We start from the raw sequence: 144,179 nt of genomic DNA, 5'->3' as shown, positions 1-144,179 counted from the left end.
TTCTTATGGATGAGAAGTGGATGATTTTTCACAATTTCTCTGAAACACTAGCATTTCAGAGAAAATCATGCATAAAAAGAAGCTTCCTGGACCTGCCTGTCTGACTGGTGTCTGTGCGGCTTGTACCAAGTGGCTTCTCCCCGCCTGCTCCCCTTGAGTGACAGATCTCTCCTCCCTATACATGCACACAGGGAGAGACCTGTCACTCCAGGGCAGCGGGCGGAGAGAAGCCCCCGGGGACCCGCCTGTATGACCAGTCTCTTGGGTGTCTCGGTCCCCGGTGGTTTTTACAGTATGTCTTTCTCTGAAAAGCTGCAGTGTGTCAGAGTCAAGCACACCTGGGTGAGATACTACAGCCAGTGCCTGATGCATGGTGACCGTGGATCAGGCAGCATGTATCAGCTGTCAAATTAATTTTAATGAATGTAAGATTTCTGCTGTATCCCATTCTGAGGCATACATGTCTAAATCCCTTCCCTTAACCCCTTAGTGACCACCTATACATCTTTTTACTGACCTGAGATATAAGAGCATCCACTGACAGGTGAAAATGCAGCAGATGTAAGCTGTACACTACAGCCGACACCCAGCTGCATCAGACACAATTGGTGTTGCCAACAGGAGTGGTCGTTGAACCCATTAGATGCTGCTGTCGATGGTGACAAAGGCATCTAGATGGTTAACTGAGCTTAGGGGCTCCCACTTTAACCCCATCAACACCCTGAGATCTGGATTGTGTGGTCCTGATGTTTGTCATGGCCGTCCATGGCCCAGTATCGGCCTTGATCTGCCGGCTATAGTGGCCTGTTTTAAATGTTAGAAACATTTTATTGGTAAAATATAATATTTTTTATTCCTGTCATTGCACTTTGCGCTACTCCAGAAAAGCACCTGAAGGGTTAATAAATTGCCTGACAGCAGCGTTGAATATGCGGAGGGGCGCTGTTTTTACAGTAACACAATTGGGGGTTTTCAAATATATATAGGTCCCCAAAGTCACTTCAAAACTGAATAGGTCTATAAAAAAATAATTTTTTTAAATTTCCTTGAAAAAAGAAAAAATTGCTGCCACATTTTTAAACTTTCCAACATCCTAGCAAAATGAATGGACATGTGACAAATGGTGCTGATGTAATGCAGACATAAGGTAAATCTTATTTAGTAACTATTTTGATGAAGACCATAAACAGTCAAAGTTGTAAAATTGCTAAATTTTTGTAAAATGTCTGATATTTTTATAAATATATGCAAAACATATCGACCTAAATTTACCACTAACATGAAGTACAAAATCACTGGAATATGTTGAAACATTACAAAATTATTGCCACTTAAAGTGACAAATCAGATTTGAAAAATGTGGTTTGGGCACTAAGGGGTTAAAAGGGTTGTCCATTTTTTGTTTTAAAAATGCATGTATTTAAAGGGAATTTGTCAGTGGCTTTTTGCTATGTAATCTGAAGACCGCATGCTGTGGGGGTTAAAAGACAGATTTCCTCTCTTATCATGCTTTGAGGTTTTGTCTGCTTGCAATGTTTGTTTTAGCACCAGGAGCTTATCAGGCTGTGTGCCCACTATGCGTTTTTCAAGCGTTTTTGCAGCGGAATTTCCGCAGCGAAAATGCTTGGTAATACGTGTCCCATGGTCCCCAATGATAATCCGCATGTGCTGGGCTGTGCTCATTGCGGAAAAATACGCAGTATGTCCATTAATTTTGCGGACACGCAGCCTAATTGCCGCCATTGACTTGCATTGAACCGCATAATATCCGTATGAACACATTTGCACACACGGATATTATGCGATTCTCTGTGCGGATGGTACCGGGGTTTGGAAAAGAGGAGACTCTCATCCAGACCCGGGTACCATAGAACCTGTAAAAAAAGAATTTAAAATAAAAAATAAAGATTATACTTACCTTCTGATGGCCCGCGGTCTCCTCCGCTTTGCATCTGGTCTGTTGTATGGGTCGCGGTGGTGTGACGACCTGCCATGACGTCATTTAGTCATGTGACAGGTCACGCGACCGCTGACGTCCTTTCACACCACCACGACCCATACAACAGACCAGACGGAGCGGAGAAAATACCGGGGGCCATCGGCAGGTAAGTATAATCTTTATTTTTTATTTTTTACCATTTTTATTCTTTTTTCTCTTTCCCCATGACGGTACCACGGAGAGAGGGGATCCGCCCTTCAAGGACAGGAAACCTACAGATAAAAAGGGCGGCACCTCTCTCCCGCATCAGTTGGTTTCCTGTCCTTGACAGGGACCTACGGATGAAAGTTCCTGTGAAAGGAATGAAGAAAGAAGAAAACGAGACTTACCAGGCCCGGCCAGACCGGTTCAGGCAGCGGGGGTTCCCTGCCTCGGCTGGTGCGGTGTCCTGCAGCGCCATTGCTGGGGTCAGCGGGCCTCTAGGGTAGCAGGGAGACGCGGCACAGCAAGAGGATCGCTGCGGTCTCCAGTGGCGTCGAGGCCCAGGTGGTGAGTATGGCGGGGCTTCCGGGGCTCGGGTTAGTGAGTAGGCCTGAAGCCCCGGGGCCCGGGTCGGAGGCTTGCCTGGATCCCAGGGACCAGGGACCAGTCCTTCACTCACAGGTAGCAAACCTGCACCTGACAGCTTGGAGTTTGAGAGGGCGCTCTTGAGGGATAGAGGGTTCTCCTCTAATTTAATCTCCACCTTACTGCAGAGTAGAAAACCTGTAACTACCAAACTCTACGGTAAAACCTGGAGAAGATTTCTTTCTTTCACGGGGTCGGAAGTAGTGGGGGAGGCCCCCATTTCTGCTATCTTGGAGTTTCTTCAAAGAGGGCTGGAGCAGGGGTTGGCCACAAGCACTCTGAAGGTTCAGGTGGCGGCGCTAGGGGCTCTTTATAACTGTGACCTGGCGGGGGATAGATGGGTCTCCAGGTTCATCAGGGCATCCCATAGGTCCAGGCCCATCCCCTCCCGGAATGCTCCTCCTTGGGACTTAAATCTCGTGCTTTCGGCTCTAACCAGGTGTCCCTTTGAACCTCTAGCGGACGCATCTCTTAAAATCCTGTCCCTTAAGACGTCCCTTCTAGTAGCTCTCACATCGGCACGTCTGATTAGTGATATACAAGCCTTATCAGCAGGGCCCCCCTTCACGCAAATCCTAGAAGATAGGGTGACACTTAGGACTGACCCAGCGTACCTTCCTAAGGTGGGTTCCCTCTTCCACAGGTTGCAAGAGATCACCCTCCCTTCCTTTTGTTCAGACCCAAAAAACAAGGGGGAAGAGGTCCTTCACACCTTAGACTTCAGGAGGTGCATTATACAATACTTAGAGGCCACACGAGAGTGTAGAAAGGATAGGTCTCTCTTTGTGTGCTTCCAGGGATCTCGGAAGGGACAGAAGGTTTCCAAGAGCACCCTGGCAAGGTGGATAAGGGACGCCATCTCCCTGGCTTACTCCTCAAGCGGGGAAACCGCGCCTGCGGGCCTAAAGGCTCACTCAACTAGGGCAGTGGCAGCCTCCTGGGCGGAGAAGGCTGGGGCTTCTATCGAACAGATATGTAGAGCGGTGACCTGGTCTTCTCCTTCCACATTCTTTAAACACTACCGGCTAGATCTAACCTCGTCTTCAGACCTTACCTTTGGCAGAAGGGTTCTGGAAGCGGTGGTCCCTCCCTAATCTTCACTTCTCTGCAATCTCTCCGTGGTGCCGTCATGGGGAAAGAGAAAGACGTAGTTACTTACCGGTAACGGGATTTCTCGGAACCCATGTGGGTGGGATTAGCTTTCTCAGCTCTGCTGCATTGCTAAATCTAAAGTCTCTGATTGTGTCAGAATGGCTGCACCCAGTAATCGAAGTGATACATGGTTGGATTCAGCTTCTCTTTGCCTACATCAGGCTGCTATCAGATGTAGCAAAAGCCTGCTGACAGATTTCCTTCAAGTCTAAGAATCGTTTTCTGTAGTGGGGTTCATTAAAATTTATTTATTTTACTTATTTATATAGCGCCATTAATTCCACAGCGCTTTACAGACATCATCACTGTCCCCAATGGGGCTCACAATCTAGATTCCCTATCAGTATGTCTTTAGAGTGTGGGATGAAACCGATGAAAACATGGGGAGAACATACAAACGCCTTACAGATGTTGTCCATGGTAAAATTTGAACCCAGGACCCCAGCGCTGCAAGGCTGCAGTGCTAACCACTGAGCCACCATGCTGCCTGAAATGTTACATTGTTTTGCTTTTACAAGCTTTTTGTGTTCCTGCATATTCAGCTTTGTTGTTGTCAGTAGCCATAGCTGAGAGAAGCTCCGAAAAAGACAAAGTAAAGTGTTACAAACACTCCCCCAGCTCATGAAAATGGGCTGACTGTCAGATCCTCCTGTAACTCATTCTGCAGCCGGCAATACAGTGCAACAGGTTGTTAAAGGCAAACCGTGCAACAGTTTAATGAAACCCAATTGCAAAAATGACTTTTAGCCCCTATGACATGCATGGAATTAAGAATAAAAAACACGGTTCCCAAAGGTGGACAACCCTTTTTAACGTATTTTTCACATGAACTAGCTCTAAAAGAAGACTTCCAACCATGTGTTTGGTAAAGCAGTATCGGTTTCTCTGAGAAAAATCTTTGATTAGCAGTGAAGTAAAATAGAAAATATGACCATAGTGAGTTGCTAAAAAGCAGAAGTCATTTTTTTCTACTTCCTTCCTTACTGTGACTAGCCTCGAGCCTCTAATGATTGCAGCTTCAGTATGAGGTGTCATGTCTGTGCGATTTAATAGCACCCACCTTCTGTATATGTGGGGTCGGATCTAGCCGCAGGATGCCGTGGAGTAAATTCATTGAAGTGCCACAAATTAGGATAAGATATGTAGGATCGTGGCATGGCGAGGTAAGGTCGGGCTGCCCTACTTTTCACTAGTTCTGCCTGTCTGAGAATTGTGCGCCAAGACTGGTTATTTTATGTAAAATATACAGATATACGATGTGAATACATTGGATAGTATTTCTTACAATTAGATTAGATTTCTGTGTTTTTCTTCCCTTGTAACATACTTCCTTGGATGCCACTTGTGCAATCTGTTGCAGCACTTTAATACAGAATCACACATTGCGCTATAGATATAGAAAAAATGTGACTTTTTTGGCTTGTTTTTTAACTTTTGTGCTGTCCTGCTGGTTCACTATCAGTCAGCTTTTTTTCTTGCTGTTTTCCCAGGAAAAGGAAAAAACAAAAGACAAAGAAAAGGAGCCAAGTGATAAAGGCAAAGAGAAGCACAAAAGCAATGGACACATATTTGTCACTGCAGCCATGATGGATACCCTAACATGCAAAAGCTGCGACAAGCCTTTCACCAAAAAACCTGGCTACGTGTGTCAAGGTAAGCAGCAAGTTGTTTGTTCCGCCTGCATTTGTCTTAGTGCTTGTTTTTAAGGAAATGGTTTCTCAACACATTTGGTATTTCCCTTTTAATGTTCGTTTTGGACAGCACACGCCAGGAGAGTATGTCTTTTAAATAGTGGATTGGCCATTATGTTTGTGTTATAGGAATGCAGCTGCACATCTAATAATCATGTGTGGGGGGGGGGAACTAGAATACAGCCTTTAGAGTGAGGCAGCAGGGGCACATTTCTAATATACATTCAGCCTCATTTATCAAAAGTGTCGAAACTCGCCTCATTGCCTATAATAGCCAATCACAGTGCAGCTTTTCTAACTTAGTCCTACTGACACGTCCGTGTTTCCAGTACGGATGGTATTCTTTCTTTTTTTTTTACGGATACCACACGTACCCATTATAACCTATTTTTCTATGCACATGTGCGTTTTTTCCCGGCAGCACAGATGACAAGGGCCAATACAAGTCTGAGTCCGTGAAAAACACAGACCGCTCACGCATCTATGTGCTGTACGTGTTTAACATTGCAAAGTATAGGAGAAGCTTTGCAATGTAATTCTTTTTTTCAGCCATACTGGAAAAACACTAATGCATCAGTACGAGTTTTTCCAATACGTGTTTAAACACCAACGTGAGAAGGAGACTTCAGTGCGTCCTGCTGCAGCCGATCACTGACCTTAGCGTCTATGCACAAGGCACAAGCTGTTGAGCTGTGTGATCGGTTGCAGTTGTGATGTGAGTTGTAGCCATGTTGTCACTGCTGTAACCAGGACAAAAGACTGGAGGCGGCTGTAGAGAGCTGATGCTGGGGGTGCCGAAAACTTCATTTGTATCTTTTTTTTTTTTTCTTCCTTTTTGTTTTTTTTTTTAACCAGAGGAAGCTTATACAGGCGAAACAAAGCCGCCTCATACATTGCCAAGTGGCAGCTGCCAAGTACTGGACTTGATCTCCAATTCAAATGAATTACTGCATTGCTTCCTGAAGTGATGGGAGATGAAACCCAATACTCTGCAGGGGGTGCTAAGCAAAGTACGGGGCTGCTCTATTCCACCTCGTACATTGCTTATATCCTTCTGTTACCAGAGTGGATTTCTACTGATCTGTTGGGGTGATTAGACCCACCGATGCCATATTGATGACCTGTCTTACAGGTTGGTGATCCATTGTAAAGTCCCAGGCAACTCCTTTAATTTATGAGAAATTCCTTTAAGGGGTACATTCACTTGGCCATGTTTTCTGTGGCAGATTTTGTGGTGGATCTGAAAAACAAATCTGTGTCACATGAGGATTTTCTGTAGATTTAATTTGATGCATTGGGTTAGATCTGCAGCATAAACGGATGTGCTGTGGGTGTAGAAGGCTCACCGTGAGTTAATTTCCGCTGCTGATTTTGATCCTGCAGCATTTGGATAAGATTTCATAAACTAATTTTGCTTCTACTGTAATACTGTGGATTGTCCAGGCACAAAACCAGATAGAAAATCCGCAGCGTATTTGCCACACGTCCACTTCCTCCAAAGCGGAGTTCTGCTAGAACAGCACGGGGAACAAAGCAACATTTTCTGTTTTGACTTTGAAAAATTAAGTCTATGTTAACATGTGGCATTTTTGCAGCTCTTTTTCTTTTTTTTTTTTTTTTTTTTCTTTTTTTTTGTGGATTATGTGTGATTTGTCCACATTACAGGTTTAATACAGTTAGTTTTATTCACCAAAAATACAGCAAAACCTGTTTTGTTGCATTTTTTGCAATATTTTTGAAAATTTTCAGTGCTCTTTATGGGTGAAAAACGCTAAAAGAAGTGACATGCTGCAGATTTCAAAAACGCTGCAGTCTTCAAATTCAGTCAGGAAAAAAAAATCTGCATGAGATTTCTGAAATCCCATAGCTTTAGCTGTTACTGTAAAACTCAACTTCTTTTCTGCAGAAAAACATCACGTGTGAACATAGCCCAAGTCATTTGTGGTTCAATTCCTTGTCTTTTCCAAGATCTCTGGTAGCTGTCAGTATATAAATACTCTTGCCTCGGTCTGACCTAGCTTTCAGTCTTTCGGTAATCCTTTTAGCAAAGTGCACATTTCTACAATGTATGAGCTTGGAGTCAGAGCATTGGTCAGACTTGCGGTTGTTCATAGGTGTGTGCTGCATATATAAACACACATACGGCACTGGGGGTATATATATGTATTTCTGGAGATTTCTTCATTGTGTTCATCAGTGATTCATAGTCTCTGATCTTTAGATACAGTCTGTACAAATACACACACGGTGTTAGACAGGTTTGGTTACCATTATGCAACATTGATACATTCTGGATACAGCGTCTCGTGCTTATTCTATTGTTGTGATCTAATTTTAAATTGCATTACCAGGCTAATAACCCCTTAATGCTATTTGAGGTACAGTACCAGTCAAAAGTATGGACGCACCTCACCTGTTCATGCAATGGTTTTCCTTGTTCTGCACATTGTGCATTCAGACTGGAGACCGCAAAGCCACAAAGAAATACACATATGGTAACCTCAATTAATGAAACATTTGTGAACCAAACCAGAATATGTTCTTAAATTCCTCATTCCTTTTACTCTGACACCTTAACACAGCCTTGGCATTCTCCTCGTAAAAGGGTTTGACGAGAAAGAAAGTAAATTTTTTCACAGCAGGATGTGAAACCCATTTATTTTTGTGATTTTTGCCAAGTTTAAACCATAATGTCTTGGTGTCCTCCCCTGAGCATGGATGTTAGTATTAACACAATTCACTAATTAAACTGTACTAACGTAACAAAGCCTGACCATGTCAATGCCTATTAAGGTTTGAAAGTAAAGAGTGTCCTACTGACTCACTGCCCTACCAAGGTGTGAAAGTAATGAGTGTCCTATCAACTCACTGCCCTACCAAGGTGTGAAAGTAATGAGTGTCCTACTGACTCACTGCCCTACCAAGGTGTGAAAGTAATGGGTGTCCTACCAACTCACTGCCCTACCAAGGTGTGAAAGTAATGGGTGTCCTACCAACTCACTGCCCTACCAAGGTGTGAAAGTAATGAGTGTCCTATCAACTCACTGCCCTACCAAGGTGTGAAAGTAATGAGTGTCCTACTGACTCACTGCCCTACCAAGGTGTGAAAGTAATGGGTGTCCTACCAACTCACTGCCCTACCAAGGTGTGAAAGTAATGAGTGTCCTACTGACTCACTGCCCTACCAAGGTGTGAAAGTAATGGGTGTCCTACCAACTCACTGCCCTACCAAGGTGTGAAAGTAATGGGTGTCCTACCAACTCACTGCCCTACCAAGGTGTGAAAGTAATGAGTGTCCTATCAACTCACTGCCCTACCAAGGTGTGAAAGTAATGAGTGTCCTACTGACTCACTGCCCTACCAAGGTGTGAAAGTAATGGGTGTCCTACCAACTCACTGCCCTACCAAGGTGTGAAAGTAATGAGTGTCCTACCAACTCACTGCCCTACCAAGATGTGAAAGTAATGAGTGTCCTACCAACTCACTGCCCTACCAAGGTGTGAAAGTAATGAGTGTCCTACCAACTCACTGCCCTACCAAGGTGTGAAAGTAAACAATGCCTGATTAACTAAATGCAGTGACAAGGTGTTGGGTAAACCATGCCTGACCAATTCAACTCTCCCACTACTGTTTTTACATTTGCAATTGTGTATTTTTTCATGACCTCATATGAACTTTCTTGTTCGGAATCGTCAGGGTTTTTTTTTTACCTGAAAAAAAATGTTTTTCCACTAAATTATTTGATCACATTGCCTTTTTTTCCAAAAATGTTGGGGAACCTTTTGTTTCACAGACAGTACTTTCTATGTAATTGAAAGTGTATAGAGAAATATACATGGGTGTGTAGTCTGGAGGCAGATGCTGATTGCCCCATATATGGGGAAATAATACTTCCCGACTCCACATACGCCAATCAGACTATTTCCCTGGATCAGCGCCCCATCACAAAATCTAATACCCATGACCTCTAAAATTATATTTTTCAAGAAGTCATCCAGCCTCTCCTTGAACTTTTTTAGTGAATTGTCCATTCCAATATGTTGTGACAGAGAGTTCCATCGTCTCACTGCTCTTACAGTAAAGAACCTGCCTCTGTGATGATTAAGCCTTCTCTCCTCTAGACATAGAGGACGCCATCTTGTCGTCATTGCAGATCTAGATGTAAAAAGATCATTAGAAAGATCTCTACTGTTGCTTTCAGGGCTGTGGTGTCAGTAAGCCAAACCTCCGACTCCTCAATTTCCATGACACCAACTCCATGACACAGACTCCCTCATATATGGCTCATGTTTAAGTGATAAATTTACTGCAGCACAGATTAATCTCAGCTAAAAGTCTAGACCCTTAGATCAGGAATAGGACAGACATTTATAGGACATTTCATAACTTTCCCAAATTCTTAGGAAAAAATATTTCCCACAAACTCCATTGAACTACTGTACCCAATCTATTATATATTTTAGGAGTCGGAGTTGGTCCATTTTAAACCGACTCCGACTCCACAGCCCTGGTTTGTGTGGCTAAGGCTATGTTCACACACATTGTGTTTTTTTTTCTGCTGCAAGCTTTTCTCTGGCAGGAAAACAGCTGTGTAAAAAAACGCAGGTTTTGTTGCGTTTTTTGTTGCGTTTTTGCTGCGTTTTTTGACCAATCATTACTTCCTGTGGGTGAGAAAACGCTGCAAAAACGCAGGTGCGTTTTCTGCTGCAGAAACGCTGAAAGAAGTGACATGCTCTATTTTCCAAATATGCAAGCAAGGCAGAAAATACACAGCAAACAAAAAGCAACATGTGTGAACAGAGAATTCTGGTTTCTCATACACTTTGCTGGTACTGCAAGACACAGCTGAAAATACGCAGCAAAACACAACGTGTGTGAACATAGCCTAAAGAAGTGGGAGCGCAGCAGCCCACTAGCGGCCGCTCATTGGCTAGAGGACTTACTTGGTGTAACCATGCCGTTCGAACACCGGCAGACCCAGCGCTGACATCGCTGAAATGGCATCCGTGCTGGGGCTATTTTTTTGTTTTACATGTGGAACTACTTCATTCACAAAAGGGTTGTCCAGGGAGTGAATACAACCCTTTAAAAGTGTTCTCTGATTTGGACAATCTCTCCATATTAGTCCCTTGCCAATAAGCTGATCACGAAGTTTTCTCTTCTTGGGTTCCTGTCTGATCACATGTGATTTGTGGCAAAAACTAGCAGTAGGTGTCTATATTTCTCATCATAAGCAATGTTGGTGGTAGTAAAGGGATGTTCTCATGTTTAAACGTTATGCCCAATCCATGAGAGGTTCAATTATTATTCAAGGTTGTCAATTATTAGGTTGTGTTCTGCTGTTTCCATACAATACATGTTTTATCACCAGGAGATTATCACTACCTGGACTACAGCAGCATGTGAGCCCTTGTCCAGCTCCGCCCCCTCCTCTGGTAAGCATTTAGCAATAGACAATATACATACAGAGACTGCTATTAGCGGGGGCAGCTTTCTGAGCTCTGCTGCATCTAAAAAGTCTAATTGTATAACGACTGCTGCACTCAGTAAACTAAGTGATACATCACTGGAATCAGGGTCTCTTATCCTACATCATGCTGCTCTCTGATGCAGTAGCAAAAACCTGGTGACAAATTATTTTTCATAAGATTGGAATTGTCCTGAATGTTAGGCTATAGAAACGTCTGTATCAGTCTGTCAGGCATGTTGCCTGAGTTTGTATCGGTGTACGCAGGCGAGTATATATGGGGCTTCCGCATTGGCCGTCATCAGTGAGGGGGGTAGGAGGTAGCAGCGATCTCTCCGGACGGGGTCCGCACCACATATCCTGTTGGTCATGTTAGACTCTTTCTTTGGAAACTGTTTACATATCACACATTAGATCTTCGTGGTGAAATTGATGTTCTGTTTCCGGCTCTGATATTGAGTAGGTGGCTTTGTTCATGACAAATCCCTCTCTTTTGGCAAGTGGAAATCCCTGTGTTTCATTCTGTGGAAGCGTGTACATTCCACTGTGTGTGTACGTATGAAGTGTGCGCTCCTCCTCCTGTGACTGCTCTGGGAAGAATGTGAGTATGGACACACAGACGCTGCCGATCACAGAGCGCCAGTCACAGGTGCTGAGACCCTGCAGACGATGCGGCTGGATCGCCTCTATGGGGAGAGTAAGTGCCCAGATCTTCCACTCGCTGCACGTGAAAGGCTGCTGGAGTTACTTACACTGGACTGGCTAGATCGCAGGATTTCCCATGTAGTAGGGCTGTTTTACTTCTGGAGAAATTGCTGGTAACAAACTTCCTGGTGCTTCTTATGTCTTATTTACTGATGTAGCCGGGTTGTCATTTGCAATAACGCATCTTGATATCATCAAGTTATCTGTGGTTCTCCTTAAGACTGTATGTGAACAGTCATGACAAGTTCAGCTCTGCTACATCGCTACAGGCTGCCGTGTTTGTGAGAGGAAGGTGGATTACTCTGTAACGACGTGACGCTTTAGGTATTTTTCTGAACTTGTATTTCACAAGGCTCCGCCAGAATGAGCAGGGCTCTCGAGAACTAATGACTCCTCAGTGGGGTAGAGCGCCGGCCGTCTTCTGTCCTGCGTCTCTGGGTATGTCGTCTGTCTGGATTTGTGTAGTCTATGGATTGTAGACAGTCCGGACTGTGTGCAAGTTATAGGGACTGGTTACCTGCTCGGACTACTGTTACTGTACATTGGGCACTAGTGATTTTCATTTTTATCAGATGCAAATGACATTTTATTGGGATTGCCTTTCCACTATATAGATCCGTTTCAGCTACACTCTGATTCAGAGGCATTGTGGAAAAGAAAAAAAAGAGCAGTATATGTTTCTATAATGGACTTTAAAGGGGTTTTCCCCAAATCATCATGTGGCCTCTGTTTTCTGTACATACAGAATTAATCCAGTATGCCAACACAACCTACTTTGAAATCTGCACTGATTTCCAACTATCACTATCCTAATAATGACCCCTCTCCTCCCCAGGAGCCATCATTCAGTAGTTCTAATGCTGTCAGTCCACCATGCTCAAATGAATCGAATGACCCTGCCTAATAAAACATCTGACGGCCAGGTTGTAGATGTACTCAGCTATGCTATGCCAAAGATCCCACCTACAATTTGTAGGGAATGACTGCTAATTCATGAAAAACAGATGCACCTATGACCCTGTCTAATAAAACACAGACACTCCCACGGCATCCTTATTGCCCTAACAGCCATGTTGTAGCACAGGTCAGCTGTTCTATGCCCAGTTCCGCTATACATGTAGAGAAGAGCATGACCATGCTCTGAAGATCCCTATGAGCCACCAATGAAATGTTGAGTTTGTAAATAGTAGTTAAGAAATTTTGTCCAGGACTTAGTTTTTATGCACATAGTAAAAAAAATCTGTTGCACCCAGAGTCGGCTCAGAGCGATCCCTGACCACTCCTGCCAGTGATTCAGCTGCTCCACATCAACAGAGCAGCTCTTCGTCTTCTGCCGTGACTACCGACGTCATGCTGATTGACAGCCAGCTTCCCGCAGCTAAGCAGCGGGGAGCCGGCTGTCAATCAGCATGACATCGGCAGTCATGCCCGGTCAACAGAGCAGAGCAAAAGAGCAGCGTTGCTCTGTCAACGTAACGTCAGCTCAAGCCGCTGAATCACCAGCAGGAGCAGTCTGTGACGTTCTGAGCTGGCAAAGATTGGCGACTGGCACAACAGGCAGGAAGTTGGCAACTACCTGTCTGTCTGTTCTTAGGCACATTGGAAAAAAAAGTCCTCGATAATCCCTTTAATATTGGCCAAATAGTGGGTCACAGTCACTACATTCAAAACTATTAATGGTCGCTTCATTCTTATAAATAAAATTGTCATTGTTGAGCTCGATCTATATCTGTCAGGAAGTACACAGGAGAGCGGAGGGAGGGACATGCAGCACTAAGGAAAAGCAGGGTGCTGCTGGGAAATGTAGTTTTAGCAGATAAGAATAGGACCGTTCATTCAGCCCTGTGAAGCTGGAAGTGCTGAGGGGCACAAGGAGATAAAAAATGTTGTTGGGCTTGTACTGTATATTAACAATAGTCATGCAGATACTGTGATTTGTAAAAAAAAAAAAATACTGCCATTGTAGGAATAACCCTGAAAGGGAAACTGTCACTCGATTTATGCTGCCCAAACCATGAGAAGCATGAATCAGAGCCTGGCTGCCCAATTGATAGCCATGCATGTTTTGTTTCAAAGAAAACCTAGTTTGAAGAGTCGGCTGGGGACCATGGAGAGAGTCATGACTAGTCCAGCACGACCCCCTAGCTGGCTTTTTCCTGCCCCTCTTCAGGTGATTGGCAGCTCTCTCCCATGTGTCTATATAGGAAGAGACTTGTCAATAGACTTGAATGGGGCGATGAGATGCTGTCTAGGACGTCAGCAGGCTAGTCACGTGTCTCCCTGTTGGTCTAGGCCGGTTTCTCAAACTGTTCAGAAAGAACATACGTGGCTGTGGTGGTGCTGCCAGGACCTGGTTCACGCTGTTGTGGCTTTAGCTGCGTGAATCGAGTGACAGGTGCTCTTTGAAGGAGATAACCCCATTAGTTGAACACATATGCCACAGTATGCATATAATGGCCTGTGCCGAAGCATACATCTGATAGATGTTTGCCATGATAAAATCATACAGCGGCTCATTTCATCCATTTGATCTTTTTCTGAAGACGAATATCACATATAACATACAAAAGAAACCTTTAGTGTTTTATTGTATATACGGCATATACGCTGACCTTGGTGTTCTGGCGGAGTGTGCACAGCGCCTTTAGCTGCAGCTTGGTATCTGTGAGCTATTGCTCATGGGCAGTGGGTGCTGTATTCCTCTTGTGTGATGTGTATGTTGCACTGTATGCATTATTGCACATTGTATTGTAATCCAGTTTGTGTTACTCTCTGTAGGCTGTGACTGTCTATTTTGTGTATAGTTATACTATGTGACTTCTATGCACTGCTCTCGTTAAATCAGAACTGTTCTTTTAAATTCTTTTCATTTCAAATCTAGATTTATTAACATGGTGCCGAGCATTTCCAGGGTTCATACGTTGTGTCCTAAGAGAGAGAAAACACTGATTATATGAGATACTCATTATATGGGATAGGCTATTTATCTGTATCACAGTGTAAAAATGTTTATTTTTAGTGGGGGGGGGATTCATAGCATGGAATAATGTTGAAATATTCTGTACAGATCTAGCACAGTGGTTGTGACATTTGTTATGATTAGGCCTAGTTCACATAGCGTTTTTATCCTGTGCTCACACTAGGCGTTTTTTTCAGCATTTTTTTTTCTGCAGCAAAACCTGATCTCTTGGCAGGAAACAAGCTGCGCCAAAACCTCATTTTTTGGTGTGATTTTTGGTGCGTTTTTCAGGATCCCAAAGCTCAGCTCAGCTTTGCTTCCACCACAGAATCATGAACACTGCACCAATGCAAGACATATGTGAAACCATATTAACCACAATTACAAATGTAACAGTGGGGGGAAGGTTAATTGTTCAGGAATAGCTGGCAGTGCATTGAGTTTGTAGAACACTATGTATCTTCACACTATGGTCTACCATTGAGTTGCTCAGAGAATGTTCAATTTCAAACCTCTGTGGGCCACAGGTATTGTTTATTTTCCCACCTAGATGAGCCAATGTTTAAACTGTACACATAACTAATTTAATTAAACTGTCCTAATCCAAAATTACCATCTCAGGTGACCAAGACAAGATGGTAAAATCACAAAAATAAATGAGTTTCACATACTGTTGTACTTTTTTCACTAAAAACGCAGCAAAACCTGATACCTATGTTCACACTAGGCGTTTTTTTACGCTTTTTCACCACCCAATACTTTTAATGGGTGAAAACTGCAAAAAAACGCTGAAAGAAGTGACCTGCTCTATTGTGAAAAAAGCCATGCAAAGCGCAAAATACGGATGACACAAAAACCAATATGTATGCATGAGATTTCTGAAATCTCATAAACTATGCTGGTACTGTAACGCAGCTGAAAATTTGCATAAAAAAGCACTTAGTGTGAACATAGCCTTAGTCTACATCTCCTGATGCGGGTGCTGAAATGAAGCCCCCATCAGATACAATGGTAATTTTCATTATTCTATTTCACAATGTGTGATATTTAGGAAAGGTAAGTTAGTTAACCCCTTTCTAGCCTTTGCCATATTAGTACGGCACAGGCTAGCACCCCCGGTTCAGCGCGCGATCCGGCGCTGAGCCCGCACTGAACCGGGCACATGTCAGCTGATAAATACAGCTGACATGTGCCCGCAACAGCCGCGGGTGGAATCGCGATCCACCCGCTGCTGTTAACTAGTTAAATGCCACTGTCAATATCTGACAGCGGTATTCAAATCGCGCTTCCGGAAGCGCGTCGTTAGCCCCGCCCATCGGTGACCTCGTCACGTGATCGCGGGTCACCGATGGGTTGGCATGACAACCCAGTGTCTGCAGCAGACTACTGTGGTTGTCATGTCCTGATTGCTATGAGCGCCGCCCAGTGGTCAGTGGCAGGTCAGTTTAAGCATTCAGTGAACGTGGTAAAGAAGAAAAACAAAAAAAACACTGTGGAATTGCATTTTTTTTTGCAATTTTACCGCACTTGGAATTTTTTAACCGTTTTCCAGGCTCTGGGAACAAGGAGAGCAAAAAATGAAACTTCAAAAACGGAAAATCCCAAGGTTGTTAAAGGGTTAATAGTGCTCGTTATGCATTTAGGTAGATTGTAACCATGGACGTGTACTGCAGCACATGACGAGAACAAAGTGTTAAACAAATAAAGATTTTTCTTCCACTACAACAAGCGGAGTTCTTAAAGAGGATCTTTCTCTTGCCATACAGATGTAATTTGTCCTTTGTTCATGCACCTCTCCGTTCCTGAGATATGGTCACCTCCTTCCTGTATGTAAATCTAGTCTTGTTAGCCAATTGCTCCTCAAGAAGATTTCCCTAGAGAAGGAATGACAGCCTTCCTCATTTGGCTAAAATACTATTGACATGCAGGGAAGAGGTGATCATATCTCAAGAATGGAGAGGCTCTAAAACAGACACCATTACCGGACTCAGAACAGTGGCATTTATACCATGAAAAAAGATTACACATTTATGGAAAGTGGCAGCTTCTCTTTAGAAACTTTATCACATAGATACATATAGTATATTAGAAAATTGCACCATTTTTTGGAATTATTTTAATAGCCTACAGACTTTTTATTACAGGACATGTTGTTTCTTAGTAATATCTGCCATCATGTTGACTGTTCTTAGCTCTTCCTTATTGTTGTACATATAAATTTCTCTCTTACGTAGGAAATCTGTCTAACAGGGCATTTTATTGTCAGGAATGTAACTCTTGGTCACGGCACTTGTGTAATTCTCTAGGTAACCTGAGTTGATTTTGACTTTTATTGCTATTGCATGTAGTTTAGGCTTAGTTCTCAGGGTGACGCTCCACTGTCCGTACATTTCATCTACTTGTTTTCTTTGTTATGTCTGTTTTGTAGCCAAGGTCACTTTAGGTGAGTTAATTGGTATAAAATACACATTTACTATATACCTAAAATATACAGTGAATATACACAACCCTATTAAAATTTCAGGTATATGTCATGTAAAGAAATCATACCGAGAAGAATAATTTCAGAACTTTTTCCACCTTTTAATGTCACCCATAATCTGTACAAATCCTTTGAGAAACAATCTGAGATCATTTTGAGGAGGAAAATAAAAATAACAAAACTAAAATAATGTGGTTGTGTGAACACCCTCTTATAATTGGGGATGTGATTGTGTTCTGAATTAGCCAATCACATTTATACTCATGATAATTAGAAGTCAGTACACAGCTGCCATCATTTACAGTAATTCCAATTAACTCCATATAAAGTGTAGCTGTTCTAGTTGGTAGTTTCTGACATTTTGTTAGTTGCACTTTACAGTAAAAGCCATGGTCCACAAACCGCTTACAGCACAACAAAGAGATCTCGTCGTTGAAAGTTATCAGTCAGAAGAAGGGTACATAAAAAATTCCAAGGCATTAGATACACCAAGGAACGCTGTGAAGATAGTAATGAAGAAGTGGCTCAAATTTGGCATCACAGTGACATTATAAAGAACTGGACAACCCTCAAAAATTGCTCAAAAGACAGCAAGAAAATTGATCTGGGAGGGTGCCAAGAAGCCTGCAGCAACAATAAAGGAGCTGCAGAAATTTCTGGCAAGTACTAGTTGTGTACTGCATGTGACAACAATCTCCCATATTCTTCATATGTCTGGCCTGTGGGATTGGTTGGCAAGACGGAAGCCTTTTCTTACAAAGAAAAAACATCCAAGCCTGTCTGTTTTGCTAAAGGCTACATCAAGTCTGCCAAAATCATGTGGGAAAATGTATTAGGCTGTGTACCCACGATGCGTTTTTTAAGCGCTTCCGCAGCGGAGAAACGCTGCAGAAACGCTTAAAAAACGCATGGTAGAAGGCCTGCCATGTTTCCCAATGATGATCCGCATGTGCTGTGCACATGCTGCGGAAATTTCCACTGTGGGTTATCATTGCGGAAAAAAACGCAGCACTACCAATTATTTTGCGGAAGCGCTGCGTTTTCTCAACCATTGACTTGCATTGGAGCACATGGATTACGCATCACTGCATCTATACATGCGGAATCCATGCATTTCAATGTGCGGATGGTACCCGGGTCTGGAGGACAGGAGACTCTCCTCCGGACCCGGGTACCATAGAACCTGTAAAAAAAAGAATAAAATAAAAAATAAATATTTTTTATTTACCTTCTGATGGCCCCCGGTCTCCTTGTCTTCCCTTGCCGGCAGATCGCGGTGGACTGAAGGACCTGCGCTGACGTCATAGTCATGTGATGGCAGGTCCTTCAGTGTAGTGTACCGCGAGCTGCCGGCAAGCCAGGACGGAGCGAAGCAAGACTTCGGGGGCCATCAGAAGGTAAGGATAGATTTATTTTTTTATTTTTTACCATACTTTAAGGTCACACTATATAAATCTATGCCGTTTGCATGGATTTATATAGTTGTGACCAAGTTGACAAGCACTTTCCAAGTGATGCTAAAATCGCTTGGAAAGCGCTTGTTAACCCGCATGCTGAAATTTATTTGAAGAACGCTTCACATCCGCATGTCCCTGGCAGGAAAAAACACATGTACAATCCACATGTACAATCCGCATGCGTTTTTTCTGCTAGGGAGATGCAGAAACGCTCAGGAAAAAATCCTGAGCATTTCTGCATCGTGGGCACATAGCCTTACTGTCTGATGAAACCAAAGTTCAACTTTTCAGTCATTATTCCAAAAGGTATGTTTGGCACAAAGCCAAGACTGCGCATCACCAAAAGAACACAATACTTACGTTGAAGCATGGTGGAGGCAGCATTATGCTTTTTCCAGCCAAAAAGATTTCAGTTTGTTATTCAATTGATTTGTACAGATTATGGGTGATATCAACAGTGGAAAAAGTTCTGAAATTATTCTACTTGGTAGGATTTTTTTACATGATAAAAACCTGTCACTTTAACAGAGGTTTGTAGTCTTTATATCCAGTGTACGAGCATACAAAAATGTGTATAGATATATAATACCTATGCACTTTTTTGTATAATAATATATATCTACATACAGTTAGGTCCAGAAATATTTGGACAGTGACCAAATATCTGTGATTTGGACTCTGCATGCCACTATTTTAGTGACGAGCTAAGTTCTGCTCATGCACTGCCTCCGGGCCATTTTCCTGAAGCCCACCACCGGGAGATCAATGTGTGCAACGGGGACTCCACTCCTGCCTTACACCGCTAATATTTTCCTGAAGCCCACCGCCGAGAGATCAATGGCTCCCTGCCTCGCACCTCCGGGACACCCCTCCTCCCAGTCCTGAGCACTCAGCATCGCCCCACTCCTGCTGTCGCCGGCTTCCTGCAATGGTGACCCTGTTCCTGCCTCTTCCTCACTAAGCTAAATTCGGACTATAATACGGACCCCTATTTTCACATTAAAAATCATTTTTTTCCTATTTTTCTCTAAAACTGACGTGCGTCCCATGGTCCAGTGCATCTTGTAGTCCGAAAAATACAGTTCTTCCTGGAGAGTGTTATTCACTTGAGTGGATGTTGTGAAGGGGTTATTTCTTCACCATAGAAAGGATTCTGCGATCATCCACCACTGTTGTCTTCTGTGGATGTCCAGGCCTTTTTGACTTCCCAAGTTCACCAGTGCATCGTTTTTTTGGGTTTTTTTTTTTTTTTGCAGAATGTGCCTACTGTGAATAAATGTTCATCTTTAGTTTTGTCCAGAAATACATACTGAACGATTTCCATTACTTAATGATCTATTTAGATAATATTACAGGATGCGGGATCCCTGGAGCTCAGTGAATATAAAAAAAAAAACCTACCGTTTGTTTTAATAGCGATTTCCTACCCGTTCCTATCTTACATGAGACATGCTTTACACAAACATTTCCTTCCTGCATCATTGCTTTATATTATTAGCGTAAGTTTCCACTTTGTTCTAGAAGTTGTCAATTTACCTTTATTGTTGTAATGGAGGCTAATAACATCCTAAAATTTGATTGTTTAAATGAGGACACATGTTTACCCCTGCAGGCTATACATGTTTATTGGCCATTTGCACAAAAGAAAAAAATCTGACTTATCAGTATATAAAGTGCAGAATCCTAATATTGCTTATTCCCATCATTAAATATAGTATTTCATCCTTCCGCTCTGCTAGATTTTTTAAACTTAACATGGACAAAACAGAATTCGTCATCTTTCCCCTATCTCACTCAACCCCCCCCCCCCCCCAACAGACCTATCCATGAAAGTAAATAGCTGCTCACTCTCAGTCCCGCAATCTCGCTGCCTTGGATGACCCTGGACTCGCTCTCCTTCAAATATCCAAGCAGTTTCCTCTTCCTGCCGATTCCAGCTCAAAAATATTTCCCGAATCCGTACGTTCCTTACTCAAGAATCTGCAAAATCACTAGTGTATGCCCTCATCATCTCCCACCTCGACTACTGCAGTCCCCTGCTCTGTGGCCTCCCTTCTAACACTCTTGCACCCCTCCAATCTATCCTAAATTCTGCTGCCCGACTAATTCACCAGTCCCCCCTCTATTCCCCGGTGTCTCCCCTTTGTCAATCCCTTCACTGGCTCCCCATTACCCAGAGACTCCAGTTCAAAACCCTAACCTTGACATACAAAGCCATCCACCACCTGTCTCCTCCATATATCTGTGACCTAGTCTCTCGATACATACCTGCACGCAACCTCCGATCCTCACAAGATCTCCTTCTCTACTCCCCTTTTATCTCCTCTTCCCATAATTAGATACAAGATTTCTCCCATGCATCCCCCCTACTCTGGAACTCTCTACCCCAACATATCAGTCTCTCGCCTACTGTGGAAACCTTCAAAAGGAACCTGAAGATCCACCTCTTCCAATAAGCCTACAACCTGCATCGCTCCACCATACCGCTGCACGACCAGCTCTGCCCTCACCTACTGTCTCCTCACCCATCCCTCGTAGACTGTGACCCCTCACGGGCAGGGTCCTCCCTCCTCCTGTACCAGTCAGCGACTTCTATTGTCTAAGATTATTGTACTTGTTTTTATTATGTATACCCCCTTTGACATGTAAAGAGCCATGGAATAAATGGCACTATAATAATAACTAATAATATATCACCGAGATCTGACCGAGGGATATGACTCCTATCCATGTAGAGAACAAAAGTGAAAAGATCCTTTTGTCTTATCCTCCTGCCTTGCCCACTCCAAGTCGCTTACAGGGAATGTGATGGTCTCCGTTTCCTATACAAATTTTGCCTACTGCTATTACTGCCGGCCCTCTTATACATGTGAAAGCTCAGTTCAGCGGAGCATGCATATGATTTTTCAAGAGGGGAGGAAACCAATGCTAGACACCTCAGACTATATCGGAGGAGAGTTGTGAAGTCACCATACATATGAGAAAAGCAGTTGCTCTTAAATGTCCAGCTTTGGCCATCATTGCTCTGCGGTGTATGGACTCCTTTACTATTGGAAGTAGTTTATGCATGAGCTGTGAAGCCGTGATGGTTACATTATCATTCGATTTTTTTTTTCTCCTCTTTGTAGGTTGATTGCAGACTCTTATATTGCCTCTTTTCTATTTTCAGAATGTGGCTTGACTGTGCATAGAGGCTGCAGAGATATTGTGGATTCCTGTGCAAAGATCAAGGTAGGTTTTATGGTCTGTGGACAGTTCCTTTATTATCTCTGATCTGCTAGAATATAGAATAAATGACTAGGCCTGAATGAGCATAATCTGATACCAAGACCCAGATCAGACTGTTACTACCTGAATGATGGTGTCAAGGCCGTGATCAGATTGTTACCACCTGAATGATGGTGCCAAGACCCAGATCAGACTGTTACTACCTGAATGATGGTGTCAAGACTTGGATCAGACTGTTACTACCTGAATAATGGTGTCAAGTATGGGTGCAGTATCCAGAAATAGCACCACTTGTGTCCATGGACTGTCTCTGGTATTACTGCTGAGAAACAAAACCCAAAATGTCATTGAGAGCAGGAAAGGAAACCTATATCACAAAAAAAAGCTTCCAGAAGTGAATTATCAAGGCAGAACCGAGATATAAATGACATTTGGCGAACGGGTCTAAAGGTTTGATATTGGTCATGCTTTAAAGTTGGAGGTAACACTTTACAAAGACCATATTATATATTGTACATGGCATCTCCACTGCATAATGAGAACAAGAACATATCCATTGTCTTCATAGCCACATATTAGTCCATCCTATTAATTAAACCGAAGGGTTTGACTTCTCCTGTGAACCGGGCAGAGGATTTATATGGCTGTAATAGCAATATTAGTAACAGAAAATGTCTTTCCTTACAGGAAGAAAAGGTTTTACAATCACAGGGTGCAGCCACTCAGACCGTAGTCATGAGAAATAAAGGTGAGCAGTGTCTAAACATATAAATGTTGTTATAACTTATAAAGGACGTGATTAATTTTTGTTCATTCGTCTACTTATATATTTTTTTTACTCAGGTGCTTTGAAATTCTGTGTCATGTGCTTAATATAAGCAAAGTGTAGTGGAAAATTAGTGTTTTGATTGCTTACAATTGTAAAAAAAAAGTTTTATTTACTGAAAAATTGTGCCCTTCTTGTCTGCAGATTGTGTCTGGCATTGCTGATCAGTACCATTCAGGTAAAGGAAACTGAGCTGCCATACTAGACACAGCCCATAGACAAGAGTAGTGGCCCATATTTAGTAAGAAGTTTACATCAGTTTTCGGTGTTACTTGAGCTGTAAAAAGCTGGAAAAGTGGAAATAGATGAAATGGAACCTGACAGTGATACGTATTGCCTGATCCACGGGCGGCATGTATCAGACACTGGCTGTATGATCTCAGCTGGGTATGTTTAAAACAAAGCGAGGTTTCAGAGAAAGCCATACTTTAAAACCCGCTGGAGGCTAAGCCGCACAGGATACTAGTCGGACAGGCGGGTCACTGGCAGCTTCTCCCCGCCCACTGCCAGTGACTGACAGGTCTCTCCCTGTGTGTTAGTATTGGGAGAGACCTGACAATCTAGGGCAATGGGAGGGGAGCAGCTGCTGAGGACCCGCCAGTCCGATGAGTCTCCCGTGCGGCTCGATCCCCAGCAGCTTTTATAGTATGGCTATCTCTGAAACTCCACAGTATTTTAGAGATAAACATATATGGCAGAAATCATACAGTCAGTGTCTGATACATGCTGTCCATGGATCATACAGCATGTATCAGCAGTCAGATTCCCTTGAAGGGGTTGTCTGAGCACAATCTATTGATCCGTTCATAGGATAGGTCATCAGTATCAGATCCGAGGGGGGCTGACAACTGATACCCCCAACAATCAGCTGTTATTTGCTGCAGCAACATCCAGATGCAAAGCTTTTCTCCATTTACTGTGTAGCGGCCGCTGCAAACACTGGAGCCCGGACAACACATTTAATTTGGACGGCGCGTGGGGCAACAGCTTTATTAAGCAGAATGCTTGAAAATAGTGCAATTTTTGGCATAAATCCACTTCTTTTAGGATGTGAAGATGTAATTTTCTGACTTTAGGGCAGTTTATAAATGCTCCAAATTGGTGTGGCCTTTTATTGGCTTAAATGACCCTAATTTGCCCGAATATATTTTTAACTTTCTAATTTCAGACAAGTTCTTTAAACGTAAATGTTACTAAATACACTGGCTCGTATAAGATTGTTTGCTCTTTTGTCCCTTTATATTAATGTTGACAACTATTGCATTATGGGGAAAAACACATACGATGTATAGAGTGATGCCTGCCTTGAAAATCTTTTTACTCGTATTTTGAACAGCTAAGACCAGCTTAAATTTACTTAATGTCGGTTTTAAGAAAAGTTGCAAATATGTCGTGCATTCACTGCACCTTTAAAATTTGTGCAATTTATTCCAAAAACCTAAGTGACCTGATTAATAAATTTGAGTATAATAAACATATTAATATGTTTTAGGCACCCTACCAAAGGAGCGGCCTCGCTCAGCAATTGTGGCAGTAGATGAAAAGTCCTTGATGACGCTTGGCTTCAATGCCAGAAGACCGCAGACAACGTTATCTATATCCAAGAGTATCTCTACACAAAATATTTCAGGGTATGCAGTTTTTATTTGTCTGCTTAAATCCAATTCAAGGAATAATAAAAAAAAATAATTATTGGAAGTTTTTCTTTTATCATTAAGAGTAAATGCTTCAAAACATTATTTCACAACTGACTAAAGAACATTTCGTTATATACAAGAATCCATGAATGAAAACTCAAGCAGTATGTGGCCACTTCATGTGCAATGACAGCTTACACCAAGTCTTTGTAATCCTCCTTTTGCAGGCTGGGACGTGATGACAATCTTCTGGGCAGCTTGAGAACTTTGTCGCAGTCGACTGACTCTTTGCACAAAGCCTGTAAGGTTAATGAATCTACGGAGTCTCTGAGCGATGAAGGTAAGAGACTTGTATTGTAAATTAACACTATAATCTTGTCTTAAATTTTAGGTAAATATTTCTTTATTTTCTAGTATATTACAAGCATATGATTATAGGGTTGCAAATTGTAAACCTGAAGTTTTTTCTTTCATTTTACCCTCCCGCTGTACATTTAAAGGGGTTTTTCCCAAAATAACAATATGGTTTTATAACACACATTCATTTATGCCAATATAATTAATATTTTTAAATGCAGCATATTTTTTTGCACATATCAGCCCATACAGCATGCCCCTCCAGGCTCTTTTTACCCTCCAAATGCCATTGTATCTGTCTTGCTGTAGTTCCACTGCTCCTGGTCCATTATTATACACAGTGCAAACTCTCTCAACTGGCTTACTGCCAGCATAGTTCTGCTCTACCGTCACATGTGCCACATTATGCACTATTCTTCTGTGCACAATATGGTCTTGTACAGCAGTCCGACCGCCTGATTTTATCTTCTGCCATTTACATTAGTATAGCTGCTTATGTATTTTTTACATAACTGCTCTGTTTGCTGTACTTCTCCACAATAGAGTTTGTAATAACTAGGGTCAGACGAGCTGATCTGTGTTTGATGCCTTTAGCAGACAGCTCAGTGATGTAAAACTGCAAATACCACTTGATTGATGTAGAGAATTATCTTCTGCTATATGCATCAATAGATTGCCATTTGCATTTTCACATTTCTGAGCTGTCTGTTGAAGACAGCAAACACAGCTCATCTCTGTTGAGCCCTGGTTATTACAAGTTCCTTTGTGGAGGACTGCAGTACAATTGAGCTCCGCTCAAAACCGGCAAGCAGAGCAGTGATGTCAATAAGTACACAGGCAGCAGATAAACATAGATTGTGGCAGAAAAAATCGGGATGGCAGAGTTGTGTACAGGAGCTTAGAGTGCATAGAAGAATAGAGTGAATTCTACACTTAGATTAGATTCCTGATATCTGTGGTGGTGCAGCGGAGTCATCATCTCAGAGAGGTGAGGCTAGTCATAGTACACGTGAGAGAGAGGGATGGTTCTGCAACACTAATTAGAAGCTGGGTACTGCCGGGAAATATAGTTTTCCAGTGTAAGAATTGTGCCTCCCATTCAGCTATGTGACGCTAGATGCACAAAGGGGGCGATAAAGATGAAGAAAATCGCAAAGGTATAAGAAACGTTACATTGGTTCAGTCTGTATGATAACAATAAGTATAACCCTTTAAGTAGATGGACAGCTTCTTCTTTTTCCTTCTGCTATTGTGAATAATTTCTTTTGGACTTATAACTATAACTTTGGATAATACTTTTGCTCCTAGGCACTGATCTGTACGAGGGGCAGCTCCTAGGAGAGTTTGAGATAGATTCAAGACAACTGGAGAAAGCCTCTTGGAGTGAAGCAGTGGACGGCGTGTTTCTTGTGCAACAAATGAAAGAAGTTGTTAAACGTCAGGATGTTATTTATGGTGAGGAGTAATAAATTGTGTTCATGTGCAGTGCACAGTTACTACATACGTGCTAGATAATCATGTACTTCCTTGTGGAACACACAGCCTCTTTTGATCTTATTGCACATTGACAAATGAGCAAATATAAAAACTACAAAACTGCACGTGTGACTACGGCCTCAGGCGTACCTTGTGTTACTTCAGCAGGGTTATTGAAATTCTATGAAAAAAAAAACTTAACAACTTAATGGAGATCATTATTTTTGGTTATATCTATGGAACTAGGACAGACCTCTGAAAGGGGGGATTCCAGCAAATGCTTTAAAGGGGTTTTCCCAGAACAGGAAAAGAAAATATAGAATTATAATGAACTCCTAAATACCTTTAATTAGAAAATCACATTTGATTTGTCTAGGGAGGTTATTACTATATTAAAACACACAATCTTGTTACACTGACAAAAACATGTTTTAGAATGGTTAAAGGACAGTTCTCTGTGAGCATCTGCAGTAAAAGCTGCACTCCTGTGACCTAGAGATCACTTATTCCATGTACTGTCAAGATATCTCTGTCACAGCAGCTGCTCAACAGTCAGAAAATGTCGATAGCATTGTGAGCAGCCTTTTCTTACCTCATCACTCCTGGTATCTCCAGTATTAGATCAGGCAGACAAGGTGAACAGCAGTGTGAGCAGCCTCTTCTTACCTCAGTGTCCCTGTTTTTTTTCAGTTTTAGATCAGATAGACATAGTGGACAGCAGTATGAGTGGCCGCTTCTTATCTCAGCACCCATAGTATTTCCAGTATTAGATCAGACAGGCAAAGATGGACAACAGTGTGAGCAGCCTCTTCTTACCCCAGCATTCCTGGTATTTCCTGTACGAGATCAGATAGACAAAAGTGGACAGCAGTGTGTGCAGTCTCGTCTTACCCCAGCACCCCTGAAATCTCCAGTATTAGATCAGACAGACAGGGTGGACAGCAGAGTGAGCTGCCTCTTTTTACTCCATCATCCTGGTATCTTCAGTATGAGATCAGATACAGTGTGGACAGCAGTGTGAGCAGCCTTTTCTTACCCCAGCATCCCTGGTATCTCCATTATTAGATCAGACAGACAGTGTGGACAGCAATGTGAGCAGCATCCACCGACCTCAGCACCCCTGGTATTTTCAGTATTCGATCAGATCAGATAGGGTGGACAGCAGTGTGCGCAGCCTCTTACCTTCACATCCCTGCTATTGCCAGTCCTGGATTTGAATGACCATTGGGAGCACCTCGTCCTACAAATGAAGGGAAGGGCACATGCTCACTGGCTCCTGTACCAACGTTCTACTACAGGTTTTTGTCAGTGTAATAAGATGGTGACCATTTTAATCTTTTTATCATGTTTTGCCAATTAAAGGTATCTGGAATTTATGATTACATTCTTTTTCTCTTTGTTATATTATATATTACCTTAGTATCTTGGTATTATTCTTACAATGTTCTCTACATTTGAATTTTTGTAAGTAGAAATTTTTATAGGCGGTAGTGATATTTTTGTCATTGTAGCAGTCATGTAATGTCTTGAGTGACAATTTTTAATGGAGACAATACTCCAATTGTTACATACAATATTGTCTATGTTAGCAGCACTATGTCAATCACTTGTAAGCAGAATGGATGTAAGCTCTCCTTGCTACAAGGCCCTCAAGATCGTTTTTTATTTGCTAAAAATTTTCTTTTGAATTCCGGTCTCTTCAATGGCTTGTCTCTTCATATCATGTTGTTCCCTGCGTGTGTAAGTGGTGTGAATGAGAGAACTTCCTTACATGTCAGTCATAGTCTGATCTTTATTCACAGAGCTAATGCAGACTGAAATGCACCATTTCCTCAGACTGAAGATCATGAGTGACATCTACTGTCAGGGAATGTTGTCTGAGCTACAGTATGAGCAGCAAGTCATAGAGAAGATCTTTCCATGCATGGACGATCTGCTGAATATCCATTCTCAGTTCTTCCAGCGAATGCTGGATAGGAAAAGGGAATCGTTGGTTGCGAAAAGTGAGAAGAATTATGTCATCAGGAGGATTGGAGATATTTGCACGCACCAGGTAACGTGTCCGTGTTGTACTTTGTGCATGTTAAGGCCCCATTGACTCCTAACCGTTTGGAAGCTTGTTATATTCTTAGGTACGTGTGCTGTATTCCCTTGGGGATGCAATGAACACAGTGCTTTTATAATGTGTTGTGTAGCCTTGTGTGTTTGTTTGTTTTTTTGTTATAACCAGTAATAATAGATCTGCAATGACTAATGTAAAAGTTTTAATACTGGGGGGAGAATTCGGGGTGACTCGTAGCCAGTGGTTCTCCCTATGAATATGAACCCAAGCTTTACATCTTCCAGAACCAGGGACTGGTTATAGCAGTGTTCTGTAATGGATGTAATGCTTAATTGTCCTATAAAATATCGGCACTTAATATGTGGTACCCCACTTATCAGTACCTATCACTTTGGAACCTTGGATGTCCCCCAGCCAAGGTTTTCCAAATCATGCCATTGCCTTTAAATATGTATAAATCAGCTCTTAATATTCACCTTATACTCGTTATGTATTGGAATTTACTATTCTTTGTATACAGTCGTGGCCAAAAGTTTTGAGACTGACACCTATTTTGTGTTTTCACAAACTTCAGTGTTTTTAGATCTTTTAGTCTGATGTTTCTTTGGTCACTGAAATACAATTAGAAGCATTTCATCAGTTTTTAAACATTTGACATCAAGTTTATGCCGCTACTCAATATTTACAGCGTTGATCCTTATGTATCAAGACTTATGTAACCTTTTAGTTTGGGTGGGGGGAATAATCCTTTAACTTCAAAAGCAGAGCCTAGACTGGGTCTGTACTGGTCCGCAGCCTCTGAGTATAATCCAGATTGTTCTCATTCAATCACAGTAGACAAATATTTTGAAAATGGTGAGAAATTGAAGCTTTAAAGTTTACTAAATAGTTTTCGTACTCTCAATTTATATATGCAAATCATTTCCCAGATGAGCATTGCACAGCCTAGAAGCCTCCTCACGCTGGCATGCCAGGCCTGGCATGTCACTCTCCACAAGGAGAAATGTTACCCCTTAGACTACATTTATACAGTAATTTAGCTTTATTTAATAGTGGAAGAACTAACATTTTTTTAATTTTCATCGTCCTTTTTATATTTTCTGATGTGTCTTTTCAGTTTTCCGGAGAAAATGGAGAGCGCATGATTAAAACTTACGGTAAATTCTGTGGCCACCACAAGGAAGCATTGGACTACTTTAAGGATCTACTGTCTAAAGACAAAAGGTTTCAGGCTTTTGTAAAGGTATAGAAAAGATCTTCAGTTTTAACAGTTTAAAGGGAACCAATCCCCTTAAAATAAATCACTGATTTACCTACAGATATGGTGCTAAATTGCATGTAAATGGGAATTAAATCATGTTAGACAATGTAACTGCAAGAGCTGCCACAGGGAGAAAGCTAAGTTATGTTCTCCCTGCAGCCACTAGCTTCCAGTCTACGGGGCGGTGGAGGGGACTGTAACGGATACCGCTCATACAGTGAGCACACTTTAATCTCTTCCGCCTGCACCCTAAGTGACAGCATGCTCAGCAGTGTATGTCTGCAGAGCGGATTGTCACTAAAGGTTCAGGGGGAGAGGTTACATCACACACACACTCTATATTTTGCGGTGACCGTAACAGCTCCCTGGAGACTGGAGGTGAGCGGCTGCAGGGAGAAAATAACTTAATTTTCTCCCTGTAGTTGCACTTTCAGTATACCAGCCTAATGTGATTGAAACGCTATTTACCTGCAGATCACCACTATCGCTATGAGTAAATAGTTTTTGGAGGTGAGAGGCTCCCTTTACCATGCAGCTTGTGTTACCTAACATTCATGGGTCACTCTTCATGTTTGTGTCTGTTTCAGAAAAAAAGTAGCAGCCCCCTAGTAAGGCGAATGGGGATTCCAGAATGCCTGTTATTGGTTACCCAGAGGATTACCAAGTATCCAATTATTTTGGAGAGAATACTTCATTATACAGATGGTAAGTTCTTCATGCAGACATTTAATTGGCCTATATAATAATCATTAGATTCTAGCACTACATGACCATTTCACTGAGGAGTTCTGTTTTTGGGGCTCAGAAATGTGTTACATTGGTAATTGTTAGCCTTAATACGGTTGTCCCCTTTCGGTTAATCTTCGTCCCCGGGCCCTGTTTGGTATAAAAAGAAACCACGCTGCACTCGCTGTCTTCAGGTTCCTCAGCGAGTCTCCGCTGCTTCCGTGTTCTGGCATTGGCTGCGGCACTGACGCCATGTTAGCAGCGCTGCAGTCAGTCAGTGAGCTCAGGGGCTCAGGGCGGGAAATTCCGCTTATACTGGCAAAGCTGCAGAGCTTAATGAGTGCCGCAGCCAATGCCAGACACCGGGAGCAGCGGTAAAGTCGTGCCGGTGGACTCGGGAATTGTAAAAAAAACATTTTTTTACTCCAAGTAGCACCGGGAATGAAGATTAACTGAAAGAGGACAACCCCATGTAATCCATCACTCACTACTAACAGCATTTCCCAGACTTTTATTTGTCACTGCTAGATGGTACATTCTCCAGACTTTAGCCTGTTACTTTTGCTGTTGTTTTTTTGCATATTGATTATTTGCACTAATATATAGGGGCTGCTTATGGGCTGAGCGGGTGATATGCATTTACTATAATAGAGCTGTAGAAACCTACATTAGCTTGTGCCCATATGGTTACAATCTAAGTGGGAGATTACAAAAATAATGTTAGAGGCAAATTTTATTGATTGGACCCAACTAATACTTTGTAACTATAGAAAACCAGTCCTCCCAGATATTATTTTGGTTCTGATAATTTACGCTTAAAAAGAAAATAAAAATAAAGCCCTTCTAGTTTTGAACTATAAGAAATAGTATGTATATCAGAAGAATAAACAATTACTAGTACGTTCGTAGTAACTATAAGAAATTTAGAACGTCACTAGATTATCACGACCCCTAACTGATGAAGGTAATATGCATCCTATGTTTGACAAAAGCTTAAAAGGGGTTTCCATTTAAAATTAGTAAAATCCCTACCATCTTGCTTGTGTTAAAAATAATTAAGTTATCAATGTCATCGCTGCTCCTGATCTTCATAGATAGGCTGCATCGGTGACGTCCCAACTACAGGGCACAAGACTGCTGCAGCCAATCATTTTATGTTAACTTAATGAATTTGATTAATGAACTCAGTGGATTGTCATTTTAGAATTTATTCTACTATTGGCGTAGAATGCTAAAACAGAACAGATGAAGTATTCATCATTTTACCGAATCCCACCTCTCTTGTCTAATTTCCAAGTCCCCACTGGTTTCTGCATGTTGACATTAAGCAGTGATGTTTCAACACCGACATGTGACCACTGCTGCCAATCATTGACTGCGGTGGTGACATAAGTGGTGTCTGCAGCAGTAGCTGATAACATCATGACTGGAGGCCAGGATGCATAGACCAGTGGTGAAAACTGGAAGCAAGCTTATTTGAGTAGCGGAGAAATCACTAATAGTATTATTCATTTTATAGCATTGTAAGTTTTTAGTAAGCTATTCAAAGGGCCCAGACAACCCCTCAAAGTTTTTTTTTTTCTGCCTTTGATATTTTAGAAAATGAGGTGGAACATCAGTCTGTCACCTGCGGCCTGAGCTTGGTAAAGGAAGTTCTAAATGAAGTGAATAATAAAGTAAAAAATTATGAGATGAAGAAGCGGCTCCATGAGATCTATAGTAAGACAGACAGCAAGTCTATACAGCGGATGAAGAGCGGACAGATGTTTGCCAAGGAGGATCTTAAGAGAAGGAAGTTTGTTCGTGATGGTCCTGTATTCCTTAGATCCAACCAAACCAGTAGATCGAAAGGTAAAATATTTTGCAATGAATTGAGTAAAGTATCTGTTAGACTGATATGTAATGATACATTGGTATTATCTGTACAAATAGTTACAGGATTAGCAAGTCAATTCTCCTTATAATTCTCAGACTACTGAAATGTTAGAATCCCCTTGTGGTGCCTTGGAGGACTGTCCAGTTCAGAGGCCCAGCTTTTATATACAGTGACATCTGTACAATTAAGTTGTGTGTTAGTCATTCTCGCCCACGAGCTGTGTCCTGCCAAGAACAACCAGTTCTCCCAGTCTCCACCCTGCTGGAGGAGCATTATGTTTTCCCTGTTCCTTCAACACCAACTTTACAAGGCTTGGTAACCTGGTTTTCTTGGCTATGAATTGTCTCCATCAGCGTAGACAGGGAGGGAGAAAAAACTCATAATTTCAGGCTATTTTTACTGTCCATGAACCATATTGCCTGAGAACAATCATCCTTTCCAGTTAAATCACCAGTTGTAAGACATTATACATCACTGGTCTCCTTGCTGCTGCAAATTGGAACATTTATCTAATTCTGAATGTGTTGGGAAGAGAAATAAGCCAAGTTTGACTATAAAACAGTAGAGCTATTCATGGCTCCATCCACAAGGTTAGGCAAAGAGATGATTGCAGGACTGGCAATGCTGCAGGGCAGGAAGGTTACAGTGGGAGTGTATTACTGTACAGTAAACTTTCTCTTTTGTGCCATGTTTCACAGAGGCTCTAGCTGTTCTGCTGTCTGATGTCTTAGTCTTCCTCCAAGAAAAGGACCAGAAATATGTCTTTGCATCACTGGTGAGGATCATTCACAACAATAAATATTTGGTCTGTACTGTGTGTGTGTATATATATATATATATATATATATATATATATATATATATATATATATATATATATATAGTACAGACCAAAAGTTTGGACACACCTTCTCATTTAAAGATTTTTCTGTATTTTCTTGACTATGAAAATTGTTCATTCACACTGAAGGCATCAAAACTATGAATTAACACATGTGGAATTATATACTTAACAAAAAAGTGTGAAACAACTGAAAATATGTCTTATATTCTAGGTTCTTCAAAGTAGCCACCTTTTGCTTTGATGACTGCTTTGCACACTCTTGGCATTCTCTTGATGAGCTTCAAGAGGTAGTCACCGGAAATGGTCTTCCAACAATCTTGAAGGAGTTCCCAGAGATGCTTAGCACTTGTTGGCCCTTTTGCCTTCACTCTGCGGTCCAGCTCACCCCAAACCATCTCGATTGGGTTCAGGTCTGGTGACTGTGGAGGCCAGGTCATCTGGCGTAGCACTCCATCACTCTCGTTCTTGGTCAAATAGCCCTTACACAGCCTGGAGGTGTGTTTGGGGTCATTGTCCTGTTGAAAAATAAATGATGGTCCAACTAAACGCAAACCAGATGGAATAGCATGCCGCTGCAAGATGCTGTGGTAGCCATGCTGGTTCAGTATGCCTTCTATTTTGAATAAATCCCCAACAGTGTCACCAGCAAAGCACCCCCACACCATCACACCTCCTCCTCCATGCTTCACGGTGGGAACCAGGCATGTAGAGTCCATCCGTTCACCTTTTCTGCGTCGCACAAAGACACGGTGGTTGGAACCAAAGATCTCAAATTTGGACTCCTCAGACTAAAGCACAGATTTCCACTGGTCTAATGTTCATTCCTTGTGTTCTTTAGCCCAAACAAGTCTCTTCTGCTTGTTGCCTGTCCTTAGCGGTGGTTTCCTAGCAGCTATTTTACCATGAAGGCCTGCTGCACAAAGTCTCCTCTTACCAGTTGTTGAAGACATGTGTCTGCTGCTAGAACTCTGTGTGGCATTAACCTGGTCTCTAATCTGAGCTGCTGTTAACCTGCGATTTCTGAGGCTGGTGACTCAGATAAACTTATCCTCAGAAGCAGAGGTGACTCTTGGTCTTCCTTTCCTGGGGCAGTCCTCATGTGAGCCAGTTTCTTTGTAGCGCTTGATGGTTTTTGCAACTGCACTTGGGGACACTTTCAAAGTTTTCCCAATTTTTCGGACTGACTGACCTTCATTTCTTAAAGTAATGATGGCCACTCGTTTTTCTTTACTTAGCTGCTTTTTTCTTGCCATAATACAAATTCTAACAGTTTATTCAGTAGGACTATCAGCTGTGTATCCACGTGACTTCTGCACAACACAACTGATGGTCCCAACCCCATTTATAAGGCAAGAAATCCCACTTATTAAACCTGACAGGGCACACCTGTGAGGTGAAGACCATTTCCGGTGACTACCTCTTGAAGCTCATCAAGAGAATGCCAAGAGTGTGCAAAGCAGTCATCAAAGCAAAAGGTGGCTACTCTGAAGAACCTAGAATATAAGACATATTTTCAGTTGTTTCACACTTTTTTGTTAAGTATATAATTCCACATGTGTTAATTCATAGTTTTGATGCCTTCAGTGTGAATGTACAATTTTCATAGTCATGAAAATACAGAAAAATCTTTAAATGACGTGTCCAAACTTTTGGTCTGTACTGTATATAATATTTATTTAGTGGCAGAATGATACAGATTCGTCCTCATGCTTGATAATTCTAGGGTTATTCACATCTTCATAAATGAGTATTTTCAGATAGTGTTTACTAAAATCTCCAGCCGTTCTTATGCTATTAACTCTTTTGTACATGTCGACACCTTGGAGACCGTCCACTGCTGCTAGAAAGGAGGACATTTGCAGTGCTTAGAAGTTCTATTCTTTTAAGCTTGTAAGCACTATTTTGAAGCTGGCCTGGATCCCTTGGGTGCGTTGTTACCTCCTAATTCTGGCCAGCGTCACTGCAGTGCTTACAAGCTAGACAGCAGGGGTGGTCGGTCTCCTAGGCAATGAGCTTTAAAAGTGTTAGTGTCTCAAGAACAGCTATACATTTTAATAAGCAATGAATTGCAAAAGTTGCACTCTCTGACAATATCCACCTATGAAGATGGGAATAACACATTAAGTATGCTCAGAGTTTGGCCCAGATTTCTTAATTATTTTACACTTGGTTTGATAGACATTGCACAGATTAAAATGTTGCATCTAAACTTGCACAACACTTCGCATCGTTCTTACTGCAAAAAATAAGATGCAAGAAAAACAGTCAAACTGTAAACCAACATGTACACAAAGGTTGTAAAGATGCTGATAATTGCACATGGCAGCCATATTAGAACATTCAAGCATTAGACATGCACCTAGTCAGAAATGTGGGTTGTTTTTATCTCAACCACTATCTGCAATTCCATATTGGCCTTCAGGCCGCTTTTTAGGCCCGTGTTTGTCAAGTCTCCCAACTCCTCTTTTTATAGATAATCATAATGGAGCACAATGATGATTGATTTTTTTTCTTTTTTTGTATATCTTAAGGAGCAAAAATCAACAGTGATTTCTTTGAAGAATCTCATTGTGCGGGAGGTGGCACATGATGAGAAGGGACTGTTTCTGATCAGCACGGTAGGAAAAGACCCTGAATTAGTAGAAGTACTTGCGAGTACAAAAGAAGAGCGAAATAGCTGGATTGAAACCATCAAGCAAACAATGCAGACCATGTAGGTTGCTAAATGTTACCTCTGTAGCGAGCCCCACTCTGTGCATTAGCAGTCACTCACTGTCATGATTTTTACTCATAGGGAAAAAGATGAGGATGAAGGTGTTCAGAGTGAATCTGAGGAAGAAAAAAGAAATTGGGATGCTAAAGCCAAAGAATTAAAAGGTAATTTTCTGCATCATATTGTAGTATTTTCTTCTGCCCACAGGAAACGTTACACTACTTTATATAACTTTCTCAGACCACAGAACCAATATGGTCTCTGTTGCTTACTCGGCCTACACTCTTCTTTTTTGGTCACTCCCGAAGGCTATGTGCATTGGACATCTTTTTCAGGTGGAATCCGTCTGAAAAAGAGCCTTAAAAAATGAACGTAATGCACAGTAATGTAAAAACAACGTTGCTGTGCACAGGTTCTTATTCATGTCACTTCTTGTAACCGCATCAGGGGTCAGAAACTGTGAAGCGGTTAAAATAAGTAACATGTTCGTTCTTCAGGCAGCTTCATGGCGAAGCCACCTGCTCTTTATACCTAGTATACAACAAAGACCGGCAGCATTTTCCTGAAGCGTTTGTCTTGGAAAGTTCCACCAGTGTCCTAAAGACGCCATGTGCACACAGCCTCAGGGTAAGGCCCACGGAGTGCTATTTCCCTGCAAAATCACTTGTCTGTAAATGATCTCCTAATTTTCTGGGTGAAATAGATGGTACCATGCAAAATCAAGTAATTGCTTAATAATGGCAACAAACTGGCCGCTGTGTCTGGCCTTACTCTTGTATCGAACCTTCAGTACAGATGCTCAACCAGTGCTGTAGCCAAACTGCTCCTTGTTATGGTCCACAGATGGGGGGAGGTGATGGATGTCCACCTTTTTAATTCCTATTCAGTGCTCTTGGGTACACATGCTGCTAGAAGTGAGATGCTATAAGCAGATCAGTTGATGCAAAAGCAGGTACACCATATCTGAAGAGTCTCCTGCAAAGTCACTTTGAGGCCTGAAACGGAGGATGCATGCGTCATCAGCAATACTGCCCGGTCTACCCCCACATTTAACCTTCCAGTGGAGGGATGCATGCCTCATCAGCAATACTGCCCGGTCTACCGCCACATTTAACCTTCCAGTGGAGGGATGCATGCCTCATCAGCAATACTGCCCAGTCTACCGCCACATTTAACCTTCCGGTGGGGGGGATGCATGCCTCATCAGCAATACTACCCGGTCTACCCCCACATTTAAACTTCCGGTGGGGGGATGCATGCCTCATCAGCAATACTGCCCGGTCTACCCCCACATTTAAACTTCCGGTGGGGGGATGCATGCCTCATCAGCAATACTGCCCGGTCTACCTCCACATTTAACCTTCTGGTAGGGGGGGGGATGCATGCCTCATCAGCAATACTGCCCAGTCTACCGGCACATTTAACCTGGTGGGGGGGATGCATGCCTCATCATCAATGCTGCCCAGTCTACCGCCACATTTAACCTTCTGGTGGGGGGGATGCATGCCTCATCATCAATACTGCCCAATCTAACGCCACATTTAACCTTCCAGTGGGGGACATACCTGGGAGCACCTGTGGAGCTGGTGCACACATGGCAGAGTGCTGATCTTTAGATATTTCCTGTTTCACTAGCTGCTTCTGTTTGGTTATTTAAGAGTATTTTGGTACGTACAGCAAATAATTTCCATTTTCCGGGGAAGGGGAAATTGTAATTTTCCTGGACAAGTTGTTCCACCCATGTCCAGCAGAGGTCAGCAGTACGTGCATAAATAATGGCTGAATGTACGGGACCCGTCACTGCAAGTTGTGCGAAGCCAGAAGTAGAGATTTGACTTTTCTTTTTCCTCCAATAACAGAACAACTTCAGCAAAAGGACGATCAGATTATTGGTCTACTTGAAGAAAAAGAGAAGATATTTCAAACTTTGGTGGATTGCAGTAGCCATGAAAAGAATTTCTGTGTGTCGGGAAGAATTCTTTTCCGCGCTAATACAGAGGAGGCTCCACGAGGAGAGACTTTAATAAAAAGTGCAATAAAAGAGGGTATGGGTTTATATTTTAATATTTTCATATCAGTTAGAAAAAACTAAATTGCACATTAATTATACAGTAGAAGCATTTATTATCTGTACACAGGTATGGTGTATAACAGTTGGGCTATTTTTACATGCTTGCAGTTCATTATCTTACTTATATTAGAAGTGTCCCACAACCGTGAGCTCTGCATTGGGGTTAGGCAGCGGGGGCCACAGATGTTAGAAGGGGGTGCCTTTTCCTTGCAGAGTCTTGTAGTGATGCCATAATTTTGGCAAGAGAGGGGAGAAAATAAGGATAGATATTGTTCAAACTAAAAAAGAAAACTACTATGGACAACAATTCACATTTATTACTGTTTTTTTTTTTTTACCTACAGTTGAAACGCTTCAAGTGCTGTTAAACCAGAATCTGTGGAGCAGCATCGTGCAGCAGCAGGCTCCCAGCCCCGCAGACCTGGAGGCCGGGGTGGGCTGCGTCTCTCTACCTCGAAGAGCAGAAACCTTTGGAGGGTTTGACAGCCACCAACTTAATGTCTGTAAAAGTAAGTATATTGCACTGTATTAAAGGGTTTCCCATTCCCATCTCAACCTTCCAATGGGAATAACTCCGACTATTGGAGGTGGGATATTGATAAAGCGGTTTCTATAACTTCTATTGAACTTCTGAAGCCCCAGGGCAGAGTTATTCCCAGGAAAGGCTAAGATGGGAGTAACACTTTAAAGGGAATCTGTCAGCAGGTTGTTGCTACCTCATCTCAGAGCAGCATGATGTAGGAAAAGTGACCCTGAATCCAACGATATATCACTTGGTTTACTGCGTGCAGCAGTTGTGATACAATCCAGATTCTTAGATGCATCATGAGGCTGAGCTCAGAAAGCTAACCCTGCCCACACCAGGCTCTGTATATACATAGTCTATTGACAGTGAGCTACTTATCAAAGGAGGGGCAGAGCCGGACTAGAAGTTGTGTGCACATCCGACCTGGCGCTGATTATGTCCTAGTGATAAAACCTTCATTGTAAATAAACAGCACACAGCCTGATAAGTGACACATCATTGAATTCAGCGTTTTAACCCCTACATCATGCTGTTTTCAGATTACATAGCAAAAACCTGCTGACAGATTCCCTACAAGACCTATTCCACATAGGTGAAGATAAACATAGAAATGTTCCTATTCTTGTAGGAATCACTGTTTCATCCTTCACATTGTGTTATTGTAAAGCTTCCGATGCACTTTGAGAATAAGTTGTACCTTTAAGTATATTCGAAAATCTTGTTGCTACATCTTTCCATTTTTCACTTGAAGGTGGAGAGAAAGACGAGGGAGAAGATGCTCAGGATTTACGGAGGACAGAATCGGACAGTGTTCTAAAAAAGGTACCGACAGCTTGTATATTATTTAGTCCATGCAGCTTTTTCTTTTAGATTGTATTATGTTTGTTATATAAAAAATGGTAATTGCCAAAATCTGTTAATTGTAGAGCTTTTGTCTCTACAAAAGATCCAAATAATCTCTGGAAGACGTGACACAGGCTAAGTGCACACATAAATATTGCCATAGCCCCCCATTCAGAAGTGTGTTCTTTTGGCGTCCGTCTGGCGGGCATACATCTGCATGCTATTTACATGTATCGGAAGGCACAGAAGACTGCTCCGCTACCTGTATAGGAGGCCTCCTCTAGAAACACATACTGTGCAGAATACTATGCTGGAAGGATATCTAGGCGTCCATCCAGAGTGTAGGCACTGTAGGGCGTATACCTAATGAGCAAATGCTCCCAGCCATGGCCACGAAAGCCCTCGCCACCTAGTCTGAGTGCACCCTGATGATATGACTTTTCTGAGAACGTTTAGGGGCTGATTTATCAAGACATCAGTCTTAACGAGGGGATATGTTGGAGTCAGATGCTCCTGATTGATTAAGAGGCACATTTGCCTCAGTGTTGCCATAAATCTTGCTCCACTAATGGACTGAAATAAGATTTCTGGCATAAGTAAGAATTGGGAATTAATCCGTATTTATTATATAGTCAGCATTGGTATAAATGAAGCGGTTACCTATCTCATATACAACCATTCCTAATGTACTATTTTCTATGTCTTGTAGGGGGTGAATCCCAGTGTTATGCTTAAGAGAAATGGGGAGGTAAGCTTTTGGCCATATTCCTTTCCTACATATATATATCGGCATTGTACTAGTGTACATTGCTAATTTAATTTCACTAATTATTTCCATTTGTCCTTTTGGATCTTGGCAGCACGTTCTCCAAACAGTCACCAATCTTCACAAACTTCTGAGCAACTTGCAGGTAATATGTGTTTCCATTGAAAGTTTTCATTTTATTTTTTATTTTTTTACCTTGAATGAGGTGTTTTAATCTCTGCCATTTACTATAGGCTGTGGTGCTGCAACAAGACACCTTTATTGAGCATCAGAAGCTGAGGCTAAGTGAGAAGCCCCTCTCCCGGACCTCCTCAAAACCAAAGTCCTTGGCTGAACAAGAATCGGTGGAGCAGCTGCTGCAGGACATGGTTAATCTGGATAAGCCGCAAACAGACCACCAGGTAGTGTAGTCTAGAGCATGAAATGTTGGGAGTGATTATCTGGTAGGTGCATCTCTAGCAGCAGAGATTAGAATAAGTGGAGAGGAGCGATGCATCCATTTCCAAGAGTGCTTCTTGTTAAAGGGGGAATCCACTAATGGCCCCAGGGTGCATTTAAGAAAAAAAAAAGATATTTGGCTCCAAGTTAGTCCCTCCTCCTCTTTTGAGCCGTGCAATCCCCTTCCCTGTATTCTGAGGTAAATAATGTTACTCGATCGCTGCAGTCAATCAGTAGTCACTGATCAGCTGCCACTTTACATTAATGTCCAAACGGAATAAACACAGTTAGACGTAGTTGTGGCTGAAAAGATTTTACCACGAATAAAGTTCATTTTAATCAATAGATCTTGGAATATTAATAAGTTTCACAATTGACTGTATTTAAATAAAATGTTCCTGTGCTGAGATAATCTTATACATGTGCCCCTGCTGTGTACCGTGTAATGGCTGTGTCTGACCGTACAGGAACATGGTCTGATCATACCACACAGCAAAAAAGTATACAGACATTACAGCATGGTAAATGATTCTCTTTAAAGTAAAACATTGGGATTTTCTGTTTTTGCATTTTCGTTTTTTGCTCCCCTTGTTCCCAGAGCCATAGCGTTTTTATTTGTTGGTCAATATGGCCGTGTGAGAGCTTATTTTTTGTGGGACGAGTTGTACTTTTCAATGCCATCACTGGTTTTACCATATCGTGTACTGGAAAACGGTAAAAAAATTCCAAGTGCGGTGAAATTGCAAAAAAAGTGCAATACCACAGATGTTTTTTTTTTTTTTTTTACCACGTTCACTGAATGCTAAAACTGACCTGCCATTATTATTCTCCAGGTCATTACGTCTTCGTAGGCACAAAACATGTACAACTTATTTTTTATTTAAGTGGTGAAAACAAATTCCAAAGTTTGCTAGAAAAAAAAAAAAGCGCCATTTTCCAAGACCCGTAGCGTCTCCATTTTTCGGGATCTGGGGCCGATTGAGGACTTATTTTTTGCACACCGAGCTGAAGTTTTTATTGATACCATTTTGGGGTAGATCCGATGTTTTGATCGCCCGTTATTGCATTTTATTGCAATGTTGCGGTGACCAAAAAACGTAATTCTGGCGTTTAGAATTTTTTTCTCGTTACGCCGTTTACCAATCAGATTAATTCTTTTTTTATATTGATAGATCGGGTGATTCTGAACGCGGCGATACCAAATGTGTGTATTTTTTTTATTATTATTATTATTTTATTTTGAATGGGTGAATGAGGGGTGATTTAAACTTTTATATTTTTTTTTCATATTTTTAAAAACATTTTTTTTTTCACTTTTTGCTTGCTTCTATAGTCTCCATAGGAGACTAGAAGGCGCACTTGTCTGATCGCCTCTGCTATATAGAGGTGATGAGCAGATCACCTCAATGTAGCAGAAATGGTCCTGTGCTATGAGCGCCGACCACTAGGTGGCGCTCATAGCGATCTTTACATGACAACCACTGGAGTCTGCTGCAGACCCAGGGTTGTCATGCCCACGCATCAGTGACCCGTGGTCATGTGACGGGGTCACTGATGGGCGGGGTAAGTGACGCTCTTCCGGTGCGGCGATGTTAAATGCCGCTGACAGAGATTGACAGCGGCATTTAACATGTTAACAGCCGCGGGTGGATCGCGATTCCACCCACGGCTGTTGCGGACACATGTCAGCTGTAAGAATCAGCTGTGCCCGGTTCAGTGCGGGCTCGGCGCCGGAGCCCTCACTGAACCGGGGGTTACAGCCTGGTGCGTACTAATACGGCAGGGAAATGTTTTACCTCATAGAAATAATGAGCTGTGATCCCGTTCTGAAATGTCAGTATACTTTTTTTTCTCCTCCTTTGCCCAGGTGATGTGGTATGATCAGACCATGTTCCTGCACGGTCAGACACAGCCATTACACAGTACACAGCAGGGGCACATTTATAAGATTATCTCAGCACAGGAACATTTTATTTAAACACATCCAATTGTGGAACTTGTTATTATTCCAAGATATATTGCATAAAATGAACTTTTGTTTGTGTGAAAACTCCTTTAATTATTGTCAGCAGACATGTGGGGAACACAGGGCTGAGCAGCACTGTTTTTTTGTTTTTTATTTTATGTGGACATAATTAGAAGCCAAGGTGGCACATGGCAGAATGGACATGGGGAGTCTGTTCAGCAATGTCTTAAGTAACCCCTGAGTAACAGGTGATTCAGCTAGGAGGCAAAGTGCAATAAATTTGTTTTTACATACAGGCCCGATTCATTAAAATGTTTATGCCAGAAAACTGGTGTAAAACACTTTGAAAAGTAAAAAAAAATTGGGCAACAAGGAGTTGTGCAAATAGTTTGTTTCTTTGCGTTTTCACGCCACTTTTGGGCAGCACTGCCAAAATAGGCAGTGCTGGGGAAGAGATGTGGTGGACAGGGCCTGGCTTATTCTGTCCATCAAATTAATCAAAATTATCAACATTCCGTAAAGCAGAAATGTTACTCCAGTCCTTGTCTGCAGTAACATTTCTTTGCAGGTTCGCAGGTGGGTGACACTGATGTGCTCAATTCATTACGTGGTGTGTGCCTACTAATGAATTTGGTGCATCTTATTCCTGCAAGCCCCTCATTAAAACTGTGATATGAAATGTCAGTCTTAATAAATGGGGGCCACATTCTCCTTGCTCCCTTTCCCAGTACGATCCAAAATTAGTTCTAGGAGCTCTGGGTAGGTCTGCAAGGAACATTTCTGCAGTGGAAAAGCCTCACCAAGTAGTGGGAGAGTAATACCCAGCTGAGTCTTGTATTTGGTGATTGGTCATGTATTACGCACGGCACGCGGTATTACTATCTGGGAATGAACATTACTTATTAAGTCGTACAAAAGGATTTTGTGAGATTGTGACTGTATGGCCACTAAGTTATGAAAACTGTTACATGACTGCTGTTCACTGTTGGGTACATATGTTCAGTATTCAATCAGTATTTCACATCAGTATTTGTAAGCCAAAACCAGGAGTGGAACAATCAGAGGAAAAGTATAATAGAAACACGTCACCACTTCTGTATTTATCACCCACTCCTGGTTTTGGCTTACAAATACTGATGGAAAATACTGACCAAATACTGAACGTGTGAACTTGGCCTTATTCTGAATATATCCTCTTTTTCCATTTTGTTTAGGTTATCCTTCAACAAGAAAAACCTACCCGGGGCCCCTCACAGCCAGACGGCACAGATTCTTTAAAAAGATATTCTAGCGCACCAAAATCGGAAACTTTGGACTCTAAATCCTCTGCTGTTCCCAAAAAGGACACATTGTCACGGACAGAGAGTAAGCAAAAAGGAAAAGGCCATTTCAGTTTGCTTGGAAGCCAAAGTAACAAACCAGCCGAGGGTCCGACCACCAATCGCCTTTTTAACTTGTCAAAAGCAAAGGAAAAAAAGGATAAAAAGAAGAAGTCAAAAGGAAACCATTGTCCTGGTGAGCGAGCACGTTATAATGAGCCGCATGTGACCTTTACAGACGGCGGCGGCTCACACCCTGTGATTTTCCCCATAGGCATGGCTATTGTCTGTGTAACTCCACGGAAAGCCTGAGAATATATTTATTTTGTGTGTGAAAAATCAGCTATAAAAGATTTTGCTACATGAAATGATAGCTTATGTATCCATCTTTTTTTCCAGATTCTGTTCACGTTGAGGGAGTGTCTCAGGAGGAGGAGATCTTCTGCTGATGGTATCCTCTGGAGGACACGTGTGCATGCCGATTACTGTACATTCTTCTTCTCCATGCCGGGGACATTGGCTACCATTTAGGAAAGACATGGACAATCTCCTGCCTATATTTCTTACTATACCACTCATTCAACAGCCTGACATTTTTCTGGAGCCTTTTTTATTTGGAACTATGAGAGCAAATCCAGGAAAGGTCTCCAGAAGACATGCGAGTTACAGGTGCATAATGATATCTGCGGCCTTCATTATCCATTCTTCATTGTTTCTTCCCCAGTATAACCGCATGAATTGTCCTCGGAGGTATCAGCCGTTCTAGATTTCTATCTGGTGCCCAGCTGTCTCCTTCCTGCTACTTCCTTCCAAGAGTTTTGTGCTCATTCTTAATAGGATTGTGTATTTGCTTAGGAAGAGAAAGGGTTAATGAAATCTGTGTTCTGATGTTTAAATTAGGAAAAAATACCCCACGTGAAATGAGTTACTTATTAATTTGTTGGCTTGGCGGTACTCTGGAAGGAGACATCGGCTTTATTGTTTTTCTTGTGGTCGGTACAGATGCGCAAGTCACATATTCAGGTTTTGGGGTTATTTTGGCAGTAGAGGGCGCTGTAGGCTATGGAAAAAAACGTAAGCTAAAAGCTGGTCCTTTCTATGCCAAGTACCTTGTGACCGCAGTATAGTTCTCTAGCCTCACACACGCTATGTCGGCTTGCCCTGTCTTGTCTTATTTTTCTTTTTTAAAATACCAACCATATTGTTATCTCTCCATGGGAAGTAATCTCGTACAAGTATAATCTGCTTCTGTTCTGTCCTGGTACAAATGTGCCGCTCCCTACAAAAATCCACAAGTCCTAAGAGATGCAGCCAGTGTTCTTCTTCATAGGATTGTTTGTTAGGTCATATTTTTAGTGTGTACGTATACTGGAGCTGATACAGGTAGCACAGGAGAAGGCAATGAGATGTAAGCCGTGGCAACTAGAAACCTGGGCCAATATATCATTATTCTTCTATGCAGCAACGGCGTCCCAGCTCTGGAGCAGCCACAGCTGGGAGAGGCTATATTCTCTCTGCTGCCACTCGCTTCCAGTCATCGGGACGGACCAAGGGTTGCATCAGTTATCTCTCACTACACAGTGATGGCGCTGTAATCACTCCCGGGCACATTAATTGGCAGGCTGATCTGCAGAGTGTGTGCGCGTGCGCAGGGTGTGTGCGCGTGCGCAGGGTGTGTGCGCGTGCGATGGGTTGTCATAGCGCTGTAATCACTCCACTGTACTAACTCTCACTGTGTATTGAGCCCACTTTTATGACTATGCACACATTGGGGGGATATAGTTTAGTAGTCACATTATCAGCATTTATCAGTCGTGATAAATTACTGGCTGCAGACATGACAGCTCATCTTCTGCAATGTCTGGAAATGGGGAAATGTTCCCTTTAATATGATCGCTGTGCTGTTAATGTGGATATGATGATCTCATGATGAAATATAACTTTTTCTTTTTAACCCTCCCAAACCCTCTATGGCTTTTTATAATAGCACAGAGGTATAATAATGAAATGTATTAGCAATAAACAGACAGTATAAGTGGGTGCCTGGGGCAGAAGTGACCTAAACTCGGCTGTTCACATGTCCGGTGGGTTTCTACAACTTCTCCCAGTGTGGCACCAATATGCACTTTACATAAGGCTTTCACCAATAATAGCTGAATTTCTAAAACTGAAGACAATCAATGATGGCCAGCGGGTAGTGGTAAAGGTAACGGGGCGGTGTTACTCCTGTATTTCCCAATATAGAAGGTGCTCATTCTGTGAGCGTCAGTAAGGCGAGGGAGTGAGGCGCAGTAACTGAAAAATGTACTAAGTTTCTGCAGCACCTGCAGGTCTTCCACTATTTGAGAAATAATAAAATAGTACTAAAGTAGTTCTAGATGATTTCCAAGTAGAATAGTAGAAAATACACATCACATTGGCTATGTAGCCTTATTCTTATCAAAAGGTCATACGTCAAAAAAAAAAAAAAAAAGTGCAGTTCTTCACGGCAACCAATCCGATACGTACATCTTTTCTTTTTTCTGTAATTGTAATTTTATATGGACATTTATAATGGGGAGTTGCAGAAACCAGACATTTGGCTCAAAAGCATCATTGAGATGAGCCTACACTTTTCTTTTTACGAATCCTTCTATGCCCATACACCTTTACTAGCTTTTCCTACTGACTTCCCCCATAGAAATGCGTGTTCAGTAGTGTTGAGTGAGTATGTTCTGATAACCCTCCGAGTATTTACAGCTGCTCGGTGATATGGTTGAATCGCTCCTGTGTGCATGATTTGCAACTGTTTGACAGCTTTATTACATGTGAGGAATGTCTATTTCTTACACATTCCTCACATGTAATAAAGCTGTCAAACAGTTGCAAATCATGCACACGGGAGTGATTCAACCATATCACCGACCAGCTATAAATACTCGGAGGGTTAACAGAACATACTCGCTCAACACTAATGTTCAGTAAAGCATGTGTCTTTAACAGGTTGAGAGGAGTCAGTGACTATCCTATCTTCTGTGGGACCATAGTATTCGGCTTGGTGGGATCCCACATACCCTTTCCTTTCCCCAATAGAAGTGTTGTGAGGGAACCCGATCCCAGTGAAATCAGTGGGTTCAGCTAACTTCTGTCCATTGTGTATGGACTCCTTGAGGACGGGACTGGTTGCTGTAAGCAGCATTGCTGTGCTATACATGTGACTGCTCCTACAATGCAGAATGGGACTTGGATCTGTCGCTCCAGAGTACGTCATGTGTAGATCATAGTGCCGACGGGAATCGATCAGACCACTGCTTCCATATTCATGTGAACACTACATTCACATTCTTCAGGGACTTTGCCACTGCTTTGTCACGCGACCCACCCACTATATAATAAAAGTTTAGGCTAGGACTATAATGTTAGCTTGCACCATTGAAAATTATTGTGTTACAATGGTTTAATTATAATGTAAAAATGCTGTAAATATAGAGGTTACATTGAGAAGCCAAATCTCCCGGCACCGCCAGCCTCCCATCCTGTGTGTTGTATATTAGCGCACGTTGTATTTCATTTCCAGTATTTTAGCCCTGTGCGTCAGTACACTCTGGCCATAGACCGCACAGCGCCAGGCCTCCGCCAGGCAGGTATGTGCCATCTAGGGGGGATATATGTTGGGTATAAAGCACCTTTCTTAAAGCTTTAAATGCATTATTTGACTTTTTTGCTGCTTGAGACCTCACCAAAGTTGCTTTCTCAGAAATAAGAGCACTTATATGTGTGCCGAGTGTGGTCTAATATCACAGAAAACTGTATTAGAGGCCCTGTGCAACAAACAGGCAGCACTCGCCTAGGAAAAAGGCGATTTCCTTGACTGCCAAGGTAACTGCAATGCAAATTAGAAATGTATTAAAGTGTACAATGTTACAATGTACTATGGGTTGTTAATGTAAGTTTTTGTTTTGACAATGTGTTTTTTTTTTTTTTATATATATATTTTCTTTATATGAATCTATAGCCATGACATTCCTATTCTACCCAGTATGGACATGCCCCCTGCAGGACAGGGCAGAGATAAATGCCACCCATTTCCATACAACTGTCTCTCTTCTGATTCATGCTTTTTTTGTGTATCTGTAGCTACTGTTTGTACGACTGGATGAAATGGTCGGTCTCCCTTAGCTGTAATCTCAGTGGAAATAATGATATTAAACCAAAGGAAAATGAATTAGTTGAAAATAAATTAGCAAGATCCGGTATCTTGTTTCAAGTAATGGATTCTTCCCGGGCATCAGACACATTTTCCAATATAAGTGCGACGGAAACTCTCTGGTTTGCTTCGGCCTATAAAATAAGGCTGTGAAGTTACTTGCTGGCTCAAAAAAAGCAAAATCCCTTCCATTAAAATAATTCACCCTTACTGAACACTAGTAATTACTGACATTTCTGTTCTGGGAGACCTGCGATACATCCCGGATGTGGCCAGCCTAGCTGTATACCGTGCCGTCTCCGCTGCCACCCCTACCTGTTATTCTGGATGGTTCTGTAAGTGTAGGTTGTATATTACATGTGTAATAGAGCAGGCAATGCGCTGGGACACCAGATTCTCCACAGCAGACACCAGCTGTTTTATGGCACCCTGTGCCCTTCTAAGTGCACTATAAAGCAAACTCAAGAAGCTGATCTAATGTGGGGGTGTCTCCCCTCACTCCCAATGGCAGACTTAGGTGGAGAGAAGTGTTGGGTATCTTTTAGGGATATGAGCCACTGACTGACATGTCAGGCAGCGGCTTACTCCCCTTCCATGTGAACGACTGTCCTAGAATATCTATGGGGAGGGGGTGGAAGAACAGCTATTGGCTGACAACTATCTCAGGACTTATTCACATGTCAGTGATTTTTCTTGTACACAAAAAACACTTGGTTTGGTCAGAGTTTCATCTGCTTTTCTCAAAAAAAAGAACTAAAACAAACTGATGGAAGTTTCAGACAGGCCGTGAAAAGCAGACCGCACAAGGATGGCATTCAAGTACTGTCCGATTTTTTTCATGACTTGCATTGGCGAGTTTGATCCGACACTCTGATCAATACTGGACAAGTCTCTGTGATTTTGTGCGAACCACTCGGTCTGAAAAAAAAATCAGACACATGAACAGCCTCATAGACCATCATAGGTACAAGTACGATATGTGAAAATTACAGATAGAACTTGTTTGTGAAAAACTGATGTCTGAATGAGCCCTAAGGAGTATGGCCACCTTTAGGCCTGCCCTAAGGAGTATGGCCACCTTTAGGCCTGCCCTAAGGTGTATGGCCACCTTTAGGCCTGCCCTAAGGTGTATGGCCACCTTAAGGCCTGCAGTCCCTACTTCACTCTTGGCTATGATACCTGTGGTATCATAAATTACACATACATGTATTGAATATTTAGGAAGCTTTCGCTCATCAGACCATATGATGCTAATAAGGGTTCATAGCATATAGACAGAACGGCAGAGTATTGGTCTCTGATTAAAGTTTAGTTTCAGTCATTTCCATCTGTTTTATTACAAACAAAATGTAATAGATGAGAATTGGACAGTAAACGACCTTCCATTTCATCCTGTCTGAATGAACAAATATTAGCTGTGGTGTCCTGTATAGTACTAACGTTGACTGCACTAGAGGAAAGTCCCGAACGCTCGGGAGGTCTAGAGTACCATGTATACCTCTGCTTTGTGTTCTGTAAATGCCTGTACTGAGGTACATGTAGGTGTCATGTGAAGAGCCCAGCACAGGGGGCTCCCGATGTGGGGGGCACTGGGGAGAAGTCGGGGAGCTGTGGACTTCTCTCTCTGCGGCTTTTCAGTGACACAGAACTCTATGCTAAACGCGATTGTGGTGTTTTTCTAAATACTGTAAAAAATGAAACAAAACAGAAGTTAATTATTTTATGTTAATGTGTAAATAATGTAAAAAGTTATTACTGTAAAAGTCTTGGCCGTTTCCTGTAATGAGTTTTCTTTGTAACTAGCTTTAATTTATCTCTTGTTTTTCTTAGTTACATGTAAAGGCAAATTTCTCTAAATAAATTTCATTCTTTATCTAGATATTGCTTTTGTGGTCATATTATTTGTCATTCTGGATCCAGAGAATAAACCCTATTCATTATATAATGAAAGCTGGTACATTTTTTGTAGTATATATCATGCATCTTTCATGTTTGCAGTCAGTGAATGCGGACCAAGGTTAATTCCAATGAATATTAATTTTTCTGCGTCAGGAGCAGATAGATCTGTGATTGAGAAAAATTTGATAAACCTTAGAAGTTAATAATTATGTTTCCATTAATTGATTAAAACAGGGATGTTGAAAAAGGTAAGAAATTATAAAATAGACACATTTACATCACATGTATCTAATATGCACCAACAAGAAAGAGGGAAAATGCATAAAAAACTAAAATGTAATACAGAGCATATTGATATTATGTATTTTGGTGCAGACACTTATGGAAACCATGCAGGAAAAAAATGCATTTTTGCACAGGAGAACATTCACACTTAGGGATTTTTGGAAAAACACTAGCATGTTTTGCTGGAAATTCTGAATGAGTACAGAACAAGCAGGGTGGGCACTACAAATATATAGGGATCAACTTTCCAAGTACTCCAACAAGCAATATGAATAGTAAAAGACAAAAGTGTACAAAATATGGCGAGGATCACCAATAAGTACAGTATACTTATGTTTTATTGGTTATCCTCTCTATATTTTGTACTGTTCTTTGTCTTTTACAATTCAAATCCTGAACATGTTCACATACCCTAAAAGAAAGCCAGAAAAAATGCTGAAACAGTCCTGAGGTTGGAATTGTGCATGCAGTTTTTGTGGCAGTTTTGAATGGATTCAAAAATGGAAAATATAAAAGCACTGCATTTACACAGGCCAATTATTGGGAACGAGAGTTCTTAGGAATGTCCCCGATAATCAGTCAGTGGGGAACTAAATTCTACAGTCATGGCCAAAAGTATTGAGAATGAGACAAATAGTAATTTTTTCCGAAGTTTACTGCTTCATTTTTTGTAATGGCAATTTGCATATACTCCTGAATGTCAAAGAGTGATCAGCTTAACAGCAATTACTGTACTTGCAAAGTCAATATTTGCCCAGAAAATGAACTTTAACCCCCAAAACACATTTCAACACCATTGCAGTCCTGCCTTAAAAGGAGCAGCTAACATCGTTTTAGTGATTGATCCATTAACACAGGTGTGGGTGTTGATGAGGACAGGGCTGGCGATCAGTCAGTCATGATTAAGTAAGAATGACATCACTGGACACTTTAAAAGGAGGCTGGTTCTTGGTATCATTCTTTCTCTTCAGTTAACCATGGTTATCTCTAAAGAAACACGTGCAGCCATCATTGCACTGCACAAAAATGGCCTAACAGGGAAGAGTATCGCAGCTACAAAGATTGCACCTCAGTCAACAATCTATCGCATCATCAAGAACTTCAAGGAGAGAGCTTCCATTGTTGTCAAAAAGGCTCCAGGGCGCCCAAGAAAGACCAGCAAGCACCAGGACCATATCTTAAACTGTTTCTGCTGCGGGATCGGACTACCAGCAGTGCCGAGCTCGCTCAGGAATGGCAGCAGGCTGGTGTGAGTGCTTCTGCACGCACTGTGAGGCGGAGACTCTTTGAGCAAGGGCTGGTTTCAAGGAGGGCAGCAAAGAAGCCACTTCTCTCCAGAAAAAACATCAGGGACCGACTGATATTCTGCAAAAGGTACAGGGAGTGGACTGCTGAGGACTGGGGCAAAGTCATTTTCTCTGATGAATCCCCTTTTCGATTGTTTGGGACATCTGGAAAACAGCTTATTCGGAGAAGAAGAGGTGAGCGCTACCACCAGTCTTGTCTCATGCCAACTGTAAAGCATCCTGAAACCATTCATGTGTGGGGTTGCTTCTCAGCCAAGGGAATCGGCTCACTCAGTCTTGCCTAAAAACACAGCCATGAATAAAGAATGGTACCAGAATGTCCTCCAAGAGCAACTTCTCCCAACCGTCCAAGAGCAGTTTGGTGCCCAACAATGCCTTTTCCAGCATGATGGAGCACCTTGCCATAAAGCAAAGGTGATAACTAAATGGCTCATGGAACAAAACAGAGATTTTGGGTCCATGGCCTGGAAACTCCCCAGATCTTAATCCCATTGAGAACTTGTGGTCAATCATCAAGAGACGGGTGGACAAACAAAAACCAACAAATTCTGGCAAAATGCAAGCATTGATTATGCAAGAATGGACTGCTATCAGTCAGGATTTGGTCCAAAAGTTGATTGAGAGCATGCCAGGGAGAATTACAGAGGTCTTGAAGAAGAAGGGGCAACACTGCAAATATTGACTTGCTGCATTAACTCATTCTAACTGTCAATATAACCTATTGGTACTCATAATATGATAGCAATTATATTTCTGTATGTGATATAAACATCAGACAAACACTAATAAAAACCAGAGGCCAGCAGATCATGTGAAAATATAATTTTGGTGTCATTCTCAAAACTTTTGGCCATGACTGTATGTGCATAGAACAGTCTATTAGAGATCATTCTGTCCACGTGGGAAAGGTGGTCAACCTGTCTAAAACCAGCTATTAAATGATTGCCTTTTGTCTGTGTAAACGCCCCTTTACACTTCTCCAGCTGGATCAACCTCTGGCTTTGGCTCAAGAAATGCATGTGGTTATCAATGGAGTAAGCTCAGGGTGTGTCAGGGTTACTAGCGGGGTGCCTCAAGGGTCTGTCTTGGGCCCTATATTATTTAATATATTTATTAATGATCTAGTGGAAGGGTTGCATAGTAAAATAGCAATATTTGCAGATGATACTAAACTTTGTAAAGTAGTTAACACAAATGAGGATAGGGCACAGCTACAGGAGGATTTAGATAAAATGGAGAGTTGGGCCAAAAATGGCAAATGGGGTTCAATGCCGATAAATGTAAGGTCATGCACATGGGAAAGAAAAACAGCAATCACCCATACATATTAAATGGGAAAACGTTGGGGAAATCTGACATGGAGAAGGACCTGGGCGTCTTGGTTAATAGCAAATTAAATTGGAGTGCCCAGTGTCAGGCAGCAGCTGCAAAGGCAAATAGAGTCATGGCATGCATCAGAAGAGGAATAGGGGCATATGATGAGAACATTGTTCTTCCTCTGTATAAAGCGCTGGTAAGGCCGCACTTAGAATATTGTGCACAGTTCTGGGCTCCGGTGCTCAGGAAAGACATATTGGAGCTAGAGAGGGTACAAAGGAGGGCGACTAAGGTAATAAAGGGAATGGAGGGACTAGAATACCCAGAGAGGTTGTCAAAATTAGGCCTATTTACGTTGGAAAAGAGAAGGCTTAGGGGAGACCTCATAAACATGTATAAATACATCAGGGGGCAGTACAGAGATCTCTCCCATGACCTGTTTATACCAAGGATGGTGACAAAGACGAGGGGGCACACTATGCGTCTGGAGGAAAGGAGGTTCCTGCACCAGCATAGAAGGGGATTCTTTACGGTCAGAGCCGTGAGACTCTGGAACTCTCTGGGAGAGGAAGTGGTGATGTCCAACTCACTTAATGAGTTCAAGAGAGGCCTGGACGCCTTTCTTGAGAACAATAAAATTACATCTTATGCTTAGTGATAGTTAATTAATCCAGATTGTTGTCGGGAAGTGAATTTTTTCCTCAATGATGTCAATTGGCCTATACCGCATGGGTTTTTTTTGTTTGTTTTGTTTTTTTTTGCCTTCCCCTGGATCAACGCTGCGGAATAGCTGCAGTGCACAAGAAATAGGCTGAACTGGATGGACGCTTGTCTTTTTTCGGCCTTATAAACTATGTAACTATGTAACATGTGTATTTTCAGCCTAAATCTTGAATTACACATTCAGTTTTTTTTTACGTAGTTTTGTGAGCCAGACACATGGGTGTATAAGAAGAAAGGAGCCATAATCAGTCTTTACTTTTATTCTTTTCCTTAATTTTGGATCTAAAAACTGCATTTTCAGCTATGAAAATTACTGAGAAAAAGATCTGTGCTTTTCCAGCCTGAATCCTTGTGAAATGGGAATGGGCAAACAGTTCTAGGAACCGCTTACATGAAAAACCACCTCTGAGACCTGCTGCTGTTTGTACATACACCACTGCTTTTTTTTTGTAAATGTATATTAGCCATCCTGTCTGTAGCTGTTAACTAATAAAATGACATACTGGAAAATGGTCACCTATATAATACTCTATTAACAGTGAATCTAAAAGCTTTAATGTCAGTCTCTGCGAGCCCTGTAAAGTGTCTTTTAGGGGACCGAAGAGGTGAGTTCAACTTCCAAATTCTTGCACTTTTTATTTTTTGTTACCTCGGAGCCTGTAAGTAAATGAGTCATGTGCCACCTGTCATCTCATCTAATCTGATTGATCAAATACTCATGTGTGTGAACAACTGAACATAAAAATGTAAAGGCACCTGTGCTAGTGACCTAAACCACTGACTATTCCAAAGCTGGGCATATCCCAGCAGCAGAATGCTATGGAGTCTAAACTAAATTAGCTTTTGTTTCCTGTTTGGATTGTATCTTGTTAATCTCCATGACCCGATATCTCCAATTTTAGATGGAGGCTCAGCGAGGAATGAAGAGGTTAAATTGTTTCATTTGTGTGTAGAAAGCAGGAAGAAACTGGAGCCAGCATCCAAAATTAATTAAAACCGGTAATTTTATTTCTTCACGTTAAAGCAAAACATATAACCAAGCAGTAAGGTTCCAAGTACAGGAGATGAAAAATATGCAACCAAGAAATTTTTTGTGGTGTTAAAAGCACATGTACGGTACATTGAAACCTGAAAATGTCTGCAATGGTTAGAGTATACTTCAGATTGTAAACCAGAAATCTGAAAAAGGTGAAAAGAAAATTGTTTGGCACTCCCGCTTTACCATAAGTGCACGATGAAATACACAAGTGTAATCCATACGTATATACACATACCTAGCTGCTGTTATAATGAGCAATGATAATACAAAAAAATCACTGAAAGTTCCAAATAGTAGAAGTGAAGGATGACGACATCACCACATTATAGAAAAATCTTTATTTCAGATTTGACCTATTGATCGAATCGGAGGACTGTGGGGCTAGGCAGGGGTGGAGCCAGAGGCTTGGGCAGTGCTCTGATCATTCCCTGAGCACTTAAGCCTTATTTGCATATGAAATAAAACCACAATTTCCCAGGACATCCCTCATGACAGCACGACAGGAGGTACCTCTCATCTTTTAGGGACAGGAAACACACGAGAGGTTAAAATCTCCCACCCTCCACCACACCCTCAGTGTTTTTCCTTTCCCTAGCAGGACAGATGCAGGAGAGGAATGCGAAGATTTACCTGGGGATCTCAGGGGGATTGGAGGGGATCAATCTCTTCCCTCAGAAGAGGCTCTGGGCTGATGCCTCACTGGGCGGGGGTCCCTCAACCAGGTCAGTAGAGCGGGAAGTGGCTCCTGGCTTCACTACTTCCCTGCATCACGCTGCACCTCCTGAGTGCACATCCGGTGACGCGCGTTCCAGGATGGAACGATTTCCCATTTCTAGAGGTCATTGCCGACACGTGTGTGTTCCAAGGTGGAATTCATTTCCGGTTCTTTGGGAACGCCGGAAATGGATGGCGCAGCGTGTGTTACAGTGTGAAACACAAGGGATTACGGGCGGTGAGCACACCATGCATACAGGATAAGTTAAAACTCTATAAAAGGGTTGCTGCAATTGCAGTCTGACTATATGGATGTTAATCTTACTCGCTCAGAAACACCGGCCGAACAATCCCTCTTCATCGTAAGTTTTTAACCTCACTGCCCAAATAACCACCCAGATAGTTGTTTGAGCCTCAGTTAAATTGTAGGTCTCTTAAATCTAGGACAGAGGAGCCCCTTTAGCATCTGGTTCTTCCTTCAGGAAAAAAGCTAGGAGATGTCTGGCATATAACTCCAAATTGCCAGAGGCACATGAAAAACAGTTGTGTATAATGAAACTGCTTAAAGAAGAACTGACCTAATTTATGGCTGACATGCATTCTATGAAATACTGGAGATGGCCTCTGACAACAAGAAAGGGTTCCCTGAAGAAAATCCTAGAAAATATCACTCCTTTCATAGATCCCGTCCATCCCAGAGATAAGAGTTCAAAAGGAAAGGGCAAGATAGGAAGGTGGAGTTACCCAGTTATCTTCAGGCCCATCAGGGAGACCTTGACGCCAGGGCAGTCGGGGCGATCCAACTCAGAAAATCAGACGTTTTTGCCTCACTATACCCGATTCCCCAGCCTCCTTGAAGAGACTCCTGGGAGATGTCAGGGATATAATAGAATCAGGTGCAGTTATTCCAGTACCCATCTCAGAAATTGGTCAGGGCCCCTATTCCTCTCTTCTCCATAAAAAAAAACCTTCAGTAAAATTCCATACCATTATAAACCTAAAGCCCCTAAATCAGTGGATCAAGTGCAGTAAATTCAAGATTTAGACTATAAAATGAACTGTCCCATTAATATGGGGGATGCTGTAATGTGCACATTATATTTAAAAGACGCATATCATGTGGCCATCCATCCATCCTGCCTGCCAACAATTCCTGAGGTTTGCACTGGAGCATCGGGGAATAATCTACCACATCCAATTCCAGTGCCTACCTTTCGGCCTGTCCTCCGCACCTTCTATTTTCACAAAGATAATGACGAAATTTCTTGAGAAAGAAAGGATTATTGTCCCATATTTGGAAGACCTTCTCTTGGTGGCAGACTTGGCACCTCATCTCAAACAGCATCTCACCGAGTCTACCTTACTCGAAGAAGTTTAGGGTAACTCATCAATTGGGAAAAGTTCGACTTAGACACGCAGAAAGTATTTTTAGGCATCCTACTCGACTCCCATCTCAGAAAATCCTTTCTGCCTCTTATACAAATGGAAGAGATCAGAAATAGGATTCAGTATTTTCAGATGAAGAAAAGAGTGTCAGTTAGGTATGCACTGAGAATCCTGGTATTGCATTACAAGCGTACAATGGAGTCGGGCCCACTCGAGGATTGCAAGAAGCAATTCTGACAAACTGGAACAGACATCCATCCAGCCTAGACAAGAAAATGAACATATCCACAGTTCTAAGATCCTCACTGTCACGGTGGATTTCCAAAACAAAACTCCAGGAAGGGGTACCATGGGTCCTGACCCCATTGGTTCGGCTTACTACCAACGCAAGCCAGCTGGGTTGGGGACCCAAAGTATAGGGTCAATACCATCAGGGTACATGGTCCCCAGAAGTACGCAAGACATCTTCCAACTACAGAGAGCTACGAGCGATATGGGAAAAGTTCCAGAACAGTTTCAGGGGCTGACGTGAAGATCCTATCGGGCACAGAAGACCGTCCTTTCTATTTTAGCAGTCCACCTGAAGGGCTCCCAAAACAAAGTTGCAGACTTCCTCAGCAGGAAGACCGTATGGTCCTCCAATTGGGAGTTAAACTTGGAAGTATTTCATCAACTGACCTAGCATTATGGTATCCCGAGTATAAACCTGTTCACAACACGGAAATATATGAAAGTGACATTTCTTTTCCATAGACCCGGTAGACAACCCGGAGGGAGTGGATGCTCTGTCTCAAAGCTGGGAGGGAGGTCTACTGTATGCCTTCCTCCCCTTTCCATTAATCCCAAGTGTGTCCTAAGAAAGATCCAGGAAGATGGTCACAGTGATATTGATTGCCCCCTTCTTGCCCAAAAGAAGTTGGGAAGTTGGTTTCCCTTGTTAAACCACATGGCTCTAGAGGATCCACTTCCCCTTCCAGAGAGAGAGGTACAACCTCCTGTCACAAGGTCCTCATACATCAGGATATACACCTACTGCACCTGACAGCTTGTATCCGGAGAGCCAGATCCTAATATCGAAGGGTCTGTCGGATCGAGTAATTATAACAATGCAGGCAAGTAGGGAGCCAGTTACCTCAGCTATTTATTCCAAGGTCTGGAAGAAATTTTGCGCCCACATCGGAGAATCCATGTGGGGAACTCCTCTCAACCTGATATTCCCAAGATTCTATAGTTTCTCCAGCTACGATTTGAAAAAGGGTTAAGACCTAGCACACAGAGTTCAGATCTCCATCCTCAGCACCTTTTCAGACTACCCACTGGTGGACCATCCCTGGGTGGCTAGGTTTTCAAAAGTGATCACCAGACTAAGACCTACGATCAGGAAGTCAGTACCACCAAGGGACCTAAATCTGGTACTAGGTGCCTTAAGTAAACCTCCCTTTGAGCCTCAGGAGGAGACCAATATAAGATTACTTTCCATGAAGACTGCATTCCTGGTAGCAGTCACTTTGGCAAAGAGAGTAGCAGAGATCCAGGCCTTATCAGTGAGGGACTCCTATCTCTGCATATTAGATGATCGGATAGTACTCAGACTTGACCCATCCTTTCTTCCGAAAGTGGTTTCCAATACAAACCTAAACCAGATTATCCTAACATCCATTTGTCAACACCCAAGGAATGAAAAAGAGATTTCCTCATGTTTAGTGCATGGAACAGTCAGTTATGTGTTATGTTGTAGCCAGGAAACCCTGGAGACAGATTCCTTTTAAAATTGAAGGTCCACTTTATTTTGACATATAACAGTAGTTAATTAAATTATTGTAAAAACGGTTCAGAAAGCTCCACACCAAAATGATAACATTTATCAGTCACATAAAAAGGCAAACATGGAAACACTGCGTCTTTTATTAGATATAATGTGATCATGGCAAGGGGTTATGTTCTGTCTCAAGCATCCGCAGACTGGAACTTGGCTCCAGTTCAGAGAACATTGCACAACCTGGGATGTTACACTTATTACCCTTGTACTCTGTGTACATCTGGATCAATGGTTTTCTTTTATAGAAACAGAGTTTTCAATGATGAATTATCTGATACTGCTTCCTACCATCACTTAAATCTTCATATCATTCATATTTAATGTGTCAATGCAACATGATGGATCCAGTTCTATTATTCTTCTATCAGATTCTAGTGTTCTGTAGCAAGCTCTCCTCTCCTCCTTTTCAGGTTTGCATCTTAGCAGCAAAAAGTGACTGTGTCCAGATACATACAGTGGCTCACATTTACTAAGAAAGGAAATAGTGATATTTGTAGCAAATATATTGAAATAATTAGTTGTATTTGGGACTACCTAAAAATCTGAAAATTAAATCTATAATTACTACGAGAAAGTATAGATTTCGGAGAGATTTTGGCTGCAAGGAGTAAGGACCTACTGCTGAAAAAACATGAGATTTTTAAAATTTCTTTATACTTCTGTTGTCCATTCAAAGGCATTGTTCCATGAACAAAGTACATTTTAATCAATAGATCTTGGTATAATAAGTTCCACAATTGGATGTGTTAAAAAAATATACTCCTGTGCCGAGATAATCTTATAAATGTGCCCCTGCTGTGTACTGTGCGATGGCTGTGTATGACCGTACAGGGACATGTCAGCACATACCACTTCTCTCCTGGTCAGGGGAAGAATAAATGATTATACAAACAACATAGCAGTGCTTTCCAGCTGCTGTTTTCTGTGAGGTAAAACATTACCCTGCCCATTTTATCACAAGAGCGAGTATTTTTGCCGCATCTCCAGCCCGCCCTCTGAGCTCATCATAAATCAAGTACTGTAAGTGAGATAGGAGTACTGGCTGCTGCTGAGCTTAAATGTCACAGATTTGATTTATGATGGCCTCAGAGAGCTACTGACATGGAACATAATTTACCACACAGAATCAGCTGAGATCTCATGCTGTCCTGTCTGTATACTCTCTTGCTTTCTCCCCTGCCCAGGAGCTGTGGTATGATCAGACCATGTTCCTGTATGGTCAGACACATCCATTACACAGTACACAGCAGGGACACTATATAAAATCTCAGTACAGGAACATTTTTTTTTTACACATCCAATTGTGAATCTTTTTATTTCAAGAAGTATTGATTAAAATGTACTTTGTGCGTAGGAAATACCCTTTAAGGTCCTGTTAATATGACCACTATGCAGGTTCATAGCTGGACATCCAGAAGAAAAAGTAGAAACATTTTGTTTTACCAATTCTGCTCCTTGGTTGTGGTATACAATGTAGTGTATGATGGAGGTAACTCCCGTATTACTGCCTCTTGTGGGGCCGATGATCACAGGATCTTCTGGACACCAGTCAAGTCACAGAACTGCATGGTCAAACGGAACTTAACAGTTCGATTTTAACTAAGGGGCATTTTTCATGGCTGTTTTTCCTTACATTCGTGCCAACTCCAAGCATAGTGGAAAATGTTAAAATATCAATTCAGGTTTATAAAAATGTTCTTATTGTGCATTAAAATACTTACTGGTTGCTGTCTGCCATTTCCAGTGCTGCCTCGGTCCTCTCTTGGATCATTTGAGTACAGCTGTGACCAGACGGATGACAACTGCATTTCTGTGTTGTCTGCAAGTCACTTTCTCAATGTAAGTCTAAAAAATTCAGAACGACGCTCTCATGTACTTTCTTTATAGACGCAGACGGCAGTATAAATTGGACCAAGAGACACAGCTCTACCAACCTAAGCATGACAGCTGCATACAAATATACAGTAGGCGGCTGTCATGCTCGGGTCGAGAGAGTCACTGGCCAGTCCGTGCATTGCGGTCCGATTCATATGGCCGTCTGACTGCAACCTAAGAAAGGAACTAATAGTTGGCTATGTGAGACGGCAAGAAAGCGCTGCAGTCACATGATGCAGGAGAGGGACTGAAGCAGCACTGGCAATGGCAGAAGACAGTGACTGGTGTGTTAATGCACACTGAACATACTTAACTGATAGCTAACGAATGGGGAAATAAAAAAAAAATGCTGGAATGGGAGCTTAAAGAAAAAAAACTGACCTTACTCCTCAAATAGCTCTATCCAAAGCACTACCCAAGCTTTGACATGGTCAGTATGGCTATTATTCCACCAAAATAGGGCTGTTCTGAAGCACTTACAGTGGGGGAAATAAGTATTTGATACACTACCGATTTTTCAAGTTTTCCCACCTACAAAAAAGAGAGGTCTGTAATTTTTATCGTAAGTACACTTCAACTGTGAGAGACAGAATCTAAAAATAAAAACCAAATAATCACGTTGTATGATTTTTACATATTTCATGCAATAAAATGCAAATTAAGTATTTGATACAATAGAAAAAACAGAACTTAATATTTCGTACAGAAACTTTTGTTTGCAATTACAAAGGTCAGACATTTACTGTAGTTATTGACAAATTTTGTACGTTTCCCCACTCCTCCATACAGATCTACAGACATTTCAGGTTTCGGGACTGTTGCTGGGCAACATTGAGTTTCAGCTCCCGCCAAAGATTATCTATTGGCTTCAGGGCTGGAGACTGGCTAGGCGACTCCAGGACCTTGAAATGCTTCTTAAGGAGCCACTCCTTAGTTGCCCGGGCTATGTGTTTCAGGTCATTGTCATGCTGGAAGACTAAACCACAACCCATCTTCAATGCTCTTACTTAAGAGGTTGTTGGCCAAAATCTCGCGATACATGACCCGATCCATCCTCCCTCCAATACGGTGCAGTTGTCCTGTCACCTTTGCAGAAAAGCACCCCCAAAGTATAAAGTTTACCCCACCATGTTTCACGGTTAGGATGGTGTTCTTGGGGTTGTACTCATCCTTCTTCCTCCACACATGGCAAGTGAAATTGATAACAAAAAGTTCTATTTTGCGCTCATCTAACCCATGCCTTCTCTGTATCATACATATGGTCATTTGCAAATGGGCCTGGACATTTGCTGGCGTGAACAGCGGGACCTTGCGTGCCCTGCAGGATCCATATCGGCGCAGAGTGTTACGAACGGTAATGTTTGAGACTGTGGTCCCAGCTCTCTTCAGGTCATAGACCAGGTGCTCCCGTGTAGTTCTGGACTGATTCCTGACCTTTCTCTGAAGCATTCAGACCCCACGAGGCTAGATCTTGCATGGAGCCCCAGACCGAGGAAGATAATCATCTCGTGTTTCTTCTATTTTCTAATAATTGTGCCAACAGTTGTTGCTTTGTCACCAAGCTGCTTGCCTATTGTCCTGTACCTCATCCCAGCCTTGTGCAGGTCTACAGTATTGTCCCCGATGCCCTTAGACAGCTCTTTGGTCTTGGCCATGGTGGAGAGGTTGGAGTGTGATTGTTGGAGTGTGTGGACAGGTGTCTTTTATACAAGTAACGAGTTCAAACAGGTGCAATTAATACAGGTAATAAGTGCAGAGTAGGAGGGCTTTTGGATTCTCTCACAGTCGAAGTGTACCTACGATAAAAATTACAGACCTCTCCATTCTTTGTAGGTGGAAAAACTTGCAATATAGCAGTGTATCAAATACTTATATTCCAAACTGTATATGGCTCTGTGTCGATACTGCTATATGCTAGTGAACTGAAGGATAGGCTGTTAGGGAAATCAAATTAACTAAACCCCTTTAATATCTTCATAGTGACTGGGGTCTTGGTAAAGCAGATTTCTTTAATGCATCTGTAGACGAGGCATCCGTAAAATCACACTTTCGTTAAAGGTGTCATCTGAAACTACTATTCTGATGAACTGGAGCCGTGCACGATAGCCCCCAATTGTGAATGCATCTCAACTGGTGTGCGGGTTGTAATACCACCACTGCTCACTTCTGATGCACAAGTGAGCGGCTCTGAACAGCATGAGGACTCCTTTAAGAAGCATTCCTTTTACTTGGTGGTAAAGAAATTTCTGCACACGATAAAAGAAATTTACTTAGATAAAAATCATAAAAAAAGATACATATGTAAGTAAATTTCAGAAGACTTTTAATACCTCTGCCTGGTGCCTGTCTCCTGGGAGCGCTGAACAGACTGGATGAATCCTTTCATTTTCTCCTGACCTTCATTCCACGGTCTCCTGGCTGAGAGATCCATTGTATCCAGACTATAGCTGCACATCAAGCAGTCAAGGCATCTCAGTCAGACCCAAGAGGTCGATACGCTATGCCACAAGCTACATCAAAGGTGAGCAAATTAGCTTCTGAAAAATAGCTGAACCTAATAATCTGCACTTAGATCTGCGCCCGTGTTTTCTGTCTTTTCCCCTCTCCTAGACCCTATAGCCTTGGGGTCATATACCTCTGCACACGATAAAGAATGACTCCTATTGAGGTGAATGGGGGTCTCCACCCTTATCACTTTGTTTACCTTCAATTTCATAAATGCATTCCATACAAATCTGAGAAAAAAGTCATGGTACAGTTGCTTCTCACAAAATTAGAATATTATAAAAAAGTAAAATTTACTTCAGTTCTTCAATACAAAAAGTGAAACTCATTATATAGAGTCATTACAAACAGAGTGATCTATTTCAAGTGTTTATTTCTGTTAATGTTGATGATTATGGCTTACAGCCAATGAAAACACAAAAGTCATTATCTCAGTAAATTAGAATACTTAATAACAGCTTGAAAAATGTTTTTAAAATCCAAAATGTTGGCCTACTGAAATGTATGTTCAGTAAATGCACTCAATACTTGGTCGGGGCTCCTTTTGCATCAATTACTGCATCAATGCGGCGTGGCATGGAGGCGATCAGCCTGTGGCACAGCTGAGGTGTTATGGAAGCCCAGGTTGCTTTGATAGCAGCCTTCAGCTCGTCTGCATTGTTGAGTCTGGTGTCTCTCATCTTCCTCTTGACAATACCCCATAGATTCTGTATGGGGTTAAGGTCTGGCAAGTTTGCTGGCCAATCAAGCACATTGATACTGTTGTTTTTAAACAAGGTATTGGTACCTTTGGCAGTGTGAACAGGTGCCAAGTCCTGCTGGAGGATGAAACTTTCATCTCCAAAAAACTTGTCGGCAAACAGAAGCATGAAGTGCTCTAAAATTTCCTGGTAGACGGCTGTGCTGACTTTGGTCTTGATAAAACACAGCGGACCTACACCAGCAGATGACATGGCTCCCCAAACCATCACTGATTGTGGAAACTTCACACTAGACCTCAAGCAGCTTGGATTGTGGCCTCTCCACTCTTCCTCCAGAATCTGGGACCTTGATTTCCAAATGAAATGCAAAATTTATTTTGGCGTGAAAACACCAACTTGGACTACTGAGCATCAGTCCAGGTCTTTTTCTCCTTGGCCCAGGTAAGACGCTTCTGGCGTTGTCTATTGGTCATGAGTGGCTTGACACAAGGAATGCGACACTTGTAGCCATGTCCTGGATACGTCTGTGGGTGGTGGCTATTAAAGCAATGACTCCAGCAGCAGTCCACTCCTTGTGAATCGCCACCAAATTTTTCAATGGCCTTTTCTTAATCCTTTCAAGGCTGCAGTTATCCAGTTGTGCACCTTTTTCTACTACACTTTTTCCTTCCACTCATCTTTCCATTAAGATGCTTGGATACAGCACTCTGAACGGCCAGCTTCTTTAGCAATGACCTTTTGTCACTTATCCTTCTTGTGGAGTGTGTCAATGACTGCCTTCTGGACATCTGTCAAGTCAGCAGCCTTCCCCATGATTGTGGAGCCTACTGCGACAGACTAAAGAACCCTTTTAAAAAAACACCTGCATTTGTTAATCATTCTAATTTACTGAGATAATGACTCTTGTGTTTTCATTGGCTGTAAGCCATAATCATCAACATTATTTCTGTTAAACACTTGAAATAGATCACTCTGTTTGTAATGACTCTATATAATACAGGAGTTTCACTTCTTGTATTGAAGACCTGAAATGAATCAAATTTGATATTCTAATTTAGTGAGAAGCACCTGTATGCTTCATTGGTCTCCCCCAGAAGCATTGCTCCATACACATTGTATGGTATTAGATGACGCCTGTAAGGGCATATGGCTTTATACTTAAGAGCTTTCAAAATAATGACATGATCCCTTGTTCTTATGTGCAGGTGTAGAATATACAAAAAACACACACACACACACACACACACACACACACACACACACTAGATCTTTAATCTTGTCAGTTTTGCCATCAGGGCTTAGTTTAACTTGCCGACCACCACTCAGAAAACTCCTTCTCAATCACTATATTTCCCCATGTAAAATAACAATGGCCTATACTCACCTCCAGTGCTATTCCAGCGACATCAGCGGTGTATCCCAGGACTCGCAGCCAATCACGAAACTATAACTCTGAAAAAGGGAGTGCTGCTGCTCCGACTTACTCTGGTTGTCAGTCTTGTCCGACGGAGGTGAGAGTGAAGCGGCCGATGATTGGTTGTAGGGCTCATGTGACATAACGCAACCTCTAGATACCGGGCGCTGATAGCACCGGAATGGCACCTGTATAAAAGAGGCAAGTACAGCGGGTAGTTTATATGGAGGAATATATTCATTGAAAAGAGGTTGTCTGAGTAGTATACAATCCCTGTAAAAGAACACATTGGTCCATATTTATAAGTATTGGTGTATTTTTTGCCAATATTTTAGGTGAAGGAAGCCTGCACTGAACCGGGCACATGCCAGCTGATTATTACAGCTGACATGTGCCCGCAACAGCCACGGGTGGAATCGTGATCCACCCATGGCTGTTAACCAGTTAAATGCCGCTGTCAATCTGACAGCTGGGCTGGAAGCGCAGTCTTAGCCCTGCCCATCAGTGACCCCTTCACATGATCACGGGTCACTGATGGGTGGGCATGACAACCCTGGGTCTGCAGCAGACCCCAGTGGTTGTCATGTAAAGATCGCTATGAGCGCTACCTAGTGGTCGGCACTCATAGCAGAGGAGCATTTCTGCTGCATAGAGGTGATCTGTTCCTCACCTCTATGTAACAGAGGCGATCAGACAGTTGCTGCTTCTAGTCTCCCATGGAGACTATTGAAGCAAGCAAAAAGTATAAAAAAAAGTTTTTAAAATATTAAGATATACAGTATTTTCCCTATATATATTCTTGTATCGTGTTAGCCAGTAGATCGAAAAATATTTAAAATTTGAGAGTTCTCAGTGGTTGATACCTTTTAACAGCTAACCGAAAAGATGGTAAATTGCAAGCTTTCGAGACTACTCAGGTCTCTTCATCAGGCTTGTACACCACAAAATCTAAAAGAGTCACATATTTATATACAATAAGACACAAAAATAATGCAATAGGTAAGACAGGTGATGGAAAGCAGAGTTACTATGGAAGAGAAACAGTTCAGGCTATAATATTTTTAAATATTATATCTAAAAAAATATGAAGTTTAAATCACCCCCCTTTCGCCCCATTTAAAATAAAATAAACCCCACATACACATTTGGTATCGCTGTGTTCAGAAGCGCCCGATCAATATAAAAAAAATAATTAATCCGATCGGTAAACGGCGTAACGAGAAAAAAATCCAAACGCCAGAATTATGTTTTTGGTCAACGCAACATTGCAATAAAATGCAATAACGGGCGATTAAAACATCGTATCTACCCCAAAATAGTATCAATAAAAACGTCAGCCCTGTGCGCAAAAAAATAAGCCCTCACCCAGCCCCAGATCCCGAAAAATGGAGACGCTACGAGTCTCAGAAAATGGCGCTTTTTTTTTTTTTTAAACCCAAAAACTTAGGTTCTTTTTTTATTTAAGCGGTGAAAAAAAATCCAATACATTTTTGGTAGCTACGAACTCGTAATGACCTGGAAAATACTAATGGCAGGTTAATTTTAGCATCCAGTGAACGTGGAAAGAAAAAAAAAAAAAAAAAAAAAAAGTGCATTTTTTTGCAATCTCACCGTAATTGGAATTTTTTTCCCCGTTTTCCAGCACATGATATGGTAAAACTAGTAATGGCGTTTAAAAGTACAACTCACACGCAAAAATTAAGCTCACACATGGCCATATTGACCAAAAAATAAAAACGCTATGGCTCTGGGAACAAGGGGAGCAAAAAACTAAAATGCAAAAACGGAAAATCCCAAGGTCGTAAAGGGGTTAATATGTCAGAAAGATAACAGAATCAACAGGTGTTAGGAAGACATACTGAGAGATATCCATTATCAAGAACAAGGCAAGTCAGTGTTTGGTAACAGGTTTGGTTTTTATTAGTGCATGTTATAGCATCATTCACATTGCAGTAAATTACAACAGAAACTATCCCAATATCCTAAAGTTTATATTAAAACCTCAGTAGTTCCTACTCTATAGCTAATGTAAACGGTCAGAAGAGTCAGTCTCCAAGAGGTGCAAACAACCTATAAAACTGATGATAAACCCATGACATACAGTCAATTATCTGCTTCAAAATGACTTTTGTGCTGTCACTGCCACTCCCCCATCCCAAAAGCAGTTTCTAAAAGTATCAGCAGCTGGGGATATTACAAGAGAGAAAAAGTTAAAATGATTGTATTTTTTTCAAACATACATATACAGAATTTCAAAATAAACAAGATAGAAGTTTCATATTTGTGATATTCTTGCCAATTACTAAGTATGCGTTATGTGGAATGTTCGATATTCTGGTGAATCTGCTTGTCCGTCGCTGGAGATAACATGTGTTGCCTCTTTGCTCCTAAGGTTTAGCTGCACTCTTCATAGTAACTGTATAAGAAGACACTTACTGGTAACGTGTGCTTATATAAAGATAACAGTGCGTCTTGCCCATTTAAGATAAGGTCAACGTAGAAAAGAGGTCTTATAAAAAAGGCACATGGAAAGGAGGATAACACTGACTTAAAAGAGGATATTAAAAAATGTTACTTGTAAACAGAGGTTTTCTTCATCGAGACCTGGAAGAAATGACTTATCCGAATGTTAACATAGATCTCCATAGACCTTTACGAAGGTTCAGTATATATGTGGCTAGTACCAGATTCTGGGCCTGATTAACTTTGCACTAAAAAGACAACTTCAGTAAGACTAGACAATCAAAAAATGTGTCAAAGTTTACCAAAGTGGTCCATTCTGGTTAATAGATGGTGTAAACCTTGACTTCAGGCTATAGATTCAGCATTTGCCTTACTTTGGTTTGCTAACTCTCAAAATTGTGCCAGAATTTGGTGTATGAAAGCCCTCCTTTCCATTAGAAAAGGAACATGCTCATGCAGGTAGATGAAAGCCAAGACCAGCTCCATATTTTCTTCTATTCTGACATACCTAACCACTAATAAGATTTCTGAATAGGGACTGGCTGACTCCCATAAAAAGTACGCTCATACAGTGACCAGGAATATAATAGGGAAAAAAGGTTTTCAGGCCCACTGCAGAAATGATGAAGAAGAATTTTAATTCAAGTACACCAATCTAGTCCATAGGCTGTGGTTGATAATGCAACCAAGCCTGTTATAAAGGGGCAAAGCTGCAACCCTAGAGCTGTGGCCAAGAGCAGCACTCCTAGTGGAAAGCAGCCATGTTCCCTAGTGTACACAACCCTTTTAACTTTGTATACTGTGCGTTTCCCATTGGGGTTACCATTTGCTGGAGCTCTCTCTTTGTCCACACGTTCTAATCCCGACCATGTTACCCTTCGCTAATAAACACTGGCAGATACATCACTGCCTCCAACAAGAAGCACCGAGTATTCACAGTTTCTGAAATTATGCAGATGTGAATAATGAAAAAAGGGCAACTTTGTGACAATAGATATGAGAGGTAAACCTTCTGTCAATTTATCACCATGTTTAGTTACAAGTGCAGCTTTCTCTAAGTGCAATAACTTGAGTATTACAACTAATCAGCTGGCAGTAAGTCTAGGTTCACACTTTTTTCACAAGGATTTTGAAGGGGATCTGCTCCAAAGTCCTCATCAAATAGCACTCAGTATTTCTGGAGGTTTTTGATGTGGATTTTGAAGAGGATTCTATTTCAATAGTCAAGTAAAAAAAAAAAAAATCACTCCATGTGAACCTACCATAAAATATCTACCATATCGTCCTTATAACTTAATTTGCCACATCGTGTACTGTAAAGCTTCATGAAGTAAGCTAAGGTTTCATTGGTCAAGAGTCAGAAGAATTGAGCTATAAATGAACTCCTGTAGGTATCTCATTTACTTAACAAAAGCTCCTCCAGATTAAAACTTAAATGATGAAAATTAATCCTTCAGAGAACTAGACACATCAGCAAAAGAACAGTTTTTGAAAGGCCTGAAGTACGCACTTCATGTTCATAAATTTGCTCGAGAGATGTGGAGAACATCCATTCATCTATTGCCAAGACCAATGCATGCAGATGTCTCCTGGGACTACTAGAAAGTATTGATGGCCTATAGATGTCATAATATTTCTCATGTAATTAGTCTCAGAGCCTAACATGGCTAGTGATTAGCAACTGAACATATTTTACGAGTCTCTACCAACAACTACTAGAACCAGCTGATGTGATTACTAGATCAGTGCTCCTCTGACCGTCTATGTGACCTCTGGCAGTCAATGACCAAAGGTTCAAGGAGTACATGACACAAGGTAATATAAATCAATGATTAAGGTATTCATTACCTCTTCTAGACAGAATACATCTGCCTGGGTGTGATATTTAGCCATGACATATGCATGTGCTATGACATTTCACTGAAGGGCTACAGAATAAAATACCAAAGGGGAATAACTTCATGAAATAAAACTTCTTAAGACAAGCACAAAGTTCACCAGAAAACCCATTAAAGAAGTTATCCCATGAATTGTTTTCTTACCAAAAGTCCTGAAAGACTGTAAATGGTCAAAGTAATTTGCAGGGTTTTTAATAAAAAAAAAACTTTTAATTTTTTATACTATGTGTGCCCTTCATGCTTCTGCTAATCTGTGCGGCTTGGGTGGGGCTCTGGATATATTAGTCTCCTTCCCCATCTGGCAGCTGACAACATAATCCATTTTTAGCTGTCTTGCAGAAAGAATCTTCTCCACCCTGCCTTCATGTGTCTGAAGACTCATTTTTCTGCCTACTTGTGAGGGAAGGAGTATTTTCTGTTGGCTCCTCTGCAGTGATCAGTGAATCTGAATGCACTTGGTTCTTTAGAAGGATAACAGCTAGTGATGCGCGAACGTGCTCGGATAAGGTGTTATCAGAGTACACTCGAGTCCTAACAGTATCTTCGGCATGCTCGGAAAACATGTTCGTGTCGCTGTGGATGCATGTCTCGCGGCTGTCATATAAGGGGTTATCCGAACACGTTCGCGCATCACTAATAACCACATTTTCAAGGTAAATCTCATTACTCTTTACTAGATCCTTTTTAACAGCACCTAATAGCTAATTACTATTTTTTTTTTTTATAATCTTTATCCATCCCTGTAACATCTTTTGTTCTGGTTGATAAAATACTACTAAATTTTCATTGCTCGAAAAAGGTCTATCAAAAAAGCGTGTTGTTTTTTTTTTTTTTTAAACCTATTTCCATGGCTGCAATATCAAAAGAATAGTCTCTAAGGAGTCAACTCCTTTGAAACTAAATCTGTCACCAGGTTTTTCCTACTGAGAGCACACGAGAGTTACATCTGAGAGTGCAAAATGTAGAGGAAGAGACCATGATTCCAGTGATAAAATCACTTATCAAAACTGCAGCTAGTAAGTGATACATCTGCTGTATCTACCACTTCTATGAATGCTGAGCTCTGTATAGCCCCACCCCCACCACTGATTGGCAGCTTTCTGCCTATGCACAGTGTACACAGAAAGCTGTCAATCAATAGAGGGGGCAGAGTTATACAGCACTTATGCATATGGAGGACTATACAGGCAGAACTACAAACTAGATACGTTATGTAGGTTTGTTTCTAAATTGAATATATTTAAAAAGAGTAACCATAGTTTTAAATGTCCTAAATTACGCATGAAAATAAGCAACTATATAATAAAGCTTATCATACAAATCTGCTTCTTTCTCCATCAGTACTAATTATTCATTTTCAGAATTCTCAATCCCTGTGTAAAATCTGTATTCAGTGAAGATTTTCCTGAATTAGGAGATGACCGTTGTTACCGGTAAGATTCTGTGTAGACGGGGAGGGTCTATCCAGCCACGTCCAGGCCTTAGAGGTAACAATGTCGCGACCTTATGACGTGCATTCCCTGGATGCGGCCAGAAGTCTTGGAAATGTGGTGTGCAACAGTGGAGGGGAGGACTGGACACCGGGCAGCGGAGTAGCTGGAGAGGAGAGTACTAGTTTATTTAAAAAAAAACGTGATGAGATGCAGTGAAGAGACCGCAGATGCAGCTTGCGACGGTGGAAAGAAAAGGACCAGATGGCATCTAGAGAGGTCAGCGGTGAGGTACTAGTTTTTTTTTTGGTAGGGGAGATCGTTCGATATTCAACCATTCATAACTATGGAGTTATAAACATGCAAACATTCGGCTTGCGTACAAGTCAGGGATCACCTATACGGCAGCAGGTTTACTAGTTCTCTAGTAATCATCTCCGCTTGGTAAGAGTGATTTTATGAAAACTACAGCAATCAGACAAGTGACACATGGGATCATCATAATATAGAGACAAAGACCTGGTGACAGATTCCCTAAAAGCCTATCCAATACCCCATCTGTAAGCTTCATTTAGGGAAACATTCAAGGGCAATTTAATGGTGTGGAGTTGCAGTTTCTTTATAGTAGTGGGTTATGACTGACGATATGCAGCATAAAATTAGAAAGGAACTTTATTCTAAACTGCTGTCACTTACTAGGACAGGGAAAACTTAAGTTACAAATGTTCGTTGACGGATCCTAAAAAATACAGTAAATCGGTAAAAGACAATATTCAGGAGGCTACACTCCACAACTTTAAAAATGCAAGAAGGAAAAGTCATGAAATTATGGAGCTCACAAGATAGACATGTTAAGGATATGCAAATGCTAAACAAAATGGAAATAAAAATATCAAAACATCTTCATTTGGTAACAAAAATGAGAGCCACTTGCAGAAATACAAGCCTCTGCATGCCATCAATAAGGTTATTAATGGTCGCCTGAGGAATATTCTGCCACACTGAATACAGTTGGGCAAATCATCAAGATCAGCTGCTGGTAGTGGCCTTTGCAACTGCTGACCAATGCCAAGCCAAAAGGAACATGTCCAGAGATGCTGTAGGCCATGGTAGCACATTTAGGCCACACAGGCGGCTCATGAACAACCTGCAGACTAGCGTTTTGTTGAAAACGGCTCATGTGATACTTTGAAGAAATGACCGTTCCATTAACAAATCAATGTAATGCTGACCAGTTAGTGTGTGAGAAATGAAGACTAGAGGGATTGGGCTACCGTACAATATGCCACCTCACACTATAATCCCATGAGTAGAATCGATATGACTTTCCCTTGTGAAGGCCTCTTCATGGCGTTAGCCACAGATTGGTCTGAAGACTATGGACATCACTGCATCCAAGGCAAAAGTGGGAATCATTGCTGAAGAAGACACCTCCAATCCGCTCTTGCTCTGCACTATGATACCCTTCAAGAACAGTGGTGTGAGGATAATGGAATATTTGTAGCATGACATCTGGCTCAAAGTCCAATGTTGTGCAAACACCTTCTGATATAATTTGTGCTGTGTGATGTTCAATTCACTTTCAGTAGCAAGTAGATCAATTCTGGAACCTGTAGTACAGCCAATGTGTCCTAGGTGCAATTTTTCAACATGACAATGCTGGGCTGCACCTGCCTCATGTTAATATGGGCAGTAGGCAGGCCATGGTAGCACATTTAGGTCGCAGTGTGTCTGTCTAAAAGTTGACTATGCCCCAATCTCAGTGCGGTCACTCTTTAAACTTTTGAAGACCATTTTGCAAAAGTCCAAAATTTTGCACTGGTTTACTGATTTGTTTGGACATTGCTACTTTTTGGGGTTTAGCTTACACCAAAAATTGGCATAAATTGCCTGATAAATGTGGACTTACATTGACATATTCCCATAGCATTACCGCTACAGGTACGGTGTAAAATCTATAGCACCTTTCTTTGCCAAGAAATTGTAGTTTTCAGGGAATGTGTGGATGTGATTTGTGACTAACAGGATTAATGAAGTCATGAAGCAGCCAACTGATTAACATTATAGCGGCTAAAAATGTCAGAACCCTGGAAATGATCATGATTGAGGCAATGCCAGGAGCAGCCCGCTAATTGCACCCAGTACTGTATTACCAGTAGGAAAATCCACAATGCTGTCTCAGCTAAGATTTCACTTTTTCCTACACATCATATGTATGTGTATCATTTCCAATTCAACTAATTGGGGTAACTGTAAGATCAGTTCCCTTCAAATAATCAGTTCTGCTTTCCCCAGCCATTTTGGCAGACAGCCCTTATAATGATGAAAACCACAATCTGTTCAGTCTTTGTGATTTATCTCCGTTATATATTATTCCACATTTTCCATAGATGAAAGATTATATGACCAACTAATCAGCAGTTTGCTTGTCTATGAGATTAGAAAAGATCGCAGTGATGGTCTGCTGAAAATGTGAGATTTAAAAGAAAAAGATATTATTTTACTAGCTGGAGCATTTAGCTTCTCGTATGCACAGACCAGATACTGCCATGTTATGGACAATACCCCAAAATGTGCAGTATGCAGGTAGAAAGAGCGGGGAACCAGCTGTTACTTAGATTCATAAATCAAAACCCTGTCCAAATTCCACTTTCGAGACCCCCTTTATGAGCTGAATGGCACCCCCTAGATCTTAGCTTGTGCAGCAGCTACATTATATTACGCAACTTTTACTCTAAAATAGACATATCGCTGTGGTGGTACCTGTGCAAAAACGGCTTCTTTTCTTGAGAAAAACTCATTATGACCACAGACATCGGTCTGGTGACCCTTTTTTTTTTGCCTAAAATACATCTTTGCATAAAAAAAAAAAAATCTGCATCCACATCACTTTTTACTTTTTTTGCTTAAACAATCTGTAGATTGTATGACAGATCTTATAAGACCTGATACGGCTGGTGTACTTCCTTTGCAAATCCATACAAGAATTACTGTATAGTCTTTTATTAAAGTTTGCCTCCCTGATATCAAACTGATCATTTTTTATTCCATCTAAATGTAATAACAGGATTATAGCTATTCTAACATTAAATCTGATGAAGCTGGTGTACTAATTTTGAAAATTAAAGTCTATATATTCAAGTGAAGAACGCTATTCCTTGCCCCACCCTCCAGGACAATGTATACAGTAGGCTGTGAACACATACCTACAAAGCTGCTCGTCATTCTATGTGGAAAGCCACTTTCCTTATGAATATTCAAACTCAAACTATGTCCCGTGTATTCTCATTCTAGCAGCCAAATGGCACAATGCTTGATTTTATGCTGTTTAGGCTAGTAGTAGTACGGACCTCACAGTGTAGCAGATAACACTGCTACTCAATTTATCAATCTATAGCCCCCATGCTGCAGTATTAAACTCACATCTACGACTAAATACTAAAGCTGGAAAACTGCTCAAAGAAAATCCTGTTCTATTAGTTTATAGAATAATTCACTTGACAATGCTGCAGTTTGTGCTTCAGAGCTGTTCCTCTTACTAAAGCTGATTTATATCCATTTTAATGGCTTGCCAAAACTGCAGTCTGGGTAATTACTTCGATACAGCACCACTCTTGGATATAGGCAGTGGTCTTGCACCTCACTCTCATATACTTAAATAGTGCCGAGCTGCATTACTCAACACTACCCCATCGAAGACCATTTTTCTGATGTCTGACAACTCCTTAAGGCTGTCAATCATTCACTGGAGGGCCTCTAGTAGGGTCTCTAGATAGTGACCAGGCACAGTACATTACATTACATTAGTTTGGCCATTAACAGAAATCTGCATGCGGACAATAATCAGCCGCCACTTCTTTCCTCATCCTTTTTCTATCAGGGTAAAGAAGTATTGACTTCTAGACACTGCCATATATCAAGAACTCAGAGAGGCCCAGAAGTCTCTAACATGCGGCCTGCTCATAAAGCAACATTTATTACCTGCCGGGTTAGTAAAACCACAAAAGACAACATAGCACCAGCTTTGCATCATGGATCTGTAGGGATTGTTAAACTTTAAACTAAATCAGTTCGGACAAAACTGTTCAAACCATCAGGGGCACCTGATGCACCTTTGGGGTGGCCAACAGTTCAGTGCACCTTCCCATCTTGTTTTCCCTCTATCTCTACCCTCCTGACTCATGTAAACCGAGAGCTGTCAATCAAGGAAAAGTTGGGCAGAGATAGAAAGCAAGTACATGGGAAATTGCACTGCACCGTTTGGCCACACTAAGGGTGCACCACAGGCCCATGGTTGGTTTGGACAATCATTTTGTGCTGACAGAATGGTTTCCAAATGGGCTTCTGTAACGACATCTATAGGAATCTGCTAAAGGGGATATAGTGGGTACAACTGCACCCCATGGCCAATATATTCTGTATACTCTAGGCAAATTGTAGCCCTCCTGGCTCAGGCTCAACAACTTGCAGAGTGATCCATGTGATTGCTTCTTCTGCCTTAAAGTATATAGTTGTCAAAGAAATAAAAACTAACTACACCTTGGTAATTTCAGATGATAAAGTCAGTTTATCATGACAGGACTAATTGTATTAGTTTCACAATATTTCACCCCGATATAAGTCATAAGCATGAGACTAATTACTAATTATTTTCAATACTTGATAAACTTGAACTGATGAAATTCCAAGAGTTCATAGCGCCAGTTCTGTATTCTTTTTGGACAAACATGCTATTAAAGAAGCAATCCCATGTGTGTAAATGTGTATGTAAGGTAGTGTGAGTATTCATTCACTCACCTACTGCGGCTCCCTCCGGTATCGAGCACTGTTCTGTTCCTCTTCTCACTGATGTCACTGCAATTTCGACTAGTCTGTCCTCTCTATGTGAGCTGGAAGTCTTACAATGAAAGCCTGTGGAGACTCGTTCTGATGCCCATAGACTTACATTGTAAAAGGCACTTCAGGGTCATGCAGAGCACAGCGTGAGCCGGAGAGTCTGCAGAGCGGTGATGTCACTGAGAAGAGGAGCAGAACGGGTGCAGGTTAGTATATTATTACACACACGTGCTCCTTTAAAAAGCTGAATAAGATCATATGGCCAACACCCATGATCCTGTACAGATGGCTACGCCATGACATTTACTTCACCACCTGCTGCACTGGTTATTTTGTCCATCACTCAGACCGGAAGAGCTGCTAATAAATGCCCTCTGATGCTCCCTGCCGGTATTATGTTTTTTAGTATGTCATTCAATATGCACAAAGTCAAGAAAGCACATGGATCATTATTTACATTCAATTTCATCACCTGGAAGAACAGGATTAAAGGGGAATCCCAAATCCCCTTTAACAAGATGGATGTCGCACTGCCAGACGCTTTTTTTTTTTCTCTCAGTAACTTGCCTTTTTTTTTTTTTGTCCCCAATATAACCCCGTAACATTAAAGACAAATGATTCAATATATGGCCGTATGCCACTCCTGCACTCGTTTACCTCCGTGTGACACAAGTAATATTCATTTATGAAGTCCATCATCTCATACAGGTAAGTGCTTCCAAGTGCTCACAAAAGCTGTAGGTATAAGTGAGTAAGGCACCGTTGTGATGCTATTCCACGAGTCGGAGATTGGATCATAACAGTCCAGGGTCTTACACCTTTGAGTACCAAAATAGCCCCCAACCACATAGAGTTTATTTCCTGAGGCTACAGCATGGCAAGACATTCGTTTGGCTGTCATGTCGCCAATTCTTGTCCACTGGTCGGTTTCACTGTCAAAACGATAGGCAGAGGCCGCTGTAAATTCTGTGTCTCCTCCCATTATAAAAATTTGACTGCCCAGCACTGCAGCAGCAGTATAGCGCCACGGTTGGGGGCATTCAGCTTTTATATTCCACCGGTTTTCAAACAGGTCATAACACTGCACTTTAGAGACCCGATCTCTGTGTATACTCGTCCCTCCAAATACAAAGAGCTTCAATTTGGCACTGACTACAGCGGCGTTGCTTACACCATCCCGCAGTGGTGCCACCATTGTCCATTTATTTGACAGAGGATCATACCTCTCTACTTGCTTTAGGGAAACTGAAGGCGATGCGGGGAAGATTCCAGCCACTGCTGTATGTCCACCAACTACATAAAGGCAGTTTTGTAACTCAGCTGAGCCATGCCCAAACCTGGCGATGAGCATTGGCGCAGCTTTTGACCACTCCTCATGTACTGTATCATATACCCACACATCTTTAGACACCCCATTCTCAGAGCCCCGTCCACCAGTCACGTACACCTTACATCCAATGGCGCAAGCACTAAACTCTTTTCTTGGGCTAGGCAAGTCAGCTTTAGGAATGATCTCTTTAGCCTTGTGGTCTACTTGGAAAATTTTGTCACACATAAACGTTTGACCCCCTAGAATAAGTAAGGTATGCCCTGCTTTTCGAGGCTTGGCACATAGACTAGTCACCACTCCATCATTCTGCAGTATCTTTCTCTTGCACTGAACAGCCTCCTCCATGATTACTTTGCTCCTCTCATCAGCCATTACTAAGTCTTCACAAGCAATGGCTTCCTTCAGGGATTCAGAGGGAAGCAATGCCAACCTGATGTTCTTTAATAATTCTGGAAAATAATCCTTTCTTTTGTCCAAGTCATACTTAGCCCATTGAAGTACGGCATTGAAGACCACCTGCTCATCTTCAATCTCAAGTTCATCACTGGAAACCAAGTCCAGCAAGAGGTCTTTGGAAAGATTATTAAAGTCTTCTGTGTTATGAACTATTTGAAAGTTGACGAAGCACATTCGCAAAGACAACTCATACAATCTTCGGCATTGGTGGGCATCGGACAGCAGTAACATTCCCAAACAATTTGAGGGATAAAGGTTTTTTTCTAAAAACTCTGAGGCAGCATCTCGTACATCATGAAACTGAAGCATGTCTCCAGCTTCTAGCAGAGACTCTGCATTTTCTTCATTAATTATTATTTTAGACGAGTAAGCAAAGTCAAGTAAGAGTTCCAGAACTTCGGGATGAAGACTGTCATGGAAATTCACAGTGTTATCAAGGCTTTCTCTCAATCCATGGCTGAACATGGCCTCAAAGTACTGGCTGCAGGCTGCCAGTACTACACGATGGCATGGGAATGCCCGGTCACCAGCCCATAGTGTGACATCTGTAAAAAGTTCCTGCTTTCGCATGGTATTGAGATGGGTTAGAACACTGTCTGGGTGACCAAGTTTGTGATACAATGAAATATTCATGGACCCTGTACTGGTCCGCGACTTGCGGTTTTCATGGACGCTGACAGACATGATGACGACATCTAAAGCAGAGAAGAAATAAATAGAATAGGGGGTTCACAACTTTTTCATTACAATATTAACATATATACAGTTGATACTTCTATAACTCCAGGTTGAAACCCATATTAGTATCCATTTTTTACATTAAAAAGGATTAATTTGCATAGTTTTTTAAGCAGCTCTGTCCATTGACTGCAAATGTACAAAGAATAAAGGGTAATTTTAGCAACAGCACAAATTTTATCAAGGCCCATAATCGTTTTAAGAAAACCACAGCGAGATATAAATGCAGCATACATTCTGAAGGAAATTGACTTCTATAGCAAAAACATATGTTCTGACAATGCTAGTCATCCTTCTTATGAAATTCAGGATGAAGGCAGAAAATGAAGAAACAATTTACTATAGGAGTAGACAATTATATTGCTCCTCTCCCCAAATAAAACATACAAAGAAAACCTGGTTCCCAATACTCAACCTTCAGGACTGTGAACCAGTTTCATGAGGACTTACCTTAGATTGACCTCATGACAATCTAAGCATTAGTCCAAAGAGCATTAGTCCACGTTGTATGCCTGGCCAAAACTATAGGTCAATTAGTTCAACTTTCAGGTTGTCCTAAAATTTAGGAACATGACAGGTATTCTTAGTCACAACATCCATGTTCACAGCAAATATGTCTGCCGGACTTGCGCCACATCTGACCTGGTCATGCGTTTTTTCAGAAGAGTTATGGTTGTTATTGTGGTTTGGGAATCATTGTTCGAAGGCTCGGGTGGACATTTCGGGAGGGAGTATATAAAGAGATCATTGCATGTGTGGATCCTTCAGACAATAAGATCGGTAAACTATAGCTTCCCCACATGTGGACTCCGATACACCTTCTGATCATTTTACGCTTATGATATACAATCCGCCATTACGCATTTGCAAATATTATAAAAGATATGCATTTCAGCATTTCCCAGCGGCATCTGTAGAAATGATTAGCAAGACATCTCTCGGTCCTGACATGACATCATCTGTCAAGTGGCTGCTGTCTGAAACATTGTCTATCCTTTCATTACTACAATAGTATTTGTTTAGTGAAGTCATCGCACATATAAATTAAAAAGCTCAGAAATCGTGCTTACCCTGCACAAAACACAATGGCGAGTGAGTCACCGCAATTCATGGGAAGATCAATGTGCTGCCATATCCCAATGTAATGATTTGGGATGGAGCCGGCAGTGCTTTATGTGAATATATACAGCTCATCTCCTGCAATTACACTTATAATGACCACATATACTTACAGTGAAAGAAAAGAAGAAAAAAAAAACAAGAGACCAGACACCTTAAGCTGTAAAAGCTAAGATATTAGAAATGTATGCAAAAAAAGCTGAAAACTAGGTTAACATCTAACAACAAGAGAAAAACACCAAGGTTACTTACCGGTAGCCGGTTTTTCCTGAGCCCATGACAGCACACCTTGAGAGAGGATCCGCCCCACCAAGGACAGGAAACCGTCTGAAATAAAAGGGCGGTACCTCTCCCTCGCTTCAGTTGTTTACAGAGCATTGAGAGGACCTCCCTAAACAGGTTAGGCACATAACCAACACCACAATATACATATACACACCACCCCATACAGTGCACACCAGGGTGTGAGAAACATAGAAAAAATAAGGGGGGGAAACTACGGGTGCTGTCATGGGCTCAGGAAAAACCGGCTACCGGTAAGTAACCTTGGTGTTTTCCCCTCCCCCATGACAGCACACCTTGAGAGAATTTTGGAGAATTTATGAGCACCCTAGGGAGGGACCACCGCCTGAAGTACCCTTCTCCCAAAGGTGAGATCAGAAGAGGATAGATCCAACCGATAGTGCTTAAAGAAGGTGGATGGTGTAGACCAAGTAGCAGCCCTACATATCTGCTCGATCGAGATGTCTGCTCTCTCTGCCCAGGAGGTTGCAACGGCTCTGGTGGAATGAGCCCTCACATTGTCCGGGGCTGGAACCCCTGTGGACGTATAGGCTAAGCAAATGGCCTCCCTGAGCAACCTAGAGATGGTACCCTTGGACACCCCATGACCTTTCCTACACCCTTGAAAGGCCAGGAACAGAGAACAGTCTTTCCTCCACAGACTAGTCATGTGAATGTACTGTAGCAGGGACCTCCTAACATCTAGGCTATGGAACCTGACTTCCCCTGGGTTCTTGGGATTGCTGCAGAACGAGGGTAGCACAATCTCCTGACTACGGTGAAATCTAGATACCACCTTGAGAAGGTATGCTGGATCTGGCCGCAAGGTGACCCTATCCTCAAAGATTTGTGTGTAAGGAGGATTAACCGAGAGGGCCTGCAGATCCCCCACCCTACGGGCTGATGTTAAGGCCACTAGAAGGATGGTCTTAAGGGTGAGAATTTTTGGAGAAACCTTGTGTAGGGGTTCGAATGGTTCACTAGTAAGAGCGTTCAAGACTAAATTCAGGTCCCAAGGAGGAACACCCATGGACCTAACCGGTCCAGCTCTGGCACAGGACTTGATAAACCTCGAGATCCACCGATTCCCAGCCAGATTACAATTGTAGAGTGCTCCCAAAGCTGAAACTTGAACCTTAAGGGTCCCTGTAGCTAGACCCAGGTCCCGCCCCTTTTGCAGAAATTCCAGGATCCCTCTGATCGGAGGTTTGCTCGATAGCGGAATATCTATAAACTCTAGGAATTTACCCCAAACTCTGCTATAAATCTTAGTTGTAATCGGTTTTCTGCTCCCCAATAAAGTAGAAACTAAGCCTGGTGAAAACCCCTTGCTACTCAATAGCGACCTCTCAAATTCCATGCCGAAAGATGGAACCCCCTGGCCTGGGCATGGAATACTGGTCCCTGCATGAGAAGGTCCGGCCTCTCTGGTAGAATCCAGGGATCTGACACCGTCATTAGCCGAAGCAGAGAGAACCAAGGCCTCTTGGGCCAAAAATGGGCTATCAAAATCACCCTGGCGCCTTCCTCCCGGATCTTCCTCACCACTACTGGAATCATCACTAATGGCGGAAAGGCATAGGCCTTCCTGAACCCCCAAGAAATCTGGAGGGCATCTATGGCATGGGGATTTTCTGCCGGATTTAGGGAGCAAAATCTCTGCACCTTTCTGTTTGCCCTTGTGGCGAACAGGTCTATGTCTGGCTGCCCCCATAACTGGACAATCTGATGGAAGACCTCCGGGTTCAACCCCCACACCCCCTGTCTTAGGGTATGGCGGCTTAGAAAATCTGCCTTCACGTTTTCTATCCCCTTTATGTGAAGGGCGCTGAGGGATAGGAGGTTTCGCTCTGCTAGACCAAGGATCCTGTCTGCCACCACCATCAGAGGGCGTGACCTTGTCCCTCCTTGGTGATTCACATAGGCTACTGCGGTTCGGTTGTCGGACCTGACCTGGACATGGTGATTTTGGATGTGAGGGAGGAAGCCCCTGAGGGATCTTTCTACTGCCCAAAGCTCCTTTAAGTTTGAGGATGATCCCCTCTCGTGGTAAGCCCAGTGACCCTGTATTGAGAGTTCTGCCAGATGACCCCCCCATCCGGAACTGCTTGCGTCGGTCGTAACTACCCGATCTATCGATCTGGACCATTGAACGCCTGTGGTCAGATTTCCCCTGACTGTCCACCACGAAAGAGAATCTACTACTTCTGGGGAGAGAGAGAGCCTGCCTTCTAAACGCCCGTTGCAGGACCTCTGTGCTGACAGGACCTCCCACTGAAGCCGCCTCATATGCCACTGGGCCCACATTACTGCTGGGAGACAGGCCGTCATAGAACCCAGGAGGGACATTGCCTCTCTCAGAGACATCTCTGGAGCTTGAATGGCCTTCGAGACTAATGCAATTAACCTGCAGATTTTGTCCTCTGGGAGGAAGCAGGTTTGACGACGAGAGTCTAGGATTAGACCCAGAAAGGTCTGAGTCCTGGAGGGGGTTAGTCTTGATTTTTGGAAATTTACTAACCACCCCAGCTGATGCAACACTTCCGTGACCACTAGGAGCTGACTGGAGCAGTGGGCTTCTGTTTTCCCTATTATCAAGAAGTCGTCTAAATATGGCACGATCACTACATTCTTGATCCGTAGGAAGGCTGTCACTTCTGCTATTAGTTTCGTAAATATTCTCGGGCCAATGGAGAGGCCAAAGGGTAGGGCAGCAAACTGAAAATGCCTCAGCTTCCCCTGAATAAACAGGGCTACTCTCAGATACTTCTGATACTCCGGATGGATTGGGACGTGATAATATGCGTCCTTCAAGTCTATTACAGCCATAAAGCAGTTGCGATGTAAGAGCTTCACTGCCGAGCTTACTGACTCCATCTTGAAAGTCTGGTTTTCTACTACTTGGTTCAGACTCCTGAGGTTGATGATGGTCCTTAAGGACCCGTTTGGTTTTTTTATCATGAATAGTGGGGAATAGAACCCCCTCCCTCTCTGTGTTGCTGGTACTTCGAGAAGGACTTGCTTTCCTACTAACTCTAACACTTCTGTTTCCAGGGCTAATTGTTCTTCCTGGACCTTTCGTAGGGGGGTAACCACAAAGGTCCGCCAGGGGGTCTGGCTGAACCGGATCTTCAGGCCCCCACTGATAATTTTCAGAATCCATGGGTTTGTTGTTATCGCGTCCCAAGCTGGAAAAAAGTGGGAAAGCCTTCCACCCACTTCCAGCCTGGCGTCATTGGGAGGATCTCTTCGAACTCGAGGATGGTCCTCCAAACATGTAGCCCGATTCTTTTTTGGACTTGGCTTCCCATTTCTTTTTGTCTCCCGGAGGACGACCCCGGTTAAATTTTCTCCTCCGAAAACTAAATCTTCTTGGTTCCCCCAAAAATCCCGGGAACCCTTTGGTTTTATCGCCTGCTTTTTCTAACAGGTCCTCTAACTTTTGGCCAAACAGGAGTCTACCGTCACACGGGAGGGAGCACAGTTTCTGTTTCGAAGGTAGGTCGCCTGGGCAACCCTTGAGCCACAAGGCCCGCCTGGCTGCGTTGGATAGTCCCGCTGCCCTAGCTGACAGTCTGACCGAGTCAGCTGAAGAGTCGGCCAGGAAGGCCGATGCTGTTTGAATTAAAGGTAGCTCTGCAAGTATTGCCTGTCTGGAGACCTTTTTATCTTTAAGCTGGTCTTCCAGCTGTTGGAGCCACACCATCAAGGACCTCGCCACACAGGTGCTAGCCACCGCTGGTTTTAGGCCACCTGCTGCCGCCTCCCACGTGTGGCGCAGGAAGGAGTCAGCTCTTTTATCCAGGGCATCTTTTAGGACGCCAGAGTCCTCCAAGGGCAGGGAAGATCTCTTTGATGACCTTGCCACAGTCCCGTCCACCTTGGGGATCTTATCCCAAGGTTCCGCATCCTTCTCTTCGAAGGGGTACCTTCTTTTGGAGAAGGAGGGTAAAGCCCCTGATCTCTCAGGTCTCCTCCACTCCCGGTCAATGAGGCCCTGAATCTTACTGTTCACCAGAAATGAGCGTCTCTTCCTCTCTCCCAAGCCCGCAAACATGATGTCCTCCCGGGATTTAGATGCTCTCTCTTCCTCTAGACCCATGGTTGATCTTACTGCCCTAACCAGTCTGTCTGTATTCTCAATGGGGAAGCAGGGTCTACCGCCCCCCGATGAGGAAGAGGACGATGAATCCCACTGCTCCTCGGACTGGGAGGAATCAGAGACGGAGGAAACCTCTCTACGGGGCCTTTTCTTCCCTCTAAGGAACCCCTTCAGGGACCCCTGAACTTCTGCATGTACTATGGACTTTAAATTTGCAGCAAAATCCTGGGAATTCTCAGCTATGGTTTTGGTCACACAGCCCTGGCAAAGTGGTTTCTGCCACTCTACTGAGAGAGAAGCTTGGCAAAGGGCACACATCCTATGCTTTTGCTTGGCACTACTCTTCTTAGGCTCCGGATTCGGAGGCTGTCGCGGAACTGATGATTCCATTCTGGATGGTCCCGAGGCGCTCGAAGCCTTACTCCTGCGGCTGCCACTACGATTACTCGAGCGGCTGTCTGTATACGATGCATCCCTGTGCTTCTGTTGCTGAGGTGGGGGGGTAAGCTGCTGTTCCTGGCTATCTGGATCAGCCATGTCTCAGAAGCGCACCACGCTTCCAGGATAGCTCCCCCCCCTTAAATATAGGGCCATCCAGCCTCCTCCGGTCTGTGGGCCCTCCCCCTTCCTCAGGCCGGAGCTCCGTTGAAAAAAACCGGCCTGGGACGCTCCGATGGGCGCCGCCATCTTGGATCGGCGCCGCCTCCTGACGTCACCCAGCGCGCCGCTCCCAGCGTGCCCTGCGCCGTGACGTCAGGCGCGTCTCACCCGGAAGCGTTCCACACTGCAGGGGGAGGACGGCGCCGCGGTCTCCGGGAGAACAGGGCCTGCCTCACCGCGTGCGCCCCGCTCGGCGCAGAGACCCCAGGGGAAGCTGCGGACGGCGCTTCTGGGATACTGAACCCGGTGCACAGGCCAGTGCCCGCTCTTCCACACCGGGACAGCCCCAGGTAAATCTTCTTTCCAGACAGGTTCCCCATCAAGGACAGGAAACCAACTGAAGCGAGGGAGAGGTACCGCCCTTTTATTTCAGACGGTTTCCTGTCCTTGGTGGGGCGGATCCTCTCTCAAGGTGTGCTGTCATGGGGGAGGGGAAAAAAAAAAGTTCACATTTCCCTCCCACCACTTTCCCATGAGTCACAACAGGTAGTCTAGGCATCCCAGCAGGGTGCCCAACCACTCCCCCAGTGGACATAATTTACAGTGCCTTTTGTGCTCATTTATGCAGGGAGAAAAAAAACTTTAGGAACCTTAAAGGGAATCTGTCAGCAGGTTTTTGCTACCTCATCTGAAAGGATTCGGATGTAGGGAAAGAGAAGCTGAATCCAACGATGTATCACTTAGTTTATTGGGTGCAGCAGTTCTCACACAATCAGAACTTTTACATTTAGCATGAAGCAGAGCTGAGAAAGCTAACCCCGCCCACACCGGGCTCTGTATATACAAGGTCCATAGACAGTAAGTTCCTTATCACAGAAGGGGGCGGAGTTGGAGCAGTAGAGCTTCTGTGTCCCAGCAATAAGCTCCTGGTGCTAAACCAATCATTGCAAGCAAAAACAAAACGGAGCTTGATAAGAGAGGCATTGCTGAAATCTGTTTCACCCCTACAGCATGCTGTCTTCAGATTACATAGCAAAAACCTGCTGACCGATTCCCTTTAAGTTCCTGGATTTACAAAAGGTTCAGCTCAACTCTTAACTGCTTGATCATTAGGTATGTGAAAACCAAACTACCCTACTTTAAAGCCATGGTCCCCAATAAATATCACTTGGATGTTGAATGGTAACCTTTCTTTGGATGATATGCACATGTACAGCTACAGTCACAGTGGATATTTTCACCACAGATTTTGCCAGCAGAGAATAAGGAGAGGCAAAATATGCACCAAATTGTGCAATTTTTTTCTGTTGAAATACTTTGGCTTTACCAGATTTCACCTTATGCATTGCATTCAAGCCTATGTGAAAACAGAAATACATGTACCTACCGGCATGCTTATTCAGTCATTTCCCCCATGGAGTGAATGCTTAGCCAACCTTACAGCCCTCTCCTTTCTACTCTGAATAATGGAAACACTAAATTACTTACCAGTAATGTGATTTTCCTGAGCCCTTGACAGCACCTACAAAGAGAAAGGGGATCCGCCCTTCCAGGACCACGTGAATCAAACACCATGAAGGAAATGAAGTGATCAACTTCTACCAGTGATGGGAAGGAATATAAGGGTGCCGTCATGGGCTCAGGAAAATCACAGTACCGGTAAGTAATTTAGCGTTTTCCTATCACCCATGACAGCACCACAACGAGAGATTTACAGAGAAAAAAAACTTTAAAAGTTAAGGTGGGACCACAGTCTGTAGAATAGTTTTCCTAAAGGAAAGGACAGCAGAAGATCTCAGATCAAGCCTAAAGTGTCTATAGAGGGTGCAAGGTGAAGACTGAATCGCAACCTTACATAATGCTTGATGGGGACATCCGCTTTCTCATTGTTCTGCCATGGATTCCCTGGATTAGCACAGAAAGTAGGGTGCACAATTTCCTGACTTCTATGGAAATTGGAAGCCATCTTCGGAAGATAGGGTAGCTCCGGAACCGGCCCATCTTCTAGGATTTGTATAAACAAAGGATTAACTGACAAAGCTTGAATGTCACTAACTTACCATGCTGAAGTGAGGGCCACCAGGATAATAGTCTTTAATGTGAAGACCTAGAATCCATAGGTTCAAGCGAAGACTTGTTAGAGCCGTAAGCACTGGATTCAGATCCCAGGGTGCCATCTTTGGACTGAAAATGGGCCTAGATCCAAAAATCACTTTCACATTCCTTGCTTATTTAATGCAGGTTGGACACGGTTCCAGTAGTCTACGGCTAAAAAGGTCCACTTGCATTTCTCTTCCTCTTTATATGAGGTGCTGTTAAAGAGAAAAGGTGAGACTTCGCCATCTGAATTGATTAGACCTAAGTGTCACTAGGGATCTTGGCAGAGTTCCTCCATAATGGTTTACGCAAGACAAAGCTACTCTGTTGTATGACAAGACCTTTACATTGTGACCATACATATATGAATGGAGCTTTCTTATATACTGCCTAAAGCTTCTTTAGGTTAGATGAACCGGGTCTTCAGAGGCAGCCCATGGGTGTGTACCACTGACCATGCTACTACTGGAATGTAGGAGATTAGCGTTATTAACAGCAATATTGCCTTGTTCAGAGTTGTGGCCAGACTGCTTATTAATTTTGACATATAGCATGACTCCTTATTCTACCCTAGGATACCACAACTCTTACTCACTGTCCAGTGAGTTCTGCAGCGCTCGATGGATCTGCCCATAATCCAGAAATAGTTGAGGTAACAATTGTCAATGCCTCTTCCTTCGATATGACAGTTGTCCTAACTACTATAATTCTCCATAAAGCCTTAAGGCTCATTAACATCTGAATGGAAGGACACAAACTGAAAGCCTAAATCCTCATTTTATGCCAAGAACTAATCTCAGGAAATTTTATGTTTCATGTGAATTGGAACCTGATTGAATACCTCCTTAAACGCCTATACTACTATATAGCAAACTGGAATTGCAGATTTACTAGCAGGTCTTATAGAGTCCATTTCCAAAGATCTAACTCAGGAATCTGTACAGCCCATTCGGGTTGTAGCAAAACCTAGGTAGGCCTGGGTTAAATAATAGCTTTACAGGTCTTGATTAGGGCACCTGGAGAGCTAAGCACCAGAGCAGGCTAGGCATTCACCTTAGACTGCTGGAGAGCAGAGCAGACGGTATGCGTCTTGGAGCAAACCAGAGACACAGGCCAGACTCCACAAATATCAGTGGTTGCCCTGGATAAATTGTTTTTTTGATCAAGCTGGGTTAGCTTAGTTGTATATGAGTAGACAGGGTCTGTCCTATTTAGCCAGAGCTTGGACAAGACCAGAAATATTAATGTTTATGACTTCTGTGCAACCTGTAAAAAGCAGTAAAACTGTGCTCGATTGGACCAAACCCACAATGGCTGTATGAGCACTACATGATGCCTCCTACCTTTAAGAGTGAAACCCTACAAGGTTCATTATTAACCTGCAAAACTAAGGAAGTGCTCTTATGGTCACCTGCCCCCAAGCAGCATTACACCGAGCCAGCTGAGCACCAGCCAGGAATACTGCCACCCTCTGTCTCAAAATAGAGGCTAGGATATTTTTGCCCCCGAATTTGGTAAGCTTGCCCTGAACAGTTTACAGTCGCTTAACTTGGTTTGGTCAGACATAACTTAGTTGTGGACCAGTACCTTTACAAAGAGGGATTATGAGGTACAGGGGCACCCTGAAGCACCAAGAGACACTATGAGGCCCCATGAGGTACTAAAAGGCACTGTGAAGCGCTATGAGGCACTATGAATGCACCAAAAGGCACTATGATATGTTATGCTATGAAGCACTATGAAGAGCCATAAGGCACTATGTCAAGAGGCACTATAAAGCACTATGAGACGCTATACGGCACTATGATGCGTTATGCTAGGATGCACTATAAAGAACTATGAGACGCTATACGGCGCCGTGAGGCACTATGCTAGGATGCACCGTGAGGCACTATGCTAGGATGCGCCGTGAGGCACTAAGATGTGCTATGAAGCGCTGCTATGACGCACTATGATGTGCCATGAGGTGAGACACTGATGTGCTATATAGCGCTATGCTATGAGGCACTATGCTATGATTTGTCATGAGGCACTATGATGTGCTATGAAGTGCTGTGCCATGAGGTGCCAAGATGTGCCATGAGGCGCTGTGAGATAAAGCGCTATGATGTGCTCTTTGTGAAGCGCAAAGAGGCTTTATGAGGCACTGCGCTCAGATTTTTATTTAATAGAGTAATCCAACTGAAAGAAGGATAAACCTTTCCTTTGGGTGGTAAATCTCAATTGTCAGATTAGCCCCACTTGAAGGAGCCAACTGATGAGACGCAGCTGGACAGCAGACCTTCACGGAGTCCATGTGCTGTATTAACACCATGTGCAGTCCTATGGATGGAGTAAACAGACTGGAGGACAACAGTAAAAACCTCTGTTAAAGTAACATTTACTGAGCAGATTGAGGCTCATTTTTGTAGTAAATTCTGAAGGCCAATCATGAGTTTCTGTGCGGCCCAGACATGTGGCTAACTTTAGCCTAGAGGTCTAAGGTTCAGCTTCTGAAGCCAAATTTAAAGCACGAGGCCCTTGGCCAAGATGGGGTCTTACAGAGCGCACGCACACCCATTTTTGAGTTTTGCGCTAACATCCTTCAGCCTTTCCTAGTAACCATAACAAGGAAAGGGCCCCCATAAACAAGGTAAACATTCATGAAGATCACTCACCACAAGCTGTATGGATTCAGAGGCTGGACCAAGTCACAGGCCTGTTTCCCTGAGCAACACTGGGGTGGTCAATCCCAGGCAGGGGCGCCTCCAATAGTGCACCGATCAAAGCTGGAGCTGCCGACCTCAGACAGGGGCGCAGTTCCACAGCAGCTTCTCTACTGATGCACGGAGCTGGAGCTCCCGACCCCATGCAGGGGAGCTGCTCAGTCATATCCGGATCCTCAACAGGTAAGCCTGTCTAAGGTTCTCCCATCAAGGACCCTCCGGTACGCTCATCATCAGGGCCGCAGGCTGGTACAAAACAGTAGCCGGAAACATGTTGGAAGATATGGGTGTCCGCTACTTTTTTCACCAGCGTGCATCTTAGGGCGCAGTTTCCTGGATAGCGTCCTGCGCAACTGGGATGCCCGGCTGCCAGGCCACCATAAGGTAACGGTGTAGCTGCTGCTCTTGCCTGTTCGACGGAACAGGCACCCTTGGACCCACCATGGCGCTTGGAAACTGACCGGCCCAGGTCTGGTAATATTCTGCTCTTCTTTCTTCTGCTGCCGTTTTAACAAGGTTCCCCCTCAAGTACAGGAAACCAACTGAGGTGGTGGAGAGGCGCCGCCCTTTTATTCCGTAGGTTTCCTGTCCTGGAAGGGCGGATCCCCTCTCTCGTTGTAGGTGCAGTCATGGGTGATAGGAAAATATAGGACCCATATTCTCATGATGCTGGAAAGCTGGGCCTCCACAAGTGATCGACTAATAATGGCATAGACCAACACGAGTTTCCAGTGCAGGTATTCGGAATCAAGTACATGGCAAGCACTTCATATATTGCACCTTATTACAGCATTATTCTGCAGGAATCAGATAGGGAAACTTAAGATATCGTACATAAAGGGTACAGCAGAGCTTATAGTATTTTATAATGACGTGCATCATTTTCCGGCGTGTATGTCTACTGGAGGCGGACACTCAGACGTAGTAGACAGCAACTGGGTGTTGGCGTTCAGTAGGCATATATGGCCGAAAATGATGCACGTAAGAGCGAACGTTCGCTCTTTCGCCACCATTACAGTCTATGGTCCCCATCAGTAAATACGTCCAAATCCAGTTTTGGGGAGGGGGTAGGGGTTTAGACACAAGCCCCGACGAGACCCATGACAGTGGAGAAAAGAGCAATGTGAAAGCACCCCAAGTGTATTATTATGCTTCCAGACAAATCTAAGCATGTGTGAAGCCTTAGACATATACATATTTGTGAACCTGTAGCTAGGCTGCATAACGGGAGACTTTGGAATCTGTCTTCCCAGCATCTTTCCTGCCATTTAGTTAGTTACAACACTGGTCAAAGACATCATTTGTGTCTTGTATAGCCATTACAACAAAACAAAAAGGAGTCAGTCACGATGTACAATCCTCCACATTGTAGTATCAGAGGATGCTGCACACATGAAAGTGTGAATGGCAACAACGTCTTCAGGCGACTCTCTAAGTTAACAATTATCCACATATCCTAACTCCACTTACACTGCAGGTATATGCAGAGCTGCCATGTGATACAAAGCAACTTTCCTTGACCCTTTTAATGCCGCAGCAAATCTTGCCAATATGTCATCCCAACAATACCCAGTAAATCTACAATCAGAATCTTGCACATGGCTATTAGATGCTAGTGTGAGTTGAATGCTTTGGCTGTCTTCATCCCTGCATTCGTCTCTGAACTGAGTGGCAGTGCACATGTGTAACTAATTGCAGTGTCCTACATTATTCCATCACGCTCCTGTGCAGGTGCACTTCTCTCTGCCCAGCTGAGGACAGAGCAAAGTACTGCTCTGCGCATGCGCACGGAAAAGCCAAAGAGTGCTGGCACATGCACACTGCAATACTTTTTCTGCCCTCAACTGGGCTGAGAGAAGTGCGCCTGCGCAGGTGCGCGATGCATGACACTGTGTGGATGACATAGGATGAGTCATTCACATGAAGCAGGATGGCGATAGAAAGAAGAGAGGAGGCACCAGATCAAAACCAGCGACACCCATCAGACCGGACCGCCCCATAGGAGAGTAATAAAAGGACTTTTTTTTTTTTTGTCTTACAGGACGGATTGGGGGCATATGTGCAGCATATTAGAATGCTGTATATGAGGGCTTACAGGTACTGGCCTTATCCCATATAAGAAAAACCTGGTGACAAGTTGCCTTTAAGCAGTCCCTGGGGTGGGAAACCTACTAACAGTATTGCAGAATGAGGAATAATAATTTCTCCAGTTACCACCAGAGCAACTGCTGCTTGCAGTAATGGAACACATACTCACCCAAAATTACTTTCTTTTCAACTGGAAATACCATAACCAGCTCAGGGGCACTGCTATGGGGAGTCCTGGCTCCCCATTTTATGCTAAATTGTTCTTGGGCTAGTGGGAGGACACCACTGTCTTCCAAGAATCGTTATCTACATGGGGCTCAAACAGAAGCAGAGCTGATCCAGCTTCTTGTAAACTTGCATTTTTATTGAAAAATAGGCAAACTTTTAAAACATGCTATTTAACAAAAGCAACATTGCTGACAAGCACATTTTAAAGAGTTGTCCTCTACTTTTTTGAATTGCCCCAATGTATTTAGCATGTGGCCATAAGTATTTTTGTAAATACCTTTAGTTGTTTCTACAGTGGTGGCCAAAAGTATTGGCACCCCTGCAATTCTGTCAGATAATACTCAGTTTCTTCCTGAAAATGATTGCAATCACAAATTCTTTGGTATTATTATCCTCATTTAATTGGTCTTCAATGAAAAAACACAAAAAGAATTGTCCTAAAGCCAAATTGGATACAATTCCACACCAAAACAAAAAAAGGGAGTGGATAAAAGTATTGGCACTGTTTGAAAAATCATGTGATGCTTCTCTAATTCGTGTAATTAACAGCACCTGTAACTTACCTGTGGCACCTAACAGGTGTTGGCAATAACTAAATCACACTTGCAGCCAGTTAACATGGATTAAAGTTGACTCAACCTCTGTCCTGTGTCCTTGTGTGTACCACATTGAGCATGGAGAAAAGAAAGAAGACCAAAGAACTGTCTGAGGACTTGAGAAACCAAGTTGTGAGGAAGCATGAGCAATCTCAAAGCTACAAGTCCATCTCCAAAGACCTGAATGTTCCTGTGTCTTCCGTGCGCAGTGTCATCAAGAAGTTTAAAGCCCATGGCACTGTGGCTAACCTCCCTAGATGTGGACGGAAAAGAAAAATTGACGAGAGATTTCAACGCAAGATTGTGCGGATGGTGGATAAAGAACCTCGACTAACATCCAAACAAGTTCAAGCTGCCCTGCAGTCCGAGGGTACAACCGCGTCAACCCGTACTATCCGTCGACGTCTGAATGAAAAGGGACTGTATGGTAGGATACCCAGGAAGACCCCACTTCTTACACCGAGACAAAAAAAAGCCAGGCTGGAGTTTGCCAAAACTTACCTGAGAAAGCCTAAAACGTTTTGGAAGAATGTTCTCTGGTCAGATGAGAAAAAAGTAGAGCTTTTTGGCAAAAAGCATCAACATAGAGTGTACAGGAAAAAAAAAAAGGCATTCAAAGAAAAGAACACGGTCCCTACAGTCAAACATGGCGGAGGTTCCCTGATGTTTTGGGGTTGCTTTGCTGTCTCTGGCACTGGACTGCTTGACCGTGTGCATGGCATTATGAAGTCTGAAGACTACCAACAAATTTTGCAGCATAATGTAGGGCCCAGTGTGAGAAAGCTGGGTCTCCCTCAGAGGTCATGGGTCTTCCAGCAGGACAATGACCCAAAACACACTTCCAAAAGTACTATAAAATGGTTTGAGAGAAAGCACTGGAGACTTCTAAGGTGGCCAGCAATGAGTCCAGACCTGAATCCCATAGAACACCTGTGGAGAGATCTCAAAATGGCAGTTTGGAGATGGCACCCTTCAAATATCAGGGACCTGGAGCAGTTTGCCAAAGAAGAATGGTCTACAATTCCAGAAGAGCATTGTAAGAAACTCAATGATGGTTACCGGAAGCGGTTGTTCGCAGTTATTTTGGTTAAAGGTTGTGCAACTAAGTATTAGGCTGAGGGTGCCAATAGTTTTGACTGGCCCATTTTTTGGAGTTGTGTGAAATGATCAATAATTTGATTTTTGCTTCATTCTCTTGTGTTTTTTCCTTGCAAGCAAATTAAATGAAGATAATAATACCAAAGAATTTGTGATTGCAATCATTTTCAGGAAGAAACTGAGTATTATCTGACAGAATTGCAGGGGTGCCAATACTTTTGGTCACCACTGTATTGCCTGTGAGCAGCGCTATCGCTGACCGCTCACAGGCATCACGTGTCCCCCGGCTGCAGCCGGGCGTGACTCAGTGCTGCGTTCTGGGTGGGTAACCCCAGCATCCACCGCGCGCTCTCTCTCCTCATTCATAGGGAAAGCGCGCAGTGGATGCTGGGTGTGACACACAGGGAAACCCTGCCAACAACACAGCATCCACTGAAGGGACCGCGTCACTGATGTCACGCCTCACTTGACGTGACATCAGCGGAAGAAAAAGCCAGGATCACGTGATACCTGTGAACGGCCAGCTGTAGCACCGCTCACAGGCATGAAGGACAACGAGAGGTCTTTACAAAAACCCTTATCTGAAGAGGGAAAATACATTGGGAGACATTTGGGCCATACTAAAAAGTACTGGACAACTCCTTTACTATAAGGAAAATATCATTTGGGGAAATTCTTAGGGTTGTCTTAACGGGGCAGCCGCCGTTCAGTGAGTGCGCCATATAGTTAATTAGGGAGCCAACCCGCAGCCAGCCAGCGTCTTTATATTGGCAAGTTTGTTTACTTTCCTTTTTTTCCCCTGGTTCATTCTCCTCCTCATTGTTATAGTTATACCCTTTAACTTGGGGAGAAAGGTTTGACATTTTTACTGAATCAGTGAAGAATTCTTGATACCTCTTCCTGTCCCTTGTTAGGTTATTGGGGTTTTGTTTTAAATTATTTAAAGGGAACCTGTCACCAGAAAATTTATTAACTATTAACCTGCAGATATAGGGTTAATCTGCAGATTAATAGTGTTATTAACCTGCCTGGCGCCCGCACTTAGCCAAGTGCTGTGGGGAGAAAATTAAACTTTATTCCCCCCCAGCAGCGTTCCAATTACAGTCACCACTCTGAGTATACAGAACGGAGGCTATAACCGCAATCCTGGCACTAACTGACAACTGGCCCTATTACAAAGCCAGAGTAAGTCAGGGCCGGGGCGGTTACAGCAGCTGTTCGGTGAAGCCCCCGTGACTGAAACCCGAACACTGCCGATGAGAATAAAGTTCATTTTCTCCCCGCAACATTCGGCTACCGGCCAGGTTAATAATGCTATTAATCTGCAGATTAACCCCATATCTGCATGTTAGTGTTTTTTCTTTTCTTCTTTCTAGTGACAGGTTCCCTTTAAATAAAGATTTGATATTTTAATAATTATGGGTTCTTTCTGTACAAATGCTTTGATACTGGATTCCCTACTATCTTGCAGTAAGTACCCTACTGCTAAGACTTTCATCCATCGACGCAAAGGCAAGTGCTCTGCAAAGATGTGGACTGAAGACTGAGCATAGTCCCAATAACTGTGTGGTGGAGGCAAGGCTGGAAAGCGGTTAACACCGCTCCTAAAAAGATTCCAAGAAGATGGTGGTGCATAGGGAAAAAAAAGAAAAGAAAGAGGAAGCAAAAAGGTGGAGCCTACCCGGAGGGCAAGCCGATGATTGGCCCATGTGAAAGTGAGGTGTGACCCGACAGGAGCTGGCTGGGCTGCAAGGAAGACATGAACTAAATTAGAGTTCATGCCCTACCAAAGGCTCAGGAAGGAAGTGGTGTAGCCCCCCCAAGACTTGAGGGGCCACAGTGACACCCAGCTGGCTGTAGAGAATGCCCAGGAGATGCAGGTATAACCGCAGTAGAAGGCGAAAGCCTAAGAAAATGACCAGCCCTGCTGTTGACCCGCTGAGAAAATGCCATATGTCTGCGAGAATGAAGTCGCAAGAGTATTAGAAAGGAAAACTAGCGCAAATCAAGACCAAAGAAAGGAACTTAAATGGTTTTGAAGAGGTTTGATGCCTGTGGTCTTGAGAGTCTTGGATTAATGTTCTACTCTATACAAAGCGCCACACTCTGGGAGATGGACAGGCAGGAGTGAAAAAGCAACAGTCTGCCCTGGGTATCCAATCGCAGACTGCAGCAAGGTACAATAATCCTGCCATCTCAATGAGAGGATACAGACTGACCACTACAGGCTTTATGCTCCACCGCTTAATGGGGTGAAACAGTTACCTAAACTAAGTGAGAAGAAAGGTCAATCTCTGCAGGGAAAAAAAACCTAGGCAAAAACAGGCCTAAAACTTAGACCTGTGTCTGCTTCCAATGTGACCCTAAGCTAAACGGAATAGCTAGGTGTCGGCTGTTGAGGAGCCAACTTTTTTGTAAGCTGTATTCTTAGTGTCAGCATATTACCCATAGTTTGTGTACCCCAGTGAAGCACCCGAGAAAGGAGTATTCCAGCTTTTAAAAAAAAAAAAAAAAAAAAAAAGAATAAAATAAAAAATAAATGTATACTTACCTTCTGGCGGCCCGCGGTGCGCACCTGCTTGATCCCCAATCCACTGCAAAGTGCCGAAGGACCTGCGCTGACGTCAGAGTCATGTGACGGGTCACGCGACGCTGACGTCGGCAGGTCTTTCAATCCACCGCTGCGGGCACCGAGCGAAGCAAGCCAGCGCGGGCCATCGGAGGGCAAGTATGTATATGTGTATGTATGTATTTTTTTTTTTTTTTTTTTAAACCACTCTCTCGGGTCACACTATATAAATCCATGCAGTTTGCATGGATTTATATAGTGTGACCTAGTTGTCACAAGCACTTTCCAAGTGATGCTAATCGCTTGGAAAGAGCTTGTCAATCCGCATGCGGAAATGTAAGTGAATAACGCTCCATTTCCGCATGTCCCTGGCAGGAAAACGCATGTACAATCCGCATGCGTTTTTTTCTGCCAGGGAGATGCAGAAAAGCTCAGGAAAAAATCCTGAGCATTTCTGCATCGTGGGCACATAGCCTTATGAACCTGCCCAGCACTGGCACTTAGACCCCCATTGTCTGGAGGAAATGAACTTTAGTCAAGGGGGTGGCGTAGGGTTCAGTCAGTTTTTCATAAGAATTTGGGAAAGTTATGAAAGGTCCTATAAATGTCTGTCCTATTCCTGATCTAAGGGTCTGGAATTTTAGCTGTGATTAATCTGTGCTACAGTAAGTTTATCACTTAAACAAGAGCCATGTCTGAGGGAGTCGGAGTCATGGAAATTAAGGAGTCGGGAGTCTGAGGTTTGGCTTATTGACTCCACACACCCGGACGTCGCCCACCCCCTCTCCCGCGACTAAATCCCGAACACTGCCGGAAGGAATAAAGTTCAATTCCTGCAGGCAGCGGAGGTATAAGTGTGGGTGCCGGGCAGGTTCAGAACGCCATTGATCTGCAGATTAACCCCATGTCTGCAGGTTAATATAGTTTTTTTTTTTTCACGTGACAGCTTACTTTTAAACTATGCAGTAGGCACTGAAAGGCCTTGTTGATAGATCTGTCCTGAAACCCAATCCGATCGCTCAAAACACTTCTTCCTAATCAATGGACATCAGACTGGAGGGCTTTGCTCCTGCCTGAGCTCAAAGAGTGGTGACTGGGCACAATAGAAAGTCAATGAGCCCGTACGGAGTGGCGTATGGACCCATACACTTCCTATTGAGAAGACAAGCCAATCAATTTATGCTGACTATATTCTCCACAGTTCTGCACAAGATTCCTTGTAATTTCATACAAAGCACAGTTACTGTAAAACACAGTGGATTTCCCATCAAAAAGAATTGTAGTTCCCACCCAGCTTTTATAAGTTGTGGCTGAACGGAAAATGGAAAACGTATTTATCACAACTTTGAATTGCTATGCATACATCTGGAGCTGTGGCTAGAAATGATGAATTAAAATTGGGCAAGACAACATACAAGTTACGAAGAACCAATAAAAGGCCCAGAGGCATCCGATGATCTAGTACAGTTTCCCACAGACTCGTGAGACTTACTTGTGCTACCAAGAAGATCAGACAAACACCACAACAACAAACACCACAACCACAACAGATGAATAGTTTACTTTATGTTCAAGCTCTATATACCAGTATGTTGGTATTGGGAACTGGGTAGGATGGCACAATGCCATCTGTTAGCACAGCAGCCGTCTAGCACAATGGCTTCAAATCTGATCAGAACATTCAAGAACTTTACACCATTACTCCATATCCCCAAAGACTTGTGCTGGACTGCAATCTGCCCAGAGTGCATCTATAAGAAACTGAACTTAGATTTAATCTCCCCGGGAAAAGTGACAGCATACATTTCTGCTCTATGTAACAAGAAGGTATCCTAGAATAATGCCATACTGTCCTCTGATTAGACTATGTTCACCTGTTTTCATTGAAGTATACATCACCAACGGGCTCCATTTAAAAAAAAAAAATATTATGTGGTACACATTTAAATTCATAATTTTATAAAATAAAAAAGTATAATGACTGATTGAGACCATACTGACTTTTTTTTTTTTTTTGCTTTCTTCAAGTGGCTGAGAGCTTTTTCCTGGCATATATGGAAAGCTTATGGTGCATTTGGACGAGTAGATAATTGGAAAGTGAGCGTTCATAGGAGCTTTCAGCCTGTGTAAGTATGTTGGCAATCACCCAAAAAACAAAGCACTCGTTCGTTGGGTGATCGTATGGTTTGTGTCGCCATAATAATCAGTATCGGCAGCACATGGCGGCGTGTAAACAATACACTGCCGATAATTTGATATTGTATTGAGATCGAACAATCAAATTTGTGCTCATTCTGCTCCCAGCACCATTGGTGCATCATGGCAGAGCCAAACATTTAAGGGCACCTTCCCACCTCCACCCCTCTTCTCTGGCTCTATGAAGCCAGAACTGTCAAAGAAGAGCAGAGATACAGGAAAAACAAGCAGGTGGGAAGGTGTATAATTGTTTGACCAGGATTGTCCACGCCCTGTGTTTTTTGCCGCAGAGTTTTACAGTATCAGTAAAGTGAATAAAGCTTTTGAAATATCCTGCAAATGCTGCTTATTTTTTCCTTTGCAAATTCGAACCAGAGTGTTTTTTCAAATTTTCAGCAGATTACAATTTTTTTTGCAGCATTTTTCACCTATTCAAAAGTATGCGGAGAAAACACTAAATTACTTACCAGTAATGTGATTTTCCTGAGCCCATGACAGCACCACAACGAGATTGGGGATCCGCCCTTCCAGGACAGGAAACCTACATAATAAAAGGGCGGCGCCTCTCCACCACCTCAGTTGTTTACAGAGCATGAGAGGACACTACTTAATAGTTATATAACCCATGATTTTTCCTTCTACACACGGCATGAATCAAACACCATGAAGGAAATGAAGTGATCAACTTCTACAAGTGGTGGGAGGGAATATAAGGGTACGGTCATGGGCTCAGGAAAAATCACATTACCGGTAAGTAATTTAGTGTTTTCAGATCACCCATGACCGCACCACAATGACATTTACAGAGAAAAAAAACTTTAAAAGTTAAGGTGGGACCACAGCCTGTAGAACAGTTTTCCTAAAAGAAAGGACAGCAGAAGATCCCAGATCAAGCCTATAGTGTCTATAGAAGGTGCAATGTGAAGACTGAATCGCAACCTTACATAATGCTTGATGGGGACATCCGCTTTCTTATTGTTCTGCCATGGATTCCCCGGATTAGCACAGAAAGTAGGGTGCACAATTTCCTGACTTCTATGGAAATTGGAAGCCATCTTCGGAAGATAGGGTAGCTCCGGAACCGGCCCATCTTCTAGGATCTGTATAAACAATACAATGTCACTAACTTACCATGCTGAAGTCAGGGCCACCGGGATAATAGTCTTTAATGTGAAGACCCTGAATCCATGGGTTCAAGCGAAGGCTTGTTAGAGCTGTAAGCACTGGATTCAGATCCCAGGGTGCCATCTTTGGACTGAAAATGGGCCTAGATCCAACACTCACTTTCACATTCCTTGCTTATTCAATGCAGGTTGGGCACTGTTCCAGTAGTCTAGGGCTAACAAGGTCCATTTGCAATTCTCTTCCTCCTTATAGGAGGTGCTGTTAAAGAGAAAAGGTGAGACTTCGCCATCTGAACTGATTAGACATAAGTGTCATTTGAGATCTTGGCAGAGTTCCTCCATAATGGTTTACGTAACAAAGCTACTCTGTTATATAACAAGACCTTTACATGGTGACCATGTATAGATGAATGGAGCTTTCTTATATACTGCCTAAAGCTTCTTTAGGTTAGATGAACCGGGTCTTCAGAGGCAGCCCAGGGGTGTGTACCACTGACCATGCTACTACTGGAATGTAGGAGATTAGCGTTATTAACAGCAATATTGCCTTGTTCAGAGTTGTGGCCAGACTGCTTATTAATTTTGACATATAGCAGGACTCCTTATTCTACCCTAGGATACCACAACTCTTACTCACTGCCCAGTGAGTTCTGCAGCGCTCGATGGATCTGTCCATAATCCCGAAATAGTTGAGGTAACAATTGTCAATGTCTCTTCCTTCGATATGAGAGTTGTCCTAACTACTATAATTCTCCATAAAGCCTTAAGGCTCATGAACATCAGAATGTAAGGACACAAACTGAAAGCCTAAATCCTGCCAAGAACTATTCCCAGGAAATTTGATGCTTCATGTGAATTGGAACCTGATTGTATACCTCCTTAAATGCCTATACTACTATATAGCAATCTGCAACTGCAGATTTACTAGCAAATCTTATAGAGTCCATTTCCAATTATCTAACTCTCAGGAATCTGTACAGCCCATTTGGGTTGTAGCAAACCCAGGTAGGCCTGGGTTAAATAGCTTTACAGGTCTTGATTAGGGCACCTGGCGAGCCAAGTACCAGAGCAGGCTAGGCAGTCACCTTAGTCAGACTGCTAGAAAGCAGAGCAGACGGTATGTTTCTTGGAGCTAATCAGAGACACAGGCCAGACTCCACAAGTATCAGTGGTTGCCCTGGATAAATATTGTTTTGTTTGATCAAGCTGAGTTGTATATGAGTAGTCAGGGTCTGTCCTATTTAGTCAGTGCTTGGACCAGACCAGAAATATTAATGTTTATGACTTCTGTAAAAAGCAGTAAAACTGCGCTTGATTGGACCAAACCCACAATGGCTGTATGAGCACTACATGATGCCTCCTACCTTTAAGAGTAAAACCCTACAAGGTTTATCATTAACCTGCAAAGCTAAGGAAGCGCTCTTATTGTCACCTGCCTCCAATTGGGATTCCACCGAGCCAGCTGAGCACTAGCCAGGAATACTGCCACCCTGTGTCTCAAAATAGAGGCTGGGATATTTTTCCCCCTGAATTCGGTAAGCTTGCCATGCAGTTTACAGTAGCTGAACTTGGTTTTGTGAGACATGAACTTAGTTGTGCAACCAGTACCTTTACAAAGAGGGACTATGAGGCACAGGGGCGCTACAAGGCACAGACACCCTATGAAGCACTACAAGGCACAGGGGCTCCCTGAAGCACCGAGAGACACATGAGGTACCAACAGGCACTGTGAAGCGCTATGAGGCACTAACAGGCGCTATACGGCACTATGAATGCACCATAAGGCACTATATGTTATGCTATGAAGAGCCATTAGGCACCATGCTATGACGCACTATGATGTGCCATAAGGCGCTGTGAGGCACTATGTTGTGCTATAAAGCGCTATGCTATGATGTGCCATGAGGTGCTATGAGGTACTATGATGTGTTATAAAGCGCTATGCTATGAAGCACTATGATGTGCCATGAGGCACTGTGCTCAGATTTTTATTTAAAAGAGTAATCCATCTGAAGGAAGAGTAAACCTTTCCTTTGGGTGGTAAATCTCAACTGTCAGACTAGCACCACCTGAAGGAGCCAACTGATGAGACACAGCTGGACAGCAGACCTTCACGGAGTCCATGTGCTGTATTAACACCATGTGCAGTCCTATGGATGGAGTAAACAGACTGGAGGACAACAGTAAAAACTTCTGAGAGTGTTACTTTAACATTTACTGAGCAGATTGAGACTCATTTTTGTAGTAAATTGTGAAGGCCAATCAAGAGGCTCTGTGCGGCCCAGACATGTGGTTAACTTTAGCCTAGAGGTCTAAAGTCCAGCTTCCGTCCTGAAGCCAAATTTAAAGCACGAGGCCCTTGGCCAAGATGGGGTCTTACAGAGCGCGCGCGCACACACACACACACACACACACACACACACACATTTTTGAGTTTTGTGCTAACATCTTTCAGCCTTTCCTAGTAACCATAACAAGGAAAGGGCCCCATAAACAAGGTAAACATTCACGAAGATCACTCACCACCAGCTGTATGGATTCGGAGGCTGGACCAAGTCACAGGCCTGTTCCTCTCCATACGGCCATGCCGGAGTAATACTGGCGTGGTCAACCCCAGGCAGGGGCGCCTCCAATAGTGCGCCGAACAAAGCAGGAGCTGCTGACCCCAGGCAGGGGCGCAGCTCAACAGGTGGTCCCATTGATGCGAGAAGCTGGAGTTGCTTACCCCAGACAGTGGCGCAGTTCCACAGCAGCTTCTCCACTGATGCACGGAGCTGGAGCTGCCGACCCCAGACAGGGGCGCAGTTCCACAGCAGCTTTTCCACAGGCAGGGGCGCCGCTCAGTCGTATCCAGATCTTCAACAGGTAAGCCTGTCTAAAGTTCTCCCATCAAGGACCCCCCGGTAAGCTCGTCATCAGGGCCGCAAGGCTGGTACAAAACAGTAGCCGGAAACATGTTAGAAGACATGGGTCTCCGCTACTTCTTTTTTCACCGGTGTGCGTCTTAGGGCGCAATTTCCTTGATAGCGTCCTGCGCAACCGGGATGCCCGGCTGCCAGGCCACCATAAGGTAATGGTGCGGCTGCTGTTCGTGCCTGTCCAACGGAACAGGCCCCCTTGGAACCACAATGGCGCTTCCAGGTCCCTGGCGCCGGCCGCAGCAGAGACTGTGCCTTGTTGGAAACCGACCGGCCCAGGTCTGGGAATAATCTTCTTTCTTCTGCCGCCATTTTAACAAGGTTCCCCCTCAAGGACTGGAAACGAACTGAGGCGGTGGAGAGGCGCCGCCCTTTTATTCTGTAGGTTTCCTGTCCTGGAAGGGCAGATCCCCTCACTCGTTGTAGGTGCTGTCATGGGTGATAGGAAAAAACATGTAAAAAAGTGCATATCTAACAATGTGTTTTTTCCTGCAGAAAAATCTGATGCAAATATTTAACAAGTCCCAAGGACGTCTATATCCCTTTTACGGCTCAGAGCCACTGAAAGGCTATGTTCACACACATGTTTTATCCTGCAACCAAATCTGCTGACAACTTTTCTCTGGCAGGAAAACAGCTTCGTCAAAAATGTGTTTTTGCAGCGTTTTTCTTCACTGTCCTTATGTCTTTATTTATTTAGGCATATACATAAAGTTCCGTGAAAAAAAAAACAAAAAAAACAATCACATTCTATTCCTTTTTGCCATCAAAAACGTTGCAAAAATGCAGGTGCGTTTTTTGCACCACCCATTACTTCCTATGGGTGAAAAAAATAACGCTGAAAGAAGTGACATGCTCTATTTTCCAAATATACAAGTAAGGCAGAAAATACACAGCAAACAAAAAGCAACATGTGTGAACAGAGAATTCTGGTTTCTCATACACTTTGCTGGTACTGCAAGACACAGCTGAAAATACGCAGCAAAACACAACGTGTGTGAACATAGCCTAACTTTTTTTCAACCACTCCATTATTTAGACATGCTTGAGGGGACGCTTATGACACCTTGCCCATACCCTTTTCCAATATTAGGCATCATTCAGACAGTGATTTTTGATGTATACAAAAAAAAAAATAAAATAAAAATAAAAAAAAAAAAAAGTATGAATGTCAGTGTTTCCATATGAAAAAAAAATAAATTAAAGTTTTTCCTATCCTTTGCAATGTTAATCACAGACAACACACAGCTTGCACATGGATGCAATGCGGGAGCTGTGTGATTTTCACACACCCAAAGACTGAAAAATCCGACTTATGCAGAAAAGCAGTTATCAAAAGAGATGGATATATGAAGGGTGTCATGAAAGTTAGCTGCCATCTTAGGTATGATACGTCATACCTGAAGATATTCCCTATTGTCATTTCTAAAAATCCCTCACACAGCTCCTACCATGTCACAATTCTCCAGCACCTGGTAAACAGAGCAATTCGCCCCCACCTCTGGAGATCAATCTCAAGGAACTTCTTTGATATGGTAAATAGATGGGCCAGCTCTGTTGTGTCCAAGCAGGACAGAGTCAGCGAGACCCTCGGGGGTAATTAACACCTTGATGTCACTTGAAACCAGAAGCAAACCATTTGTGCAAGCCTGCCAACTTCTCCATTGTCCCAAGGAACCATGTGCTTTCTTTGTGGAAAATGGCCACCAAAAGCTACAGACATACTATCAATTCATAACCATACGATACAAGTTAGGGAACCCAAATAAAATGTATCATGTGGGGAAGGTGCCCGCGGACACAATCATGGGACTTATAAATGCATGAGGGCCCTGGAAAGCTAGATATTTAGAAGAACCATATACAAGGTCCCAGGGGAGGCAAGTTTAGAGTCAATGGCTTCCCCAGAAGAGTAGTATCACGACAAGACCTCTGGTGATACGATGAGATCACCCCAGGGAAAGTTATGTGTACTTTTCTCAAATGGAGCCAAAACTGGCATTGGTAGGGGGGGGGGGGGGGCTTAGTAAACTGACATCACCAAGAGTGGGCGTGACAAGACTTTAGTATAGCCGACAGCCAGAAACTCCCTCAGTTTTGACCCAGGAGATGATGTGAACAACTCCTAACGTCGGGTCCAGGTCTCTGAGTGGGAGGAGCACCTTTGCCATGTGCTACTGAGGCCTGGACGACTGCAACTAAGCTTAAACCTGTGGGATAGCAGATCCTCCCTTGCACTACAAGAACGGTAACTGATTTATCGTTGTTATTCCTGTGTTTTGTAATCCTAATTGTTATAGCTCTTATTCTGGCCAAATACCGTTGTATAGTTAATTGTATAGCCTTGTAATCTAGTGTATTCTTAGAATCGATTAAATCATAAATTAATCGTGGGCTGTATCCTTTACTCTGCATATACGAATCCATTGGTCCGGAAACGCTTGGCTGAAACGCTACTGGGTTGGTTCCTGACCCGATACAAGTCTATTAACGGACCGGGCTTGTATCAAACGAGAACTGGTGGCAGCATACCATCTGGGGGATTTGAGGAAGGCTGGCAGTGACGGTCGGAGGTGTGGATATATATTACTGGAACAGCCAGGGAAATATATATACCGCCCTCACTGCAGAGGGCCTCAAATACCCAGAGGGCTACAGGACGGCCTCTCCGGCGACCACTCACTCTAGGTGTAGTACCTTAACTGACCTGAGAGGCAAGGGGGCGCCAGAGAGTTGTGCCTGTATCGTGGCGTCACGGATTGGTGACGTGTAAGGGACAACACACCACCGTGTTTTCCCCCGCTGGTAGCCGCTTCCTGGCACTACTTACTCTAGGTGCAGTACCTTGACTCACCTGAGAGGTAAGGGGCGCCAGAGAGCTGCACCCACCGGCCGGCATTTCATCACAAAGGGTCTTATAGAACACTTACACAATGGAGTGAAAACCACAGATAGACCACGTACGTGAAAAACGAATATCTGAACGAGGCCCTAGACAGCAGTGGACGAGCACTCCTGGTCCTGCATCCTGTTTCGGTATATCAGGTCAATACTCCGAATTGCAATGGTTCCAGAAGGCTGTGATAAGCATTCGCATCCATATTGCAGATCCAGTATGACACACACACACACTTCTACTTAAAGGGGTTCGCCATTTGTCACCTAACCACAGAAGAGAACAAGACCATTAATGGCTTTCATGATAAAAATGCTGTAATGACTCACCCAGTCTCATATTATGCTAAAGGTCATTGTTTTATCTTAAGGGACCAGAAGCAAGAGAACAATACACAAAAAGCAGCAGGCTAACGGGTGAAGGCAGCAAAATAAAGGATGTGCAACAGGCAGGCGAGGAACATTCCACCCAGAGTCCCAAACACCAGCACATTCCTGGCGTGCCAGCGAGGCCTGGACCACAGAGAATGTGCTGGGTGCTACAAATCATACCTCATGTGAATAGCTGTGGGGGAAAGGACCTGAGAAGATCCCACTGCAGATCCAAGATATGCACCGAGGATCTAAAACCTTTGCCTTAGCAGATGCCACAGGAGAATTATACATACAAGGAGAAGCGTGTCGCTGAGCATTCTTCTGGATTACATCATCTTTTCATTCACTCAAGTGTAACATCCAGCAAATCAGTCAGGTGACTAATATGAGTTCAATACAAAGTTATTCCCATGTTAAGAAATGGATACAAGTAGACAGGAATGATCTATAAGCAATAGTTTTACACTGTTTAAAGCTACAGTTAGGTCCAGAAATATTTGGACAATGACCAAATCTGTGATTTGCTCTCTACATACCGCTATTTTTATATTAAAATGAAACAACTGTGTTGCAATTGAAGTGTAGACTTTCAAGTTTAATTAAAATATCCTGTGAAACATTTAGGAATTACAACCATTTATCTACAAAGTCTCCTCATTTTAAGGGTTCAAAAGTAATTGGACAAATTAACTTTACCATGAATAAAATGCTAATTTTTAACACTTTGCAGAGAATTATTTGCAGGCAGAGACTGCCTCAAGTCCGGAAGCCTTGGACATCAGCAGACACTGGGTTTCCTTCTTTATGATGCTTTTCCGGCCTTTACTGCAGCTGACTTCAGTTGTTGCTTGTTTGTGGGTCTTTCTGCCTTAAATTAAGACTATGTGCCCACGAAGCAGAAATGCTCCGGATTTTTTCATGCATCTCCCTGGCAGGAAAAAGACATGCGGATTTTACATGCGTTTTTCCTGCCAGGTAGAAGCGTTTGTGAAGTGTTTTTGCATGCGGGTTGTAAAGCGCTTTTCCAAGCGATTTTAGCATCACTTGGAAAAGTGCTTGACAACTTGGTCACACTATATAAATCCATGCAACCGGCATGGATTTATATAGTGTGACCAAGTTACGATGCTGCAAATGCAGCATCAATAGTAAAAAAAACACACATTATACTCACCTTCCGATGGTCCCCGGTCTCCTTCTCCGGTGGCTCGCGATGGTGTAAAAAGACCTTCCATGACGTCATTTAGTCATGTGACAGGTCACACGACCGCTGACGTCAGCGGTTGGTGACCTGTCACATGACTAAATGATGTCATGGAAGGTCCTTTTACACCACCGAGAGCCGCCGAAGACACCGAACGCACCGTACAGGAGACGGGGGGGCCATCAGAAGGTGAACATAATGTTTTTTATTTTAATTTTTTTTTAACCACAGGTACTATAGTACGCGGGTCTGGAAGAGAGTCTCCTCTTCTCCAGACCCGGGTACCATCCGCGCATTGAATCGCTTAATATTCGCATGTGTACATGTACTCATGCGGATATTATGCGATTCAATGCAAGTCAATGGCGGCAATAACGCCGCGTTTCCGCAAAATTAATGGACGTGCTGCGAATTTTTCCGCAATGATAATCCGCAGCGGAAATTTCCGCAGCATGTGCACAGCACATGCTGATTATCATTGGGGACCATTGCAGACCTTCTACCAAGCGTTTAAGCGGCGGAATTTCCACTGCAGAAACGCTTAAAAAAAAAACGCATAATGGGCACGCAGCTTTAGAGTTAACTTAACAGCACTCCTCCCATCAAAGTTTTTATCCTCTTAGTATATTGTAATCATATTATATACCACTGCTCTTCCATTGAGAGCTTCCTTTACAGTAAGTTATGGGTTCACAGCAACAGCTTTCAAATGCAAAGGCCACACCTGGAATCATCTTAATTGATAACGGATTAATAAGGGAATAGACCATGCAGCCCATTAAAGAGCTTTTGAAATAATTGTCCAATAACGTTTGTTCCCTTTAAAACGAGGCAGCAACATATTAAACAGATGTAATTTCTTATGTTTATTATGTAATGCATTTTGTACAGAGCAATCAGAAAATGTTAAAGCACCACTCGAACATGGTTTATTTGCACCACTGGATGGTGCTACTAATCTAAGGTACCTGACCCTAGTGTTACACTTATCCTCCATGGTCTTCAATTTTTTATTGGTGTCATCTTGTGACCACACTATTTGACTGATCGAAACTCAGACTTAACGGTCCCAAGAGTTCAATGTAAGTTTGTGAGTACCAGAACAAGGCTCTGAAAGATGACATTGAAAAGTGACCTCTGGCTCGCTTCATCAAACATTGCAGCAATCCAGCAAATCACAACCTGCAGAAGACCACCTTCCATCAGCGCTGCTCGAATCGAAGACAATGGCATTAAAGTATAAGACTAGGGTCAGGGACCTTAGATTAGAGTAGCCACTCCAGCGCTGCAATAGCTATCGTCCCATTGGCGCTGAACTGTAATACCCGGGAAAGCCAATGGATGAGAGCAGGGCTGAGGATGGAAAATGAAAATATTAGAAAGGAACCAAGTCATAGCAGCAGCGGTGGAACTTTATTGTGGTGAGTTCAGATCTACGAGACCACCCATAAATGTGCAATATATAAAACTGTAGGACATCTATTAGGAATAGAAACTCAATATAAGAAGCCATTCAAGGAACTCTCCAAGGAATCTGCCAGGGCATAAATATTAAATATCTCCAATTATTCCGATCTAGATCGTGTTCATATTTAGAAAAAAAAATCAATGTGTCTGGCTGCATAGAGCACATCACACAAACAGGGAAACGACAAGCATTTATTTCAGGGTGCTGTGCCTTTACTCCCGACCCAAGATGCAGTCTGGCACACTCCCCGAGATATAAAAAGCCCGTCTGCTGACATTAATGCACGGATTTGTAGTTCAGACACCCCAACAACTGACTGCCCAGTTTCTGCCACTAATCAAAATGCTTCTTCTACCAATGTATTCCTATCATTAGCAAAATGAGTTTTCCCAAAAACAAGGCATTAGGAAAGGATGAAGAATAACTCGCTGATAGCTGGGGCTCCCACCAATCCCAGGGAAGGAGATCAGCCACTGCTCTATTCATGGTCTATGGAACTGCAGGAGAAAGAGTAGAGCAGAGCTGCAGGGGGGGGGTCCAACCTTATGGGTAGGGGATAAAGGGTATTTTCGAAAACCACAAGTTAATTTTTTTTTTTTATTATTTAAATAAAAAAATAGCAATTGGGTAAAGAAAAAAAGTGATAAATTAAATATTTTAATTATAACGTTCTAATAGTGCAAGTGGTACAGCTTTAACTCCAGAGCTTAGGGCAGATCCCCTTCCTGACACTAATTCACACAGCGCAGCTGTCTTCCCATTGTCTCGATGTATGGCACGTATAGGCTACTGATCTGCTTACATGGCCAGAGGGTGGCTCACAATAGACTGCCTGGTCTGACCTGCTTATAGTCTTGGTGGGGAGGATGTGTGTATGAGGAGCGCTCTCAGACAGAATTCTTCCTAGAACAGAGTACGGTGGTGGGGGAGGATAGGTAAAGATTCTCCCAACTACTCAGTGACCTTTGCATCAAGTGAGTTAGTCATACAGGATCCAAAAAGTCTAGCTAATACCTAATATGTAAAGGGGGAGCAGCGGAACACTAGGTGATGAAATAACTAATATTTGGGGTTTATTTCCATTAGCGTCCGCTCACATGACCATTAGGGTGTATTCCGCGTTCGTTCAGCCCGAATGTGGCATCTTTACCTGCACTACCAGCCTCATATACTGTGTGTCTACCAAGCTGTTATCTCAGGTCAGGACATGTGCAGGTTGGGTAAGCTATTGTTACCCAGTCAAGGTCTGTAAAACATGGTTGTGTAAATGCTCCCCATGGGGTCACTTCATCAGCTTTCCATTGCTCCATAATGGCCAGAAGAGTGACGTGCAGGTTTTCTGATCTATAACATTCTCTATTACGCCCCAGATGTTTCTGAATATCACTGGACATTGCAAACATTGAAATTCACAAATACAGTTTCCCCCATCTGCTTTAAACTGTACACACGGCCATGCTTCAAGCAGGGGCCTCTACAGGATCAGAGGGCAGCGGTAATGAAGCTAGTTTGATCCCGCAAGCTTCAGAGCAGCAATTGCAAGCTTCTGAGTAAAGAGCTTAGAAGAGTGCACTCCTTGCTTAGGAAACCAGTCATAGATTGCAGGAGTGGCTGGTAACCTAGGCAACGAGCTGTGAACTATAGAATCAAAAATCTCTCCGTACTTGAGAACAGAGGGATTTTTTTTTTTCTCACAAAAGGTAAATCAAAGTTGCTCATCTTTATAAGCACATTGGAATTTTACCAATTTAATAACATGAGACAACCTCTTGTACATGGTTCTGAATAAGGTGTATGCTAGTGAAGCCCAAATTCATCAAAAGTATTGACATAAAAAAACAAACTTTGAAAAGTCGCAATTTTTTTGAGCAATGTGGAAATGCACTCATATAATTTGTGACTTTTGGCATCGTCAGTTTTGAGCAGCTCTGCCAAAATGGACGGAGCCAAGGCATGGCTATGCAAATTCATCAATAGTGGGGTTGTGGGAGGATTTTTATGCCAGAAATGTTACTCCAGCCTTTGACTAAAGCAGAATTTCTGGAGAACTGCACGCCGCAGGGAAGATGCGCCAGATTCATTAAACAGAGCGCACCTCTTAATGAATTTGGTGCATCCTACTCCAAAATGCCCCTTCATTATGGCGTGTAAAATGCCAGTGCTAATGAGTCGGGCCCTACACGTACGTCCATACAGATCCAAGTGGTGGAACAAAACTGCAGCAAAATCTGCAATAAATTACGGTACATGTGAGGTTTTTTGCAAATTTTGCTGTAGATTTTCCCTTGTGTAAAAAAGGGTAAAGTATTCAGCGTACAACAAGGACATAATGGGGATTTACAGTAACATTCACACTGCAGGTCAATTGTGTGGATTTTTAAGGAGCATTTGGATAAGAGTTGGTAACATTTCAAAGCCTTTGCGCACTTAAAGGGTTGTCCAAGCACAAACTATTTAAGGCTCATCCTTAGGATAGTGCATCATTATGAGATCGGTGGTGATTCAACACCTGGCATCTCAAGACGAAGCTCTAACACTTGGTCCCCACGTTTCAAGAGTCCTGTTCTCAGGATGAGTGGAGGTGCTGGAAGTCAGACCCCCAGTGATCAGTAAGTTACCATCTATCTCACAGATTCGGGATACCTTACTATTTTAGGATTAACCCATTAACCCTATAGACATTGTCCAAGATAATGAAAAAGCTGCAGACAACACACGATGTCTGTAGCTAATCTCTGTCCTCAGCGGTATACGGTCATAAATCACTGAGGTCAGCGATTGTCTGCAGAGGTCCCAGCATGTATATGTGGGTTGTTACTTCTGTAACCAAAGAAATGAGCGGAGGAGCATCGAGAACGCGGTGCTGGAACGGCCGGGAGTATACATTGTTTTTCCTGTTTTGTTGCCCATGTGCAGCTTTTCTTTATCTTGGAGGACCCCTTTACAGCCAGGGGCTACACAGAGTTTTTATAGCGCTATGGACTTGTTTTAACTCTCGAATGACAGCTGATGTCCATAGGATGACAACTAACATAACCAATCAGTGTATTCATTCTCACCGCAGTTGTCATTAAAAAGTTGAGATCAGTTCGTCACCCTAAAACCGCTCCGTGTAGATGCGGACTAACACTGTGTATTCTCCGATACACACTGCTGTATACATGGGAGTAGCCATGAAGTCGTGTACCTGGAGTATACAGCACAGGTGCTGCCCCCGGTATTATACCCATCATTGGGGATGTGCTTCTCTCTGGGGGGCACACAGTAGAGCTTCACTATTACCTGGTGAGCACAGACAGCGGCCACGCTGCAGGGGAAGCATTTAGCTCCAGGACTTCACAGGTTAATGCTGCAGAATTCACTGAGGGGCACCCAGGAGACAGGGGCAGACCTCCCCACACTATCCCAGGGGATGCTAAAAATAAGATGGCAGCGCCAGGCTAACACAGGGGGCACCAGGACCCAGGGGAACCCCTCCAGTGCCAGACACTTCTATAGTGTATGGAAATACATACATGTAGCACTCCTGCCCAGCAGTGATCCCGCCCCGCGCCAAACACTGGTAACCCTTCTTCTGCCAGGCTTATCCCACAATAGTTGACCCGTGACCTGTCAGACGTCTCCCCCTGACTTGACCCAATCATACCCTGTATAAAGTACATGCAGTGTTAGTGAGCGCAGCCGCTCGTGTCTGACGTCCTCTCCTGAGGCTGCACTCACACCAATGACCACATCCCCGAGCTGCTCACCTGCGTCCTCTGCCCGCGGCACAAAGCTGCAGCCAGGTACTGCACGCCACACTGCAGCCAGCCTGCAAACAAACTAGTTGTCACAGCGGGGCGGAGAGAGTGACAGGACGAAGGAACCAATCAGCTCGGAGCATGTCGGCTAGGGGCGGCGCCGCACTTTCACTAGCCAATCAAAGTAGAGAGGTGTGGCCGCACATCAGAGACTCCAGCCTCACTGTGGGCGGCTGCTCGCTTAGAGTCCGGGCCCGGAGCGCAGAACTGGAGGTGGAGGGGGAACCGCGGGGAATGCTGGGAGATAGAGTAATGCTGTCGCTGCACGGCGGCGGCTCTGGTGCTCGTCACATCTGGGCGGCAGACTCCGCGGATGTTGGTTACAACCACAGGCCAAGTTCACACGTATTTGGTCAGTATTTTACCTCAGTATTTGTAAGCCAAAACCAAGTGGACGGGTCAGAGGAAAAGTATAATAGAAACACGTCACCACTTCTGTATTTATCACCCACTCCTTGTTTTTGCTTACAAATACTGAGGTAAAATACTGACCAAATACTGATAGTGTGCACGTCACAAGCTCTCAGTATAAGTCTATGAGATCCTTGTTCTGCCTGTCAGACTTAGGCCACGACCCCACTATCAGTATTCCGTAAGTATTTTTTCTCAGGGGTGGGAGCCAAAACCAGGAGTGGGTGATACAGTGGGTACGGAAAGTATTCAGACCCCTTTAAATTTTTCACTCTTTATTTCATTGCAGCCGTTTGGTAAATTCTAAAAAGTTCATTTTTTTCTCATTAATGTACATTCTGCCCCCCATCATGACTGAAAAAAAACAGAAATGTAGAAATTTTTGCAAATTTATTAGAAAAGAAAAACTGAAATATCACATGGTCATAAGTATTCAGACCCTTTGCTCAGTATTGAGTAGAAGCACTGTTTTGAGCTAGTACAGCCATGAGTTTTCTTGGGAATGATGCAACAAGTTTTTCACACCTGGATTTGGGGATCCTCTGCCTTTCTTCCTTGCAGATCCTCTCCAGTGATCGTTGGTGGACAGCCATTTTCAGGTCTCTCCAGAGATGCTCAATTGGGTTTAGGTCAGGGTTCTGGCTGAGCCAGTCTAGAATGGTCACAGAGTTTTTCTGAAGCCACCCCTTTGTTATTTTAGCTGTGTTCTTAGGGTCATGGTCTTGTTGGATCTTGTTGGACGGTGAACCTTCGGCCAAGTCTGAGGTCCAGAGCACTCTGGAAGACGTTTTCATCCAGGATATCTCTGTACTTGGCTGCATTCATGTTTCCTTCAATTGCAACCAGTCATCCTGTCCCTGCAGCTGAGAAACACCCCCATAGCATGATGCTGCCACCACCATGTTTCACTGTTGGGCAGGTGATGAGCAGTGCCTGGTTTTCTCCACACATACCGCTTAGAATTATCACCAAAAAGTTCTCTTTGTCTCATCAGACCAGAGAATCTTATTTCTCATAGTCTGGAAGTCCTTCATGTGTTTTTGAGCAAACTCTATGTGGGCTGTCATATGTCTTACGCTGAGGAGAGGCTTCCATCAGGCCACTCTGCCATAAAGGCCCGACTGGTGGAGGGCTGCAGTGATAGTTGACTTTGTGGAACTTTCTCCCATCTCCCTACTGCATCTCTGGAGCTCAGCCACAGTGATCTAAGGGTTCTTCTTTACCTCTCTCACCAAGGCTCTTCTCCCACGATTGCTCAGTTTGGCTGGAGAGCCAGGTCTAGGAAGACTTCTGGTGGCCCCAAACTTCTTCCATTTAAGGATTATGGAGGCCACTGTGCTCTTAGGAACCTTGAGTAATGCAGAAATTCTTTTATAACCTTGGCCAGATCTGTGCCTTACCACAATTCTGTCTCTGAGCTCCTTGGGCAGTTCCTTTGAGCTCATGATTCTCATTTGGTCTGACATGCACTGTGAGCTGTGAGGTCTTATATAGACAGGTGTGTGCCTTTTCAAATCAAGTCCTATCAGTTTAATTAAACACAGCTGGACTCAAATGACGGAGTAGTGATCCTCCTTGAGATGGTTCAAGGAAATGGACAGCATGTGACTTAAATATGAGTGTCTGAGCAAAGAGTCTGAATACTTATGACCATGTGATATTTCAGTTTTCTTGAACTTTTTGCCAATTTACCAAATGGCTGCAATCTAACAAAGTGAAAAATTTAAAGGGGTCTGAATACTTTCCGTACCCACTGTAAATGCAGAATTTTTGCACTTGTTTCTATTATACCTTTTCTCTTGATTGTTCCTCACCTGGTTTTGGCTCCTACTCCTGAGAAAAAATACTGACCAAAAACTGATAGTGGGGCAGTGGCCGTACACTGAGTAGTGACTTCTGGGTTACCCACAATACCACAAGTCACAACCTGCAGAAGACGACCGGATCGGCTCCGATATGAAGACAGCGGCTGGTAAGTATAAGACTGGGGGGCAGGAACTTAGATGAGTGGCACCACTGCAGCTCTGCAATAAAAGAAACCTCTGGAGTATTGATGTAAAGGGGAATCCGCAGCATCTTACAGCACAATGGCTGAGTCACATCCACCGCATGTCAATGTCTGATTGTAATGGGGAACGCACCTTAATGTCGGGGTCACACGATAGTATAAAAAATGATTCTGAGTTGCATCCACAAAAGTGGAACGATTTTTTTCTTACTTGCCATCAGTGTACTGTCCATCTGCTATCTGTTATTTTTACTCAGCAGCTATTAATGATTTACAGGACCATTTACAGTTTCCTATGTTACAGAATTCAATGTATCCATATGGCATCTGAATTTTTTCTTACACTCATAGACACTCTGATTTATGGAGGAAAGTCGTGCATGCCGCGATTTTTTTCACATGCAGATTCAGTCAGTGAAAAAAATCGATTATCTGCACTGTCCCATTGAAAAACATTGGTCCGAGTCCTTATGGTGTGAATTTTACCTATTCATTTTACTGGGGAACCTAAATTCGCTGGTCTAAGAGGTTGTCCACTACCTGGACTGCACTTTCTTAAATGCCCCACCCCCCCCCCATTCAAAATAAAATAACAGGTACTCACTGGGAGAGAGAAAGAAAGAAAGAGGGAGAGAGAGAGTTCTATGGGGTTCGGGTAGAGTTCTGGTAACCAAACTTTGGACTAAAGTTCAGTCAAACCCGAACATACAGGTGTCTCTTCATCCCTAGTCATGTCCATATGCATCAGACATAAGTATAGAAGTAATTACGAGGAAGCTGGATTTAAAGGATTTGAATGTTGAGGTGAAACTAGGCAGAAGAAACATTAGTAATCTGAGATATGCAGATGATACAACCCTGCTGGCAAAGAGTGAGAATGACCCAAAGAAGTAGATCCTGAAGGTAAAAGAAAAAAGCAAGAAGATGGGAATTTACCTTAACATCAAGAAGACCAAAATCATGCTTACCACTAACGAGAAAATCCACATAAAGATCAACAATGAAGACATGTTTTTCTTCGGTCCCTCATTAATCACAGTGGCAGATCGACAGCAGAGATCAAGAGTCAATGAAGACTGGGAGCATGAGCATGGACCTACCGGGACTTCACTAGAGCCTCTGCTTGTGAGGATAGACTGGGCTGCTGGTAGACACCAGGCACCAGTCCGGGTCAGTCCCCGGGACTGCAGCAGCTGACCAGAGGGTCAGAGGTGCGGGAACAAGGTACAGGAGGGCAAACACAAAGACGAGGTCAGGGCAGGTAGCACAGGTTCAGATTACATAGCCAAGATCAGACAGGACGAATGTACGAGCTGGGTCAGTAACGGGAGAAATAAAACACTCATGCACAAACAGGACTCTAGCAGAACAAACTGACTGGGAACCAACAGTCGGGCAAGGAGTGGTTGGAGGAGCTGCCTAATAAACAGCCTGCTGGCACGTGATAGGCCAGGGAACCTAAACTCTGCAGGACACAGCCGGGTCAAATTCCAGCAGAGACAGGCCCCGCGCCCCTAAAGCCAAATAGAAACACATTCAGATGCAGCAGTGCTGAGGAGTGCTGCAAGAGTCAAAACTCATCGAGCCGGCCTGACACGAGGAGAAGCCGCATGGTGACCACGATGAGTAGAGCGGCACTGAGGAGGCATGCGAGTTACCACCATGACAGAAATTTCCCCTTACACCCCTCCATTTGTGTGCCAGACTACCGAGAAAACGGCTCAGGAATGGTAGGGGTGCAGACATTTTTGGCAGGCTTGTTCCTAGAGGACTCGCTATTGCTAACGCACTGTAGACAGGCGGCCACAAAGTCCCGAACATCCTTGGCCGGCTTAGATTCATGTCTCCAGGACAGGATTCTCCTCCTCCTAGCTGAAGCCAAGGTCTTATCCGGAAGGACGTCTCTTACAAGAACAGGAGCTGCTTCAACAACCTTAACCGGGTTAAAGATGTGCTGATATTTCTCCTCAGATTCAGACGCGTCAAGGATCAAGACAAGACACGAGTCTCAGTCAGGGAAGGCAGGACCGAAGGGATGGAAGGTGGGGAAATGGGCAAGAGTTTGGCAAGGCAATTGGCAGAACACGACAATCCCCATTGTAGCACCTGCCTGGCGGACCAGTCTTTAACCGGCATGTGTAGACGAAACCATGGAAGACCCAGACGAACAGTTTACAGAGCTAGGTAGCACATAAAAAGAGATTCTTTCCGAGTGCTGGGTACCAATTTGCAAGGTGACAGGCAGTGTGACATGATGAATAGGTTCTGCCAGGGGTTGTTCGTCAATTGAGGCAACAACCAGGGGACAAACAAGCTGTTGCGAAGGAAGTTGAAGCTGACGAACCAGGTCAGGATGGATGAGGTTGGCAACTGCCGGAGTCTTAATGGGCTGCTGCAAATAAATATCTCTCCCCAAATCAAGGTGACTGGGGTCAAAAGTTTTGGAAAGCTAACTTTCTCATCCAGGGTCATCTCTCCAAATATTCCAAGGTGCTGGAGGCCTACAGGCCTCACTGGGTACTGACGAACATAATGTCCCTCGCTTCCACAGTACATGCACACTTTGTCACGATACCTTTGCTGTCACTGTTGTACAGAGAGTTTGGCTCGCTCTACCTGCATTGGCTCTACAGCAGGAGGTGGAGCTTGTTTCAGCAAAGGGTATTGAAAGGTTTAAACCAACCTGGGAGGTTCCCCGAAAAAAGAAGACTCTTGAGCCTGCTCTAGAGCTTGCTCATGGAAACTGAGATAAATCCTAGTAGCAAGGTGTATAAGGGCATCCAGAGTGGAAGGTAGATCTCTGCCTGCCAACCCATCCTTGATACGACTAGACAGGCCCTGCCAGAAGGTTGCCATCAGGGCTTCTTCATTTCAGCTCCGCCGTCAGGGTGTGGAAGCGTAAGGCATACTGAGCCCGGTATCTTTGCACTATCTTAGAGTCAGAAGGGACAAGACGGAAAACGAGTTGCGGCCAGGTTCCTCGAATACTGCCCGGAACATCTAGAATCTCCAAACATCGCGAGTCTCGGGACCACCATGCAGCAAAACACACATGCACAAACAGGACTCTAGCCGAACAAACGGACTAGGAACAAACATTCAGTCAAGGAGTGGTTGGTAGAGATGGGCGAACCAAACAATAAAGTTCGGGGTCCGCAACGAACACCGACTGTTCAGGCATGGACCCTGAACATGGACTTCCTCAGGAATTCCGTGTTACTGTTCAGGTTGTGGTGTTTTCCGTGCTGTCATTTGCATGACAGCGCGGGAAACACAGGCTCTGAACAGCGGTAACATCATTACCGCAGTCAGAGCGCTGTCAGATATCAGCGTGATTCCGCAGCTGTGATTCTCACCCACGGTAAAAAGCTTACCATGGGTACAGGCGCCGGTTGATGAGACTACTACCCCCATCAGCCGGCGCCTGCTGTCATTGTAAATAGCAAGTGCAGGCGCCGCTGGATGGGAGCAGTAGTCTCTCTCATCAGCGGCGCCTGTGCTGAAAGTAAAAAAAAAAGTTAAAATTAATAAATATTGAAATAAAAATAAAAAATACATTATACTCACCTACACCTAGTCCCTGATGCCCTCATCCCCTGTAAAAAAATACATCATATACTCACCTTAACGCCTAGTTCCCTTTGCTCATGTCACCTATAATAAAGAAAAAATAATAAGCCACCATAATCCTCACCTATCCGCCATAGTCCCGAGTGTCCCAAGACGATCTCATGAATAGAACAGGCACATCGTAAGATGTGACTGCTCAATTCAGCAGCCGGTGATACACTGACAGGAGTGTCATCGCTCCTGCAGTGTATAGCGCTGAGCTGCCGGGAGTGAGGTTACTGGAGTTCATCAGCTGATGAAGCTCTGGTAACCTCACTTACGGCACAACCACTGCATGGTGCTGTAAGTGAGGTCACTGGGGCTCATCAGCTGATTGAACTCTGGTGACCTCACGCCCAGCAGCTCAGCGCTATGCACTGATACAGGAGTGATTACACTCCTGTGTCAGTGTATAGCCTGCTGTCTTGTAGAGCAGTCACATCAGTGACTGCTGATGTGACTGTCCTATAAATGATCCGCCGTAGGACACTCGGGATTATGTCATCACGGTGGACAGGTGAGGGCAGGGCCGTATTTGGAGTTTCTGCTGCCCTAGGCACTGTCAGTGGTCGCCCCCCCCCCGGTCATATAAAAGGTTGGGGGGGGGGGGAGCGGCCCACACAGACCACAGGGCTGCAGCATTGTATATGGGGGTGGGGGGGTGATGGGAGCAACCCACACAGAACTGGGCTGCAGCAGGCACTGCAGCATTACATATGGCCCATATGCAATGCTGCAGTGCCTGATGCAACCCATGTCTGGGATTCAGACCCCACTGTGTCCCTCCCTGCTGCTGCCTGCCATCATGTCTGACCAGTGACAACAGTCACAGACTAGTCAGGACTCCTCAGAGTCTGAGACTAGTCAGAGACTCAGGCAGTCTGGGCTCTGTCAGACTGGCACTGCTGCCCGCTGGCTGTACTGTCTGTGCACAGCACAGAACACAGTACCGGCGGCAGCTGCTGATTGCGCGTCTGCGCCTAAACTATGATCCCGCTGCCCGCCTCGCCGCCTGCCATCATTAATTATGCTGCAGAGCAGACTGTCTGCAGAAGCGGCAGCTCCTCAGCCAGCATCATGCACCGGCACCACGGCCCGGGTGGCAGTGTCGGCGCAATGGCACATCACAACAGGACACAATTACCAGCGCTGCCTGCTGAGATGAGCCGCTGCCAGCGATGTGCTGCCCGGGCCTCCACGGGAACTTCAAGTGCCCGGGCTCCTCCTCTTCTTTCCAGATTGCAGCAGCAGAGCAGACTAGAGAGTTGAGATGGGTGGGCGTGACCGGAGGGCGAGAGGGCGCGATCAGGGGTGGATTAAGAGTAGCAAGGGCCCCGGGCAGTTTAGAAGGCGCAGGCTCCCCCCCACACACACACACACACCTGATGTATCACGTCACATGATCCCCTGTGATAGATCATGTGATAGTTCACGTGAAATTAATTTGGCACAATATTAATAATAATAATTTTTTTTTAGGCTGTGTGCCCACTATGCATTTTTTAAGCAATTCCGCTGAAGAAACGCTTAAAAAATGCTTGGTAGAAGGTCTGTCATGTTCCCCAATGATAATCCGCATGTGCTGTGCACATGCTGCGGAAATTTCCGCTGCGGATTATCATTGTGCTAAAAATCCACAGAACTACCAATTACTTTGCGGAAGCTCGGCGTTTTCGCCGCCATTGACTTGCATTGGAACGCATGTAATCCGCATCACTGCATCTGTAGATGCAGAATCCATGCGTTTCAATGTGCTGATGGTACCCGGGTTTGGAGAAGAGGAGACTCTCCTCCAGACCCGGGTACCATAGTACCTGTAAAAAAAAAAGAATAAAATAAAAAATAAATATCATACTTACCTTCTGATGGCCCCCGGTGTCTTTATCCGATGTGTCCTGGCTTGCCCGCAGCTCACGATGGTCTGAAAAGGATCTGCCGTGACGTCATTTAGTCATGTGACGGGTCACGCAACCGCTGACGTTGGCAGGCCATCAGAAGGTAATTATATATTTATTTTTTACCATTCTTTTACGGTCACACTATATAAATCCATGCCGGTTGCATGGATTTATATAGTGTGACCAAGTTGTCAAGCACTTTCCAATTGATGCTAAAATCGCTTGTCAACCCACATGCGGAATTGCAAGTGAAGAACGCTTCACATCCGCATGTCCCTGGCAGGAAAAATGCATGTAAAATCCGCATGCGTTTTTTCTGCCAGGGAGGTGCAGAAACGCTCAAAAAAAATCCGAAGCATTTCTGCATCGTGGGCACATAGCCTTACATTAATTGTATGACTCAATATTGAGCACACGTAGCCATCTATACACGGCGGGAGGCCGCACGGCGCCATCTATACACAGCAGGAGGCCACACGTAGCCATCTATACACAGCAGGAGGCCGCACGTAGCCATCTATACACAACAGGAGGTTGCACAGCGCCATCTAAACACAGCAGGAGGCCGCACAGCGCCATCTATACACAGCAGGAGGCCGCACAGCGCCATCTATACACAGCGGGAGGCCGCACAGCGCCATCTATACACAGCGGGAGGCCACACGCAGTCACGCACACGCAAACATATACAGACATATACAGTACAGACCAAAAGTGTGCAAAGCAGTCATCAAAGCAAAAGGTGGCTACTTTGAAGAACCCAGAATATAAGACATATTTTCAGTTGTTTCACACTTTTTTGTTAAGTATATAATTCAACATGTGTTAATTCATAGTTTTGATGCCTTCAGTGTGAATGTACAATTTTCAAAGTCATGAAAATATAGAAAAATCTTTAAATGAGAAGGTGTGTTTCAAACTTTTGGTCTGTACGGTAGATACACGCATAAACACATTTGAAACACAAAAATACATATAAACAGACATCACACAATGATATCTGCCTGCACACACACACACTCAATCACACATACACACACTCACTCTCACACATGCACACTCTCTCACACACTCTCTCATACACACACTCTCTCATACACACACACACTCTCACACACAGACACACACAGACTCACCATCCCCGGGCTCGGCTCCAGTCCTCTCCGGTGCAGCACTGCAGGCCGGGCGCGCACTGCGTGACGTCACAGCTAGGAGACACGGCCGCGCACAGGGAGAAGAAGCAGCCAGAGAAGAAGCAGTGGCCGTGCGCCGCTGCTGGGGGGAGCGGTCCGGGGGCCCCCCCGCCACTGTCTGCCAGTATGTGCCGCAGCGCCGCACATATAATGAGGGCAATCCGGCCATAGACACCCCGGGCCCACTGGAGGCCCGAGGCCCCGGGCGATAGCCCGGATTGCCCTCATTATAATCCGCCTATGGGCGCGATGACCGGAGGGGGGCGGAGCCACCTGGCCGGCTCGGGGCATGAACCCAAAAAAAAACACACTCAGGCGCCACGCTCCCCGAATTCCGGCGCCCTAGGCACGTGCCTACAAGTGCCTAACGGCAAATACGGCCCTGGGTGAGGGATATGGTTGCTTTTTATTTTCTGTTTTTCTACAGGTGACAAGGCTTCAGCTGATTAGGCGTTATACTCACCTAACTGTTTTTTTTTAAATATGTAAAAAATGTGGACTTTTATTTGAAATGAATGACTTTATTCTGGCCATATCTTTATTTCAAAAACTTGACTACAGGGTTAGTAATGGGGGCGTCTTATAGACTTTGCTCCATCACTAACCTGGGCTTCATGTCAGCTGCCAATACAAGGTTGACATGAGCCCCAACCCCATTACCCCACTTGCCACCGCATCAGGGCAAGTGGGAAGAGCCAAGGCTAAGCACCATATTTGGCGCATTTTAAGGATGCGCCATTTCTGGGGCCGCTGAGGGCTGATATTAGCCTTGGAGGGGCAAGTATCCATGGCCCCTTCCCTGGCTATTGCCATAAGTTCACAGCTGTCTGTTGTCACGGGTGTGTCAGAAGTGACAGACAGTCGCCCTCCAGTTGGTTGCAAGAGATCTTCTTAGAAGCTGTCTCTCTTGACCCTGCGGCTACCTTCCTCTTGCTAATTAACACCCTGGGCTGGGTGTATAAATACCTGCTGTTTGCTAGAGGGAAGTGCCGGCGAGACTCACATGACCCCTTGTGAAGGCTTGGAGCTAGTGCAGTACTTCCTCCTCTCTGGTGCTAAGAGGAGGTGTGTTCATCTCTCTCTCTACTAAAGCTAAGCTATCTTCCCTTGTTTGTTCCCCCTTGTTGTCTTTAGTTGTCAGTGAGGATCGACTGGCACTCATCCCCTCCCTTCCCTAGCCAGGGCCTAATGCCAGGGAAAGACAGGGCAAGGTTCCTGTGCAGCGATTGGTGCGGAACCAATATAGGGACATTAGAGGAGACAAGGTGATATAGGTCAGTCTAGGAGGTCTCCACTACCCCCTTTCCCTAGAGTCTGGGCCCCCTTTTCCCCCTTCCCTTTGTGTTGCACTTAGTCTTTCCTACACCTTGCGTGACATTTGTTTAGCCTTTGCTGGTTAGATTTTATAAGGGGACCCTATGTACATTTTTTTCATGGGTCCCCCTGTTATCTAGCCAGTAAAGGCTAAGCAAACAACTGTGGGCTGTTATTAATAGCCAGGGAACATTTTTGACTAATGGGCTCTTCCCCAGATAGTAATTTCAGCCCCCAGTGGTTGGTTTTCCCTCTGCTGGTTATGAAAATGATATGGGAGCCCATGCCATTTTTTTTTATTTAATGCATTTTATTTCATGACCCGCATGTACTGACAAAACAAGTGCAGTATTAGAAGTAATGGAATTAGGGGTAATGGGATTAGGTGTCGCTGACACCAAGCCATAGCTTTAGTAATAAAGAGGTGTCAGCCAGAAATCCTCATTACTAAACCTGTAAGTAAAGAGTTAAATAAACACACACACCAATAATAAAACAATTTATTTGAAATAAAACATACACATTCTTTAATCATTTAAATTAACCCAATATACTCACCCCAAGTCAGACGGTAATCCAAGGGTTAAAGCAATGTCCCACGTTTCTTTTTAAAATATCTTTATTTAGCTCCAAAATGCATTGCTGTACAAAAACACTTAAAAAACACTTGCAAAAAAAGCATGCAAAAACGCAGCAAAAACGTCACAAAAACATGGCAAAAACGCACGTTTTTTCAACAGCGTTTTTGCTGCCCAGAGATGTAGAAACCTTGTAGAAGTTTCTGCAATCAAATACTCAACATGAGCACATTTGCCTTAAAGAGATGTCCCACATTTCTTTTTTCAAATATCTTTATTTAGCTCCAAAAAGCATTTATTGCTCTACAAAAATGCTTAAAAAAATGCATGCAAAAAACGCCGGCAAAAACGTGAGAAAAAACTTGCGTTTTTTTCAACAGCATTTTTGCTGGCAAGAGATGCAGAAACCTTGTAGAAATTTCTGCAATCAAATACTCAACGTGTGCACGTCGTACGCACATTGCTATGTGCACACATTGAGTATTTGATTGCTGACATTTCTGCAAGGTTTCTGCATCTCTTGCCAGCAAAAATGTTGCTGAAAAAACAAGCGTTTTTTCCGCGTTTTTGCATGCGTTTTTTTTGCAAGCGTTTGCAAACCAAGGAACAGCGCGGGAAACCAGGGATGTTTGGGTCCCCCATTCACATGAATGGGGTCCGTGTTCGGGTTTGGGTACTGTTTTGGTACCTGAATTCAAACTTTTAATAAACTGTTCAGCTGAACCCGCCGGACCGGAGCAGTCAGGAGTTCGCCCAGCACTAGTGGTTGGTGGAGCTGCGTAATAAAGAGCCTGCTGCACAGGATAGGCTGGGGAACCTAATCTCTGCAGGACACAGCAGGATTAAATTTCTAAAACGAGCGCTAGCGCTACCACTATGTCCAGTAGTTGGAAGCTGCATACCAATGCCCGCGTGCATTATAACTAGTGTTAGTACCAAAAGGTAACAGTTGTACACCCTAAGAGTCACTGGATGAAATGCTGAAACATACTTTATGATGGTGTAGCTTGGAAACAGTCCGGTTCACATGTGGGAGCTTGCTTCAGCAGACCATGGACAAATGTGTAGGCTATTCCTGCTTGCTGTGCTTGACACTCCACAAGCCCTATAGATAGGGTGCCGGCCGGTCACACCTGCACTATTCCTGGTTTGTAAAAAAAAAAAAAAAATTGCTGCCCTGTGTATGTGTGACGTCACCAAACTACTGGCTCTCCTTCTGGTGCAAGAGGGGTGCCGGTAGTGTATCCAACGTGCATCTGAGGTTACAACCTCCTTCATCAGGGATTACATTCACTGTGGGTGATATTTCTTATATAGGCGAGTGTCTATGTGGCGCCCCTGAGGGTTCAGTTGCCACAGAGGTACTGCACCTCACCAAGAGGTGTGGTGTCTGCTTCTCTCAGGTAAGGAGGGAGTGCTGCCCGGAACCCCAACACCCGCATTCAAACACTACACTGCTCCAGGCCGTCTGGAAGGGAAAGATGCAATGTGTTTCCTGCTGAGCCCTGTCCCTGGCTGGAGTGGGGGGAATCAAAGGTAGGGGGAACCAGTAGTGGGTGTGGGTGGAGGAAGCAGTTTAGGGGAGCACTTTTACAGGAGGTATATAAAGGGAAGCCATCTTAGGGTGGCAGGCAAGACAGTTCAGTCAGTGAGGACAGTCAGTCAGGGAGCAGAGTCTCTTAGGAGCTCTGCTCCACAAGTGGGGCCTAGTGATAGAGGCCCAGGAGGGGAGCAGAGGAGTAAGGCTCCGTTCTATAGAAGGGATCTCAGGGGGTACGGCAAGTGCAGGACGGCACCCGTACGCCCCGAATCTGCCAGGTGTCAGAGGGATCAGGCCGCAAGAAGGGGACCGGCCCCTGGACCAGCCGTGTTACTCCAGGTCTCGGCTGGAAAAACCGGAGGCTTCTGACTTTTATAGTGCAGTTGCCACAGTCTCATCCTAGTCACCGTGAGGGTCAAGCAGGTCCTTGAACTCCAGGTTGCCCAGAGGGACTTCAGAGCACTCGAGCGGGACTGTGAGTGGGGAAGCGCAGGGCAGGAGGGAGAAGACCCAGCGTGAGAAGTCGGTCTAGTGAGGAACATAAGAAAGCGGGGTTCCGTCAAGCACTCCTGATGCATCTGAGGAAGAGCTGAACCCTCGGTCTGGTGAACGCAGCGCGACGTGGGAGGCTGGCACCCGCGCAGTGTACCTGTGGAACTTACATGAGAACTGTGAGTAAAAACTCGGATTACTGCACTGCCTCCGTCAGTTATTTCAGCTGCGCCATCTCTCCCTCTGCACTACAACGCCCAGTATCACCACCCACCAATCTCCACTATGCCCCGGGGGCCCGCTCCACCTGTGGGGAGCAGAAACACCTCAGCTGCCATCCCATCACCCCCCGGAGGTCTGCAGCAGCGCTGGTAAACCTTACCAGGTACCACAGGTGGCGTCACGAACTATTTACTTTATTTTTATTTTCTATCCAAGTTACAATCTCCTTTTTTTTGGGTTGACCACCCTGGGCCACGGACCAGGCCAACCACTGTGACATTTCTCCCACCAACATCCATAGGCCCGGCTGCTGAGTAACCCATTGCCCTGGGGGCGCGTCAACTTCTGGTGTCACGAACAGGATTGCATGCCACTTGCCACCGGGTACTGTGTGCCTAATATGGACTGTTTTTCCACATGGAATGTGGCGCCCGCCCCAGAAGAACGGGCGCCATTATGTGCATGATCAAAAACAACAATATGGAACCTCCCATCGTGGGCCGGGTCCCAGAATGGCGCCAAAAGCACAACCTGCCCCTTGCAACTGTGACTGTCCACATAGATGTGTCTGTCAAGGCCGGGAGGACGTCTCAGGGAGTGACCGACAGCAGGCTGCCATGGGACCGAAAGGGGAGAGGAGGAGGAGAGAAGGAATGGAGACAGGGTGTGGTCTTAACAAGTCTAGACAGACCGCACCCAGCAGTCAGCATGGACGGAAGCAAGGATCCAGCCTCCGCCTCTGGCCTGCAACAACAAGCGACCCCCCCTCACCCTGGAAGGGGAATCAATCAAACTGTCCCCGGAGGACACGGAATTCCTCCAAGGCGAGATCCTGGACCTGAGCCAGCAGGTGGAATGGGCCCAGCAAGCAGCGGTCGCCAGGTGGAAGGAGAAGCTGCTGGAGAAGTTAGCAGCTCGGCGGCAGCCAGGCCTTGGTACCAGCGGCAGCGCTCCAACCCCGGCGAAGCCAGAGGAGCACCAGGAGGCCATGTGCAGCACAGGAGAAGGTAGGAAGAGTTCCCCTGTCCCGGGCGCTGCAAGCGCCGACCTGCTCCTGGGCCTCCTACACCAGCACTCCCCGTACCCCGCCATGTACCCCCTGGAGCAGCTGCTCAGCCGGGAACCTCCACCCCCGGGCGCTGATTCTGAGGACCTCCTGCTCGGCTCCCTCCGGGAACCGCCACCTCCGGCACCCGAGTGGGTGTACGGCGCGCCTTCCTTTGATTGGTCCACCAGATATGAGGACCAGCAGCCGCACCTGCTACTCCCAACACCAGCGCCCCCGGTTGCCTGCCCCAGCGGAGAAGAATTTAGTTGGGGGGGGACCTGATGGGGTTCCCGTGGGAGACCGAAGCCGAAGCCCTGCAGAGAAAGGAGTTCTGCAGGCAGGAGCTCCAACAGCTGGAGAAGGAGCGGCACACCCGGCGGGCGCGTTGTGAGCAGTTAGAGGCCCGGAACAAGGCCGCAAAAGCTCAAGTACGGCAGGCGGAATCGGCCCACCACAGCCCCCATGAAGAAGGACTAGTAGTAAAGTTTGACTTGAAGGCTGGGTGGGGTTTCATCTGTGATCCCAATTTCAACAGGGATATTTTTGTAAACCGGCGGGATGTTGAGCCCGATCTGGAACAGGGCCCTCCCGACCGGAACTTGTACCCCGGTGACCGTGTCACCTACACACGACACCACGGGGAACGCGGGTGGTATGCCCTCAAGGTGTACCGCGTGATTGAGGAAAGAGAGGACACGCCCCCGCATTTCTTGTCTGATGACCCGGCTGGGTCCAGCAAAAATCAGAAATACCCCAGGTGGGGACCCCACTACTAGTACAGTAGGTGGGACTAAACTGTATATAGTCACCCGTAAGGGTACAGAAATTTAAAGTTGTTTTATGTGTGTATAATTACCCGTCAGGGTATACAGACTTCAGGCTGAGGAATGTGAGCAGCCAAAGACTGATCTTGTACATAGTTTTGCACTTCTTAAAGTGCTCTCTATTGGTTTTATAATTGCAACCAAGTGACCTCAGAACAAAAACCCATTTGGCATGGCAGAAGACGTGGTCCAGCACCAGGATCACCTATGCCCTGCAGCCACGCCCAGGGCCTACGTTGAGGGTTTGCGGATGGGTCCCTCATGCTGCTGACTTTGCACCTTACTAAAGGAAATGGACACCCGGTTACAGAATGTGCTGTAACCTGTTAAAGAACGTTATTAAAAGTGTTTTATAATGTTATGATAACCTGTAACGTTTAAGTGATGTGCCTCCCATAAAGGGAAGAAATGTTTTTGTTTATAATCTTATATGAGAATGCATTCTAAAAATTTGCATGTCTAATATATCGTGTTTTTGCTCAGCTCCAGCCGCGGACATGCTGTGTTTTACCGGGGGGGTGTGTGGCGCCCCTGAGGGTTCAGTCGCCACAGAGGTACTGCACCTCACCCAGAGGTGTGGTGTCTCCTTCTCTCAGGTAAGGAGGGAGTGCTGCCCGGAACCCCAACACCCGCATTCAAACACTACACTTCTCCAGGCCGCCTGGAAGGGCAAGATGCAATGTGTTTCCTGCTGAGCCCTGTCCCTGGCTGGAATGGGGGGAACCAAAGGTAGGGGGAACCAGTAGTGGGTGTGGGTGGAGGAAGCAGTTTAGGGGAGCACTTTTACAGGAAGTATATAAAGGGAAGCCATCTTAGGGTGGCAGGCAAGACAGTTCAGTCAGTCAGGGAGCAGAGTCTCTTAGGAGCTCTGCTCCACAAGTGGGGCCTAGTGATAGAGGCTCAGGAGGGGAACAGAGGAGTAAGGCTCCGTTCTATAGAAGGGATCCCAGGGGGTACGGCAAGTGCAGGACGGCACCCGTACGCCCCGAATCTGCCAGGTGTCAGAGGGATCAGGCCGCAAGAAGGGGACCGGCCCCTGGACCAGCCGTGTTACTCCAGGTCTCGGCTGGAAAAACTGGAGGCTTCTGACTTTTATAGTGCAGTTGCCACAGCCTCATCCTAGTCACCGTGAGGGTCAAGCAGGTTCGGGAACTCCAGGTTGCCCAGAGGGACTTCAGAGCAACCGAGCGGGACTGTGAGTGGGGAAGCGCAGGGCAGGAGGGAGAAGACCCAGCGTGAGAAGTCGGTCTAGTGAGGAACATAAGAAAGCGGGGTTCCGTCAAGCACTCCTGACGCATCTGAGGAAGAGCTGAACCCCCGGTCTGGTGAACGCAGCGCGACGTGGGAGGCTGGCACCCGCGCAGTGTACCTGTGGAACTTACATGAGAACTGTGAGTAAAAACTCGGATGACTGCACTGCCTCCGTCAGTTATTTCAGCTGCGCCATCTCTCCCTCTGCACTACAACGCCCAGTATCACCACCCACCAATCTCCACACTGCCCCGGGGGCCCGCTCCACCTGTGGGGGCAGCGCTGGTAAACCTTACCAGGTACCACAGGTGGCGTCACAAACTATTTACTTTATTTTTATTTTCTATCCAAGTTACAATCCCCTTTTTTTTTGGTTGACCGCCCTGGGCCACGGACCGGGCCAGCCACTGTGACATTTCCCCCACCAGCATCCATAGGCCCGGCTGCCGAGTACCCCATTGCCCTGGGGACGCGTCATCTACACTTATTGGACTGCAGAACCACATCTCTAATTGAAAGCAAACAGTTCTATCTCGCTATTCAAACCAAATGGTCATAATGAATTCAATGTGAAAATCCATTTGCTTTCCTCTCTGGACATCCTATGAATATAGTTTTCTCCTCTCCAGTGTTTTTTCACATTTTCTATGCCCCAAAATGTGCTGCCTGTTAGTATACCATTATGTGCTCTTTTGTAGTGTAGGGACACTGGACATCCGCTGTCTCTACACTACAAAACAGCACATAATGGTAGCGTGGTAAGCAAATGGATGACGCTGAGGAGGCATGTGAGTTATCGCAGTGACAGATGGTTTCCACCGTCTCATTGACTTGCATGGCTGAGTGCTATCCGATTATCTCATCAAACTTGGTTATGCAGCGATGTTCTTTTTCCTCAAACAGACTCTGTTCGAAGAAAAAACAGACATGTGCACGGCCTCATAGACTAACATTGTCCGAGTGGGATCCGGTGTTTTGTCGAATCACACTCGGACTAAAAATATGGTCTTCAGGAAAATGCCGGCGGTATTTTTCCTGAAATATCCCTATTTGGCATCTTTACAGATAGCAGGTTTCTTTTTAACTAGTGTAGGATCTGTTCTAGGATCTGAATTAATAAGGTGGTGAAGTTGAAAGTCTGTTTTTTAGAGGCTCTATATTTATGCAGGGGTCTAGTCTTTATTTAGATCTAAACTTGGGAAGCACAGGTTAGCTGTGCTGGGCACATGTCTGGTGAGAGAGGGGTTAACTGTGTTCATGCCAGCTTGCTCTGCTGTTTCCATAACTTTGATTAGGTTCACAACACTGTCTTTTTCCCTTTACTGCATTTGCTATTAAAATTTGATAGCTGCCAAGTGAACACGTCCTTTTTTTCCCAGTGTATGCATCAGACAGATGCTTCAAAACAGATAATCTGCTGGCACCTATTCAACAAATTCACTTTACTTAAAAGTAAATATTTTTGTACCTTTCTTGACTTGGATCCAAGTGTAGACTGTACCTATACTTACTGTATACCCATATGTTCGGATATGTCTGCCATTTACATCATTTATGCAAACTACATAACATTGATCACCGATCTGCAGTTTAGGTGATAAATGCAGGGTGCTGCCCCTGCTGATCACTAAAACAGAGATCCCATGTCCCCCTTTGAATAGAGTGGTGATCAATCATATTCAGTATTGCTCCATTCAATGTCTATGGAAGTGATGGAGATAGTGAGTCCTATAGGGATTAATAGGGTTATCAGCAATTAATGTTTATTTCAGCATAAGTTTGCAACATAACACACACAACTATAAGCCACTCAAACTTCCCTGGTACCCAGCCTTTCTGCCGCTTTCCCGTTGTTTGTTGCCAGGCTGCAGTGGTGATCTCACACATACCTTGTACTTAAACTCTGCAACCTATCACTGGTTGCAATGATTTGTGCTGCCTACATCAACATCACCACTGAGCCCAGTGATTGGCTGTGGTCTTGTGTACTGTGGCTTTGACTTCATCGCTGCAGCCTGTCAACCTAGGTTGAAGCTGCAGCGGAGAGGCATCGCTGGATCTTGGAAGGATAAGCATACCTGTGTTTGTTATTTCTTACATCTCAAAGACTATAGTCAAATAAAAATTAATCCCGGACAACCCCTTTAATCCAAGCAACCGTACACAGGCTTCACTTCTCCATTCAAATGGGTGATTCAGTTCTCCTGTTCTTGTAATGTGTAGGGGTCCCAGTGGTGTGAACCTCAACAATTGTCCTTTTTTTTCTCGTATCCTGTGGATTGGCGATACATATTGTTTGTGGGTCACCTCCTTTAAACCCTATTAGGTCCTCCAACACCTTTTAATTGCCGCCCATGAGCTTTTAGGGTATGTGCCCACGATGCAGAAATGAAGTGGAAAATTTCCGCTTCATTTCTGCATGTCCTTGCCAGTAAAAACGCTTGCAGATTTTAACACACTTTTTTTATGCGTTTTTGAAGCGTTTTTGACATGCGGATTTGCCAATGCGTTTTTCTAATGCATTGAGTAGGCAATTCCGCATGCGTAAACGCACAAATAATGGACATGCTGCAGATTTTTCCAATTCCAATAATTTTATTAATTTTAAATTAATAAAGAAAATAAGGGAAGGTTTATAAGGGTAAGGGGAAAAAACATTACAAACATATAGAAGGAAGAACTCAGGTTTACAAAGATTTGTGTCAATAAAATTTAAATAGTCAAATAAGATAAATGCATATACGAATAAAAATAATAACCACTTGAAAAATTGAGTGTCAAAGTCTAGATGATTAAGAAAAGATTTCCCACCAACGCAACCACTTTTTTGAGAATCTATCAAAACAATTATTTGCTATAGCAAATTTTTGCTCATATATTTTATGTATTTAAATTTTTTCTACAATGTCAGAGAAATAAGGGGGATTTGCATCTTTCCAATGAAATGCAATGGTGTTTTTTGTAACCAAAAGAATATGTATTAAAATAGGTCTAAGTGATGGGTCCACGTCTTCCATACCAATGGAAAATAAAGCTAGTTGGGGAGTAATGATAATTTTATTGCTGGCAATTCTTTTTAAGAGACTTAATATTTCTGTCCATAGATATTTAATTCTTGGGCATTCCCAAAAAATATGAAACATGTCGCCAATCATTCCACAATTCCTCCAACAATTTAATTGATTATGCTGCGGATTTTTCCGCACATAAAATCCGCTGCGGTAGGCTGTGTGCCCACGATGCGTTTTTGGTGTGTTTTTTGGTGCGTATTTGCAGCGCGTAAATGCTCCAGAAACGCATTGCATACTTTATCCCATAACTTCCTATGACGTCCTGCAAGTTCTGTGCACATGGTCTGGATTTTTTCTGCGCAGATTTTACTCACAGAAAAAATATGGACATGACCAATTCTTGTGCGTTTCTGCATGCGTATTTGCCTATACAATGCATTGGAAAAACGCATGGCAGATATGCATACAAAACCGCATGGAAAAACCGCATGCGTTTTTCTGTCAAGGAGATGCAGAAATGCTCAGGAAAATTTCTGCTTCATTTCTGCATCATGGGCACTAAGGCTGTGTGCCCACGATGCGTTTTTAATGCGTTTCTGAAGCGTTTTTACAGCTGCGGAAACGCTGCTGAAACGCATTAAAAACGCTTGGTAGAAGGGCAGCAATGTTCCCCAATGATAATCCGCATGTGCTGTGCACATGGTGCGGAAATTTCCGCTGCGGATTATGATTGCAGAAAAAAACGCAGCACTACCAATTATTTTGCGGAAGTGCTGCGTCTTCGCCGCCATTGACTTGCATTAGACCTCATGGATTGCGCATCACTGTATATGTAGATGCGTAATCCAAGCGTTCTAATGTGCGGATGGTACCCGGGTGTAGATGAGAGGAGAGTCTCATCCACACCCAGGTACCATTAAAAAATCTGTAAAAAAAGAATAAAATAAAAAATAAATGTATATTAACCTTCCGACGGCCCGCGCAGCGCTCCTACTTGCTTCCCGGCACTTTGCAGTGGATTGAAGGACCTGCGCTGACGTCAGAGTCATGTGACGGGTCACGCGACGCTGACGTCGGCAGGTCTTTCAATCCACTGCTGCCGGCAGCCGGGACCGAGCGAAACAAGCCAGCGCAGGCCATCGGAGGGTAAGTATATATTTATTTTTTTACTTTTAACCATTCTCTCGGGTCACACCATATAAATCAATGCAGTTTGCATGGATTTATATAGTGTGACCTAGTTGTCACAAGCACTTTCCAAGTGATGCTAATCGCTTGGAAAGCGCTTGTCAGTCCGCATGCGGAAATGTCAGTGAATAATGCTCCATTTCCGCATGTCCCTGGCAGGAAAAAACACATGTACAATCCGCATGCATTTTTTTCTGCCAGGGAGATGCAGAAACGCTCAGGAAAAAATCCTGAACATTTCTGCATCGTGGGCACATAGCCTAAGCCTTACTGCGGGAAGACGGCTGTTAATCAACATGATGCCGCCAGTCTTGCCCCAGCTACAGAGCAGCCTGGATGATGAAGAGCTGTCTGTCGACTTAATGTCAGCAGAAGCTGCAGAATTGCTGACAGGAGCAATCTGTGACCTGTCTGAGCCAGCAGATATCGGCGCCGGGCACTACAGGCAGGTAGTTAGCAACTACCTACCTGTTAGTTCTTAGGCCCATAGTAAAAAATAAAATAAATCCTGTATATGCCTTTTATGCACTCAATAGTATAGGTAGCTGAACCCATGGAATATGAGACTTAGTCCCCTCTCCCTATTCAGGACACACACATGCGGTCCGAGACTGCTCTGAGCCAGAAGCAGGTAGAAGAGGCTGGTAATTAGATGGCAGTTACATGGTCTGCTTTGTGACTCAGGCTCGTGTTATGACATCATATTATTGATCTGCTTCTGAAAAAAATAGACCATAGTGTGGAAACCCAATGCAGGCTGCCGGTCATCCTTCTGCATCCTGGGTGCTAAAGGAAAAGGCATAGAGACGAGGGCTTCTTGTAGCAATAAATAACACATAGCACATATGATATCAGCACAATGTTAGCTATGGTTGTGCCACACCACTGTCCAGATTCTGGTCCTTGCATGTTCCTGGCACTTTCTTTGTGTGGATGCAATGTATTCTTCCCACTATACAGCACTCTACATTATATTCGCTGTGCCTGCTGAGGGAGCACAACAAACACCCACGTCATGTCGAACTACCTTCCTGTCCCAATTTCTAGGGGGCCGCGGAACACCACTATTGAAGCCAGAGCAGTGTGAAAAGGTTATTGGTTGGATAGCAGATAAAGCTTACAGTCAGTTTGCCACCACCACCACCCTGTGTTCCCCATGGTCCAGTCTCAGTAGATGTGAGTCTGGACCACATTATTATTATTATTACTTTATCGCAATTTATTCATTTTACATGTGAAAAAGGGGTATACATCGCAAAAACAATTACAATAATCTTGAACAAAAATGTGACAGCGACTGGTACAAGACAGGAAAGGAGAGAACCCTGATTGCGAGGGCTCACAGTCTACAAGGGATGGGTGAGGATACAGTAGGTGAGGATAAAGCTGGTCGTGCAGCGGTATGGTGGATTACTGCAGGTTGTACACATGTCGCAAGAGGTGCTTTTTGAAGGTTTCAACAGTAGGCGAGAGTCAGAAGTGGTGGGGTAGAGAGTTCCAGAGAAGGAGGGATGCACGGGAGAAATCTTGTATTGTGGGAAGAGGAGATAAGAGGGGAGTAGAGAAGAAGATCTTGTGAGGATCACAGATGTATGGAGGAGGAGACAGGTTGTGGATAGCTTTGTGACGCGCCCCTGGGCCTGTGTCGCGCTGCGTTGCGCACGCGGGAGCTTACCCGGAGCCGGATCTGTTTAGGGTTGTAGTCTCGTGGCGGTGACCCGGTCCGTGCCCAGGGAGTCAAACTGGACGGCAGTCTGTTAGCGGTAGAAAATGGTTGATGACTACGCCACCCGTTGAATGCAGCCAGGGGGCTGCTGCTGCAGGGCAGACCGCTGAGGCCGGTGGAAGGATGGTGCAGCGTGATAGTATAACCCCCAACGGGAGGGGTATGGCCTCAGGGCAGCCGACGTGGATGATGGGGGTAGCAGGAACCACTCAGAGACGGTATGGTAGCGTTCAGGGTCTTTACTGGTAACAACGATAGACCCTCCCGGAGTACTTGCTAGCGATCGGGGCCTGGTCAGTCCTTGAGCAGATGGGATCTCCCCTGGCCAGGCGTAGTTGTAGGCCTCCCAAGCTGACTGTACTCTTCTGGCTACCTTGCTAGAAGCTGATGTAAGTAGCCCACGTCCCTGAGTGTACCGTGTGGTGCTCACCCGTATGGCCGGTGACTCGGGGCCTTCTAATGGCTTCCGCTCCACGATGGCGGTGCTGGTCCCACGCGTGTGACCGGGCCTTCGGGCTTCTGGGCCAGGGGACCTGAAATCCCCTGCCTGACGGATTCTGCTGCTGGGTAGAAGTTAGTCCCCACAGCCTCGGACTCCGGGTCCGGTAAAGAATCTTCTTAGTCAGGGCGAGCTCTTTAGCTGCCAGCCCCTGACTCCTTGTGACTCTGCTGCTTCCTATGCTGCTCTTGTCTCTACTCTTCCTGGACTCACTAACCCTGCCTCAGCCCCGGGTTTATACAGGGGAAGTTCTTCCCCTCCCAAGGCTGGGCAGGAGGTGTGGCATGCACAGGATCCCTGACCAAAGGACCTCCCACCTGCTCTCAGACGTAATATCTCTATCACTGTGACAACCAGACCCCTGGGGTGTCACACTCCCCCCTAGTGAAATTTAGTACTCCGGGACTAAACACTTTTTAGAAAAATATAACAAGGTATATCAAAGAACAATAAAATACAATAAGGAAACACAATAAGATGGTCACGGATGTCCGCAACCGGGTGCAGTCTTTGAAGAAAAGCAAAGGTGTCCATTTCACCAACACAGGGAGACGTAACCAGGTAGGGGTCTGTCCTACCCCGAGTCCTTAACAGTCTCTAGTCCATCCTGGGTTACGCTCCAACTATATACAAAGGATTCCCGGTAAATCCACCGAAGACTCCTAAAAACAACTAGAAACACAAAATTACACACAAGCAACAATAAACAGGTAAACATTGTAAAACAACTTAAACATTTAGATCCTCCAACGTGCGGGTAACTGGCCTCTAGTGGCCCTAGTGGACCTACGGAGCTGACTGTCTGGCCCTGAACTACAGGGTGTAGGAGCTGTCAAGGGTAAACTGGGCAGCTGTCTACCGGCTCTTTGTCTCACTAGGGGTACGGCAGGCTCACTATAAGCAGAGGGTGGATTCTCCTGTTCCGCTTGGGTGGAGTCTTCTGCCTCCTGGACCGGCTGCTCTTCCAGCTCTACCCGTTGCTCCGTAGGTTCTTGGGATGATGGTTGGAGGAAGGTGAGTACGGGTACCACAACTGCACCATTGACTTGAGTCCAAGACCGAGGGAAGTCCCCGAGCACGGTACTAACCATATCTTCCCTTTCTTCCACGGGTCGATGGTCTTCCTGTTCCTCCTCAGGGTTCCTCAGTTGTTCGGGGCACTTCTTCAGGTGGTCCCGGGATACAATGGCTGTGGTTTCCCCTCCGTCTTTACTGATGGTACAGACCTTCGGGTTCTCGTGGCTTGAGGGCAGTACGGTGTACGGGTCCTTCTCCCACTGGTCGTCCAACTTGTGGAGCCGTCTCTTCCTCTTCAAGACCTGCTCTCCGGGTACCAGGGGAACAGCGGGAGCATACTGGTTGTAAGTCTTCTCTTGTCTTTCCCTAGCCTGACAGAGACTTCGCTCCACGCTCTCCTGTACTTTCCGGTACTGCTGCTGCCTCTCTGTGTCCCAGTCTGTTTCTGGTGAAGTGTCCTCGGGCGTCAGGACTCCCATTTCCAGGTCAACAGGTAACTTACCAGGTCTTGCCCTCATTAGGTAAGCCGGGGTACAGTTGGTGGAACCTACCGGGATGTGGTTGTATAGGTCCACCAGATCGGGCAACTTCTCAGGCCACAGACTGCGTTCTTCCAGGGGCAACGTTTTTAGAAGATCCATTACCACCTGGTTCATTTTCTCACAAAGTCCATTAGTTTGCGGATGGTAGGGTGTCGTCCTTATCTTCCGGCAGCCATACAGATTGCAGAATTCCTGGAAGACCTCCGCTTCAAAGGCAGGTCCCTGGTCCGTCAGCACTTGGTCCGGGTACCCGTGTGGACGGCAAAAGTGCTGCTGGAAGGCTCTAGCTGCTGTTCGAGCCGTTAAGTCCTTGACGGGGACGACAACCAGAAACCGGGAGTAATGATCCACGATGGTTAACGCGTAGACGTAGCCACTTCTGCTGGGGGTCAGTTTTACATGATCCAAGGCTACCAGTTCCAACGGTTGCCGGGTGACGATGGACTGCAGGGGAGTCTTCTGGCTGGCCCGGTCCTTCCTTCTCAGATTGCACGGGCCACAGTCTCTGCACCACTTCTCGATGGTTCCCCTCATGCCTACCCAGTGGAACCGCTCGCGCAGCAGGAACTCCAGCTTTTTCCACCCGAAGTGTCCAGCTCCGTCGTGGTATGCCTCCATCACCATGGCTGCGTCTCTTCGTGGCACCACTACTTGCCAGAGTAGTTCATGCGTCCTGGAGTTAACCATTCTGCGGCACAACTTCCCCTTGTAAAGGAACAGTCGACTCTTCTCTGCCCATAGTTGTTTGGCTTCCTCTGGAGCGTCTGATTCCAGGCTAGCCTCCGGGCGAGTCAGCATCTCCTTCACCAGTCGGACGGCAGGGTCGCTGTCTTGCGTTTCCGCCCAGTTGTAGTGAGGTAAGGGGTTCAACGTAGCAGCCTGCTTACTCCTTACCCGGTGGGAATACTGGATAGTCCCATGACGGTGGAACGCAGGGAGTTCAACTTCTTCCAGTCCCTCCGGATCTTCTCCTCCGTCCGGCAGGTTGGGCATCCTGGACAGGGCGTCCGCGTTGGTATTGGAGCGCCCTGCCCGGTATTTAATTGTGAACTCGTAGTTGGACAGACGGGCCATCCACCTCTGCTCCAGGGCACCGAGTCTTGCCGTGTCCAGGTGTGTCAGCGGGTTGTTATCCGTGTATACGGTGAACCGGGAAGAAGCGAGGTAATGCTTAAAGCGCTCGGTGACTGCCCATACCACGGCCAGGAACTCTAGCTTAAATGAGCTATAATTCTCGGGATTCCTTTCGGTGGGTCGCAGTTTTCGGCTGGCATAGGCGATTACTCGCTCTTTCCCCTGCTGAATCTGGGACAGTACGGCTCCTAGCCCGACGTTACTGGCGTCGGTGTAGAGGATGAAGGGCTGGCTATAGTCCGGATACGCCAAGATTTCATCCCCCGTGAGGGCCATCTTCAGCTGGCGGAAGGACTCTTCCTCTAGCTCTTCCCATTTGAAGGGCGGCTTCTGGTTCTTGGCCTTCCGGGACTGGCCTATCAGGAGGTCCTGCATAGGCGCCGCCTTTTTGGTGAAACCGGGAATAAACCTTCGGTAGTAGCCTACCAACCCTAGGAACTGCCGCACTTCTTTTACGCTGGAAGGGCTTGGCCATCCTTTGATTGCGGTGATCTTATCGGGGTCGGGAGCCACTCCGTCAGCGCTCACCACGTGTCCCAGGTATTGCACCTTTGGTTTCAGGAGGTGACACTTGGAGGGTTTCACCTTTAGGCCGTAACTCGCCAGAGCTTCGAACACCTCCGCCAGGTGTTTCAGGTGGTCCTCATAAGTTTTGGAGTATACGATGACATCGTCCAGGTACAACAGGACCGTCTCGAAGTTTCTGTGGCCCAGACAGCACTCCATTAATCGTTGGAAGGTTCCTGGGGCGTTGCAGAGTCCGAACGGCATGCAGGTGAACTCGCTAAGTCCCATCGGGGTGGTGAATGCGGTCTTCTCCCGGTCCGCCTCTGCTACAGGAACCTGCCAGTACCCGCTAGTGAGATCCAAGGTAGAGAAGAAGTTAGCAGATCTTAAAGCAGCCAATGACTCCTCTATCCTTGGTAAGGGGTACGCATCCTTGTGTGTGATACGGTTGATTTTCCGGTAATCTACACACATCCTCATGGTGTTGTCTTTCTTTTTGACTAAAACTAGTGGGGCTGCCCAGGGGCTACAGCTATCCCGGATTACCCCAGCCTCCTTCATGTCTCTAAGCATCCCCTTGGCGTGTTGGTAATGTGCAGGGGGTACGGGTCGATACCTCTCTTTTATGGGAGGATGATCTCCCGTGGGGATGCGGTGTTCTACCCCCTTGACTCGCCCGAAGTCTAACGGGTGTTTACTAAACACTCTCTCATACTCTTGAACCACCCGATAGACTCCTTGTTTCTGGTGTGAGGGAGTGGAGTCAGTACCCAGATGTAGTTGCTGACACCAGTCCTCCATGTCTTTCTTAGAGCCGTTACCTTCCTCCGGGTGAGATGGAGGCAAGGGTTCCACAGATTGTATAGAATTTTGATTAGTGGTATATAATTTGGCTAGCGTGGCATACCGGGGCAGGTACACTTCCCTCTCCCCGATATTTATTATGCGAACGGGCACCCTCCCATGGCGTACATTGACCACCCCCCGTGCTGTCAAAATGGTGGGCCTACTGTCTGAGTAAACTGGTTCTACCATTGCCTGGTAATCTCTACCTCTCAGACCAATAGCTGCCCGGCACCAAATCATCATTTCACTTTTTGGGGGCATGGCAATAGGAAAAGGGTCACACATTCTTACGCTACCAATCTCACCGCCGGAGAGTTCCACTTGTTGCCGTTGCATCAGTGCCCGGATCTCTTTCTGGAGCACCCGCTGCTCGCCGGAGCTGGCATTCTTGGCAACCTGCTGTAAAAGGAAAATCACCTCTGCAAGACAATTTTCAATTACATTAGTTCCTAGAGTTATTTTTGGGTGACTCTCATGTTTGTCAATATCTACAATGATCAGTCCCTGTGCGGCCAGTTCGACTCTACCAATTTTGATGGTCACCTCTTTAAATCCGATCTGTGGCACGGGCTGACCATTGCTGGCGATGATACTCAAGTCGTCGTCAGGGTAGCGGGTAATATCCGAGTCATTCCAGTACTGCTTGAAGAGCACGTACGGGATGGTGGTGACCTGTGACCCGGTGTCCAGTAGGGCACTCATGGGAATGCCATCCAGTACCACAGGCAAGACTGGACGTCCTCCCACATATCTGTCGCGCCAGTTCGATGGGCCTGGTGATCTTTTTCCTGGGGGTTGGCCCTCTACCCCAGGTTGTGCCCGTTTAAAGAACAGTACCTTTCCATATGTCCGGGTTGATTGCAGCGGCGGCAGATGGGTCGTCCGTCCTCGCTGTATCGGTCACTGGGTCTTCCTCTGGCCGGTGGGGTCCTCCTTGGTCGACGCCACGGGATGTCCTCCGGTCCGGATGCCAGCTGGATCTTCCCTGGAGTGGAAACCTGTAAAGACTGCACAGTTCGGGTTAGCGCAGCAACGCTTTTAGCTAGCTCTTGGACCTGATGGTGTAGGTCTGGAGCCGGGTCATTGTCCAAAGCCTGCGCATCAGCTCCCACAGGCCCTGCTGACAAGGGCGCCGCCTCCTGGTAGTAAGTGGTAGTGGGGCGTCTGTGGGTCACAACGCCACCTGGTGCCGGTTCTCGGAGCACCCGGATGGCTCTGTCCTTGAACTGTGCAAATTCTAGATGAGGGTCCTGTAAGGCCATTGCCCGCAACTGGGTGCGGTGGGCATTGCAATATAAACCCTCTATAAATTGTTCGGTCAACAGCCTGTCCTCGTTTCCCACTCCATTAGGGTCGGTCTGCTTAATGGCCCTCAGGGCCTCTTGTAGGTTGAGTGCATAGTCCCTTATACTCTCATGCGCTCGCTGCTTGCACCCGTAGAATCTAAGTTTAATCTCGGCTGAGGTGCGGGTATCAAAGGTGTCCTTCAGCCGGGTTAGTATCCCTGCGACAGTCTTCCTCCCAGGTGGCCAGGATTTTACTTCCCTTTTGGCTGCCCCAGTTAGTTGGGCCACCAGGATGCTCACTTTTTGCTCTTCTGTGAGGGGGTACACCTGGAAGAGGCTATCCAGCTTTTCTCTAAAGTCATGCAGGGTATGTGACTCCCCTGAGTACTGGGGTAGCCAAGCTGCTCCCGGGATATAGGGCATGGTGAAGGGCATAACTGCAACAGCGGTAGCGCTGGCGGGGGTTGAGGCAGTGGAGCTCTCCTCAGTATCCGACATCTTCCTCCCCCCTAGTGGACCGTGGCCTACCTTGCGATGATCCTGTTCCATAGGCCGCGGCTCCACAGTGGATCGTCAGGGTTGAGGACCTTCCGTCGCGCTCCTGTGACGTCGGCGTCTGCTGGGCTCCTTCCAGGACCTTACGCAACGTCCGGACGTGAGGCGGGGCTTCAGTTCTCGCGCGCTTTCGGAGTCCACGCCCCTCTTCTTCCCGCGCGGCGTCCTCAAGATGGCGTCCAATGGCGGGAAAACTCCACCGATGGCGGGAAGAAGGCTGAAGATGGCGCCGGATGGCGGGAATCTTCACCGATGGCGGGAATCTTCACCACTGGTAAGTTTGAACAGTCTTTGCTTTTCAGGCACGCAGTACCCGGTGGTTGCGGGCACGTGATCCTGCCGACTACGCCAAAGTTGACGCGCCCCTGGGCCTGTGTCGCGCTGCGTTGCGCACGCGGGAGCTTACCCGGAGCCGGATCTGTTTAGGGTTGTAGTCTCGTGGCGGTGACCCGGTCCGTGCCCAGGGAGTCAAACTGGACGGCAGTCTGTTAGCGGTAGAAAATGGTTGATGACTACGCCACCCGTTGAATGCAGCCAGGGGGCTGCTGCTGCAGGGCAGACCGCTGAGGCCGGTGGAAGGATGGTGCAGCGTGATAGTATAACCCCCAACGGGAGGGGTATGGCCTCAGGGCAGCCGACGTGGATGATGGGGGTAGCAGGAACCACTCAGAGACGGTATGGTAGCGTTCAGGGTCTTTACTGGTAACAACGATAGACCCTCCCGGAGTACTTGCTAGCGAACGGGGCCTGGTCAGTCCTTGAGCAGATGGGATCTCCCCTGGCCAGGCGTAGTTGTAGGCCTCCCAAGCTGACTGTACTCTTCTGGCTACCTTGCTAGAAGCTGATGTAAGTAGCCCACGTCCCTGAGTGTACCGTGTGGTGCTCACCCGTATGGCCGGTGACTCGGGGCCTTCTAATGGCTTCCGCTCCACGATGGCGGTGCTGGTCCCACGCGTGTGACCGGGCCTTCGGGCTTCTGGGCCAGGGGACCTGAAATCCCCTGCCTGACGGATTCTGCTGCTGGGTAGAAGTTAGTCCCCACAGCCTCGGACTCCGGGTCCGGTAAAGAATCTTCTTAGTCAGGGCGAGCTCTTTAGCTGCCAGCCCCTGACTCCTTGTGACTCTGCTGCTTCCTATGCTGCTCTTGTCTCTACTCTTCCTGGACTCACTAACCCTGCCTCAGCCCCGGGTTTATACAGGGGAAGTTCTTCCCCTCCCAAGGCTGGGCAGGAGGTGTGGCATGCACAGGATCCCTGACCAAAGGACCTCCCACCTGCTCTCAGACGTAATATCTCTATCACTGTGACAACCAGACCCCTGGGGTGTCACATTTGCATGCTAAGGTTAGGGTCTTGAACTGGAGCCACTGAAGGGATTGACAGAGAGGAGAGGCCAGAGAATAGTGAGGGGACAGGTGGATTAGTAGGGCAACAGAGTTTAGGATAGATTGGAGGAATGCGAGAGTGTTAGAAGGAGGCCACAAAGCAGGAGGTTGCAGTTGTCGAGAAGGGAGATGATGAGTGCGGGCACTAGTGTATTTGTAGATTCGTGGTTGAGGAATGTGCAGATCCGGGAGATTTTTTTTTTTTTTTTTCAAACTTTTTTTATTGATTTTAAGCAATAGATATCAAACCAATAACATGTCATGAATTCTGTGTCTCTATTTTTGTCCTTTGCAAACCATTTTGATATGCATATGATATAGTACAGCAAGAATCTTATTCAAACTTTACCTATTCTATATTCCGCCCCGCCTTGCCCCTCCCCTTCCCTCCCCTCTGCGTGCGCCTCCGAAAAAAGAACGACAAAAAACAGTATTACCGGGAGATTTTTTTTTTTACTTGGAGTCGGCATCTTCCTCACCCTGATCCTCCTTCCTCCCACCATGCCGAGAGCCCTGAGACAACTGATCCCACACTTAGACACTCCGAAGAGCTGTTTTATTCATCTTTCCATTTATAGATTCTGGCCTCTCGCTCGGTCTGCTTGGAAGTGGAAAGAGCTTGGATTTGTGGTTTGAAGGAGAGATTAGAGTCTGGGGTTACCCCAAGAGCTGTTCACTTTTCCATCAATAAATTCGGGCCTCTCGACTGGCCAGCTTTGAACAGGGCAACAGAAGATCGCATGTAGCGATTTGAGCAGCCATAGTCACCTGAAGGTGATTGTGATTAGAGGAGAGAAGACGGGAGTAGAGAAGGAGATCATGTGAGGATTGGAGGTTGCGTGCAGGTATGTACCGTGAGATTAGATCACAGATATATGGAGCAGACAGGTTGTGGATGGCTTTGCATATCATGGTTACGGTTTTGAACTGAAGTCTCTGACCAATGGGGAGCCAGTGAAGGGATCATAGATTGCAATCTTATAGATTGCTGGGGCCAGTCCACAGTAAAAAAGCAGCGATAGTGTCCAGGAACCTTTCCACAGACTTTTCTTAGCCAGGGCTGCTTATCGGCAAGGTTGGACGGGCCCACCAGAGAACTGGAGACTCCTCCGGTGGGCCCTGGCTTCTCCTTCAGGAGAGTTCATAGTGCTGAGGTGAGGTTGTGATGATGATAGAGGTCACCATCTCCTTAGCTTGCTGCTGGTACTTTTCTATGGGAATCAGCTTGGCTCCAACCAGCCTGGAATATTTCCAGTGAACTATGGCACGACGCCATGGTATTAGCAGTGCCCCCAGTACCAGTAGCGAAGCCATCCACAATTTCCTTTTCTTCTGCCCAAATACATTAGTTTCTCAAAAAGGAGCTGAAGATACTGAATGGCAGTAGGTGCAAGTTTCTCCAGCATGTTAGATATCAGAGGGAGTACAGAGAGGGCAGCACAGTGGCTCAGTGGTTAGCACTGAAGCCTTGCAGCACTGGGGTCCTGGGTTCAAATCCCACCAAGGACAACATCTGCAAGGATTTTGTATGTTATCCCTGTGTTTGCATGTGTTTCCCCTCAGTAAAAAAGCAGCCATAGAGTGTCCAGGAACCTTCCCACAGACTTTTCTTTTCTTAGCCAGGCTGCATCTCAGCAGGGTTGGATGGGCCCACCAGAGAATCCTCGGGTGGGCCCTGGCTTCTTCATCAGGAGAGTTCGTAAATGTGTATTGGAGTTCGTCCTAATTTTTGGCAGCCCTTGAAATTCCTGCATATGCAATAACAGTATAAGAGACACACTCCTTAATAATGGGAAGGGCAATTCAAATAGATTCTATATTCAAGAAAATTAACTGTCTTATCTGAAGTTCTTTTACGGGTGAGGTATTGCAGTATGGATAGCATATTATATCGATCCAGCCAGGTATTATTGCCTTATACTGCGTGCCCAAAAAAATTTAAAATCTATTGTATTCCCTATCAATAATGCTGTTAGATGAATTTACAATAGGGACAGGTGCTGCTAGGTGGTATCATCACCAGCTACAGATGAGTGTTCATTCTGATCGCATAAATGTCTTCCACAGTCCATAACTTTATTTTTTTTTAATTCTTTGTCCTTATGTACAAGTCAGTACCCTGGAAAGAATGTTTCTTAACATTTTTTCCATTTTAGTTTGTTTTTTGTATGTTTTTTTTTGTCAGTCTGCAAAAGTGGAATAACGTGACACGCTCACAATAATTGCTGGATTATTAGGGTAGTCATATGGGATAACGTCTGATTGCCACGGTTTCAGACTGTCGACTAATAGTATGGTATTTGTCAGTAACCAAGTGTCAATTGGTTCAACAAAACACAGGTGGCTGACTTTAAATGTAGTGGAATATTTGGAACGCTTCACTAAATTTTGCAGTCATATGGATCACGTGCGTTTGATCATTGAAAAAAGTTCCACTGCTTCCACAATACAGTAATATGAATAAAACGAAAAAAATCTGGCTGTATTCTGCGAACAAGCAAATGGAGCTGTAAAATGGTGTACACTAACACACTGCTACAATTCATAAATGGAGGAAAATATTTTACAGCTCGAAATGGAAGGCAGAAATGGCTGATTTTGGAACACAGTTATATATGAGATACAGTACAGACCAAAAGTTTGGACACACCTTCTCATTTAAAGATTTTTCTGTATTTTCATGACTATGAAAATTGTGCATTCATACTGAAGGCATCAAAACTATGAATTGACACATGTGGAATTATATACTTAACAAAAAAGTGTGAAACAACTGAAAATATGTCTTATATTCTAGATTCTTCAAAGTAGCCACCTTTTGCTTTGATGACTGCTTTGCACACTCTTGGCATTCTCTTGATGAGCTTCAAGAGGTAGTCACCGGAAATGGTCTTCCA

At 44.4% G+C, this 144,179-nt stretch overlaps 2 protein-coding genes across 5 annotated transcripts in view; one reads left to right on the top strand and one right to left on the bottom strand.

Moving 5' to 3' along the window:
* Nucleotides 1-46,150, top strand: part of AKAP13 (A-kinase anchoring protein 13) — a 269,973-nt gene extending 223,823 nt beyond the window's left edge. For 3 of the 4 annotated variants that reach the window (XM_073653290.1, XM_073653288.1, XM_073653289.1), the window contains 21 exons: nt 5,209-5,371; nt 21,649-21,710; nt 22,395-22,455; nt 24,026-24,164; nt 24,398-24,510; nt 25,836-25,982; nt 27,806-28,056; nt 29,183-29,308; nt 29,914-30,031; nt 31,652-31,903; nt 32,627-32,703; nt 35,304-35,485; nt 35,567-35,649; nt 37,345-37,530; nt 37,901-38,065; nt 38,834-38,904; nt 39,635-39,673; nt 39,786-39,836; nt 39,925-40,092; nt 43,310-43,610; nt 43,814-46,150. In XM_073653290.1, coding sequence (XP_073509391.1) covers nt 5,209-5,371; nt 21,649-21,710; nt 22,395-22,455; nt 24,026-24,164; nt 24,398-24,510; nt 25,836-25,982; nt 27,806-28,056; nt 29,183-29,308; nt 29,914-30,031; nt 31,652-31,903; nt 32,627-32,703; nt 35,304-35,485; nt 35,567-35,649; nt 37,345-37,530; nt 37,901-38,065; nt 38,834-38,904; nt 39,635-39,673; nt 39,786-39,836; nt 39,925-40,092; nt 43,310-43,610; nt 43,814-43,863 — 2,805 coding nt within the window. In that variant the 3' untranslated portion in view covers nt 43,864-46,150. The remainder of the gene's footprint in view (nt 1-5,208; nt 5,372-21,648; nt 21,711-22,394; nt 22,456-24,025; nt 24,165-24,397; nt 24,511-25,835; nt 25,983-27,805; nt 28,057-29,182; nt 29,309-29,913; nt 30,032-31,651; nt 31,904-32,626; nt 32,704-35,303; nt 35,486-35,566; nt 35,650-37,344; nt 37,531-37,900; nt 38,066-38,833; nt 38,905-39,634; nt 39,674-39,785; nt 39,837-39,924; nt 40,093-43,309; nt 43,611-43,813) is intronic. The other variant, XM_073653291.1, reaches the window with a different exon arrangement.
* A 20,331-nt stretch (nt 46,151-66,481) lies between these two features.
* Nucleotides 66,482-111,254, bottom strand: KLHL25 (kelch like family member 25). The gene is made up of 2 exons (XM_073653287.1): nt 111,149-111,254; nt 66,482-77,692 (listed from the first exon to the last, which is right to left on the bottom strand). Exon 2 carries the CDS (start codon nt 77,679-77,681, stop codon nt 75,912-75,914), a length of 1,770 nt encoding a protein of 589 aa, XP_073509388.1. The 5' UTR covers nt 77,682-77,692; nt 111,149-111,254; the 3' UTR covers nt 66,482-75,911.
* Nucleotides 111,255-144,179: the final 32,925 nt, after the last annotated feature.

The sequence above is a fragment of the Phyllobates terribilis genome, unplaced genomic scaffold, assembly GCF_046119375.1.
Source record: "Phyllobates terribilis strain yellow unplaced genomic scaffold, ASM4611937v1 Scaffold_11__3_contigs__length_659146591, whole genome shotgun sequence".
In the NCBI taxonomy this organism is placed as follows: domain Eukaryota; kingdom Metazoa; phylum Chordata; class Amphibia; order Anura; family Dendrobatidae; genus Phyllobates; species Phyllobates terribilis.
Note: the sequence above shows the minus strand (reverse complement) of the source record. Positions and strands in the feature narration are given on the sequence as shown.

Coding starts and splice junctions, on each gene's coding strand:
- KLHL25 (XM_073653287.1), bottom strand. CDS start 77,681: ATGTCTGTCAGCGTCCATGAAAACCGCAAGTCGCGGACCAGTACAGGG.